The 142,586-nt window shown below is 33.2% G+C and overlaps 1 protein-coding gene and 1 pseudogene across 2 annotated transcripts; both read right to left on the bottom strand.

The window, feature by feature from the left end:
- Nucleotides 1–32,010: 32,010 nt before the first annotated feature.
- On the bottom strand, nt 32,011–75,384 carry LOC143235771 (coiled-coil domain-containing protein 93-like; annotated as a pseudogene). Its single transcript, XR_013019369.1, has 19 exons — nt 75,275–75,384; nt 60,687–60,800; nt 56,053–56,147; nt 55,456–55,567; nt 54,808–54,906; nt 54,270–54,326; nt 52,972–53,069; nt 51,255–51,291; nt 50,960–51,019; nt 49,425–49,475; nt 48,286–48,372; nt 46,322–46,438; nt 44,454–44,516; nt 44,193–44,266; nt 42,742–42,898; nt 39,155–39,208; nt 38,094–38,202; nt 37,816–37,898; nt 32,011–32,052 (listed from the first exon to the last, which is right to left on the bottom strand). The product of XR_013019369.1 is annotated as a coiled-coil domain-containing protein 93-like (transcript).
- A 10,552-nt stretch (nt 75,385–85,936) lies between these two features.
- LOC143235770 (uncharacterized) lies at nt 85,937–134,529 on the bottom strand. The gene is made up of 13 exons (XM_076473973.1): nt 134,467–134,529; nt 133,883–134,276; nt 128,557–128,756; nt 127,764–128,030; nt 115,760–115,939; nt 115,450–115,528; nt 114,732–114,986; nt 103,107–103,166; nt 100,447–100,659; nt 99,161–99,521; nt 94,026–94,328; nt 92,784–92,952; nt 85,937–89,747 (listed from the first exon to the last, which is right to left on the bottom strand). The coding sequence occupies exons 1-13, from the start codon at nt 134,527–134,529 to the stop codon at nt 89,547–89,549; spliced, it is 2,745 nt and encodes a 914-aa protein (XP_076330088.1). The 3' UTR covers nt 85,937–89,546.
- Between the last annotated feature and the right edge of the window lie 8,057 nt (nt 134,530–142,586).

Here is a 142,586-nt window from a genome sequence, read left to right as displayed (position 1 = left end):
AATTGTACTTCGTTCAGTTGCGTATTGCCTACACAGTAACAACTATTCATCTACTAGGAAATACAATTACGTACAGTGATATAAGAATATTAAACATTACACACCAGTAACAACTATTCATCTACTAGAAATACAGTTACATGTCCTGACAGTGATATGAAATGTTAAACATTACACAGGTAACAACTATTCATCTACTAGAAATACAGTACAACGTTCATGTCAGTGATATGAAATGTTAAACATTACACAGAGTAACAACTATTCATCTACTAGAAATACAGTACAAGGTACATGTCGGTGATATGAAATGTTAAACATTACACACAGTAACAACTATTCATCCACTAGAAATACAGTACAAGTTACATGGAGACAGTGATATGAAATGTTAAACATTACACACAGTAACAACTATTCATCTACTAGAAATACAATACAAAGTTAACGGTGACAGTGATATGAAATGTTAAACATTACACAGTAACAACTATTCATCTACTAGAAATACAGTACAATTTTACATGTCAATTGATATGAAATGTTAAACATTACACACAGTAACAACTATTCATCTACTAGAAATACAGTACAAAGTGCATGTCAGGTGATATGAAATGTTAAACATTACACAGTAACAACTATTCATCTACTAGAAATACAGTTACAAGTAACATGTCAGTGATATGAAATGTTAAACATTACACACAGTAACAACTATTCATCTACTAGAAATACAGTACAAGTACATGTCAGTGATATGAAATGTTAAACATTACACACAGTAACAACTATTCATCTACTAGAAATACAGTACAAGTACATGTCAGTGATATGAAATGTTAAACATTACACACAGTAACAACTATTCATCTACTAGAAATACAGTACAAGTTTTATGTCAGTGATATGAAATGTTAAACATTACACACAGTAACAACTATTCATCTACTAGAAATACAGTACAAGTACATGACAGTGATATGAAATGTTAAACATTACACACAGTAACAACTATTCATCTACTAGAAATACAGTACAAGTACATGTCAGTGATATGAAATGTTAAACATTACACACAGTAACAACTATTCATCCACTAGAAATGATATGTACATGTCAGGTGATATGAAATGTCAAAACATTACACACAGTAACAACTATTCATCTACTAGAAATACAGTACAAAGTACATGTCAGTGATATGAAATGTTAAACATTACACACAGTAACAACTATTCATCTACTAGAAATACAGGTACAAAGTACATGTCAGTGATATGAAATGTTAAACATTACACACAGTAACAACTATTCATCTACTAGAAATACAGTACAAGTACATGTCAGTGATATGAAATGTTAAACATTACACACAGTAACAACTATTCATCTACTAGAAATACAATACAAATTACATGTCAGTGATATGAAATGTTAAACATTATTACACAGTAACAACTATTCATCTACTAGAAATACAGTACAAGTACATGTCAGTGATATGAAATGTTAAACATTACACACAGTAACAACTATTCATCTACTAGAAATACAGTACAAGTTACATGACAGTGATATGAAATGTTAAACATTACACACAGTAACAACTATTCATCTACTAGAAATACAGTACAAGTTACATGTCAGTGATATGAAATGTTAAACATTACACAGAGTAACAACTATTCATCTACTAGAAATACAGGTACAAGTACATGTCAGTGATATGAAATGTTAAACATTACACACAGTAACAACTATTCATCTACTAGAAATACAGTACAAGTATATGTACAGTGATATGAAATGTTAAACATTACACAGTAACAACTATTCATCTACTAGAAATACAGTACAAGTTACATGACAGTGATATGAAATGTTAAACATTACACACAGTAACAACTATTCATCTACTAGAAATACAGTACAAGTTACATGTCAGTGATATGAAATGTTAAACATTACACAGTAACAACTATTCATCTACTAGAAATACAGTACAAGTACATGTCAGTGATATGAAATGTTAAACATTACACACAGTAACAACTATTCATCTACTAGAAATACAGTACAAGTACATGTCAGTGATATGAAATGTTAAACATTACACACAGTAACAACTATTCATCTACTAGAAATACAGTACAAGTACATGTCAGTGATATGAAATGTTAAACATTACACACAGTAACAACTATTCATCTACTAGAAATACAGTACAAGTACATGTCAGTGATATGAAATGTTAAACATTACACACAGTAACAACTATTCATCTACTAGAAATACAGTACAAGTTTTATGACAGTGATATGAAATGTTAAACATTACACACAGTAACAACTATTCATCTACTAGAAATACAGTACAAGTACATGTCAGTGATGTGAAATGTTAAACATTACACATAGTAACAACTATTCATCTACTAGAAATACAGTACAAGTACACGACAGTGATATGAAATGTTAAACATTACACACAGTAACAACTATTCATCTACTAGAAATACAGTACAAGTACATGTCAGTGATATGAAATGTTAAACATTACACACAGTAACAACTATTCATCCACTAGAAATACAGTACAAGTACATGTCAGTGATATGAAATGTTAAACATTACACACAGTAACAACTATTCATCTACTAGAAATACAGTACAAGTACATGTCAGTGATATGAAATGTTAAACATTACACACAGTAACAACTATTCATCTACTAGAAATACAGTACAAGTACATGTCAGTGATATGAAATGTTAAACATTACACACAGTAACAACTATTCATCTACTAGAAATACAGTACAAGTACATGACAGTGATATGAAATGTTAAACATTACACACAGTAACAACTATTGATCTACTAGAAATACAGTACAAGTACATGTCAGTGATATGAAATGTTAAACATTACACACAGTAACAACTATTCATCTACTAGAAATACAGTACAAGTACATGTCAGTGATATGAAATGTTAAACATTACACACAGTAACAACTATTCATCTACTAGAAATACAGTACAAGTACATGTCAGTGATATGAAATGTTAAACATTACACACAGTAACAACTATTCATCTACTAGAAATACAGTACAAGTACATGTCAGTGATATGAAATGTTAAACATTACACACAGTAACAACTATTCATCTACTAGAAATACAGTACAAGTACATGACAGTGATATGAAATGTTAAACATTACACACAGTAACAACTATTCATCTACTAGAAATACAGTACAAGTACATGTCAGTGATATGAAATGTTAAACATTACACACAGTAACAACTATTCATCTACTAGAAATACAGTACAAGTACATGTCAGTGATATGAAATGTTAAACATTACACACAGTAACAACTATTCATCTACTAGAAATACAGTACAAGTACATGTCAGTGATATGAAATGTTAAACATTACACACAGTAACAACTATTCATCTACTAGAAATACAGTACAAGTACATGTCAGTGATATGAAATGTTAAACATTACACACAGTAACAACTATTCATCTACTAGAAATACAGTACAAGTACATGACAGTGATATGAAATGTTAAACATTACACACAGTAACAACTATTCATCTACTAGAAATACAGTACAAGTACATGTCAGTGATATGAAATGTTAAACATTACACACAGTAACAACTATTCATCTACTAGAAATACAGTACAAGTACATGTCAGTGATATGAAATGTTAAACATTACACACAGTAACAACTATTCATCTACTAGAAATACAGTACAAGTACATGTCAGTGATATGAAATGTTAAACATTACACACAGTAACAACTATTCATCTACTAGAAATACAGTACAAGTACATGTCAGTGATATGAAATGTTAAACATTACACACAGTAACAACTATTCATCTACTAGAAATACAGTACAAGTACATGACAGTGATATGAAATGTTAAACATTACACACAGTAACAACTATTCATCTACTAGAAATACAGTACAAGTACATGTCAGTGATATGAAATGTTAAACATTACACACAGTAACAACTATTCATCTACTAGAAATACAGTACAAGTACATGTCAGTGATATGAAATGTTAAACATTACACACAGTAACAACTATTCATCTACTAGAAATACAGTACAAGTACATGTCAGTGATATGAAATGTTAAACATTACACACAGTAACAACTATTCATCTACTAGAAATACAGTACAAGTACATGTCAGTGATATGAAATGTTAAACATTACACACAGTAACAACTATTCATCTACTAGAAATACAGTACAAGACATGTCAGTGATATGAAATGTTAAACATTACACACAGTAACAACTATTCATCTACTAGAAATACAGTACAAGTACATGTCAGTGATATGAAATGTTAAACATTACACACAGTAACAACTATTCATCTACTAGAAATACAGTACAAGTACATGTCAGTGATATGAAATGTTAAACATTACACACAGTAACAACTATTCATCTACTAGAAATACAGTACAAGTACATGTCAGTGATATGAAATGTTAAACATTACACACAGTAACAACTATTCATCTACTAGAAATACAGTACAAGTACATGTCAGTGATATGAAATGTTAAACATTACACACAGTAACAACTATTCATCTACTAGAAATACAGTACAAGTACATGTCAGTGATATGAAATGTTAAACATTACACACAGTAACAACTATTCATCTACTAGAAATACAGTACAAGTACATGTCAGTGATATGAAATGTTAAACATTACACACAGTAACAACTATTCATCTACTAGAAATACAGTACAAGTACATGTCAGTGATATGAAATGTTAAACATTACACACAGTAACAACTATTCATCTACTAGAAATACAGTACAAGTACATGTCAGTGATATGAAATGTTAAACATTACACACAGTAACAACTATTCATCTACTAGAAATACAGTACAAGTACATGACAGTGATATGAAATGTTAAACATTACACACAGTAACAACTATTCATCCACTAGAAATACAGTACAAGTACATGTCAGTGATATGAAATGTCAAACATTACACACAGTAACAACTATTCATCTACTAGAAATACAGTACAAGTACATGACAGTGATATGAAATGTTAAACATTACACACAGTAACAACTATTCATCTACTAGAAATACAGTACAAGTACATGACAGTGATATGAAATGTTAAACATTACACACAGTAACAACTATTCATCTACTAGAAATACAGTACAAGTACATGTCAGTGATATGAAATGTTAAACATTACACACAGTAACAACTATTCATCTACTAGAAATACAGTACAAGTACATGTCAAGTGATATGAAATGTTAAACATTACACACAGTAACAACTATTCATCTACTAGAAATACAGTACAAGTACATGTCAGTGATATGAAATGTTAAACATTACACACAGTAACAACTATTCATCTACTAGAAATACAGTACAAGTATTCATGTCAGTGATATGAAATGTTAAACATTACACACAGTAACAACTATTCATCTACTAGAAATACAGTACAAGTACATGTCAGTGATATGAAATGTTAAACATTACACACAGTAACAACTATTCATCTACTAGAAATACAGTACAAGTACATGTCAGTGATATGAAATGTTAAACATTACACACAGTAACAACTATTCATCTACTAGAAATACAGTACAAGTACAGTGTCAGTGATATGAAATGTTAAACATTACACACAGTAACAACTATTCATCTACTAGAAATACAGTACAAGTACATGTCAGTGATATGAAATGTTAAACATTACACACAGTAACAACTATTCATCTACTAGAAATACAGTACAAGTACATGTCAGTGATATGAAATGTTAAACATTACACACAGTAACAACTATTCATCTACTAGAAATACAGTACAAGTACATGTCAGTGATATGAAATGTTAAACATTACACACAGTAACAACTATTCATCTACTAGAAATACAGTACAAGTACATGTCAGTGATATGAAATGTTAAACATTACACACAGTAACAACTATTCATCTACTAGAAATACAGTACAAGTACATGACAGTGATATGAAATGTTAAACATTACACACAGTAACAACTATTCATCTACTAGAAATACAGTACAAGTACATGTCAGTGATATGAAATGTTAAACATTACACACAGTAACAACTATTCATCTACTAGAAATACAGTACAAGTACATGTCAGTGATATGAAATGTTAAACATTACACACAGTAACAACTATTCATCTACTAGAAATACAGTACAAGTACATGTCAGTGATATGAAATGTTAAACATTACACACAGTAACAACTATTCATCTACTAGAAATACAGTACAAGTACATGTCAGTGATATGAAATGTTAAACATTACACACAGTAACAACTATTCATCTACTAGAAATACAGTACAAGTACATGTCAGTGATATGAAATGTTAAACATTACACACAGTAACAACTATTCATCTACTAGAAATACAGTACAAGTACATGTCAGTGATATGAAATGTTAAACATTACACACAGTAACAACTATTCATCTACTAGAAATACAGTACAAGTACATGTCAGTGATATGAAATGTTAAACATTACACACAGTAACAACTATTCATCTACTAGAAATACAGTACAAGTACATGTCAGTGATATGAAATGTTAAACATTACACACAGTAACAACTATTCATCTACTAGAAATACAGTACAAGTACATGTCAGTGATATGAAATGTTAAACATTACACACAGTAACAACTATTCATCTACTAGAAATACAGTACAAGTACATGTCAGTGATATGAAATGTTAAACATTACACACAGTAACAACTATTCATCTACTAGAAATACAGTACAAGTACATGTCAGTGATATGAAATGTTAAACATTACACACAGTAACAACTATTCATCTACTAGAAATACAGTACAAGTACATGTCAGTGATATGAAATGTTAAACATTACACACAGTAACAACTATTCATCTACTAGAAATACAGTACAAGTACATGACAGTGATATGAAATGTTAAACATTACACACAGTAACAACTATTCATCTACTAGAAATACAGTACAAGTACATGTCAGTGATATGAAATGTTAAACATTACACACAGTAACAACTATTCATCTACTAGAAATACAGTACAAGTACATGTCAGTGATATGAAATGTTAAACATTACACACAGTAACAACTATTCATCTACTAGAAATACAGTACAAGTACATGACAGTGATATGAAATGTTAAACATTACACACAGTAACAACTATTCATCTACTAGAAATACAGTACAAGTACATGACAGTGATATGAAATGTTAAACATTACACACAGTAACAACTATTCATCTACTAGAAATACAGTACAAGTACATGTCAGTGATATGAAATGTTAAACATTACACACAGTAACAACTATTCATCTACTAGAAATACAGTACAAGTACATGTCAGTGATATGAAATGTTAAACATTACACACAGTAACAACTATTCATCTACTAGAAATACAGTACAAGTACATGTCAGTGATATGAAATGTTAAACATTACACACAGTAACAACTATTCATCTACTAGAAATACAGTACAAGTACATGTCAGTGATATGAAATGTTAAACATTACACACAGTAACAACTATTCATCTACTAGAAATACAGTACAAGTACATGTCAGTGATATGAAATGTTAAACATTACACACAGTAACAACTATTCATCTACTAGAAATACAGTACAAGTACATGTCAGTGATATGAAATGTTAAACATTACACACAGTAACAACTATTCATCTACTAGAAATACAGTACAAGTACATGTCAGTGATATGAAATGTTAAACATTACACACAGTAACAACTATTCATCTACTAGAAATACAGTACAAGTACATGTCAGTGATATGAAATGTTAAACATTACACACAGTAACAACTATTCATCTACTAGAAATACAGTACAAGTACATGTCAGTGATATGAAATGTTAAACATTACACACAGTAACAACTATTCATCTACTAGAAATACAGTACAAGTACATGTCAGTGATATGAAATGTTAAACATTACACACAGTAACAACTATTCATCTACTAGAAATACAGTACAAGTACATGTCAGTGATATGAAATGTTAAACATTACACACAGTAACAACTATTCATCTACTAGAAATACAGTACAAGTACATGACAGTGATATGAAATGTTAAACATTACACACAGTAACAACTATTCATCTACTAGAAATACAGTACAAGTACATGACAGTGATATGAAATGTTAAACATTACACACAGTAACAACTATTCATCTACTAGAAATACAGTACAAGTACATGTCAGTGATATGAAATGTTAAACATTACACACAGTAACAACTATTCATCTACTAGAAATACAGTACAAGTACATGTCAGTGATATGAAATGTTAAACATTACACACAGTAACAACTATTCATCTACTAGAAATACAGTACAAGTACATGTCAGTGATATGAAATGTTAAACATTACACACAGTAACAACTATTCATCTACTAGAAATACAGTACAAGTACATGTCAGTGATATGAAATGTTAAACATTACACACAGTAACAACTATTCATCTACTAGAAATACAGTACAAGTACATGACAGTGATATGAAATGTTAAACATTACACACAGTAACAACTATTCATCTACTAGAAATACAGTACAAGTACATGACAGTGATATGAAATGTTAAACATTACACACAGTAACAACTATTCATCTACTAGAAATACAGTACAAGTACATGTCAGTGATATGAAATGTTAAACATTACACACAGTAACAACTATTCATCTACTAGAAATACAGTACAAGTACATGTCAGTGATATGAAATGTTAAACATTACACACAGTAACAACTATTCATCTACTAGAAATACAGTACATGTCAGTGATATGAAATGTTAAACATTACACACAGTAACAACTATTCATCTACTAGAAATACAGTACAAGATGATATGAAATGTTAAACATTACACACAGTAACAACTATTCATCTACTAGAAATACAGTACAAGTACATGTCAGTGATATGAAATGTTAAACATTACACACAGTAACAACTATTCATCTACTAGAAATACAGTACAAGTACATGTCAGTGATATGAAATGTTAAACATTACACACAGTAACAACTATTCATCTACTAGAAATACAGTACAAGTACATGTCAGTGATATGAAATGTTAAACATTACACACAGTAACAACTATTCATCTACTAGAAATACAGTACAAGTACATGACAGTGATATGAAATGTTAAACATTACACACAGTAACAACTATTCATCTACTAGAAATACAGTACAAGTACATGTCAGTGATATGAAATGTTAAACATTACACACAGTAACAACTATTCATCTACTAGAAATACAGTACAAGTACATGTCAGTGATATGAAATGTTAAACATTACACACAGTAACAACTATTCATCTACTAGAAATACAGTACAAGTACATGTCAGTGATATGAAATGTTAAACATTACACACAGTAACAACTATTCATCTACTAGAAATACAGTACAAGTACATGTCAGTGATATGAAATGTTAAACATTACACACAGTAACAACTATTCATCTACTAGAAATACAGTACAAGTACATGTCAGTGATATGAAATGTTAAACATTACACACAGTAACAACTATTCATCTACTAGAAATACAGTAGTGAAGTGTTAAACATGAAATACAGTGATATGAAATGATAAACATTACACACAGTAACAACTATTCATCTACTAGAAATACAGTACAAGTACATGTCAGTGATATGAAATGTTAAACATTACACACAGTAACAACTATTCATCTACTAGAAATACAGTACAAGTACATGTCAGTGATATGAAATGTTAAACATTACACACAGTAACAACTATTCATCTACTAGAAATACAGTACAAGTACATGTCAGTGATATGAAATGTTAAACATTACACACAGTAACAACTATTCATCTACTAGAAATACAGTACAAGTACATGACAGTGATATGAAATGTTAAACATTACACACAGTAACAACTATTCATCTACTAGAAATACAGTACAAGTACATGTCAGTGATATGAAATGTTAAACATTACACACAGTAACAACTATTCATCTACTAGAAATACAGTACAAGTACATGTCAGTGATATGAAATGTTAAACATTACACACAGTAACAACTATTCATCTACTAGAAATACAGTACAAGTACATGTCAGTGATATGAAATGTTAAACATTACACACAGTAACAACTATTCATCTACTAGAAATACAGTACAAGTACATGTCAGTGATATGAAATGTTAAACATTACACACAGTAACAACTATTCATCTACTAGAAATACAGTACAAGTACATGTCAGTGATATGAAATGTTAAACATTACACACAGTAACAACTATTCATCTACTAGAAATACAGTACAAGTACATGTCAGTGATATGAAATGTTAAACATTACACACAGTAACAACTATTCATCTACTAGAAATACAGTACAAGTACATGTCAGTGATATGAAATGTTAAACATTACACACAGTAACAACTATTCATCTACTAGAAATACAGTACAAGTACATGTCAGTGATATGAAATGTTAAACATTACACACAGTAACAACTATTCATCTACTAGAAATACAGTACAAGTACATGTCAGTGATATGAAATGTTAAACATTACACACAGTAACAACTATTCATCTACTAGAAATACAGTACAAGTACATGTCAGTGATATGAAATGTTAAACATTACACACAGTAACAACTATTCATCTACTAGAAATACAGTACAAGTACATGACAGTGATATGAAATGTTAAACATTACACACAGTAACAACTATTCATCTACTAGAAATACAGTACAAGTACATGTCAGTGATATGAAATGTTAAACATTACACACAGTAACAACTATTCATCTACTAGAAATACAGTACAAGTACATGACAGTGATATGAAATGTTAAACATTACACACAGTAACAACTATTCATCTACTAGAAATACAGTACAAGTACATGTCAGTGATATGAAATGTTAAACATTACACACAGTAACAACTATTCATCTACTAGAAATACAGTACAAGTACATGTCAGTGATATGAAATGTTAAACATTACACACAGTAACAACTATTCATCTACTAGAAATACAGTACAAGTACATGTCAGTGATATGAAATGTTAAACATTACACACAGTAACAACTATTCATCTACTAGAAATACAGTACAAGTACATGTCAGTGATATGAAATGTTAAACATTACACACAGTAACAACTATTCATCTACTAGAAATACAGTACAAGTACAGTGATATGAAATGTTAAACATTACACACAGTAACAACTATTCATCTACTAGAAATACAGTACAAGTACATGTCAGTGATATGAAATGTTAAACATTACACACAGTAACAACTATTCATCTACTAGAAATACAGTACAAGTACATGTCAGTGATATGAAATGTTAAACATTACACACAGTAACAACTATTCATCTACTAGAAATACAGTACAAGTACATGTCAGTGATATGAAATGTTAAACATTACACACAGTAACAACTATTCATCTACTAGAAATACAGTACAAGTATTCATCATGACAGTGATATGAAATGTTAAACATTACACACAGTAACAACTATTCATCTACTAGAAATACAGTACAAGTACATGTCAGTGATATGAAATGTTAAACATTACACACAGTAACAACTATTCATCTACTAGAAATACAGTACAAGTACATGTCAGTGATATGAAATGTTAAACATTACACACAGTAACAACTATTCATCCACTAGAAATACAGTACAAGTACATGTCAGTGATATGAAATGTTAAACATTACACACAGTAACAACTATTCATCTACTAGAAATACAGTACAAGTACATGTCAGTGATATGAAATGTTAAACATTACACACAGTAACAACTATTCATCTACTAGAAATACAGTGAAGTGATATGAAATGTTAAACATTACACACAGTAACAACTATTCATCTACTAGAAATACAGTACAAGTACATGTCAGTGATATGAAATGTTAAACATTACACACAGTAACAACTATTCATCTACTAGAAATACAGTACAAGTACATGTCAGTGATATGAAATGTTAAACATTACACACAGTAACAACTATTCATCTACTAGAAATACAGTACAAGTACATGTCAGTGATATGAAATGTTAAACATTACACACAGTAACAACTATTCATCTACTAGAAATACAGTACAAGTACATGTCAGTGATATGAAATGTTAAACATTACACACAGTAACAACTATTCATCCACTAGAAATACAGTACAAGTACATGACAGTGATATGAAATGTCAAACATTACACACAGTAACAACTATTCATCTACTAGAAATACAGTACAAGTACATGTCAGTGATATGAAATGTTAAACATTACACACAGTAACAACTATTCATCTACTAGAAATACAGTACAAGTACATGACAGTGATATGAAATGTTAAACATTACACACAGTAACAACTATTCATCTACTAGAAATACAGTACAAGTACATGTCAGTGATATGAAATGTTAAACATTACACACAGTAACAACTATTCATCTAGAAATACAGTCATCATGTCAGTGATATGAAATGTTAAACATACACACAGTAACAACTATTCATCCACTAGAAATACAGTACAAGTACATGTCAGTGATATGAAATGTTAAACATTACACACAGTAACAACTATTCATCTACTAGAAATACAGTACAAGTACATGACAGTGATATGAAATGTTAAACATTACACACAGTAACAACTATTCATCTACTAGAAATACAGTACAACAGTGATATGAAATGTTAAACATTACACACAGTAACAACTATTCATCTACTAGAAATGTACATATGAAATGTTAAACATTACACACAGTAACAACTATTCATCTACTAGAAATACAGTACAAGTACATGTGATATGAAATGTTAAACATTACACACAGTAACAACTATTCATCTACTAGAAATACAGTACAAGTACATGTCAGTGATATGAAATGTTAAACATTACACACAGTAACAACTATTCATCTACTAGAAATACAGTACAAGTACATGTCAGTGATATGAAATGTTAAACATTACACACAGTAACAACTATTCATCTACTAGAAATACAGTACAAGTACATGTCAGTGATATGAAATGTTAAACATTACACACAGTAACAACTATTCATCTACTAGAAATACAGTACAAGTACATGACAGTGATATGAAATGTTAAACATTACACACAGTAACAACTATTCATCTACTAGAAATACAGTACAAGTACATGTCAGTGATATGAAATGTTAAACATTACACACAGTAACAACTATTCATCTACTAGAAATACAGTACAAGTACATGACAGTGATATGAAATGTTAAACATTACACACAGTAACAACTATTCATCTACTAGAAATACAGTACAAGTACATGACAGTGATATGAAATGTTAAACATTACACACAGTAACAACTATTCATCTACTAGAAATACAGTACAAGTACATGTCAGTGATATGAAATGTTAAACATTACACACAGTAACAACTATTCATCTACTAGAAATACAGTACAAGTACATGACAGTGATATGAAATGTTAAACATTACACACAGTAACAACTATTCATCTACTAGAAATACAGTACAAGTACATGTCAGTGATATGAAATGTTAAACATTACACACAGTAACAACTATTCATCTACTAGAAATACAGTACAAGTACATGTCAGTGATATGAAATGTTAAACATTACACACAGTAACAACTATTCATCTACTAGAAATACAGTACAAGTACATGACAGTGATATGAAATGTTAAACATTACACACAGTAACAACTATTCATCTACTAGAAAATACAGTACATGTCAGTGATATGAAATGTTAAACATTACACACAGTAACAACTATTCATCTACTAGTAACAACTAAACATTACACACAGTAACAACTATTCATCTACTAGAAATACAGTACATGTCAGTGATATGAAATGTTAAACATTACACACAGTAACAACTATTCATCTACTAGAAATACAGTACAAGTACATGTCAGTGATATGAAATGTTAAACATTACACACAGTAACAACTATTCATCTACTAGAAATACAGTACAAGTACATGTCAGTGATATGAAATGTTAAACATTACACACAGTAACAACTATTCATCTACTAGAAATACAGTACAAGTACATGTCAGTGATATGAAATGTTAAACATTACACACAGTAACAACTATTCATCTACTAGAAATACAGTACAAGTACATGTCAGTGATATGAAATGTTAAACATTACACACAGTAACAACTATTCATCTACTAGAAATACAGTACAAGTACATGACAGTGATATGAAATGTTAAACATTACACACAGTAACAACTATTCATCTACTAGAAATACAGTACAAGTACATGACAGTGATATGAAATGTTAAACATTACACACAGTAACAACTATTCATCTACTAGAAATACAGTACAAGTACATGTCAGTGATATGAAATGTTAAACATTACACACAGTAACAACTATTCATCCACTAGAAATACAGTACAAGTACATGTCAGTGATATGAAATGTTAAACATTACACACAGTAACAACTATTCATCCACTAGAAATACAGTACATGACAGTGATATGAAATGTTAAACATTACACACAGTAACAACTATTCATCCACTAGAAATACACAAAATACATGTCAGTGATATGAAATGTCAAACATTACACACAGTAACAACTATTCATCTACTAGAAATACAGAACAAGTATATGACAGTGATATGAAATGTTAAACATTACACACAGTAACAACTATTCATCTACTAGAAATACAGTACAAGTACATGTCAGTGATATGAAATGTTAAACATTACACACAGTAACAACTATTCATCTACTAGAAATACAGTACAAGTACATGTCAGTGATATGAAATGTTAAACATTACACACAGTAACAACTATTCATCTACTAGAAATACAGTACAAGTACATGTCAGTGATATGAAATGTTAAACATTACACACAGTAACAACTATTCATCTACTAGAAATACAGTACAAGTACATGACAGTGATATGAAATGTTAAACATTACACACAGTAACAACTATTCATCTACTAGAAATACAGTACAAGTACATGTCAGTGATATGAAATGTTAAACATTACACACAGTAACAACTATTCATCTACTAGAAATACAGTACAAGTACATGTCAGTGATATGAAATGTTAAACATTACACACAGTAACAACTATTCATCTACTAGAAATACAGTACAAGTACATGACAGTGATATGAAATGTTAAACATTACACACAGTAACAACTATTCATCTACTAGAAATACAGTACAAGTACATGACAGTGATATGAAATGTTAAACATTACACATAGTAACAACTATTCATCTACTAGAAATACAGTACAAGTACATGTCAGTGATATGAAATGTTAAACATTACACACAGTAACAACTATTCATCTACTAGAAATACAGTACAAGTACATGTCAGTGATATGAAATGTTAAACATTACACACAGTAACAACTATTCATCCACTAGAAATACAGTACAAGTACATGTCAGTGATATGAAATGTTAAACATTACACACAGTAACAACTATTGATCTACTAGAAATAGAGTACAAGTACATGTCAGTGATATGAAATGTTAAACATTACACACAGTAACAACTATTCATCTACTAGAAATACAGAACAAGTACATGACAGTGATATGAAATGTTAAACATTACACACAGTAACAACTATTCATCTACTAGAAATACAGTACATGTCAGTGATATGAAATGTTAAACATTACACACAGTAACAACTATTCATCTACTAGAAATACAGTACAGGTACATGTCAGTGATATGAAATGTTAAACATTACACACAGTAACAACTATTCATCTACTAGAAATACAGTACAAGTACATGTCAGTGATATGAAATGTTAAACATTACACACAGTAACAACTATTCATCTACTAGAAATACAGTACATGTCAGTGATATGAAATGTTAAACATTACACACAGTAACAACTATTCATCTACTAGAAATACAGTACAAGTACATGTCAGTGATATGAAATGTTAAACATTACACACAGTAACAACTATTCATCTACTAGAAATACAGTACAAGTACATGTCAGTGATATGAAATGTTAAACATTACACACAGTAACAACTATTCATCTACTAGAAATACAGTACAAGTACATGTCAGTGATATGAAATGTTAAACATTACACACAGTAACAACTATTCATCTACTAGAAATACAGTACAAGTACATGTCAGTGATATGAAATGTTAAACATTACACACAGTAACAACTATTCATCCACTAGAAATACAGTACAAGTACATGACAGTGATATGAAATGTTAAACATTACACACAGTAACAACTATTCATCTACTAGAAATACAGTACAAGTACATGACAGTGATATGAAATGTTAAACATTACACACAGTAACAACTATTCATCTACTAGAAATACAGTACAAGTACATGTCAGTGATATGAAATGTTAAACATTACACACAGTAACAACTATTCATCCACTAGAAATACAGTACAAGTACATGTCAGTGATATGAAATGTTAAACATTACACACAGTAACAACTATTCATCCACTAGAAATACAGTACAAGTACTTGACAGTGATATGAAATGTTAAACATTACACACAGTAACAACTATTCATCCACTAGAAATACAGTACAAGTACATGTCAGTGATATGAAATGTTAAACATTACACACAGTAACAACTATTCATCTACTAGAAATACAGTACAAGTACATGACAGTGATATGAAATGTTAAACATTACACACAGTAACAACTATTCATCTACTAGAAATACAGTACAAGTACATGTCAGTGATATGAAATGTTAAACATTACACACAGTAACAACTATTCATCTACTAGAAATACAGTACAAGTACATGTCAGTGATATGAAATGTTAAACATTACACACAGTAACAACTATTCATCTACTAGAAATACAGTACAAGTACATGTCAGTGATATGAAATGTTAAACATTACACACAGTAACAACTATTCATCCACTAGAAATACAGTACAAGTACATGACAGTGATATGAAATGTTAAACATTACACACAGTAACAACTATTCATCTACTAGAAATACAGTACAAGTACATGACAGTGATATGAAATGTTAAACATTACACACAGTAACAACTATTCATCTACTAGAAATACAGTACAAGTACATGTCAGTGATATGAAATGTTAAACATTACACACAGTAACAACTATTCATCTACTAGAAATACAGTACAAGTACATGTCAGTGATATGAAATGTTAAACATTACACACAGTAACAACTATTCATCTACTAGAAATACAGTACAAGTACATGACAGTGATATGAAATGTTAAACATTACACACAGTAACAACTATTCATCTACTAGAAATACAGTACAAGTACATGTCAGTGATATGAAATGTTAAACATTACACACAGTAACAACTATTCATCTACTAGAAATACAGTACAAGTACATGACAGTGATATGAAATGTTAAACATTACACACAGTAACAACTATTCATCTACTAGAAATACAGTACAAGTACATGACAGTGATATGAAATGTTAAACATTACACACAGTAACAACTATTCATCTACTAGAAATACAGTACAAGTACATGACAGTGATATGAAATGTTAAACATTACACACAGTAACAACTATTCATCTACTAGAAATACAGTACAAGTACATGACAGTGATATGAAATGTTAAACATTACACACAGTAACAACTATTCATCTACTAGAAATACAGTACAAGTACATGACAGTGATATGAAATGTTAAACATTACACACAGTAACAACTATTCATCTACTAGAAATACAGTACAAGTACATGTCAGTGATATGAAATGTTAAACATTACACACAGTAACAACTATTCATCTACTAGAAATACAGTACAAGTACATGACAGTGATATGAAATGTTAAACATTACACACAGTAACAACTATTCATCTACTAGAAATACAGTACAAGTACACGACAGTGATATGAGATGTTAAACATTACACACAGTAACAACTATTCATCTACTAGAAATACAGTACAAGTACATGTGAGTGATATGAAATGCTAAACATTACACAAAGTAACAACTATTCATCCACTAGAAATACAGTACATGTCAGTGATATGAAATGTTAAACATTACACACAGTAACAACTATTCATCCACTAGAAATACAGTACATGTCAGTGATATGAAATGTTAAACATTACACACAGTAACAACTATTCATCTACTAGAAATACAGTACAAGTACATGACAGTGATATGAAATGTTAAACATTACACAGAGTAACAACTATTGATCTACTAGAAATACAGTACAAGTACATGACAGTGATATGAAATGTTAAACATTACACACAGTAACAACTATTCATCCACTAGAAATACAGTACAAGTACATGAAAGTGATATGAAATGTTAAACATTACACACAGTAACAACTATTCATCTACTAGAAATACACTACATGACAGTGATATGAAATGTTAAACATTACACACAGTAACAACTATTCATCTACTAGAAATACAGTACATGTCAGTGATATGAAATGTCAAACATTACACACAGTAACAACTATTCATCTACTAGAAATACAGTACATGACAGTGATATGAAATGTTAAACATTACACACAGTAACAACTATTCATCTACTAGAAATACAGTACAAGTACATGTCAGTGATATGAAATGTTAAACATTACACACGTTAACAAATATTCATCTACTAGAAATACAGTACAAGTACATGTCAGTGATATGAAATGTCAAACATTACACACAGTAACAACTATTCATCTACTAGAAATACAGTACAAGTACATGTCAGTGATATGAAATGTTAAACATTACACACAGTAACAACTATTCATCTACTAGAAATACAGTACAAGTACATGTCAGTGATATGAAATGTTAAACATTACACACAGTAACAACTATTCATCTACTAGAAATACAGTACAAGTACATGACAGTGATATGAAATGTTAAACATTACACACAGTAACAACTATTCATCTACTAGAAATACAGTACAAGTACATGTCAGTGATATGAAATGTTAAACATTACACACAGTAACAACTATTCATCCACTAGAAATACAGTACAAGTACTTGACAGTGATATGAAATGTTAAACATTACACACAGTAACAACTATTCATCCACTAGAAATACAGTACAAGTACATGTCAGTGATATGAAATGTTAAACATTACACACAGTAACAACTATTCATCCACTAGAAATACAGTACAAGTACATGTCAGTGATATGAAATGTTAAACATTACACACAGTAACAACTATTCATCCACTAGAAATACAGTACAAGTACATGTCAGTGATATGAAATGTCAAACATTACACACAGTAACAACTATTCATCTTCTAGAAATACAGTACATGACAGTGATATGAAATGTTAAACATTACACACAGTAACAACTATTCATCTACTAGAAATACAGTACAAGTACATGTCAGTGATATGAAATGTTAAACATTACACACGGTAACAACTATTCATCTACTAGAAATACAGTACAAGTACATGTCAGTGATATGAAATGTTAAACATTACACACAGTAACAACTATTCATCTACTAGAAATACAGTACAAGTACATGTCAGTGATATGAAATGTTAAACATTACACACAGTAACAACTATTCATCTACTAGAAATACAGTACAAGTACATGTCGGTGATATGAAATGTTAAACATTACACACAGTAACAACTATTCATCCAATAGAAATACAGTACAAGTACATGACAGTGATATGAAATGTCAAACATTACACACAGTAACAACTATTCATCTACTAGAAATACAGTACAAGTACATGTCAGTGATATGAAATGTTAAACATTACACACAGTAACAACTATTCATCCACTAGAAATACAGTACAAGTACTTGACAGTGATATGAAATGTTAAACATTACACACAGTAACAACTATTCATCCACTAGAAATACAGTACAAGTACATGTCAGTGATATGAAATGTTAAACATTACACACAGTAACAACTATTCATCCACTAGAAATACAGTACAAGTACATGTCAGTGATATGAAATGTTAAACATTACACACAGTAACAACTATTCATCCACTAGAAATACAGTACAAGTACATGTCAGTGATATGAAATGTTAAACATTACACACAGTAACAACTATTCATCTACTAGAAATACAGTACAAGTACATGAGAGTGATATGAAATGTTAAACATTACACACAGTAACAACTATTCATCTACTAGAAATACACTACATGACAGTGATATGAAATGTTAAACATTACACACAGTAACAACTATTCATCTACTAGAAATACAGTACATGTGAGTGATATGAAATGTCAAACATTACACACAGTAACAACTATTCATCTACTAGAAATACAGTACATGTCAGTGATATGAAATGTTAAACATTACACACAGTAACAACTATTCATCTACTAGAAATACAGTACAAGTACATGTCAGTGATATGAAATGTTAAACATTACACACAGTAACAACTATTCATCCACTAGAAATACAGTACAAGTACATGTCAGTGATATGAAATGTTAAACATTACACACAGTAACAACTATTCATCTACTAGAAATACAGTACAAGTACATGTCAGTGATATGAAATGTCAAACATTACACACAGTAACAACTATTCATCTACTAGAAATACAGAACAAGTACATGACAGTGATATGAAATGTCAAACATTACACACAGTAACAACTATTCATCCACTAGAAATACAGTACAAGTACATGTCAGTGATATGAAATGTCAAACATTACACACAGTAACAACTATTCATCTACTAGAAATACAGAACCAGTATATGACAGTGATATGAAATGTCAAACATTACACACAGTAACAACTATTCATCTACTAGAAATACAGAACCAGTATATGACAGTGATATGAAATGTCAAACATTACACACAGTAACAACTATTCATCTACTAGAAATACAGTACAAGTACATGTCAGTGATATGAAATGTTAAACATTACACACAGTAACAACTATTCATCTACTAGAAATACAGTACAAGTACATGTCAGTGATATGAAATGTTAAACATTACACACAGTAACAACTATTCATCCACTAGAAATACAGTACAAGTACATGTCAGTGATATGAAATGTTAAACATTACACACAGTAACAACTATTCATCCACTAGAAATACAGTACATGTCAGTGATATGAAATGTCAAAAATTACACACAGTAACAACTATTCATCTACTAGAAATACAGAACCAGTATATGACAGTGATATGAAATGTCAAACATTACACACAGTAACAACTATTCATCTATTAGAAATACAGTACATGTCAGTGATATGAAATGTTAAACATTACACACAGTAACAACTATTCATCTATTAGAAATACAGTACATGTCAGTGATATGAAATGTTAAACATTACACACAGTAACAACTATTCATCTACTAGAAATACAGAACCAGTATATGACAGTGATATGAAATGTCAAACATTACACACAGTAACAACTATTCATCTATTAGAAATACAGTACATGTCAGTGATATGAAATGTTAAACATTACACACAGTAACAACTATTCATCCACTAGAAATACAGTACAAGTACTTGACAGTGATATGAAATGTTAAACATTACACACAGTAACAACTATTCATCCACTAGAAATACAGTACAAGTACATGTCAGTGATATGAAATGTTAAACATTACACACAGTAACAACTATTCATCCACTAGAAATACAGTACAAGTACATGTCAGTGATATGAAATGTTAAACATTACACACAGTAACAACTATTCATCCACTAGAAATACAGTACAAGTACATGTCAGTGATATGAAATGTCAAACATTACACACAGTAACAACTATTCATCTTCTAGAAATACAGTACATGACAGTGATATGAAATGTTAAACATTACACACAGTAACAACTATTCATCTACTAGAAATACAGTACAAGTACATGTCAGTGATATGAAATGTTAAACATTACACACAGTAACAACTATTCATCTACTAGAAATACAGTACAAGTACATGTCAGTGATATGAAATGTCAAACATTACACACAGTAACAACTATTCATCTACTAGAAATACAGTACAAGTACATGTCGGTGATATGAAATGTTAAACATTACACACAGTAACAACTATTCATCTACTAGAAATACAGTACAAGTACATGTCAGTGATATGAAATGTTAAACATTACACACAGTAACAACTATTCATCTACTAGAAATACAGTACAAGTACATGACAGTGATATGAAATGTTAAACATTACACACAGTAACAACTATTCATCTACTAGAAATACAGTACAAGTACATGTCAGTGATATGAAATGTTAAACATTACACACAGTAACAACTATTCATCTACTAGAAATACAGTACAAGTACATGACAGTGATATGAAATGTTAAACATTACACACAGTAACAACTATTCATCCACTAGAAATACAGTACAAGTACATGTCAGTGATATGAAATGTTAAACATTACACACAGTAACAACTATTCATCCACTAGAAATACAGTACAAGTACATGTCAGTGATATGAAATGTTAAACATTACACACAGTAACAACTATTCATCCACTAGAAATACAGTACAAGTACATGTCAGTGATATGAAATGTCAAACATTACACACAGTAACAACTATTCATCTACTAGAAATACAGTACAAGTTACATGACTGTTAAACATTACACACAGTAACAACTATTCATCTACTAGAAATACACTACATGACAGTGATATGAAATGTTAAACATTACACACAGTAACAACTATTCATCTACTAGAAATACAGTACATGTGAGTGATATGAAATGTCAAACATTACACACAGTAACAACTATTCATCTACTAGAAATACAGTACATGTCAGTGATATGAAATGTTAAACATTACACACAGTAACAACTATTGATCTACTAGAAATACAGTACAAGTACATGTCAGTGATATGAAATGTTAAACATTACACACAGTAACAACTATTCATCCACTAGAAATACAGTACAAGTACATGTCAGTGATATGAAATGTTAAACATTACACACAGTAACAACTATTCATACACTAGAAATACAGTACAAGTACATGTCAGTGATATGAAATGTCAAACATTACACACAGTAACAACTATTCATCTACTAGAAATACAGAACCAGTATATGACAGTGATATGAAATGTCAAACATTACACACAGTAACAACTATTCATCCACTAGAAATACAGTACATGTCAGTGATATGAAATGTCAAACATTACACACAGTAACAACTATTCATCTACTAGAAATACAGAACCAGTATATGACAGTGATATGAAATGTCAAACATTACACACAGTAACAACTATTCATCTACTAGAAATACAGAACAAGTATATGACAGTGATATGAAATGTCAAACATTACACACAGTAACAACTATTCATCTACTAGAAATACAGTACAAGTACATGTCAGTGATATGAAATGTTAAACATTACACACAGTAACAACTATTCATCTACTAGAAATACAGTACAAGTACATGACAGTGATATGAAATGTTAAACATTACACACAGTAACAACTATTCATCCACTAGAAATACAGTACAAGTACATGTCAGTGATATGAAATGTTAAACATTACACACAGTAACAACTATTCATCTACTAGAAATACAGTACATGTCAGTGATATGAAATGTCAAACATTACACACAGTAACAACTATTCATCTACTAGAAATACAGAACCAGTATATGACAGTGATATGAAATGTCAAACATTACACACAGTAACAACTATTCATCTATTAGAAATACAGTACATGTCAGTGATATGAAATGTTAAACATTACACACAGTAACAACTATTCATCTATTAGAAATACAGTACATGTCAGTGATATGAAATGTTAAACATTACACACAGTAACAACTATTCATCTACTAGAAATACAGAACCAGTACATGACAGTGATATGAAATGTCAAACATTACACACAGTAACAACTATTCATCTATTAGAAATACAGTACATGTCAGTGATATGAAATGTTAAACATTACACACAGTAACAACTATTCATCTACTAGAAATACAGTACATGTCAGTGATATGAAATGTTAAACATTACACACAGTAACAACTATTCATCTACTAGAAATACAGTACATGTCAGTGATATGAAATGTTAAACATTACACACAGTAACAACTATTCATCCACTAGAAATACAGTACAAGTACATGTCAGTGATATGAAATGTTAAACATTACACACAGTAACAACTATTCATCTACTAGAAATACAGTACAAGTACATGTCAGTGATATGAAATGTTAAACATTACACACAGTAACAACTATTCATCCACTAGAAATACAGTACAAGTACATGACAGTGATATGAAATGTTAAACATTACACACAGTAACAACTATTCATCTACTAGAAATACAGTACAAGTACATGACAGTGATATGAAATGTTAAACATTACACACAGTAACAACTATTCATCTACTAGAAATACAGTACAAGTACATGTCAGTGATATGAAATGTTAAACATTACACACAGTAACAACTATTCATCCACTAGAAATACAGTACAAGTACATGTCAGTGATATGAAATGTTAAACATTACACACAGTAACAACTATTCATCCACTAGAAATACAGTACATGACAGTGATATGAAATGTTAAACATTACACACAGTAACAACTATTCATCCACTAGAAATACAGTACAAGTACATGTCAGTGATATGAAATGTCAAACATTACACACAGTAACAACTATTCATCTACTAGAAATACAGAACCAGTATATGACAGTGATATGAAATGTCAAACATTACACACAGTAACAACTATTCATCTACTAGAAATACAGTACAAGTACATGTCAGTGATATGAAATGTTAAACATTACACACAGTAACAACTATTCATCTACTAGAAATACAGTACAAGTACATGTCAGTGATATGAAATGTTAAACATTACACACAGTAACAACTATTCATCTACTAGAAATACAGTACAAGTACATGTCAGTGATATGAAATGTTAAACATTACACACAGTAACAAGTATTCATCCACTAGAAATACAGTACAAGTACATGACAGTGATATGAAATGTTAAACATTACACACAGTAACAACTATTCATCCACTAGAAATACAGTACATGACAGTGATATGAAATGTTAAACATTACACACAGTAACAACTATTCATCCACTAGAAATACAGTACAAGTACATGTCAGTGATATGAAATGTCAAACATTACACACAGTAACAACTATTCATCTACTAGAAATACAGAACCAGTATATGACAGTGATATGAAATGTCAAACATTACACACAGTAACAACTATTCATCTACTAGAAATACAGAACCAGTATATGACAGTGATATGAAATGTTAAACATTACACACAGTAACAACTATTCATCTACTAGAAATACAGTACAAGTACATGTCAGTGATATGAAATGTTAAACATTACACACAGTAACAACTATTCATCTACTAGAAATACAGTACAAGTACATGACAGTGATATGAAATGTTAAACATTACACACAGTAACAACTATTCATCCACTAGAAATACAGTACAAGTACATGTCAGTGATATGAAATGTTAAACATTACACACAGTAACAACTATTCATCCACTAGAAATACAGTACATGTCAGTGATATGAAATGTCAAAAATTACACACAGTAACAACTATTCATCTACTAGAAATACAGAACCAGTATATGACAGTGATATGAAATGTCAAACATTACACACAGTAACAACTATTCATCTATTAGAAATACAGTACATGTCAGTGATATGAAATGTTAAACATTACACACAGTAACAACTATTCATCTATTAGAAATACAGTACATGTCAGTGATATGAAATGTTAAACATTACACACAGTAACAACTATTCATCTACTAGAAATACAGAACCAGTATATGACAGTGATATGAAATGTCAAACATTACACACAGTAACAACTATTCATCTACTAGAAATACAGAACAAGTATATGACAGTGATATGAAATGTTAAACATTACACACAGTAACAACTATTCATCTACTAGAAATACAGTACATGTCAGTGATATGAAATGTTAAACATTACACACAGTAACAACTATTCATCTACTAGAAATACAGTACATGTCAGTGATATGAAATGTTAAACATTACACACAGTAACAACTATTCATCTACTAGAAATACAGAACCAGTATATGACAGTGATATGAAATGTCAAACATTACACACAGTAACAACTATTCATCTATTAGAAATACAGTACATGTCAGTGATATGAAATGTTAAACATTACACACAGTAACAACTATTCATCTACTAGAAATACAGTACATGTCAGTGATATGAAATGTTAAACATTACACACAGTAACAACTATTCATCTACTAGAAATACAGTACATGTCAGTGATATGAAATGTTAAACATTACACAGAGTAACAACTATTCATCCACTAGAAATACAGTACAAGTACATGTCAGTGATATGAAATGTTAAACATTACACACAGTAACAACTATTGATCTACTTGAAATACAGTACAAGTACATGTCAGTGATATGAAATGTTAAACATTACACACAGTAACAAGTATTCATCCACTAGAAATACAGTACAAGTACATGACAGTGATATGAAATGTTAAACATTACACACAGTAACAACTATTGATCTACTAGAAATACAGTAAAAGTACATGACAGTGATATGAAATGTTAAACATTACACACAGTAACAACTATTGATCTACTAGAAATACAGTACAAGTACATGTCAGTGATATGAAATGTTAAACATTACACACAGTAACAACTATTCATCCACTAGAAATACAGTACAAGTACATGTCAGTGATATGAAATGTTAAACATTACACACAGTAACAACTATTCATCCACTAGAAATACAGTACATGACAGTGATATGAAATGTTAAACATTACACACAGTAACAACTATTCATCCACTAGAAATACAGTACAAGTACATGTCAGTGATATGAAATGTCAAACATTACACACAGTAACAACTATTCATCTACTAGAAATACAGAACCAGTATATGACAGTGATATGAAATGTTAAACATTACACACAGTAACAACTATTCATCTATTAGAAATACAGTACAAGTACATGTCAGTGATATGAAATGTTAAACATTACACACAGTAACAACTATTCATCTACTAGAAATACAGTACAAGTACATGTCAGTGATATGAAATGTTAAACATTACACACAGTAACAACTATTCATCTACTAGAAATACAGTACAAGTACATGTCAGTGATATGAAATGTTAAACATTACACACAGTAACAACTATTCATCCACTAGAAATACAGTACAAGTACATGACAGTGATATGAAATGTTAAACATTACACACAGTAACAACTATTCATCTACTAGAAATACAGTACAAGTACATGACAGTGATATGAAATGTTAAACATTACACACAGTAACAACTATTCATCTACTAGAAATACAGTACAAGTACATGTCAGTGATATGAAATGTTAAACATTACACACAGTAACAACTATTCATCTACTAGAAATACAGTACAAGTACATGAGTGATATGAAATGTTAAACATTACACACAGTAACAACTATTCATCTACTAGAAATACAGTACAAGTACATGACAGTGATATGAAATGTTAAACATTACACACAGTAACAACTATTCATCCACTAGAAATACAGTACAAGTACATGTCAGTGATATGAAATGTTAAACATTACACACAGTAACAACTATTCATCTACTAGAAATACAGAACCAGTATATGACAGTGATATGAAATGTTAAACATTACACACAGTAACAACTATTCATCTACTAGAAATACAGAACCAGTATATGACAGTGATATGAAATGTTAAACATTACACACAGTAACAACTATTCATCTACTAGAAATACAGTACAAGTACATGTCAGTGATATGAAATGTTAAACATTACACACAGTAACAACTATTCATCTACTAGAAATACAGTACAAGTACATGTCAGTGATATGAAATGTTAAACATTACACACAGTAACAACTATTCATCTACTAGAAATACAGTACAAGTACATGTCAGTGATATGAAATGTTAAACATTACACACAGTAACAACTATTCATCTACTAGAAATACAGTACATGTCAGTGATATGAAATGTTAAACATTACACACAGTAACAACTATTCATCTACTAGAAATACAGTACAAGTACATGACAGTGATATGAAATGTTAAACATTACACACAGTAACAACTATTCATCCACTAGAAATACAGTACATGTCAGTGATATGAAATGTTAAACATTACACACAGTAACAACTATTCATCTACTAGAAATACAGTACAAGTACATGTCAGTGATATGAAATGTTAAACATTACACACAGTAACAACTATTCATCTACTAGAAATACAGTACAAGTACATGTCGATGATGTGAAATGTTAAACATTACACACAGTAACAACTATTCATCTACTAGAAATACAGTACAAGTACATGTCGATGATGTGAAATGTTAAACATTACACACAGTAACAACTATTCATCCACTAGAAATACAGTACAAGTACATGAATAATATTCTTTGATAGATCGTTTAGGCAGACTATTCATGATGAATGTTAGTTGAATGATCAAAAAGTACTTGTAGAAACACAACTATAGATCAGGTTTTGAGTCTTTTGATCTTATGATCAATTTACTCAGCTATTGAAAACAACAGTAACGTGTAATGTGATCAGGTTACTCAGGTATTGTAAACAACAGTAACATTATGTGATCAGGTCACTAAGCCAATTACAACAACAGTAACTTGTAATGTGGTCAGGTTATTGACCTATTTACAACAACAGTAACATTATGTGATCAGGTCACTAAGCTATTTACAACAACAGTAACTTGTAATGTGATCAGGTCACTAAGATATTTACAAAAACAGTAACTTGTAATGTGATCAGGTTACTAAGCTATTTACAACAACAGTAACATATAATGTGATCAGGTTACTAAGCTATTTACAAGAACAGTAACATGTTATGTGATCAGGTCACTAAGCTATTTACAACAACAGTAACATGTTATGTGATCAGGTCACTAAGCTATTTACAACAACAGTAACATGTTATGTGATCAGGTCACTAAGCTAGTTACAACAACAGTAACTTGTAATGTGATCAGGTCACTAAGCTATTTACAACAACAGTAACATATAATGTGATCAGGTTACTAAGCTATTTACAACAACAGTAACATATAATGTGGTCAGGTTACTAAGCTATTTACAACAACAGTAACATGTTATGTGATCAGGTTACTAAGCTATTTACAACAACAGTATCATGTTATGTGATCAGGTCACTAAGTTATTTACAACAACAGTAACATGTTATGTGATCAGGTTACTAAGCTATTTACAACAACAGTAACATGTTATGTGATCAGGTCACTAAGTTATTTACAACAACAGTAACATGTTATGTGATCAGGTCACTAAGTTATTTACAACAACAGTAACATGTTATGTGATCAGGTCACTAAGCTATTTACAACAACAGTAAGGTGTAATGTGATCAGGTTAATAAGCTATTTAAAACAACAGTAATGTGTAATGTGATCAGGTTACTAAGCTATTTAAAACAACAGTAATGTAATGTGATCAGGTTAATAAGCTATTTAAAACAACAGTAATGTGTAATGTGATCAGGTTACTAAGCTATTTAAAACAACCGTGATGTGTTATGTGATCAGGTTACTAAGCTATTTAAAACAACAGTATTGTGTAATGTGATCAGGTTACTAAGCTATTTAAAACAACCGTAATGTGTAATGTGATCAGGTTACTAAGGTATTTAAAACAACAGTAATGTGTAATGTGATCAGGTTACTAAGCTATTTAAAACAACCGTAATGTGTAATGTGATCAGGTTACTAAGCTATTTAAAACAACCGTAATGTCTAATGTGATCAGGTTACTAAGCTATTTGAAACAACAGTAATGTGTAATGTGATCAGGTTACTAAGCTATTTAAAACAACCGTAATGTGTAATGTGATCAGGTTACTAAGCTATTTAAAACAACAGTAACATGTTATGTGATCAGGTTACTAAGCTATTTAAAACAACAGTAACATGTTATGTGATCAGGTTACTAAGCTATTTAAAACAACAGTAATGTGTAATGTGATCAGGTTACTAAGCTATTTAAAACAACCGTAATGTATAATGTGATCAGGTTACTAAACTATTTAAAACAACAGTGACGTGTAATGTGATCAGGTTACTGAGCTATTTACAACAACAGTAATGTGTAATGTGATCAGGTTACTAAGCTATTTAAAACAACCGTAATGTGTAATGTGATCAGGTTACTAAGCTATTTAAAACAACAGTGATGTGTAATGTGATCAGGTTACTAAGCTATTTAAAACAACCGTAATGTGTAATGTGATCAGGTTACTAAACTATTTAAAACAACAGTAATGTGTAATGTGATCAGGTTACTAAGCTATTTACAACAGTAATGTGTAATGTGATCAGGTTACTAAGCTATTTAAAACAACCGTAATGTGTAATGTGATCAGGTTACTAAGCTATTTAAAACAACCGTAATGTGTAATGTGATAAGGTTACTAAGCTATTTAAAAAACAGTAAGGTGTAATGTGATCAGGTTTCTAAACTATTTACAACAACAGTAACGTGTAATGTGATCAGGTTAGTGTAAAGTCCACACCAGTCAGATACAGTAAACAATGTTTATAATATTTTACTGTAAACTAAACCACAGTAAATAATGTTTAGTATCAGTGAGCTTAGTTTCTATAGATAGTTATAGTTTCTGTAATGTTGTGTCTAAAGAAAGAAGTGTGGAAATATGTTTCTATTAATAACAATATCATATGTTACTCATTGTACTTTTATATCATGTATGGTTTTACTTTAAATACCACATAAAGCTACATGAGGGCTATCTATGCTAGCTGCCCCTAATTTAGCAGTGGAAGACTAGAGGGAAGATCCCTAACCATCACCTCCCACTGTAAACTCTGGAATCATTTTTCACCAATGAATAGTGAGATTGAACATAATATTATAATGCCCCTTTGGCTGAAAGGATAAGGATGTTTGGTGGGAAGAAGATTCAAACCTATGACCCTCAGATTGAGAATCATGTGTTTAAACCATCTGGCCAGGCCATAGCATGTTATATCAACTACTGAATCAGACAGTAAAAGTCAGTTTGCATATGAATGATAAAAGGTAAAAAAGACAACCATTTTCTTTCATTAGTCCATTAACCATAATACACTGAGGGAATTTTGAGGCTTACTGGCATGATTGTGTTTAGTTATTAATATTGTTTGCTTTTAATTTTTAATCACAACTTCAAACTTCTGAACTATTATTTGTTCTATCCTTATTTCAAACTACAGATAACTATTTGAAAGGCTGGGAAAATGTTTGTATTTCCAGAATTAACAATACCTGATTAGTGATACTCTATAGAATTAAACAAAATAGGTGTATAAATGTACTTACTCTGTAAAGTTGTCCAGAATGGAATTTAATAGATTCACCTTAAAAACAATAATACGCGTCAATAAAAACATGTCATATTGTGAATTAAAAACACTTTTAGTGAAAACAACAATTTAACACAATTTACTGTAAATACACCAAGTAACTAATTATTTAATAGTTGGTTCATTATGAAAGTTCACTATGGTTACACTGATAGCAGTGATAATTAAAACTAGCTTTATTCTTAAGTATCAACTACAACTATACTCTCCTTACATGTATTCATTCGCTTCAACTACAACTACACTCTCCTTACATGTATTCATTCTCTTCAACTACAACTATACTCTCCTTACATGTGTTCATTCTCTTCAACTACAACTATACTCTCCTTACATGTGTTCATTCTCTCAACTCAACTATATATATGTGTTCCATTCTTATACATCTTACTCTCTCCTTACATGTGTTCATTCTCTTCAACTACAACTATACTCTCCTTACATGTGTTCATTCTCTTCATCAACTACAACTATACTCTCCTTACATGTGTTCATTCTCTTCAACTATAATTATACTCTCCTTACATGTGTTCATTCTCTTCATCAACTACAACTATACTCTCCTTACATGTGTTCATTCTCTTCAACTACAACTATGTCTCATTCCTTACATGTGTTCATTCTCTTCATTAACTACAACTATACTCTCTCCTTACATGTGTTCATTGTCTTTCCTCTTACACTTCCTACATGTCTTTCATCAACTCAACTTTCTCTTATCTTCTCATCATAACTACAACTATACTCTCCTTACATGTGTCTATTCTCTTCATCAACTACAACTATACTCTCCTAACATGTGTTCATTCTCTTCATCAACTACAACTATACTCCTGTATTCATTCTTTCATATACTCACTCATGTACAACTATCACAACTATACTCTCCTTACATGTGTTCATACTCTCTCTTTCATTCTTTCATCAACTACAACTATAACTATATGTGTTCATCTCTTCTCAACTACAACTGTATTCATTTCATTCTCTCTCATCAACTACAACTATACTCTCCTTACATGTGTTTCGTTCTCTTCATCAACTACAACTATACTCTCCTTACATGTGTTCATTCTCTTTCATCAACTACAACTATACTCTCCTTACATGTGTTCGTTCTCTTCATCAAGCTACTGACTATACTCTCCTTACATGTGTTCATTTCTCTTTCATCAACTACAACTATACTCTCCTTACGTACTCTCATTCTTTCTCATCATACTCCATATTCTTCTTCTCTATCAACTACAACTATGCTCTCCTTACGTATTGTTCATTCTCTTCATCAACTATGCTCTCCTTACATCATTCTCTCTTACTACTGACTATACTCTCCTCTCTTCTTCATCATCACTACAACTATACTCTCCTTACATGTGTTCGTTCTCTTCATCAACTACAACTATTCCTATGTGTTTCATTCTCTTCATCAATCTACAACTATATTCCTTACTCTTTATCAACTTACAACTATAACTATACTCTCCTTATATTTGTTCGTTCTCTTCATCATCTACAACTATACTCTCCTTACATGTGTTCGTTCTCTTCATCAACTACAACTATACTCTCCTTACATGTGTTCGTTTCTCTTCTCATCAGCTATAACTATGTTCTCCTTACATGTGTTCGTTCTCTTCATCAACTACAACTATACTCTCCTTATATGTGTTTTCGTTCTCTTCATCAACTATAATACTATCCTTACATGTGTTCGTTTCTCTTCATCAACTACAACTATATCTCCTTACATGTGTTCATTCTTTTCATCAACTACACTATACTTTTCTTCTCTTCATCTATGATTATGTGTTCTTAACTATGCTCTCCTTACATGTGTTCGTTCTCTTCAATCAACTACAACTATATTCCTCTACATGTGTTTCTCTTTCTTTCTCAACTACAACTATTCTCTCATTGTGTTCAATCTCTTCATTCAACTACACTATACTCTCCTTACGTATGTGTTTCATTCTCTTCATCAACTTCTAACTATACTCTCCTCACATTGTTCTCTTCGTTCTCTTCTCTCAACTATAACTATACTCTCCTTGTATATTGTTCGTTCTTTCATCAGCTCAACTATATTCTCCTTACATGTGTTCGTTCTTCTTCATCAACTACAACTATGTTCTCCTTACGTATGTGTTCGTTCTCTTCAATCAACTACAACTATACTCTCCTTACATTGATGTTCATTCTCTTCATCAACTACAACTATACTCTCCTTACATGTGTTCGTTCTCTTCATCAACTACAACTATACTCTCCTTCATACTCTCCTTACGTGTCTTTTCTTCATCAACTACATATTCTACTCTCCTTACATGTGTTTCGTTCTTCTTCATCAACTACAACTATACTCTCCTTTACATGTGTTCATTCTCTCTTCATCAACTACAACTATACTCTCCTTACATTTGTTCATTCTCTTCATCTACAATTTATCTCCTCTCTATATGTGTTCGTTCTCTTCATCAACTACAACTATACTCTCCTTACGTGTCGTTTCTATGTTCATTCTCTATATTTCATCATACGTTCATACAACTATACTCTCCTTACATGTGTTCGTTCTTCTTTCATCAACTACAACTATATGCTCTCCTTACGTGTGTTTCGTTCTCTTCATCAACTACAACTATACTCTCCTTACGTTGTGTTCGTTCTCTTCATCAACTACAACTATACTCTCCTTACATGTGTTCGTTCTCTTCATCAACTACAACTATACTCTCCTTACATGTGTTCATTCTCTTCATCAACTACAACTATACTCTCCTTACATGTGTTCATTCTCTTCATCAACTACAACTATACTCTCCTTACATGTGTTCATTCTCTTCATCAACTACAACTATACTCTCCTTACATGTGTTCATTCTCTTCAACTACAACTATACTCTCCTTACATGTGTTCATTCTCTTCATCAACTACAACTATACTCTCCTTACATGTGTTCATTCTCTTCATCAACTACAACTATACTCTCCTTACATGTGTTCATTCTCTTCATCAACTACAACTATACTCTCCTTACATGTGTTCATTCTCTTCATAAACTACAACTATACTCTCCTTACATGTGTTCATTGTCTTCATCCTCAATGCTTTATAAAATGTTGATTTTATGTAATTGTATCACAAACCACCTGGTGGACAATGCTGAACAAGATTATAAAATAACACTGTAGAAAAACAAACAATTACTAAAGTGATTCCTACATTCTGAATAAAACTTCTTCTTAAAACCATAAAAACCAATATTCTGTTAAAAGTGAAAAAGACTTCCTTCAGTCATGACAGCTACACTTCTATATTGAGGAATCATGCAAGCATGGTGTTTTTAATTTACATATGAGTTCACAATAAAGAAATAATTTACAGAAAGTTTAGAAACAAGTGAAATAATTGTTTGCTTTATAAACTGAATTCAGATACAACTTTCTGCAACAGTTTACTAAACTATTTAAAACAACAGTAACACAATGTGATCAGATTACTAAACTATTTAAAAGAACAGTAATGTGTAATGTGATCAGGTTACTAAACTATTTAAAACAACAGTAACGTGTAATGTGATCAGGTTACTAAACTATTTAAAAAAACAGTAATGTGTAATGTGATCAGGTTACTAAACTATTTACAACAACAGTAAGGTGTAATGTGATCAGTTTACTATACTATTTGAAACAACAGTAACATGTAATGTGATCAGGTTACTAAACTATTTACAACAACAGTAATGTGTAATGTGATCAGGTTACTAAACTATTTAAAACAACAGTAACACAATGTGATCAGATTACTAAACTATTTAAAAGAACAGTAATGTGTAATGTGATCAGGTTACTAAACTATTTAAAACAACAGTAATGTGTAATGTGATCAGGTTACTAAACTATTTACAACAACAGTAATGTGTAATGTGATCAGGTTACTAAACTATTTACAACAACAGTAAGGTGTAATGTGATCAGGTTACTAAACTATTTGAAACAACAGTAACGTGTAATGTGATCAGGTTACTAAACTATTTACAACAACAGTAATGTGTAAAACATTTTACAACAACAGTAATGTGTAATGTGATCAGGTTACTAAACTATTTAAAAGAACAGTAATGTAATGTGATCAGGTTACTAAACTATTTAAAACAACAGTAGCGTAATGTGATCAGGTTACTAAACTATTTAAAAAAACAGTAATGTGTAATGTGATCAGGTTACTAAACTATTTACAACAACAGTAAGGTGTAATGTGATCAGTTTACTAAACTATTTAAAACAACACTAACATAATGTGATCAGGTTACTAAACTATTTACAACAACAGTAACATAATGTGATCAGGTTACTAAACTATTTACAACAACAGTAATGTGTAATGTGATCAGGTTACTAAACTATTTACAACAACAGTAATGTGTAATGTGATCAGGTTACTAAACTATTTAAAACAATAGTACAATAATGTGATCAGATTACTAAACTATTTGAAACAACAGTAACATAATGCGTTCATGTTACTAAACTATTTACAACAACAGTAACATAATGTGATCAGGTCACTAAACTATTTACAACAACAGTAACATAATGTGATCAGATTACTAAACTATTTACAACAACAGTAACATAATGCGATCATGTTACTAAACTATTTACAACAACAGTAACATAATGTGATCAGGTTACTAAACTATTTAAAACAATAGTAATGTGTAATGTGATCAGGTTACTAAGCTATTTAAAACAAAAGTAATGTAATATGATCAGGTTACTAAGCTATTTACAACAGCAGTAACATGTAATGTGATCAGGTTACTAAGCTATTTACAACAACAGTAACATGTAATGTGATCAGGTCACTAAGCTATTTAAAACAATAGTAACTTGTAATGTGATCAGGTTACTAAGCTATTTAAAACAATAGTAACTTGTAATGTGATCAGGTTACTAAACTATTTAAAACAACAGTAACTTGTAATGTGATCAGGTTACTAAACTATTTAAAACAACAGTAACATAATGTGATCAGGTTACTAAACTATTTACAACAACAGTAACATAATGCGATCATGTTACTAAACTATTTACAACAACAGTAACATAATGTGATCAGGTTACTAAACTATTTAAAACAACAGTAACATGTAATGTGATCAGGTTACTAAACTATTTAAAACAACAGTAACGTGTAATGTGATCAGGTTACTAAACTATTTACAACAACAGTAACGTGTAATGTGATCAGGTTACTAAACTATTTAAAACAACAGTAATGTGTAATGTGATCAGGTTACTAAACTATTTACAACAACAGTAAGGTGTAATGTGATCAGGTTACTAAACTATTTACAACAACAGTAAGGTGTAATGTGATCAAGTTATTAAACTATTTGAAACAACAGTAATGTGTAATGTGATCAGGTTACTAAACTATTTACAACAACAGTAATGTGTAATGTGATCAGGTTACTAAACTATTTACAACAGTAATGTTTTATGTGATCAGGTTACTAAACTATTTAGAACAACAGTAACGTTTTATGTGATCAGGTTACTAAACTATTTACAACAACAGTAACATAATGTGATCAGATTACTAAACTATTTAAAACAACAGTAACATAATGTGATCAGGTTTCCAAACTAATTACAATTTTTCTAAATCCAACATTAGAAACAAGTTTGTTGTTGTTTTGCAACAAAAAATCTATGTGTACATTTGAAGCTAGTAATAGAAACACTCACCTCTTTGTTCAAGTACATACGGGTGTCATCGAGGGTGTTGTATAGGGTGTAAAACTGTTTGGTTTCTCTGTGTCTTGCTGAAACTGAAAAGAAACCAGTTATTGTTTACAGAACAATATGGATCATGTATATTACTTTAATTCAAATCTTTGATGAGTAAGTAACACATGTACAAGTTCTTCCAGACAAAACAAAGATAGTGAAGTTCCGACATACAGGTTGGTTTAGAGATTATAATAATTTGTCTATTACAACAATAAGCAGTGATTAAATCACACCTTGGTTATACAGCTCAATAAAACGACGCTGGTACTGATTAAGCTCTGCTCGTGATGGAACCTCGTCTATCTTTCTTTGGAGTGATGCAATTTCTCGATTTTTTTTGGCCTGAAATAATAATTTTCTCAAATATATTTTTCTAAATAAAATTATTAATAATTGAGAATTGGAAATACTTAAAAAATAAATACACTTTATATTTCACATTTTTGTTCATTAACTGTGAGATTAACCAGAAAAACGTGAATTTTAATGTCAAGTATACACACTACTTAAATCATATAAATTATCCTAGAATTAAAATAGTAAACATCTATTCAATATTCTCATGTATTCTATACTTGAAAAGAAAAATGTAAATATTAATACTATCCAATCAATAAATAATAAAGTACTAGATATTGCCTGTGTAATAAACCTGAAACCAAAAGTTATAATTCATACCTTGGCAACATGTAAATCTCAGATACAGTTAGGTATACTTTAGGCCTAACCTTTATGTTTTCATCACTACAAGAGCAACACACTAAGTAGTTGTTTTTTCCCAGAATTCTTCACAGAGACAAGATTCGTAATGGTTTTTGTTGTGAGACCAGAAGAATGAAGTCTTAGAAATTTAAAATGTGTTATAACTGTTTTATCTAAACCACAAACACTCTAACCTTAGAAAATCTTAAATTACATTTCAATGTCAACAGAGTGAATCATCAAAAAGTAAACCAACTGTATTTGGAAAGTAGCAAACAAAATAGCTATCTACTCCTTACAAGAAAGTCCACTTTACTTGGTTGTTGGATTTTGTTTTCTTGGGAATTCTTTTCATTTGAACAGAATAAATAAATCTCTATCTTTAGAGTATTGTTTCACTGAGTAGTTCAAATTAATAAGCCAAATGATCAGTTCTTACCAATGACACACTTTTCTTGTGGAATAGCTTGTTATTTGTGAATTATCAGTTGACCAAACAGCTGAAAGTGATAAGCCAAAAGATCAGTTCTTACCAGTAACATTCTTAATCTTGTTATTTGTGAATTATCAGTTGAAACTTTTCAGTTCTTACCAGTAACATTCTTATCTTCTGAAACTACTGTCGTTCAATCAGTTGAGCTCTCTCCTATAGAAAACGTAAGAAAACATTTTAATGCCATCTTGACTTTGTATGAAATTCTGAGACATTTAGTGGGAAAGAAGGTTTGATAATGAAATGGTTGTAACGTTAAAAATTAGTTCTCAGGGTGTTACGGAACAAAATTGCATTCATAACAAAATGTTTATTACACTTTGTCTACTTCTGTTACAGTATTTTCATTTAAAAAGACATTTTTTGTGCTAACCTCGTTTCTGAATCTTCTTCAAAACTTGTATATTTAACATATTTATTTCTATAACATTAGTAATATAATAACTTGTAAACAGTTGAAATAACTTTCAACAAAACCTGTGAATAAACATTCTATGAGACTATATGAAGCAAAGATCTGGTTTTAGTGTGCTCCGTAAAACTACTTTATTCTGTTTTTGTTACTTTTTTAACAGTATTAATTACAATTTTTAATAAATCTAGTTTTATTATTTTTAATATTCAATTACTCTATTATTATTAGATATTTATCTTACACTAACAGCTTAATATATAGATTTAGGATGACCCTAAATCTCCTGAGCTCGCTGAATCTCATACGATATTATTGGGTTTATGGTCATAAATACTGTTGACATCAAGGGTACCTTACTGATGCAGTAAGTAGTACATCTAACATTCTTTATAAGTAAGAATGAGAGAAACGTATATATACCTGATTAGCTATACCAGGGGTCACCAAACTATGGCCCACGGGCCGGATAGGACCCTCGAGGTCATTTTGTCCAGCCTGCCAGCAGCTAGCCACTTGGAAATAAAAAGTGACATTTCATCAAATGTCATGACAAAATAAATCACACCGATGGTCGCTTTAAGCTGACAAACACAAGACGTTATGCAAAATAAATCACACCGGTGGTCGCTTTAAGCTGACAAACACAAGACATTATGATAAAAAGAAACAAGCCTGTCGTGCACATTTTTAACCAATAGGAAAATTCTTCTTTCGTCCTTGCTGCCCATTTATTCATATTGAAGCACGTATCTATGAATGCATTAGGATTCTAAAAACAAGTACAGACTTAACCCTCGTCCTATCGACTCGTCTTGTAAATTCAGCGGACTAGGGTTACCGCTTCAGCAAGCTCATTTCTCTTAGTAGTCTGGTTATGCGCTTTTCGTAACTCGTTCTTAGGTAAGTGTCGTGGCAAACGTACGTTTCAATATATTTTGTTTGTGTGTTCTTGGACCAGTACAATACTTTTCTCACAGCATTCTGTGTTTTTCATCTTCAGATCCTGTTTTTCCTCACCCATCGTTATGGCTGCTTTTAAAATAAGAAAAGTGGACTCCGAGTGTCGTGAAGAATGGGGAGAAAAGTACTTCTTTGTGGAAACCAGAAAGCTACTTGTGTGATATGCACCGAAAGTGTTGCCGTTTTGAAATAGTACAATCTTCGGCGTCACTATGAAACAAAACACCTATCAACATATTTGAAAATTTTAGGAAAGTTCCGTTCTGAGAAATTTGAATCCATGAAACGTGTTTTTTGAATCTCAAAAGAATCTCTTCACGAGAAAGTTTGCTGAAAATGAATCTGTCACTCGTACAAGTTACAAAATAGTGCATAGGATGGCAGAGCGAGGAAAACCTTTTACTGATGGCAACTTCATCAAAGAGTGTATGACGGAAGCAGCAAATGAGCTGTGTCCTGAAAAAACCAATTTCTTTGAAAGTATCAGCCTTTCAGCAACTTCAGTTGTACAGAGTGCAGAAGAACTTGGAGAGAACATCGCATTACAGATACTCCAGAAAGCTAGAAACTTCCTATTGTATTCTCTGGCACTGGATAAGTCTGCTGATCTCTCGATTATGTCACAACTTCTCGTGTTCATTTGTGGAGTTACTTTGGACTTTCAGATCACGGAAGAGTTGGCATCAGTTTGCAGCATGCACGGAAGAACAACTGGAGAAGACATTTTTATGGAAGTGCATAAAACTTTGCAAGACTATAACCTTCAGTGGAATCAGCTTAGAGGTGTAACATTTGATGGAAGAAAAACATGGCTGGAGTAAAGAAGGGTCTGATGGGGCTGATAAGGAAACAGTTGGAGGATCTTCAACTCTCCAGCACTCTGTTCATACACTGCATCATACATCAGCAAGCACTGTGGAAAAGACTTAGATATTTCTTGTGTACTGAAACCAGTCATTTCTGCAGTGAACTTCATTCGGGGTCATGCACTTAATCATTGCCAGTTCAAGGCATTTCTTGAAGAAATTGATTCGGATTTCTGTGACTTGCCTTATCACACGGCGGCGAGGTGGCTCAGCTGCGGTAAAGTCTTGTCTGGTTTTTATAAGCTGAGAAGAGAAATAGATATATTTCTTATCGAGAAATATAGAGCCGATCCACTTCTGTTGGATCCAACCTGGTGGTCAAAGTTGTCATTTTTGGTTGACATCACATCCCACATGAATGAATTGAACTTGAAACTTCAGGGGAAGAATAACCTTGTCTGTGATCTCTATAGAATCATTAAAGGATTTCGGAGAAAGTTGTCATTGTTTGAAGCACATTTGGAAGGAGGAACCTCTCTCATTTTCAGTGTTTCAATGAGTTTCATGCTGGAATCACAAAAGATGTCAACCTGGAGTTTCAGAAAAAGATTATTGGTGATTTAAATAAACATTTTTAGAGAGATTTTCGGATCTTAACAAAATCGAAAGTGACATTCTCTTTTTCAGAATCCTTTTGATTGTGTCATTGATGACGTGCCAGTGGAACTTCAGCTGGAGGTCATCGATTTACAAGGAAATGACTTGTTGAAAGCAAAACACAGAGAGGGGCAACTTATTGAATTTTACAGCTGCATACCTGAAGATGATTTTCCAAAGCTGAAGCAGTTCGCATCAATGTGCGAAATGAAGTATGTGAAATCGGTACATCGATCAAGGTTGACTGATGAACATTTGAAAGCAATTCTAATGATTGGATGCAGCAATTCAAAACCGAACATTGAAGATATATTGAAAGTCAAACGCCAATTTCATAAATCTCACTAACTTTTTTTGCAGCTAGTGAAATTCAGATATGTACTCACGATGTGCGATGTGACAAATGTTTTTACTGATGTCACCTTCTTTGATAACCTTTTGGTAAATAAAAATGTTGGTTGTATTTCTGTTTGTTTTTTATTATATGTTTGTATTGCATGCTACTCCCACATGGCTAATGTGGCGTTCTAAACTTAGTGTTAAGTCTTTTACAGAAAGCTTTCGTTCTAGCTTATGAGTATTGAACATAATGATCATGCGGCCCGCACTTCTCATTCCCCAAGTAATCTGGCCCCCTGTGAAATAGGTTTGGTGACCCCTGAACTATACTCATTAACAGGTTGATTCTCATTTTTGATCCAAGTTGGTATCTTTATCTGAATAGAACTTAATACCAGTGTCAAGAGCTGTAATTGAATATTTAAAAAACTCAATACAGCTCAATACAATTCTCTGTAAAAAATATTGTACAACAAAAGTAGACAACAAAACACAGTAAAATAATCTACCAAGTCCTCAGTGCTTCCATCTTGTGTTGAAGACTTCAAACTATCAACTTGGGTCTGTAAACGGACCAGTTCCTCTTTGCACTGACTTCGAAACTCTTGTTCTTGATGTTTTAGGTTTTCATTCATCATCACTAGTGCCTGTAGCTTTTTAATAACACTAAACAACAGCTTTGATATTTTAATTTGTACTGATACATGTTTCATCTCTATTATTCACCAATCACAAAAGTTACATCTTTCAAAACTGTTGAATATCAGCCAATGACTTCTATTTTTTACCCAAATAAACATTAAACAGTGCCTACAACTTCAGAATATTAAACAATCCTTGATATATTTTTACATTGTTAAACAGTTAAGATTAAGGATTATTTGATAATTCACTATCTTTATTAATGTTTAATAATGCACTTTCAACAGTCCTCAATTGCACAGCCCTACAATGGTTTTATTGTTTTCAAATGTTTAAATTCTACATAATTCTTGTACACTGGATTAAAAAACAGTATCAACTTTTCTCCATCACATACAAACTTCTGTTATGCTTAAAGTACTGGTAACCACTGGCTTAAGATTTCTCTAGACCAGTCACAACCTGTGAGTTTTATCATTCATTCCTCTAGACCAGTCACAACCTGTGAGTTTTATCATTCATTCCTCTAGACCAGTCACAACCTGTGAGTTTTATCATTCATTCCTCTAGACCAGTCACAACCTGTGAGTTTTATCATTCATTCCTCTAGACCAGTCACAACCTGTGAGTTTTATCATTCATTCCTCTAGACCAGTCACAACCTGTGAGTTTTTCATTCATCATTCATTCTAAAACCCTAACCAGTCACAACCTGTGAGTTTTATCATTCATTCTAAAACCTAACCAGTCACAACCTGTGAGTTTTATCATTCATTCTAAAACCTAACCAGTCACAACCTGTGAGTTTTATCATTCATTCTAAAACCTAACCAGTCACAACCTGTGAGTTTTATCATTCATTCTAAAACCTAACCAGTCACAACCTGTGAGTTTTATCATTCATTCCTCTAGACCAGTCACAACCTGTGAGTTTTATCATTCATTCTAAAACCTAACCAGTCACAACCTGTGAGTTTTATCATTCATTCTAAAACCTAAACAGTCACAACCTGTGAGTTTTATCATTCATTCTAAAACCTAAACTTAACAAACATAATAATAAAAATTGTTCATTGTGGTAAAACAAATAACAATTTGATCCAAGTAAGTTTCTTCCTTTCCAATTCATAAAAATTAATATTATTTTCAAACCCTACACAGATGAATTATGTAAAATCCATTATTAAAGTCAAGACAGTTTCCTGAAACACAAATTTGCAAGCCTGTGTAAACAAGAAATACCTATTTCAAAAAATATTTAATGACATTGTGACAATAACAAGAAATACTCTTATTTCTGATAAAGAGGAAAACCTACCTTTTATTGTTGTCATTTTCTAAGGCCTCAATTTCTCCAACTTGTTTTAGTAGCTGAGCACGTGTAGCCTGAAGCTAGTGAGACAATCCCAAACACGTATTTTAAACAAATACTAATTAACAGATCTGCAAATATGTAATTTGGCAATGAATACAACATGTAATTGAACAATTCATACTTGACAAAAAATTATTTTATGTACTATTTAATATTTATATAGAACCTAGGGTAAAACAAAGGTTAGAGTAACAGTTTTCTTACCTTGTGTAGCTTCTCCAGGTTCTCTTCATGTGTCTTCTTAAGTTCTTCATGGTTGTTTTGCACCTAGTGAGATTAACTAGAACTGTTCAAACTCCACAGATAAAATATATATATAATAAAAAAATAAAGTTTTACAAACTCTTCATAATTAATTCATGTGATGGCATAATATATCTGATGTACCGAATTTTTAAAAACATGTTTTCACTCCATTAAACAAGGTGTTGCAACTTTATTCACATAAATATGTGGAAAAACATGCATTGTAATCAAGACAGAACACTAATGGTGGAATATAAGATTATTATAATTAATATAATAATAGAAGTGTCAGTACACATTACAATCTATTTACAGTTAAGAGGATTTTAACATGTTGAGTACAAAAATCATATCCTGATATCAGATTTTGAAAGGTATCAACATACAACTAGTTCATCATAATTCTAAAGACCTCTCCATAAACATTGCGTGCTTTAACCCCTCATAACTGGTAGCATTTTAAAATTCCTTTCTACTACTGTCACTGAGTTACATTCAATATTTAATTAAACCTATTATTGTTATACATGTTATAATTTAAAGTTTTGTTTGTCATATGATCCATGAGCTATGAAAAATCTCAACTTTTGCAGCCTCTGTATTGAATAGAATGATCCCAGCCCTGTGCGTGCATGTTTAGCTAATAAGTACATTTATTTGCACTATTGACATTAATGTTTCTATGTAATTTGGCTGAATCCAGTATAAACAAGTAATAAATATTTATCTAACCCTGAAAAGTGCCTTCCCACCAACTCATATCTATGATTCAGTTTGGTAAGCCACATCTACATCCAAAACACACATGTATATGGTCATTAGAAAGAGCTCACTTTACACTGTAATCCAACAAGTTATTTTGAAATTGGTGGCAAATTGTCATCATCAGGCAGATGCAATTGTTTGTATTATTGTTAGCCTATTTGTTCACAATACCAATTCAGTTGTTTCTTAATTAAATCATACACAGGCTTTATTTTAGTATTATGTATGTTTTAAAATTCACATTTGAGAGATTTGTTAATTTCCTAAATGTTCTCTGATGTGATCATCACTTGCTGAGGGTCACAAAAAGATTTTGCCAGTGGCTGGAGTATCTCTGCTGACCATACCTACCTGTTGCCTGAGGACATCCATTGATATGTGATAATATCAATAATCAGTGGTAAAGAACGGAAAAGGAAAATTATACATTAAATATAAACAATAAATGGAGAAATAAAGACATGAAATAAAATATAAATATTGACCTTAAACAAAAGCTTTTGGTATTCATTTGAAAGGTTCTAGAAGTTAATAAAATAAAATATAAATATTGGCCTTAAACAAAAACTTTTGGTATTAATTTGAAAGGTTCTAGAGGTTAATCAAATAAAATGTAAAACTATAAGATAATAAATGGTATTTTTATATTCAACATGAAAATCACCTTGCAGGTGAACTATTCAAAGTGCAAATAACTATATTAAATAATGAATTTTTATCAGAAATACTAGCTAAAATAAACAATAAATGTTTTACTTTTTCAAAACTACATACTTTTAGGAAAGTTCTTGTCAAATTTTAAACAATTTCATCCACAATTTTTATTTTTGGAAAGAAATATGATGAAAGTGGTTACCTACCAGAAGTTTTTGCTGCCAGTAGTTGTAGGGTTAAGTAGTTTTAAACTGAGACTGTTGCACAAAAACCAATTTTCAAAACTCATTACAACATTCCTACCATGTAATGATCAATACTGAATGCTCTGGTGATTTTAACTTATTCTGGAATATTCAAATCAAGATCATAAATTCTGTTTCAAACACTATATACACCATTCCTACCTCTTGAATCTGTTGGTTCTTTGCCGAGAGCTGTTTATTAAGTGATGCTACTACCCGCATGTGATGTTGCATTCCACCCACCTCTTTAGTCCTATCCTGAGCAGCCAACTGTGCTTGCTAGAAAAAAAATACTACTTTTTTGAATTTTAAATAAAACTGACTGTATAATATATCTATCACAAAAAATTAAACATAATATAAAAAATAATACTACAAGGATATTTAATATTTCTGGTTTACTACAAAGCTATTTGATGTTTAAAGATTATACAATAACTGGTTTCATTAAACTTTTATTCTAATACTGAGAGTCTAGAGAACACGAGAACTGAATAATAATTATGTAAACCACATAATGAGAAAGTTAATCAAAATACCTCATTATTACAATTATTACTTTCTATATTCCTTAACAGCAAATCAAATGTTTTTACATCATTCTTAGTTAAAAATTCCATCCTGCTAATAAAACAGATTTTATTAATTAACTATGTACTGAAAAAAAATTATATCCAATGTTTGTTTCTTTCATTCAATCTTGAGTGTTTTTATGTTTAGGAACACATTATTTGTTCAGAATTTTTGTTAAAGTGAAATATACTGTTACGTTTTGCATATACATTGCCACAAAGTATGAAGCGCATTTTTGCTTGTGGCAGTGGGATGAAAAATGTAAATTTTTATATCTGCAGACAGACACAATTACCACTAGGCCACACCCAGCATAACTGTCTTTTTGCTCTAAAGGTCAAAATAAAAGCTACAAAGTTATCTGCAGCTAATAAAAATGAAAATATCTTAGAAAGGTTTAATATAAACAAAATTACAATGTAGTAAGTTGTGAATTTGCCAGTTAAAACACCAAATGTTATCATACACATTTACCACGTCAGTCAAGTCAAATATTACAGTACGCATTTACCACGTCAGTCAAGTCAAATATTACAGTACGCATTTACCACGTCAGTCAAGTCAAATATTACAGTACGCATTTACCACGTCAGTCAAGTCAAATATTACAGTACGCATTTACCACGTCAGTCAAGTCAAATATTACAGTACACATTTACCACGTCAGTCAAGTCAAATATTACAGTACGCATTTACCACGTCAGTCAAGTCAAATATTACAGTACGCATTTACCACGTCAGTCAAGTCAAATATTACAGTACGCATTTACCACGTCAGTCACATCAAATATTACAGTACACATTTACCACGTCAGTCACATCAAATACTACAATACACATTTACCACGTCAGTCACATCAAATACTACAATACACATTTACCACATCAGTCACATCAAATACTACAATACACATTTACCACATCAGTCACATCAAATATTACAGTACATATTTACATCAGTCACGTCAAATATTACAGTACACATTTACCACATCAGTCACAAAAAACGTTCTGTAAACATTTACCACATCAGTCATATCAAAAGTTATAGTAAACATTTACCACTTGTGACTAAAAGTTAGAGTAAAAATCTATAACAAAGTATGCTGTTGTATAACCTGCAAACTAAAATAGAATAAACATTAATATGAATTGTAAGATTAAACCCAAACATCAGAGAAGAAAGTTATCATTGGGATATAAAAAAGATTAAACCCATGAAGTGTAGAAAATAAATTGCCCCAAAGACTAAAATAATAACTAAACCCAGAGGTTACTACTAGGTTTCACTCCAATGTTATAACAAAGACTAAACCCATAGGTTACTACAAACTTTCACTCCAAGGATAAAAACAACTAAACCCATAAGTTACAACTTTCACTCTGAACATTATAACAAAGATAAAACCTTCAAGTTACTGCTAACTTTCACTCAAAGGATTATGACAACTAAACCCATTGGCTCTACTACCTTTCACTCCAAGGATTACAACAAAGGTAAAACCTACAGATTACTACTAACTTTCACTCAAAAAGTTATAAAGACAACTTACTCTGTCAGCATATTCTGATGCCACCTGTTGGATTTCACTGGACTGAAGACTGACTATTGAACCAACAGCACTTGGTGTAAGCTTGCTCTGGAAGTATAACAAAGAATATACTGGTGATTAAAATAACCTATGTATACTATACATGATAAATCAAGTGAATACAGATATATTACTACATGTAAAGTTCATAACTGGTGGTTCTCTTGACAACAAAACTTAGGAAGCAACTGGATTATCACTTCAGATTCACCCCAGTAAGGTGTAAAATCTGAAACTGTAGATGTAAGATTATTAAATTAAATTAAATAAGTAGGTTGTAAAGATAGAATGATTGGTAATAATCATTTTGTGGTAATTAATATAATTATGTATATTATAATCATTTTGTGGTAATTAATATAATTATGTATATTATAATCATTTTGTGGTATACATAATTAATATAATTCTATTATCTCCATAGTTTGAAATAGAGATTTGATGATATAACATGAACTGGAAGCTTATCCAAAAGTTAATGGGTCATAGATACATCAGGACTTTTAGTTGTACATATTACAAAGGATAAGAAAGATAAGTGTACATATTACAAAGGATAAGAAAGATAAGTGTTGCACTAATTATCCTCACATTTGTGTACTAATGATGTGATCATGCTGGTTTCTAATTCCTTGTATTTAGCTATTACTTAACTAAAAGAAAGACCAACATTTAACACTTCGATGATTAATTCATTAACTAAAGATTTGTTCAAACCTGAAATAAAACTTCATCAAACAATATCCACATATTACTCTAAATGTATTTATTATTTAATGAGAGCATTATTACAACCTGGGTATGAGAGTTGGGCTGCACATATATTTATAGAATCACATGCTGATACAATATTTTCCTTTAAAGTACAATAGTGCTTATGATAAATCATGCAATATTACATCATTCAAATTATTATAAACATACGCTCTTAGAATGTTAGAAATGAAAGAAAAACTGTAATTCTGGTCATCCTTACTTAAAACTAGTCTTTGTTAGATTCCAATCTGTTAAAAAGATTCAAAACTTTTAACACAGATCCATCTTTTACCCACTGCAAAAGTCAATGAAATATCCCAAAGACATTTACAGTCAACACTAACCTCTTGTTCTTCCATGACTCGCATACCACTCAGTAGTGACTGGATTCTCTGCTGGGTTAGTTACAAAAAGTGAAAAATACAACTTAGAAACACCACTGCAGAATACAATACTTTAAAAGTAGTGGAGGCTACTTGGAATGAAGACATATTAGCTAAACTTAAAAAAATGAGAGACATCAAGCAAAACAAAACTGATTAATGATTCAAGGATCACATTCAGCTACTTTAGTATCAATTCAACTAGTTCACCTTTATATAGTTTATAATGTATAATGACAAAAACTATAAAGTGTTAAGACATACCAATATAAGTTTATTAGTTTCACAACACACACAGCTACATGCTAGGACACATTTTGTTATAATGAGTTATCACACATGTATATAAAGTTTATTACACAACATCCAACCCTGATTTTTACCATCAAATAATGAAACAAAAACTTACACCACAGTCCATACAAAATATTATAAAGTTGTAAATGACAAATATTTTGAAATATCACTTTTTGTATCTTTTAAAAAATGAATCACACGTAAAACAAGATTGTCAGCTTGGTTCTCGTATAGTGTAAAGCCTATTCCAACTGCTGGGATCAAACACTGAACTATACAACCAAAGATGTCGAGTTCATAAGTCCTTTGTCATTTTCAATATTATACACCTTCATGTTTATCACTGAGGCAACTGGATAATAAAAATCAAACTGAACTGTTATATTGTTATTTATCTATTTTTTAATAACAACAACAAATATTATGTTTATTAAACCATCATAAGAATTACACAGAACTAAATATTTATGCCAGGACAACTGGTGAAAACTTAAGTGTGTGTATGTGGTCTCAAACTGAAAAGAAGAGATTTGATACGACACACTGAAAAAGAAAGATTTCTTTATTAATCTCGAAGTATGTGAATGGACATTCCAAAGTTATCTAAATTGTTAGACAACAAGAAAACAGATGAAAATAATCATAAATTATTCTCATCATCATGTGTGTATTTGAAGCAAAAAATAAATTAAGAAGAAAGAGAAAAATACTGAATTTGGATAAAAACAACTGACTGATCTTTAAAACATTCGTACAAGAAAAGAGTTTCTCCTTGTACTTCTTTGGGTAATTTAGATTAAATAAATTAAATGTTTTGACTTAAATTAAAAATTGAAGTTACTAATGGAGGCTTAACAAAAACCTCTCACTTTGTTTCTATGTATACTTTCAAATTCAACACAAAAGACTTGAATTAAGACTGAAGTAAAACCCTTGATGAATGGTAAGATGTTGGAAACTGAGGATTTTGTTACAGTCAAAGTTAAGGTGATTACTGAATTAAACTTTAGTTTCTTATCACTCAAAATTTACTAATTTGATCAACAAAAGGCTCTGTCAATCTGTCAAATTTTACAGATTTATGAGCCATAAAATTAATGCTACATTAAATTGTTGAATTTCTAGGAGTAACAAACTCCATTCTCAAACTTTAAAATAAACAGTGAATACTAAATGTACTCAGTAAATAAAATAGAAACCTCTTCTTCCTCTTGACTTTCTTCATCGGTGAGTTTAGTTTTCTTCTCCACAGTATCCCCCTGAAAATAAAGGTTCTCATGTCAAATTTACAATACCACTTATAAAAATAAATGTAAAGATGAGTGTTGAATGCTGTTGTTAACAAGAAAGATTAAACACACTGGATACAATTCGTTTTTTAAATTCTTTCTTACTCAGGGTTCAACATATACATGTATGAAAAAAATAAACAAAACAGGTCAATTCTTCACAAGTTTGTGCCACAAACAATACTAGAAACTGTGACAAACTTACCTGCTTCAATGCTCCTGCCTGGGAAAGTCCGTGTCTTCTACAGAAAAAAATAAAAAAAATAAAAATTGTTCCCCCGAATGATTGCGTTGACCCTACCTAAGGTGAAAACGAAGTTCTATACATGTTAAAAAATCAAATAGAAATCAAACAAAATGAAAACAGAGAAACTACTAGCTTCTAACCAAGTATTCTTTAAGAATGAACTTTCAAATAAAGTAAATAATATATAAATTATCACTCAATACTTTAGTTACTCAACAAAGTAAAACCACCTTTACTACAATGTGACAGATCCTACAGGAATGTAACTATTGTGACAGGTCCTACAAGAATGTAACTATTGTGACAGATCCTACAGGATTGTAACTACTGTGACAGGTCCTACAGGATTGTAACTACTGTGACAGGTCCTACAAGATTGTAACTACTGTCACAGGTCCTAATAGACTAACTATTGTGACAGGTCCTACAAGATTGTAACTATTGTGACAGGTCCTACAAGACTGTAACTACTGTGACACATCCTGCAGGAATGTAACTATTGTAACAGGTCCTACAAGAATGTAACTATTGTGACAGGTCCTACAAGAATGTAACTATTGTGACAGGTCCTACAAGAATGTAACTATTGTGACAGGTCCTACAAGATTGTAACTACTGTGACAAGTCCTACAAGATTGTAACTATTGTGACAGGTCCTACAAGAATGTAACTATTGTAACAGGTCCTACAAGAATGTAACTATTGTAACAGGTCCTACAAGATTGTAACTACTGTGACAGGTCCTACAAGATTGTAACTATTGTGACAGGTCCTACAAGAATGTAACTATTGTAACAGGTCCTAATAGACTAACTATTGTGAGAGGATTAAAAGATTGTAACCATCATAATGCATCTTGAACCATAAATCTTTTTTTAAATTCTCCAATTTTTTATCTAAATTTGAAAATAACACTCCATCACTTCTTTCATAAACTTTCTTCTAATTCCTTACAAAGAAAATTCATTTCAAATTTATCATAGTTATGAAAGACTTTACAATACTGAAATAATAGAATCTTTATAATATTAATTAATCTAAAACTCTAAATTGTAACATCTAACATGCTAACCACCACAAGAGCTTCTAATTATAGAAACGTTCTGCAAACACTTCTGGTGTATGTGTTAAGTTTTTAAATTCAATTTTTTGCTTGTTCTGCCAGAATTATTTTCATGGTGTTCTAAAACTCACTTCCCAAGAAAATTTACAATATATTTACAAAAGAGAGTTAATAAGATGTTCTGAAATAGTTTTCAACCAAAGAGACATATGTGATCAGATTCTGTCATCGTCTGATGTGGAAACTGAGATTTTTGAACAGACCCTTGCATTATTCACTCAGGTTTAAGGGGTGAAGACTACAAACTTTGCAGTTAAATGAAAATATTTTAAATGCTTCATAAGTTCCAGAAACCAAGAACTGATTTACAAGGTAGATAAACATATAAATATTATTCAATAGATCATGGACTTAATTTTTCTTTAAACTGACATTTTAAATTTTCTGAAAAACATAGTTCTTCAGACAATATTTAGTATGAACAGTGTTAAATGACTCAATAAATAAAATAAAGTTGCAATTTTTTGTCTTTATAAGGGTTTACAATTCAGTGATAAGTAAAGGAAACTGGAAGTCTTAGTTAAAAACATCCCACATGAATTTATATTTTACCTTCCATATTCCAGAAGAGTTGTCTGGACTCTAGTTTCTTCATCTTTTATCTTATGTGGAGCTTGATGACGATATTTTCTGCTAGGTCGGTAACTTTCCTTCGAGGATGAGATGATTAAATATTAGTTGCGTGATTCAAGGGAGATGAAACTTACTTCTTGAAGTTAATGTTCCTGTCACCAGTATGGAAGAGGCACTAATTAACACGACACCAAACCATATCAGTACACTGAGTTTACTGCAACTGTTGTGCTTTTATATGAGGTTCAACGTGTACATCCACATAAAGTAGTGCCAAGTTCTCAAATGGCCTTATTTTTTAACTTAAAAACAACAACTAATAATTTCTTTTATTTATTATTTTAGTTAAAAATAGGGTCATTTAAAACTTGGCACTACTTTATGTGGATGTACACGCTTGAAACTCATATAAAAGCACTTTACAGTTGCAGTAAACTATCACTTTACTAATGTTGTGTTACTGGGGAAAGGAAAGCTAACTTCAAGAGGTAAGTTTCATCTTACTTAACCCCAAATAGTTGTACCTTATTTCCTTATTTTTTTATTTTCATGTTTTTAAGTTTATCTTTTTTCAGATTCTTATTTTAACTTGGGAAAGCAGTCACCTTCCCACAACTGTCTGCAGGTAGTGAAGGGTGATATAGATATGGGACGTTGTGGGCTTGAGCACCCACATCTCACTCTCCTAATTTCTAATCTTATGTGAGACTAGTGAATTGGAAGTTAAGACTGATAGACGGTGTATCCCCACCGCAAAGTGAGTCCTACTTCCACAGTCACCTTCAATACCTAGGATACATTTTATAATCTGACATTGTAGCTTGTATCCTAGGATCTTTTTTTAAAAATTAAAAATGCAGTGTATTTTGTTTAATTATAATGTGTTTTGTTTTAGCTTAAAAAATTATGAATATATACACATACACACACACTTTTGAAATTAAGAAATTAAAACTTACATTGAAATTGAAACACTTTGATAATAAAGTAGTTTAAAATTGCTTTAAATGTCACTTTGTAAAAACTTTTTGATACGTATATTTTGACCTACCAGTAGTGAGAGAGTTTAGAATAATATACAAACAAACAGGATATTTTTATTATCCTGTAATGTGTTTGACATGTTAACTAATTCATTCTTTATAAATGAACCAGTGTGTTCCAATCTAAGATTACAACATTCTCTCTTCAAATGATAATTAAAGCTAGTGATTTCAAAAGAGAAACAGTTTACAGTTGGACACTTGTATCCTCTAGAGGATAAGTGGAGCTCCTACCTTCAGGTCCATCAATGATGTAATCATCTTTGTCTTCCTTCCTTCAAACTCTCCATCCTAAAGTGTGAATCAAGTTTTGTTAGGTAACCATCAGCATATTCAATTTCATGAACTAAAATTCTTGTGCAGGTTTGAGAGAGCATGTATTTTTAAAAACTAACTATTAAATAGTATTTTGATGTGTTAATAAACATTTTACCATTGGATTAAAATAGGATGTATCACTAATTAATACATGCAAGATTAATCAGTTTCCTAATATTGTATGAGATCATACAACAAAGTGTCATGAAGAGGTCACCAGATCACTGCAAAATTTAATTTTGAAGTAAATATATCTTATAAACTATTGTATGTCTACAAATGAATCCTTTTAAACAATTTCTGAAATTTAACAGAACTAACAAATGAGTGCTTTTAAAACTAACTTCTCAAAATTAACAGGACAAATAAATTTTTAAACCTAATTCTCAAATTTAACAGAACAACAAACAAATAAATGCTTTTAAAACTAATTTCTCAAATTTGAGTGACTTACAGCTGGGAAGTTGTGAGATTTATAGAACTGCGATATAGAATAAGCTCGAATATAATCCCCCATTTCTTCACGGTTTTCAATCGCACGTTTCACCAGCCACTGTTCAATATAAATATTTAATTATTGAAAATCAGAAAACGAAACACATGCAAATATATACATAAAAGATGCTAAAATAATACCAGCATTCCAAAGTTATCTATATTGCTCAAATTTCTTCTTCAAGTGCAGAAACATATAAAAGTAGTTTTAATAATTACAAAAAAAAACACATTACAAGGGTACTCAAAAAAATAAATAGAAAGTACATAACACAATATATATTGTTTTAAAGACATGCAACATTTAGATTTAACTCATTTAGTAATAACTTTGAAAGCACAGTCTAAGTTATAATTAATTAGGTACAGTAATTATTCATTTCAAAGGCACGATTAGATATTTACTCTCCTTGAGACGAAGATTTTGTTACATAAAAATACAAAGAAAAACATTCTAATACTTGGTAAATAAATTCACAGTCATCTCCAATAGAAACAATGTAATCGACAATCCAAGTTCCAACAAAATAACCACAGAATTAATAAACTCCAGCAACTTATCTACACAAAAATTACTGCAGACACAAAAAGTCACAGAATCTAGTACCTGCACAACAGGATATATGTGGATAAAATCTAGACCTTGTATTTGATGGGGCTCAATACGATGAGGACATTTCATTCTTGGTAGAACAGCAACAATCTTTTCTGTTAAAGTACTGAATAATATAAAACAAATACCTTTCATTACTCATAATACTGAAGTAGCTAGAACTGATAGTAAGATGAATGTGACACTACAAAATGTAACATATGTTTCACACACACTTGAAGAGTTCCTCTATCATAAGGTTTATCTTTACAAGATTGTCCTTGGAATCAGTGTTGGTGCTTCTTACTTAAAACACTTTTTTAAATCTACATATTGTCACCCAACAGCTACACTATTAAATAAATATATATCATGAGTAACACTGTTGTTTTTATACTGTTAACAAACACTTGTTGAACAGATCACTTGTAATGATAAAACTGTAAAAATTTCTCAATTTAAGTAGTTTTTTTTAGTGTACAAAAAAAAAATTAGTTTATATTTTTATTGGAAAGATGTAAAAACACTTAGTATTGAAATATTTATTTCTCTCTATCGTACTTATCTCAGAAATGCCACACATTACTTATACAGTTGTATCATCTAACTTACATTTTTTGACCAATGGTCAGATTTTCATGGAACAGAAGATCAACATTAACATCCACGCTGCACATCTCAATACACCAGGTCATGCCACCTACGATCTGGTAACAAAAATATGGGGTATTATTTAACATCGAAACCTTCAGGAATATAGACAAAATTTACAAAGCTAATTACAATATGAACAATAACAAAACAATCCATAAATGTTACAACTGAACTATAATTACAATATAAACAATGACAAAACAATCCATAAATGTTACAACTGAACTATAATTACAATATGAACAATAACAAAACAATCCATAAATGTTACAACTGAACTATAATTACAATATAAACAATGACAAAACAATCCATAAATGTTACAACTGAACTATAAACTCTGCTAGCGGAGCACCAGAAGATTCCACTTCTCACCTAGGTTGAATAATTCACCATAATACAGTAGGTTGTTATCCTGATTTCCTAGTTGGTGGATTAGTACACAAGTTGATTTCGAATCCTGGTACCTTTTCTAATTAATTTTTTTGTGTTCTTTGCTTAATAGAAAACCTGTGTCCCCCACAACTCTTTTATTTTATAAGTAACCCAGATGTTTTATTCAGTCAATGATTTGTGAGGTAGTTTTACACACATCTCTCTCTCCCATAGCCTAAAGAAGTTTCATCTTTAAACCACCAATCAGCTTGTTAACACTTTTGTGAAAAGAATAGTCATGAATTAGTGTCAGAGACAGATGTTAAACTTGTGTCTGTCAAGTAGATAGGGACTAGTGTCAGAGCCAGATGTCACACTAGTGTTTGTCAAGTAGATAGGAACTACTGTCAGAATAAGATGTTACACTAGTGTTTGTCAAGTAGATAGGGACTACTGTCAGAATAAGATGTTACACTAGTATTTGTCAAGTATATAGGGACTACTGTCAGAATAAGATGTTACACTAGTATTTGTCAAGTATATAGGGACTACTGTCAGAATAAGATGTTACACTAGTGTTTGTCAAATAGATAGGGACTACTGTCAAAATAAGATGCTACACTAGTGTTTGTCAAGTATATAGGGACTAGTGTCAGAATAAGATGATACACTAGTGTTTGTCAAGCAGATAGGGACTACTGTCAGAATAAGATGTTACACTAGTATTTGTCAAGTATATAGGGACTACTGTCAGAATAAGATGTTACACTAGTATTTGTCAAGTATATAGGGACTACTGTCAGAATAAGATGTTACACTAGTGTTTGTCAAATAGATAGGGACTACTGTCAAAATAAGATGCTACACTAGTGTTTGTCAAGTATATAGGGACTAGTGTCAGAATAAGATGATACACTAGTGTTTGTCAAGCAGATAGGGACTACTGTCAGAATAAGATGTTACACTAGTATTTGTCAAGTATATAGGGACTACTGTCAGAATAAGATGTTACACTAGTATTTGTCAAGTATATAGGGACTACTGTCAGAATAAGATGTTACACTAGTGTTTGTCAAATAGATAGGACTACTGTCAAAATAAGATGCTACACTAGTGTTTGTCAAGTATATAGGGACTAGTGTCAGAATAAGATGATACACTAGTGTTTGTCAAGCAGATAGGGACTACTGTCAAAATAAGATGTCACACTAGTGTTTGTCAAGTAGATAGGGACTAGTGTCAGAATAAGATGTCACACTAGTGTTTGTCAAGTAGATAGGGACTACTGTCAGAATAAGATGTTAAACTAGTGTTTGTCAAGCAGATAGGGACTAGTGTCAGAATAAGATGTTACACTAGTGTTTGTCAAGTAGATAGGGACTAGTGTCAGAATAAGATGTCACACTAGTGTTTGTCAAGTAGATAGGGACTAGTGTCAAAATAAGATGTTAAACTAGTGTTTGTCAAGCAGATAGGGGCTAGTGTCAGAATAAGGTGTTACACTAGTGTTTGTCAAGTAGATAGGGACTACTGTCAGAATAAGATGTTAAACTAGTGTTTGTCAAGCAGATAGGGACTAGTGTCAGAATAAGATGTCACACTAGTGTTTGTCAAGTAGATAGGGACTAGTGTCAGAATAAGATGCTACACTAGTGTTTGTAAAGTAGATAGAGACTAGTGTCAGAATAAAATGTTACACTAGTGTTTGACTGAATCACTTTGAATATCTACGGTAACCACCTTCACCAACGAAAAGTTTAAGGATAAGAAAGACAATCTATGAATTGTACTTAGGTAAGCCTTGTTCTGATTTCACTGTATGACGTTTTAAACAAAATCTCATTGGATATCAAAGATTTTCAAATGAACTTTATAAATTATGATGGTTTACATAGAAAGATCAAGTAGTAATGACACTCACTCTTCAAAACAACCCCCCCCCAAGTGGTAAACCCAAGAGCTCATGATGCTAAATTGTTTTACAATAACAAGGACTAGAAAGGAAAGTTATTAAATTCTATGCTTTTCAAAATAATATCAAAAGACTTAAAAAATCTTCAGGAAATACTAATTCTGTAACATCTGGATCTTAAACAGCTAGATGTCAGGAAATACTAATCCTGTGACACCAGGATCTTAAACAGCTAGATGTCAGGAAATACTAATTCTGTAACACCAGGAACGTAAACAGCTAGATGTCAGGAAATACTAATTCTGTAACATCTGGATCTTAAAGAGCTAGATGTCAGGAAATACTAATTCTGTAACATCTGGATCTTAAACAGCTAGATGTCAGGAAATACTAATTCTGTAACACCAGGATCTTAAACAGCTAGATGTCAGGAAATACTAATTCTGTAACACCAGGATCTTAAACAGCTAGATGTCAGGAAATACTAATTCTGTAACACCAGGATCTTAAACAGCTAGATGTCAGGAAATACTAATTCTGTAACATCTGGATCTTAAACAGCTAGATGTCAGGAAATACTAATTCTGTAACACCAGGAACTTAAACAGCTAGATGTCAGGAAATACTAATTCTGTAACATCTGGATCTTAAACAGCTAGATCTCAGGAAATACTAATTCTGTAACATCTGGATCTTAAACAGCTAGATGTCAGGAAATACTAATTCTGTAACACCAGGATCTTAAACAGCTAGATGTCAGGAAATACTAATTCTGTAACACCAGGATCTTAAACAGATAGATGTCAGGAAATACTAATTCTGTAATACCTGGATCTTAAACAGCTAGATGTCAGGAAATACTAATTCTGTAACATCTGGATCTTAAACAGCTAGATGTCAGGAAATACTAATTCTGTAACACCAGGAACTTAAACAGCTAGATGTCAGGAAATACTAATTCTGTAACATCTGGATCTTAAACAGCTAGATGTCAGGAAATACTAATTCTGTAACATCTGGATCTTAAACAGCTAGATGTCAGGAAATACTAATTCTGTAACACCAGGATCTTAAACAGCTAGATGTCAGGAAATACTAATCCTGTGACACCAGAATCTTAAACAGCGAGATGTCAGGAAATACTAATCCTGTGACACCAGAATCTTAAACAGCTAGATGTCAGGAAATACTAATCCTGTGACACCAGAATCTTAAACAGCTAGATGTCAGGAAATACTAATCCTGTGACACCAGGATTTTAAACAGCTAGATGTCAGGAAATACTAATTCTGTAACATCTGGATCTTAAACAACTAGATGTCAGGAAATACTAATTCTGTAACACCAGGAACTTAAACAGCTAGATGTCAGGAAATACTAATTCTGTAACATCTGGATCTTAAACAACTAGATGTCAGGAAATACTAATTCTGTAACATCTGGATCTTAAACAGCTAGATGTCAGGAAATACTAATTCTGTAACACCAGGAACTTAAACAGCTAGATGTCAGGAAATACTAATTCTGTAACATCTGGATCTTAAACAGCTAGATGTCAGGAAATACTAATTCTGTAACACCTGGATCTTAAACAGGTAGATGTCAGGAAATACTAATTCTGTAACACCAGGATCTTAAACAGCTAGATGTCAGGAAATACTAATCATGTAATACCAGAATCTTAAACAGCTAGATGTCAGAAAATACTAATCCTGTGACACCAGAATCTTAAACAGCTAGATGTGAGGAAATACTAATCCTGTAACATCTGGATCTTAAACAGCTAGATGTCAGGAAATACTAATTCTGTAACATCTGGATCTTAAACAGCTAGATGTCAGGAAATACTAATTCTGTAACACCTGGATCTTAAACAGCTAGATGTCAGGAAATACTAATTCTGTAACATCTGGATCTTAAACAGCTAGATGTCAGGAAATACTAATTCTGTAACATCTGGATCTTAAACAGCTAGATGTCAGGAAATACTAATTCTGTAACACCTGGATCTTAAACAGGTAGATGTCAGGAAATACTAATTCTGTAACACCAGGATCTTAAACAGCTAGATGTCAGGAAATACTAATCCTGTAATACCAGAATCTTAAACAGCTAGATGTCAGGAAATACTAATCCTGTGACACCAGGATATTAAACAGCTAGATGTGAGAAAATACTAATCCTGTGACATTTGGATCTTAAAACTATAAATAATTTCGTGTTGCTGCTCTTTCTAACCTAAGAAGATAAATACTTGATAAACAAGAAAATGTGTCTTCACCAAAGAACAAAATTTTAATACCACCTTATCAAAGGGAGAGAGTCCTTTAATTCTTGCCCTGAAGTAACCTGCAGCCAGTAGTAGTTCAACAGTTTCTTCAAGTTTGACCTGCTGCTCTTCATCTACTTTCGTTTCAATCTTACAAAGAAACAGAAACGTTCAATTGAAACTGACCACTTCACTCCAATAACCAAAAGGTGTACTTGTATTAGTTCTGTATCAGGTTTTCTGAAATTATTTAAACACTTGTCCCCAAAACATGGGAAAGTACATCTTAGAATCCTTGTAAAACTTGTGTAATTTTAACAGTTATCTTGATAATAAACATTAAAAGATTGTTGTTTACCTTTTTACACAAATACTAAAATTTCTTACACACATTCAAGTAACTTGTTTTTACTGAAAACATTTCTATTAAATCCACATTATTCAACAATTATCTGGTTACACTACAATACTACAAGTTGTTAATTTAAGAACACAAATGATACTGACACTTAATAACTGATCACTCTTTACTGGCCAGGTCATGTCACTAATAACAACAGTGACCATTTGAACTGCACTCAATACCAGAGTCTATTTTATTGTAATGTGATATTCCATTTACTGGTTAATAGAGTAAATATGGATATCATAAACCACAAAATACTGAAAATGGAAGATCAGAGAAACAACTTGATAGTTTCCCAAACTCTCCCAGGTTTAGAGAACAGAAATCTGGAACAGGAAAGATACAGGTGTATTATTCACCAAACGTGTACATAGCAAGTCCACAGGAACAATCTTATGTCAGAAAAATAATGTGGACTATAATTTGGACTTTACAAGTATCTTTGGTAAGTCTGGCTAGCTTTTAGTAAATACTAAAGATAAATATTAAGTTTTTCTCCTAATGATACATTCACAAAATGATAAAGTACGTCCGACTCGAACCCTCAATAGTTGAGTAACCAGAGCTCTTCAACTAGTTCGTTACAAGCTCTCCTCTCAATTAATTCCAAGGACTATCCTTACTCTATTTAACATAACTACATAATAATCACACTTCCCCTGTATTTCATTTAACCTGTTATTTGTTTGAACACTTAAATAATCTGTTTGACCCAAGATTCTGGACTGACATGTCTGAATCTCACATTTCATGTCACAAGCAGGACATTCTCAACTTAATTCATTGCATTTCCTTCATGTTGTGAGGTTTAACCAAACCTGCAGAAGACAAAATTAGCAGTGGCTAGCTGACAAACAACAGTGGATTCTAGTTCAGACAGAGGCCATCACTTCTTATCATTTGCTAATTGCAGCTCAATTATTAAGATTTAGACCAGATGTAAACAATGGTCAACATGAATGACAAAACAACATTATGATATTTGGTATATAAACCACTTGATGTCCACTTGTTCTCATACAGAGTTTACTGAAAACGACATTATGATATTTGGTATATAAACCTCTTGGTGCCTACTTGTTCTCATACAGTGTTTACTGAAAACAACATTATGATATTTGGTATATAAACCTCTTGGTGCCAACTTGTTCTCATACAGTGTTTAATGAAAAAAACATTGTGATATTTGGTATATAAACCTGTTGGTGCCTACTTGTTCTCATACAGTTTTTACTGAAAACAACATTTTGATATTTGGTATATAAACCTCCTGGTGCCCACTTGTTCTCATACAGTGTTTACTGAAAAAAACATTATGATATTTGGTATATAAACCTCTTGGTGCCAACTTGTTCTCATACAGTGTTTAATGAAAAAACATTGTGATATTTGGTATATAAACCTGTTGGTGCCTACTTGTTCTCATACAGTTTTTACTGAAAACAACATTTTGATATTTGGTATATAAACCTCCTGGTGCCCACTTGTTCTCATACAGTGTTTACTGAAAAAAACATTATGATATTTGGTATATAAACCTCTTGGTGCCAACTTGTTCTCATACAGTGTTTAATGAAAAAAACATTGTGATATTTGGTATATAAACCTCTTGGTGCCAACTTGTTCTCATACAGTGTTTAATGAAAAAAACATTATGATATTTGGTATATAAACCTCCTGGTGCCCACTTGTTCTCATACAGTGTTTACTGAAAACAACATTGTGATATTTGGTATATAAACCTCCTGGTCCCTACTTGTTCTCATACAGTGTTTACTGAAAACAACATTATGATATTTGGTATATAAACCTCCTGGTGCCCACTTGTTCTAATACAGTGTTTACTGAAAACAACATTTTGATATTTGGTATATAAACCTCCTGGTGCCCACTTGTTCTAATACAGTGTTTACTGAAAAAAACATTGTGATATTTGGTATATAAACCTCCTGGTCCCTACTTGTTCTCATACAGTGTTTACTGAAAACAACATTGTGATATTTGGTACATAAACCTCTTGGTGCCCACTTGTTCTCATACAGTGTTTACTGAAAACAACATTATGATATTTGGTATATAAACCTCCTGGTCCCTACTTGTTCTCATACAGTGTTTACTGAAAACAACATTATGATATTTGGTATATAAACCTCCTGGTGCCCACTTGTTCTCATACAGTGTTTACTGAAAACAACATTGTGATATTTGGTATATAAACCTCTTGGTGCCCACTTGTTCTCATACAGTGTTTACTGAAAACAACATTATGATATTTGGTATATAAACCTCTTGGTGCCCACTTGTTCTCATACAGTGTTTACTGAAAACAACATTATGATATTTGGTATATAAACCTCCTGGTGCCCACTTCTTCTCATACTGTGTTTACTGAAAACAACATTGTGATATTTGGTATATAAACCTCTTGGTGCCCACTTGTTCTAATACAGTGTTTACTGAAAACAACATTATGATATTTGGTATATAAACCTCTTGGTGCCCACTTGTTCTCATACAGTGTTTACCGAAAACAACATTGTGATATTTGGTATATAAACCTCTTGGTGCCCACTTGTTCTCATACAGTGTTTACTGAAAACAACATTATGATATTTGTTATATAAACCTCTTGGTGCCCACTTGTTCTCATACAGTGTTTACTGAAAACAACATTATGATATTTGGTATATAAACCTCCTGGTGCCCACTTGTTCTCATACAGTGTTTACTGAAAACAACATTGTGATATTTGGTATATAAACCTCTTGGTGCCCACTTGTTCTCATACAGTGTTTACTGAAAACAACATTATGATATTTGTTATATAAACCTCTTGGTGCCCACTTGTTCTCATACAGTGTTTACTGAAAACAACATTATGATATTTGGTATATAAACCTCCTGGTGCCCACTTGTTCTCATACAGTGTTTACTGAAAACAACATTGTGATATTTGGTATATAAACCTCTTGGTGCCCACTTGTTCTCATACTGTGTTTACTGAAAACAACATTGTGATATTTGGTATATAAACCTCCTGGTGCCCACTTGTTCTAATACAGTGTTTACTGAAAACAACATTATGATATTTGGTATATAAACCTCCTGGTGCCCACTTGTTCTCATACAGTGTTTACTGAAAACAACATTGTGATATTTGGTATATAAACCTCCTGGTGCCAACTTGTTCTAATACAGTGTTTACTTAAAACAACATTATGATATTTGGTATATAAACCTCTTGGTGCCCACTTGTTCTAATACAGTGTTTACTGAAAACAACATTATGATATTTGGTATATAAACCTCTTGGTGCCTACTTGTTCTCATACAGTGTTTACTGAAAACAACATTGTGATATTTGGTATATAAACCTCTTGGTGCCCACTTGTTCTCATACTGTGTTTACTGAAAACAACATTGTGATATTTGGTATATAAACCTCTTGGTGCCCACTTGTTCTCATACAGTGTTTACTGAAAACAACATTGTGATATTTGGTATATAAACCTCTTGGTGCCCACTTGTTCTCATACTGTGTTTACTGAAAACAACATTGTGATATTTGGTATATAAACCTCCTGGTGCCCACTTGATCTAATACAGTGTTTACTGAAAACAACATTATGATATTTGGTATATAAACCTCTTGGTGCCTACTTGTTCTCATACAGTGTTTACTGAAAACAACATTGTGATATTTGGTATATAAACCTCTTGGTGCCCACTTGTTCTCATACTGTGTTTACTGAAAACAACATTGTGATATTTGGTATATAAACCTCTTGGTGCCCACTTGTTCTAATACAGTGTTTACTGAAAACAACATTATGATATTTGGTATATAAACCTCTTGGTGCCCACTTGTTCTCATACTGTGTTTACTGAAAACAACATTATGATATTTGGTATATAAACCTCCTGGTGCCCACTTGTTCTCATACAGTGTTTACTAAAAACAACATTGTGATATTTGGTATATAAACCTCCTGGTGCCCACTTGTTCTCATACTGTGTTTACTGAAAACAACATTGTGATATTTGGTATATAAACCTCCTGGTGCCCACTTGTTCTCATACAGTGTTTACTGAAAACAACATTATGATATTTGGTATATAAACCTCCTGGTGCCCACTTGTTCTCATACAGTGTTTACTGAAAACAACATTATGATATTTGGTATATAAACCTCCTGGTGCCCACTTGTTCTCATACAGTGTTCACTGGATTTGATTCTCCAAGTCTGAAATAATGAGTAAAAATAATGTAAAAAGCCAGTAGTTTAGTTGTATCTTTTCATTTTATCTTGAGAAATCTTTCACTATTAAATATATATCTAATATGAGATAGTATATTAAGAAATATTAACTAAAAAAAAATTTCCAGAATATTCAAATCAACAGACTAGTTATATCCACTAATAGAATAAACTTATGAATCGATTATTTTGAGGAACCAGGTTTCCATCCCTACGAAAATAAACATTTCAATAAAGAGAAAGAATAAATGAGCACCATTAAAATACAAAGTTCTGTGAGAGGTAACCGTAATCTATAAATGTTCTTATATGTACAAAGTGACACGTAACCGTAATCTATAAATGATCCTATATGTACAAAGCGACAGGTGACCGTATTCTATAAATGTTCTTACATATACAAATTGACAGGTGACCGTAATCTATAAATGTTCTTACATATACAAAGTGACAGGTGACTGTAATCTATAAATGTTCTTATATATACTAAGTGAGAGGTAACCGTAATATATAAATGTTCTTATATATACAAAGTGACAGGCAACCGTAGTCTATAAATGTTCTTATACATACAAAGTGAGAGGTAACCGTAATCTATAAATGTTATATATACACTGTGACAGCTAACCGTAATCTATAAATGTTCTTATACAAAGAAAGTGACAGGTAACTGTAATTTTTAAATGTTCTTATATACACAATGTGACCGGTAACCGTAATCTCCAAATGTTTTTATATATATGCAATGTGACAGTAACCATAATCTATAAATATTCTTATATATACAATATCACAGTTGTTGTTAAAACACTATTTTACACTGTGAGAGGTAACCATTATCCATAAATGTTCTTATATATACAAAGTGACAAGTGACCGTAATCTATAAATGTTCTTATATATACAAAGTGACAGGTAACCGTAATGTATGTTCTTATATATACAATGTGACAGGTAACCGTGATCTCTAAATGTTCTTATATATATACAATGTGACAGGTAACTGTAATGTATGTTCTTATATATACAATGTGACAGGTAACCATAATCTATAAATGTTCTTATATATACACCGTGATAGGTAACCATAATCTATAAATGTTCTTATATATACAAAGTGACAGGTAACCGTAATCTATAAATGTTCTTATATATACAAAATGACAGGTAACCGTAATCTATAAACGTTCTTATACATACAATGTGAGAGGCAACAGTAATCTATAAACGTTCTTATACATACAATGTGAGAGGTAACCGTAGTCTATAAATGTACTTATATATGTACAGTGACAGGTAACCATAATCTATAAATGTTCTAGTATATACAAAGTGACCGGTAACCATAATCTATAAATGTTCTTATATATGCACCGTGACAGGTAACCGTAATCTATAAATGTTCTTATATATACACCGTGACAGGTAACCGTAATCTATAAATGTTCTTACATGTACAAAGTGACAGGTGACCGTAATCTATAAACGTTCTTATACATACAATGTGAGAAGTAACCGTAGTCTATAAATTTACTTATATATGTACAGTGACAGGTAACCGTAATCTATAAATGTTCTTATATATGCACCGTGACAGGTAACCATAATCTATAAATGTTCTAGTATATACAAAGTGACAGGTAACCGTAATCTATAAATGTTCTTGTATATGCACCGTGACAGGTAACCGTAATCTATAAATGTTCTTATATATACACCGTGACAGGTAACCGTAATCTATAAATGTTCTTACATGTACAAAGTGACAGGTGACCGTAATCTATAAATGTTCTTACATATACAAAGTGACAGGTGACCGTAATCTATAAATGTTCTTACATATACAAAGTGACAGGTGACCGTAATCTATAAATGTTCTTACATATACAAAGTGACAGGTGACAGTAATCTATAAATGTTCTTACATATAAAAAGTGACAGGTGACCGTAATCTATAAATGTTCCTATATATACAAAGTGACAGGTAACCGTAATCTATAAATGTTCCTATATATATACAAAGTGACAGGTAACCATAATCTATAAATGTTCTTATATATATACAAAGTGAGAGGTAACTGTAATCTATAAATGTTCTTATATATACACTGTGACAGGTAACCGTAATGTATGTTCTTATATATACAATGTGACAGGTAACCATAATCTATAAATGTTCTTATATATACAATGTGAAAGGTAACCGTCATCTATAAATGTTCTTATATATACAATGTGAGAAGTAACCGTAATCTATAAATGTTCATATGTATACAAAGTGACAGGTGACCGTAATCTATAAATGTTCTTATATATACAAAGTGACAAGCAACCGTAATCTATAAATGTTCTTATACATACAAAGTGAGAGGTAACCGTAATCTATAAATGTTCTTATATATACAAAGTGACAGGTAACCGTAATCTATAGATGTTCTTATACAAAGAAAGTGACAGGTAACTGTAATTTTTAAATGTTCTTATATATACAAAGTGACAGGTGACCGTCATCTATAAATTTTCTTATATATACAATGTGAGAAATAACCGTAATCTATAAATGTTCATATATATACAAAGTGACAGGTGACCGTAATCTATAAATGTTCTTATATATACAAAGTGACAGGTGACCGTAATCTATAAATGTTCTTATATATACAAAGTGACAGGCGACCGTAATCTATAAATGTTCTTATATATACAAAGTGACAGGTGACCGTAATCTATAAATGTTCCTATATATACAAAGTGACAGGTAACCGTAATCTATAAATGTTCCTATATATATACAAAGTGACAGGTAACCATAATCTATAAATGTTCTTATATATATACAAAGTGAGAGGTAACTGTAATCTATAAATGTTCTTATATATACAAAGTGACAGGCAACCGTAATCTATAAATGTTCTTATATATACAATGTGACAGGTAACCATAATCTATAAATGTTCTTATATATACACCGTGACAGGTAACCGTAATCTATAAATGTTCTTATATATACAAAATGACAGGTAACCGTAATCTATAAATGTTCTTATATATACAATGTGACAGGTAACCGTAATCTATAAATGTTCTTATATATACAATGTGACAGGTAACCGTAATCTATAAATGTTCTTATATATACAATGTGACAGGTAACCGTAATCTATAAATGTTCTTATATATACAATATCACAATTGTTGTTAAAACACTATTTTACACTGTGACAAGTAACCGTAATCTATAAATGTTTTTATATATACAATATCACAGTTGTTGTTAAAACACTATTTAACACTGTGACAAGTAACCGTAATCTATAAATGTTTTTATATATACAATATCACAGTTGTTGTAAAACACTATTTGACACTGTGAGAGGTAATTGTAATCTATAAATGTTGTTATATATACACTGTGACAGGTAACCATAATCTATAAATGTTATATATACACTGTGACAGCTAACCGTAATCTATAAATGTTCTTACATATACAATGTGACAGGTAACCGTAATCTATAAATATTCTTATATATACAATATCACAGTTGTTGTTAAAACACTATTTTACACTGTGAGAGGTAACCATTATCTATAAATATTCTTATATATACAATGTGAGAGGTAACCGTCACCTATAAATGTTCTTATATATACAATGTGAGAAGTAACCGTAATCTATAAATGTTCATATATATACAAAGTGACAGGTGACCGTAATCTATAAATGTTCTTATATATACAAAGTGACAGGTGACCGTAATCTATAAATGTTCTTATATATACAATGTGAAAGGTAACCGTAATGTATGTTTTATATATACAATGTGACAGGTAACCGTGATCTCTAAATGTTGTTATATATATACAATGCGACAGGTAACCGTAATGTATGTTCTTATATATACAATTTGACAGGTAACCATAATCTATAAATGTTCTTATATATACACCGTGACAGGTAACCGTAATCTATAAATGTTCTTATATATACACCGTGACAGGTAACCGTAATCTATAAATGTTCTTATATATACAAAGTGACAGGTAACCGTAATCTGTAGATGTTCTTATACAAAAAAAGTGACAGGTAACCGTAATCTATAAATGTTCTTATATATGCACCGTGACAGGTAACCGTAATCTATAAATGTTCTTATATATGCACCGTGACAGGTAACTGTAATCTATAAATGTTCTTATATATGTACAGTGACAGGTAACCATAATCTATAAAAGTTCTTATATATACAAAGTGACCGGTAACCATAATCTATAAATGTTCTTATATATGCACCGAGACAGGTAACCGTAATCTATAAATGTTCTTATATATGCACCGTGACAGGTAACCGTAATCTATAAATGTTATATAAACACTGTGACAGCTAACCGTAATCTATAAATGTTCTTATATATACACTGTGACAGGTAACCGTAATCTCTAAATGTTCTTATATATACAATGTGACCGGTAACCGTAATCTATAAATGTTCTTATATATACAATGTGACAGGTAACCGTAATCTATAAATGTTCTTATATATACACTGACAGGTAACTAATTTATAAATGTTTTTATATATACACTGTGACAGGTAACCGTAATCTATAAATGTTATATATACACTGTGACAGCTAACCGTAATCTATAAATGTTCTTATATATACAATGTGACAGGTAACCGTAATCTATAAATATTCTTATATATACAATATCACAGTTGTTGTTAAAACACTATTTTACACTGTGAGAGGTAACCATTATCTATAAATGTTCTTATATATACAATGTGAGAAGTAACCGTAATCTATAAATGTTCATATATATACAAAGTGACAGGTGACCGTAATCTATAAATGTTCTTATATATACAAAGTGACAGGTGACCGTAATCTATAAATGTTCTTATATATATACAAAGTGAGAGGTAACCGTAATCTATAAATGTTCTTATATATACACTGTGACAGGTAACCGTAATGTATGTTCTTATATACACAATGTGACAGGTAACCGTAATCTATAAATGTTGTTATATATACACTGTGACAGGTAACCGTAATATATAAATGTTATATATACACTGTGACAGCTAACCGTAATCTATAAATGTTCTTATATATACACTGTGACAGGTAACCGTAATCTCTAAATGTTTTTATATATATGCAATGTGACAGGTAACCGTAATCTATAAATATTCTTATATATACAATATCACAGTTGTTGTTAAAACACTATTTTACACTGTGAGAGGTAACCATTATCTATAAATGTTCTTATATATACAATGTGAGATGTAACCGTCATCTATAAATGTTCTTATATATACAATGTGAGAAGTAACCGTAATCTATAAATGTTCATATATATACAAAGTGACAGGTGACCGTAATCTATAAATGTTCTTATATATACAAAGTGACAGGCAACCGTAATCTATAAATGTTCTTATATACACAATGTGATAGGTAACCATAATGTATGTTCTTATATACACAATGTGACAGGTAACCATAATGTATGTTCTTATATACACAATGTGACAGGTAACCGTGATCTCTAAATGTTCTTATATATATACAATGTGACAGGTAACCGTAATGTATGTTCTTATATATACAATGTGACAGGTAACCATAATCTATAAATGTTCTTATATATACACTGTGACAGGTAACCATAATCTATAAATGTTCTTATATATACACCGTGACAGGTAACCGTAATCTATAAATGTTCTTATATATACAAAGTGACAGGTAAACGTAATCTATAAATGTTCTTATATATACAAAATGACAGGTAACCGTAATCTATAAATGTTCTTATATATACAAAGTGACAGGTGACCGTATTCTATAAATGTTCTTACATATACAAAGTGACAGGTGACCGTAATCTTTAAATGTTCTTACATATACAAAGTGACAGGTGACTGTAATCTATAAATATTCTTATATATACAATATCACAGTTGTTGTTAAAACACTATTTTACACTGTGAGAGGTAACCATTATCTATAAATGTTTTTATATATACAATGTGAGAGGTAACCGTCATCTATAAATGTTCTTATATTTTCAATGTGACAGGTCACCGTGATCTCTAAATGTTCTTATATATATACAATGTGACAGGTAACCGTAATGTATGTTCTTATATATACAAAATGACAGGTAACCGTAATCTATAAATGTTCTTATATATACAAAGTGACAGGCAACCGTAATCTATAAATGTTCTTATACATACAAAGTGAGAGGTAACCGTAATCTATAAATGTTCTTATATATACAAAGTGACAAGTAACCGTAATCTATAGATGTTCTTATACAAAGAAAGTGACAGGTAACCGTAATTTTTAAATCTTGTATATACAATGTGACCGGTAACCGTAATCTATAAATGTTCTTATATATACAATGTGACCGGTAACCGTAATCTATAAATGTTCTTATATATACAATGTGACAGGTAACCGTAATCTATAAATGTTCTTATATATACACTGACAGGTAACTGTAATTTATAAATGTTTTTATATATACACTGTGACAGGTAACCGTAATGTATGTTCCTATATATACAATGTGACAGGTAACCGTGATCTCTAAATGTTCTTATATATATACACTGTGACAAGTAACCGTAATCTATAAATGTTTTTATATATACAATATCACAGTTGTTGTTAAAACACTTTATTTTACACTGTGACAAGTAACCGTAATCTATAAATGTTGTTATATATACACTGTGACAGGTAACAGTAATCTATAAATGTTATATATACACTGTGACAGCTAACCGTAATCTATAAATGTTCTTATATATACACTGTGACCGGTAACCGTAATCTATAAATGTTCTTATATATACAATGTGACAGGTAACCGTAATCTATAAATGTTCTTATATATACAATGTGACAGGTAACCGTAATCTATAAATGTTCTTATATATACAATGTGACAGGTAACCGTAATCTATAAATGTTCTTATATATACACTGACAGTTAACTGTAATTTATAAATGTTTTTATATATACACTGTGACAGGTAACCGTAATGTATGTTCTTATATATACAATGTGACTGGTAACCGTGATCTCTAAATGTTCTTATATATATACAATGTGACAGGTAACCGTAATCTATAAATGTTCTTATATATACAATATCACAGTTGTTGTTAAAACACTTTATTTTACACTGTGACAAGTAACCGTAATCTATAAATGTTGTTATATATACACTGTGACAGGTAACAGTAATCTATAAATGTTATATATACACTGTGACAGCTAACCGTAATCTATAAATGTTCTTATATATACAATGTGACAGGTAACCGTAATCTATATATATTCTTATATATACAATATCACAGTTGTTGTTAAAACACTATTTTACACTGTGAGAGGTAACCATTATCTATAAATGTTCTTATATATACAATGTGAGAGGTAACTGTCATCTATAAATGTTCTTATATATACAATGTGAGAAGTAACCGTAATCTATAAATGTTCATATATATACAAAGTGACAGGTGACCGTAATCTATAAATGTTCTTATATATACAAAGTGACAGGTGACCGTAATCTATAAATGTTCTTATATATACAAAGTGACAGGCAACCGTAATCTATAAATGTTCTTATATATACACTGTGACCGGTAACCGTAATCTATAAATGTTCTTATATATACAATGTGACAGGTAACCGTAATCTATAAATGTTCTTATATATACAATGTGACAGGTAACCGTAATCTATAAATGTTCTTATATATACAATGACAGTTAACTGTAATTTATAAATGTTTTTATATATACACTGTGACAGGTAACTGTAATGTATGTTCTTATATATACAATGTGACTGGTAACCGTGATCTCTAAATGTTCTTATATATATACAATGTGACAGGTAACCGTAATCTATAAATGTTCTTATATATACAATATCACAGTTGTTGTTAAAACACTTTATTTTACACTGTGACAAGTAACCGTAATCTTTAAATGTTTTTATATATACAATATCACAGTTGTTGTTCAAACACTATTTGACACTGTGAGAGGTAATTGTAATCTATAAATGTTGTTGTAGATACAATGTCACAGTTGTTGTTAAAGCAGTTTATTTTACACTGTGAGAGGTAATTGTAATCTATAAATGTTGTTGTAAATACAATGTCACAGTTGTTGTTGAAACAGTTTATTTTATAAGTAGCATTTAGAGTAACTGGAAAACAGAGTTGTGAAATCATTTAGTTTTAAACCCTGAATCAAAAAATATGGTTCCAATATTATTATTTTCAACTTCAAATTTGTCAAAGCAGTCTTAAAAAGCTGTATAGTCCTTTTACCACAGTGTCTCTCTTATTTCAACTTCTCAAACCACAAACATATTGTTACACTTCTTAATACCGAAACTTGTTTTCATGAACCAGTCAATACGTGTCACTGACCTTATGAATAAAGCAAACATAACCAGGTAAAGTCATCTCTTTCCAGCACCATAATTTCACAAGCAAGGTGAGAAATATTCCCGTCTTATGGGCTATGCAAGTTAAATCTAATCAAAAAAGGTGTGGTAAAAATGGATTCAGCTTGCAACTGAAAGAAACTGAAACTGTCAAACAGTAACCACATTGTCAGGGCCTTTACAGTAAATATTCATTCAGTAGTTATCTAAGACACATTTTTGTTCAACTTTGGACATGATGGTGGGTAAAATAAATTCTCATTTGTTAGCACATTCCACTGACAGAATAGTTATGATGCCAACAGAAACAGAGTTATTACTCTATGAAACTTTAATCTGATGAAAACTGAATAAATTAGTTTGCTTTCTCTGTAGACATAACACTGTGGAATAACATGAGTCCTACTGGTCCATCTCAGATGTTTAATCCAAATTAAATAAAAATATATATGCAAATAACTTCTTGATGTTGTAGAAGTACAGATTTTACATGATACAAGGTTGTGGGTAATATTTATCACAACAATATTGCCTTAAAAATCAACAACGTCTGTTTGTTTTTACTAAAATCAGTTAAAATGAGTCTTTGGTCTTCAAAAAAAAAACTTTCAAAACTGAAGAAGTTTCTTTGAGAGAAATATTCTGTTGTTACTGTTTATGTGGGACAGACTGTCTGGTGGGGGCAACGACATTGTTGAAAAAGACATAGCTTTTGTAATGTAACTGAAAGGTTAACATAATTTAATAACACATTAAGAACTTAAAATAATATGAAATGCACCAGATTAGAATGATAATATTTACACAAGTTATAAATGAATATTATAGAAAGTATGAATTAAGGTTATCATGGACTATTTAACTGTCCTGATAACACCAATCAAAAAAGTTTCAACTAAGAGGAATTATTCTGTTTCTTCTGAAACAAAAAGATCCCAGAAATTCTTTATTAGTAGTATGACATAAATTTACGTTGGAAAGGGGTATGGGTGTAAAGGCATAAACTAAATATTAATTTTAGTTAATTTTTTTTTACGTATAAGAGAACATGTATAAACAAAATTATTGTATTTAATACTATTCTGTGGTTTTTCTCGAGTCCAAAAATAAAAACTACAAATAATAACAATCATAATTCTGATTTGATAAAATGATTTACTCAATGTAGCTGCCATTTCACTCATTTTGTTTCTAATTTAACTTTAACAATTTTTCATAAATTAAGACCTAGTTAATGTTCTGGTATTAAGGCTTATATTTACCCATATTCGATTAATTAAGTTTAAAAACTCGTCTTAATTTGTTCAAACTGAACTGAGTCGACTTCTCGATAGTGACACAGTGTTATTGCCAGTGTAATTTTGAACTTGTCGAAACCAACAAATTAAATAAAACTAAAATGTTCAAAATACTGTAAAACAACAAAATCATAATTAAACAATATTATATCCAAATACCTCAGAGTTATACTTATCAAGAGTTTGTGTAGGCGGGATTTTTGGTGGAATGGTTAATCGAGATACTCCTTGGATAACACTCCCACCTGCGGCGGCCATTATTATCCAAATCCTAACATGAAATATATAGCCAATAGAGGACGCTCCTAAATATCACATGAAGTAAAATATTATCACAAAATAAACGGGAAAAAGATGGAAGAACTTATGAAACACGCATCTTAACTGAATCTGCTATTAGTACTTTGTATAAGTACGTATTGTAGTGAGTTTTTAGCAAGGCTAATATTTTTATCTATCTTTTGCCCTTCCTGATTTTGAACTAGTGGTCAGAGAAAGGGCAGTCGGTTAATAGCACCCTATCATTCACATTAAGAGATTGACTGTTACTCTTATTACGCAATCACAGCTTAAAGGGAGATGCTTGATGGTCATAAATGGATTTTAACCTGACTTGACAGATCCGAAATCCATATATCTACCACAGAACCAACCCTCACTCATGTATAAATAAGCTATTCGAATCTCAATTATATAATAAGTATCGTAGCACCTATTTTAGAAACGACAACTTTTATAAGAGATAGAATATGAAGAAAGAGAACGAAACGGTAGTTAATATAAATAGGATATTATATATTAAGAATGGCACATAATTTTCTAATATATATAAATATAGTACCGAACCGTGGTCTTATGTCCCACATTTAAATGGATGATATAATACAAATTTACTGCTTATTGCACTTTTTAAGTTTAATTCTCTTTGCCACTATAATGCAAGTCCAATTTATTTAACTATGTTTCGGACACTAATTAGTATGTCAACAAATTTACGGTTCACCTTTGAGAAGTCCTTGAAAAAGTGTTTTCTCAAAATAATTATATTCTCTAAAAGACTGAATGAAAAGCTTCTCCCTCTGTGCAAACTTCTGCATCGAAACCTTCCTTTGATTTGAATTTTGCACAAAGCTACTCGAGGGCTATCTGTGCTAGCCGTCCCTAATTTAGCAGTGTAAGACTAGAGAGAAGGCAGCTAGTCATCACCACCCACCATCAACTCTTGGGCTACTCTTTTACCAAAGAACAGTGGGATTGACCGTCACGTTATAACGCCCCCACGGCTGGGAGGGCGAGCATGTTTGGCGCGACGGGGATGCAAACCCGCGACCCTCGAATTACGAGTCGAACGCCTTAACACGCTTGGTTATGCTGGGTCCATTCGTTTGGTACAACACAGACGTCGGTGTAACCAGCGCTTTAGGAGAGTTTACGTGTCACACTCACGTAAATCTTATTATATTTATAAGAGTTATATTCCTACCAAGATCTGACTTACATATCAGAAACCTATTCTTGAAATAATGAAAAATGAGATTAAATTTATAATGAAAGATGAGAAAAGAACAATACTAAATTGAAATCTACGACATAAATAATATAACATAACGTTTTTGGATAACATGGAAACTGTGGTCCATCTCAGCTGTCACTCTTTTAAACTAAAACTATTAACAAATAAATAAAATCTTAAACCCAGCCCTTATTGTTCATACACATATTGGCCCAGTATGGCCAGGTGGTTAAAGCACTCGATTCGTAATCCGAGAGTCTCGGGTTCGACTCCCCGTCGCACCAAATATGCTCGCCCTTTCAGTCGTGGGGGCGTTATAATGTAACGGTCAATCCCACTATTCGTTGGTAAAAGAGTAGCCCAAGAGTTGGCGGTGGGTGGTGATGACTAGCTGCCTTCCCTCTAGTCTTACACTGCTAAATCAGGGGTAGCTAAATCAGATAGCCCTCGAGTAGTTTTGCGCGAAATTCAAAAACAAACAAAAGCAAGTTGTAATTGTAATTTAAATTCCTTTGTGTGTTTATGATTGGTACTGATGCTAGTTGTTAATTGGCTTGTTTCAAATCTCTCTTGTGCGATTCAAAAAACTTAAGGACCATTGAACCGATATTATTGCTAACTGTATTTATACACCACACACTTCAGTCCTTTTAACATTCATTTTCATTATGATCATAATTTTTAATAAAAATAATTACACAAGGATAGTCCCCCTAGTGTTGGACGTCTGGTTTGAATTTCTGCTGTATAGTATTTGTGTTTAATCAGTGATGTCGAGAAACCCACTTGTTGAGAAATTTATATGCAAAAACGGCTCGTTTGGATTGAGAAAATATTTTACATAGAAGAGCGAACAACGTTTCGACCTTCTTCGGTCAACAATGACCGAAACGTTGTTCGCTCTTCTATGCAAAATATTTTCTCAATCCAAACGAGCCGTTTTTGCATATAAAAGTATTAGTGTTTATTTGTTTTGGTAATTGTCTTAGCTTGCTTCTTTGTTAAATCATGGCCGAGCGCGTAAGGCGTGCGACTTGTAATCCGAAGGTCGCGGGTTCGCGCCCGCGTCGCGCTAAACATGCTCGCCCTCCCAGCCGTGGGGAGGTTATAATGTGACGGTCAATCCCACTATTCGTTGGTAAAAGAGTAGCCCAAGAGTTGGCGGTGGGTGGTGATGACTAGCTGCCTTCCCTCTAGTCTTACACTGCTAAATTAGGGACAGCTGGCGCAGATAGCCCTCGAGTAACTTTGTGCGAAATTCCAAAAACAAACAAACAAACTTTGTTAAATTAATTTAGTGATGTCATATAATATTTTTATGTTGTTGTGACGTTACATAATAAACAAATAGCCATTAAAAACCTTCAGCTATGCCCCGAACTGCTCTTCAAGTTGAGTATATAACACAGGCCTGCGAAGTTAAACTTCACGAAAATTGTTTTGGTTTTAATATCAAATTTTCCATAACTCAGCAGATTTGGAAAATAATATTTTTATTTTTCTTCTATCACGTATGGAAATTTTACAACTCGGGAAGAAATAAAGAATCTTAATTAGATCAAATTATTACTTCGTTTACCATACTGAATGAAGAAAATGGAAGAACGTTGACGCCAAACGAAAGTGTATCCCCATTGATGCTGCCGGCTAGCGCAGATAGTCCTCGTGTAGCTTTGCGCGAAATAAAAAAGAAACCAAACCAAATAATTTCTTATGTGTCTTTCTTATCGAAAAGTGTCAATTATTACTGATATCATTAGAAGTTATTTGTCACTACTCAGGAAGGCTAATATTAATGTTCAATCGTATATTGTAATTGGTGAATAGATTTATTATTTGTCACTACTCAGGAAGGCCAATATTAATGTTCAATCGTATATTGTAATTGGTGAATAGATTTATTACAATCGGAAAAGTTCTCTCTTTCTATCAAATCTAATGCATTGAAACGGAAAGAGCTGTCTTATCTGTATTTGTAATTTACTTTGACCTTTGTATGCCTCTTAGCTTATTCTTTAATTACAGCAATGCTTCTCAAACCAGATCCAGTTGCATGTTGTTATTGTCAACTCTTAACACAATTTGAAACGTTCCCAAACACTTCTCTAACGTCCTTTTGGTGCCCCTTAAAGCGTTTTTGTGTGGTCAGTGAACTGTCTTTCTTACCTCTCTGTTCTTCTTCAAGTTGTTAAAAATGTCTTCGATTTCTATATTTCTTCATTATTAACATTTTAGGTTTTCAATATATCCATTATTTCCCCTCTATAAGTTAGATTACTAACTCATTGTAGTTAAGATTGTTTGTAGTTAATGTAACATTTTTCATAATTCCTCCAATAAATTTCTCTTCGAAGAAGTTAAACCTTAAGAGTCCTTTTAGGCGGAATTTTCAATTTCAAACTGGGATGGTTCCAATTCGCAGAGCTCAGCAGGAAGTAAGAGAGCTTATTAGGCTAGAAATCGACTTATAAGCACAACACAGAGAACCCATTGCGTTGCTTTAGTTTTTATCTGGTTCATTGTTTTTCTTTTCAATGTATGTTTAATCAGTTGAAGCTAGTTTTAGTGTACCCTGTTCATTTATTGTTTTTAATCTCTCGCAAAGCTACACGAGGGCTATCTGCGCTAGCCGTTCTTAATTTAGCAATGTAAGATTAGAGGGCAGGCAGCTAGTCATCACCACCCACCGCCAATTCTCGGGCTACACTTTTTACCAACGAATGGTGGGATTGACCGTTACATTATAACGCCCCCACGGCTGAAAGGGCGAGTATGTTTGGTATGACGGGGATTCGAACCCGTGACCCTCAGATTGCGAGTCGAGTGCTTTAACCACCTGGCCATGCCGGGGCCCTTTTGTTTTAGTCTTTACTGTAAGGTTTTTATTTAGAATTAATATTTTTCGTTTTTATAAATTAAAACTTAGCATAAAATACATCTATTAAAATAATGTACTGTATAACATTTCCTATTAGTTAGTTTTACATCATTAGCACTAAATTTATGACCATCATATTTTCTTGCATTCTGTGAATTACTTATTAAATGCATCAAATCTGTTCTAGTTTAATTTTTTCTCAAATATTCTTTGTACTATTGTAACCTATATTTTCAACGCTTCAATTTGGATATTAGCTATCACATGGCGTTCAAATCGAAAAGATTTTAAAGTAGACCTAGAATAAAGTGGCGTAACTGTAAAACGTGACCCTTACATTTAGTTTCTTCTGGTTATAGTTATGATTAGGACATATTATTCGCCACTGCTAAAATACCTAAAATGTTCTAAATATGACGTCACGAAAACGTAATATTTCGACAAATATCTAGACGTGAGACATTAAATATAAATGAATACTAGTAAGCCAGTAAATTATCGAGCTAAAAGTGAGTCCGTGCGTAGTTTCCAGGTGGTATATTCAGTCAGTATGTGAAGTACAGGTACATTACCGATTTTCCAGCAACTAATGGTTCGCCATTTCCTTTAATCCGGTTTGCTCGCTCGTTCTCTCTCGGACTTGGGTGTGATATGTACGTACCATGGATGGTTTGATATACATGTATGGATATTGTCAGTAAGATGTCTAGTTTGTTCGTGACACTTTATTTATTTATATACATCTTTTAAAATTATTCTATTTTTTTATTTATTTATTTTTATGTTTAAAATATATATTTATCGGGGAGAGATGTTTAGGAGCAGGGGCGTAGATCCTGAGGGGTATTCATCCCCCTTCATTTTAGGTGGGGGGTATGGTGCTACAATTATCCCCCCCCCTACAGTTTGGTCTGTTGAATTGTTTTATTGCATCACAGGCCTACAAATTGTGTGTTTGTTCTTGTGATTCTCGCGTTCTTACCAATCGAATTACATAATTAGGCCTAGATGTAGGCTTTTTCAGTAGCTGAAATGTACATATTTAATATAGACGTGCTTCTAAGCCTTTCGATCTAAGCGATAGTTCGTAAGTATCAGTCAGTAGGCCTAAGTATACATGCAAGTATCGTGGCAACAAGATTACTCTGTGACTGTATGTTTACAGCTTTCAGGTTCACGTAATCAGAGATTACCAATTTGCAAATTGAACAGTCCACGTAAGTGGTTGGAAAAATCATCCCCCCATCAGGTGTAAAAAATCTACGCCCCTGTTTAGGACTAACTTCATCATGTATGACGTACCTGTCTAGTTCGCATAGTAATTCGTTTTTCATCCAATTTTTATCAAAGTACGTTATTGTACTATGTAGGAGTCTACTTTAATCCGGGCCAAATTACGAAAGCGCACTTGAAATTCCTACAACAGTCAAATCAGTTCACTGGACGGCCACTGATGGCATCTCATATGGCGCGCTCTTTCAGGACAGGTTATTTACTGACCTACACGATTTAATGTATCAAAGGAGAAAGAAGTTGTTCATGAAATGCTTGAGTATGTAAAAAGTTTCACGAGACCTGCTGTAAAGAGTATGGCAAGTAAGGTTAATGAAGAAAGTCTGGATAAGTGTAGACAAAGAAACACTCGTTGTTCATCACTTTGCTGACTCTGAACTTATGGATATTGTTCTGAATTCTGATAAAAACAACGAAAGTAATGAAGATAAACAGATGTCGCTGAAAGACGTACTATAGACAAGTTAATGGAGTTGACGTATGGATTAATCAGTGAGCTGGAGCAACGTACCTTCATGACGGAACAGGAGGTAAGGACTTTTCATTTGTTGTATGAAAAATTACACATGGAAAGATCAAAACAAATGAATAAAATGTTTAAAAACAACGTCAAGACGAATGTGTGTCAGAGAAGTACGTGTCAATGGTTTCAACTTCAACTACCCCAGATGTTCCCTCTGCAACATCATAAATCCATGATGGAACAGTCAGCTATAAAACAGACTGTAATCCTGATAGCCCTCAACTTCCAGACCTTTCTGATTATCTCTACAATTCCAGTAAATTATAAAATTTGCCACTTTGTTTGTTTGTTTTGAATTTCGTGCAAAGCTACACGAGAACTATCGGCGTTAGCCGTCCCTAATTTAGCAGTGTAAGATTAGAGGGAAGGCAGCTAGTCATTACCACCGACTGTTAACTTTTGGGCTACTTTTTTGCCAACGAATAGTGGGATTGACCGTCACATTATAACGCGCCCACGGCTAAAAGGGCAAGCATGTTTGGTGTGACGGGGATTCGAACCCGCGACCCTCAAATGACTTGCCACTTTGGACGTGGTACTACAACAACATTCTTTGTAAGTACAGTAATTAACAATAAGCCTTTTTCATGTATACCTATACTAATGTGTTTCATTAATAATTAAACTCAAATTTAATATTTACGTTATTTAAGTTTCTAGCAGTCAATGGTACTTTAGACACACGGGAAGGATATAAATAGTGGGTCAGAGGTGTATTGATGAATTATTATTACCTGACCTCTGTTGACGAAACGGATAATCCAGCAAGTCTCTGGAACCAAGGGTACCGAAAATCTATGGTATACCTGTATTTAAGTGACGTTTTTAAATAATTGTTAACTATCTGGTAACTTTATCGATTAGCCGTGAAATCGTAAAATTGCAATGCCATTCTGAATTATTTCTGTTTGAACATAATTTGTAAACTTACGCCTACAAGTTACAATAGTGTACCAAGCACCGAGGAAGATTAAGTTGATTTGTTATCGTCACTTGGACTGGATTTCGAATTATTTTACCAAAAAATTTAAAAGGTGCCTCTCCTAAGAACGAAAAAAAAACACACACGTTAAAACAATACATAAAAACACGCAATTCAAAGAAGCAAACTTTGAAACTTCAAGGAATTGCAAAGTTGGTCAGTGACAACGGCTATAAATTTATCTCAGCCACATCTCAGCTATTTCAACCACACCCATTACTAACAGGTGCATAAAATCAAGCACACAGCCATGTAATCTTCATAAACAAACATTGACAGTAGAATGGGTCGAACTGAAGTGCTCAGTGACTTTCAACGTGGCAGTGTCATAAGATGCCACCTTTCCAACAAGTCAGTTCGTCAAGTTTTTGCTCTGATAAAGCTGCCCCGGTCAACTGTAAGTGCTGTTATTGAGAAGTGGAAACGTCTAGGAGCAACAACAGCTCAGCCACGAAACGGTAGGCCACACAAGCTCACATAACGGGACTGCCGAGTGCTGAAGCGCGTAAAATCGTCCATTGTCCATAATTGCAACACTCACTACCGAGTTCCGAACTATCTCTGGAAGCAACTTCAGCACAAGAACTGTTCGTCAGGAGCTTCATGAAATTGGTTTCCATGGCCGAGCAGCCACACACAAGCCTAAGATCACCATGCTCATCGGCTGTAGTGGTGTAAAGCACTGGATTCTGGAGCAGTGGAAACACATTCTCTGGAATGATGAATCACGCTTCACTATCTGACGGACAAACCTGGGTTTGACGGATGCCAGAAGAACGCTATCTGCCTGAATGTATAGTGCCAACTGTAAAGTTTTGTGGAGGAGGAATAATGGTGTGGGGCTGTTTTTCATGGTTTGGACTAGGATCTTTAGTTACAGTGAAGGGAAATTTTAATGCTTCCACCATACAATAACATTCTAGTTAATTGTGTGCTTCCAACTTTGTGCAACAGTTTAGAGAAGGTCCTTTTTGTTTCAGCACGACAATACCCCGTACACAAAGCGAGATCCAAAAAGACATGGTTTGTCGAGGTTGGTGTGGAAGAACTTGACTAGCCTGCACAGAGCCTGGACCTCAACTCCGCTGAACACCTTTGGGATGAATTGGAATGCCAACTGCGAGCCAGGCCTTCTCGTCCGACCTTACTCTCTTGTAGCTGAATATTTTGTTACTAGTTTTTTGCCAAATGTTGGTTATTTTTCTGCTGATGTCGGGAATATATGGTACGCAGCAGTATATGGTTTCGTGATGTTTTGAATCGTGAGATATATTTACTTTTGTTGGCTGATTTTGCTTTCTGTCTAGGTGTGTGCATATAATGTTTTCTACAGTTTGTGGAGGAAACTTATTCATGTTCATGAAGTATTGTTTTATTTTGTCAAAATATCACAAAACCATATACTGCTGCATACCATATATTCCCGACATCAGCAGCAAAATAACCAACATTTGGCAAAAACTAGTAACAAAATATGACATTCCAGTTAATACCAAATTTATTAAAAAACCCGGCACAAAACTGAGGTCTATACTATGTAAAAACTACACTGACAAACACCACACCAACATTATTTACAAAATACAATGTGATAACTGCCACGACTTCTATATTGGAGAAACAAGTAGAAAAATGGAAACCAGATTCAAAGAACATAAAAAGTTACCTTCATATGTTTTCAAACACTGCAACTCAAATAAACACAACATAACCATAGAAAACACTCAAATGCTAAATAAAGAAACAAACATAAACACGAAATTAAAGAAGTCTTACTTATACAACTTAAACCCAAAATAAATCAATACAAAGGAACACCTTTATACCTATATTAAAAATTATAAATAATATAAAATTATATATTCAAACATCTAACACCGCCCTCTACATTCCGACACTCAGTTACACAACCCCTTTCAAACATGTGGTCAGCTTCCGGTCAGTTACCTCTTTCTTTCTTTGTGAACCTGACGATGACCAAAGAAGGTCGAAACGTTGTTCGCTTCTCTACGTAAAATATTTCCTCAACCCAAACGAGCCGTTTTTACATATATATGTGTGTCTGTCTGTTTGTCCATTATCTAACTACTTTTAGGTTGCTGGGCCAATCTCAACCAAATTTTGTGGGATGACAGTTTGGAATAAGGGGCATACTATTGGAGGTTTGCGATTTCTTGCACCTCCATTGTTGCTGTTATTGAGCATTTATTATCTTTGATGCAAATTAAAGTTTACTAAATGCAACAGATGATGCTACGTACACCAAAATAGTGGACACACAAACGTCTTATATATCTTAGGAAGTGCACTAGCACTCTCTATTAATGAATGCAAGGGTACAGATAGCCACCACTATTTCAGTAATATGTTAACTTACTGACGTTTCTACACCAAAAAACACAGTAAGGCTAATGTGAAGTGCCATTTCTTAAGTTATCCCCGCTTCCTACTTTGACCTGTGACCATTCAACTTCAGCTCGTAAGATACTTCTATTGCAAATGAGAGTCAAGTGAAACAGTGTGAAAGGATACTGACAGTTAGGTGCTCACCACCTCTTCCTACAAAGTCACCAAATCAGTGATGAGCATATAAAAGTCACCAAAGTGTATACAAAACTTTTGATGAATGAAGTAATAATGAATACTGTAATAACATGTTATGTTATAAATAAACTATGTGAAAGTTAGGAGCTCTGTGTTATTTATCGTTGTATCTGCTCCCTTATTTCAGAATCAATAACCAGGACAAAAGGATGGGTACCTCAGCTTGTTCTTAGAGGTAAAAGAAAATCTCTACCTTTCAAGTTTTGAAGTTAGGTTTCCTAAATGATTTTTTAAGAAATTAGTCTATCAGTACAACATATATAGTTTATACAGAAGATCAGTGCAACATAACATGGTAATCTTCAGGCCTGTAAACATAATTAAATAGGAGTGTGCTCGCTAAATTTGGGATCTAAATAAAGCTAGTTTGACGTGGGATGATATGATAAATATTTCTGAAATACAACAAATTAGAAATGGTGGTTTATAGTGAAATTCAGTTAAGGTTTAATTAGATTAAACAGTTTTACATGGTAATTTCAACAAGGGTAGAACAAGTACAAGTTCTGTTTATGAAACATTTATGCCCCCAGTTTGATCTGGACTCATGACCTTCAAAAATTAATCAAACCTAGAAATTTGTATGTAACACCTGTTATGTAAGTTTGGTCAAAATCTACCTAGCCATTCTTTAAATCTTAAGATAACCACAATATGCCCCTTTCTACTTCACAATAGAAGGGGCGACTAACATTATTTGGTTTTGTGAAACAGACTGCTTTAAAATACAACTATAGTTAAGCATCACTATGCATAGTCAGTTCGTGTCAAACCAGAGATATTTAGACATAATTTTATACAGTAAACAGAGAAACAGCGTACCTAAGGATTGTTGTATATTGTAAATGTAAGCAAAATACGTAGTTAAACATTATTGTAGATAGTAATTGATGCTATTTGAGTACATGTACTTGTGGCGGGTTTGAAAAGATGATTTAGGTGTTTTCTTCCAATCCCTGTAATAGCATATTCTGTGTGTGTGGTAACTAAAACTGATTCTTCACTCTGGCAATTTTTTTGTGCGAATTGAGCACATTTATTTAAACTGAGTGAAATAAGTCATAGCTACAAAGTCAAAACACTTACAGTTCTTTCAAAGAAACTGTAAATACAACACCTCTTGCATAGCTCACTTTGTTTTAGCTTCTTCCATCAATTCTGATAGTAACTGAATAGTTTACAAGTACTTAAGAGGAGGTTCCCTGGAGCTTCAAGCCACATGGTTCTATCTGCGTACATGTAATCTGACATTTGTTTAACATATATCCATCTTACAGACAGGGAGTGAACCATAGTTTATTTTAATAACATTGGAATATTATCTTAAATCTACAGTCAAGCTTTATGCTAAAACAAACGTTAGGCACAATCAAAGGATGAAAGCCCAGAATATTTTAAAATAGTTTCTTGTAAAACCACTAATAATTCTCCATGAATATCTAATTACTATTTTTAATCTCGTTTTTGTGTTATTATTTCCTTTCTACATCATACATATGAAAGTGGCGACTCCAAACGAAGAACAAACGTGGAATTTCGTTTGTGTAAGTTAGAATTTTTTGGACAAACTATTTTCTATCTTCTTTAATTTGGTGCTGATATATCATTATTAAGACCTTAATAAGAGTTAATAACACAGTAAAGTGAATAAGAAAACCACCATGCAGGTACATTCTAGAAGAATTTCTTTGAATTGGAACTTTATACAATAACAGATTTAATTATTAAACAAACTTCCTTCTGAAGTGAAACTAAGAGTATAGTAGCATTTTATAATTTCAATTTGGATTTCACAAAAATATGTTTTAGTATCGGAAAAGACAAAAACAACAACAGAATTTTTTAAAAAAGTTTTACAACAATCTCAAAAACAGAATGTATATATATATGTGCAAGTTAAAACAAGACTTTCTTTGGTTGTTGTTTGTGAAAGCAGACCGTTCGAAACTATAACAGAATACACTTATTTTTTGTTATACTAAAAAACAATAACAAACATCATTAAAATAGAAGCAAGAATGTTTTGTGAATTGGATTTAAACAATGTCATATAAATACACACTGAACAATGTCGTATTAATACACACTGAACAATGTCGTATAAATACACACTGAACAATGTCGTATTAATACACAATGTCTGATATAAAAATTGAGCTAAATTTCTCAACAGATACAAAAGTAGAACACGAAACAAAACCCATGTGGTTCAGTGGAACAAACAAAAGCTGTGTTACCGACATTTCATGTCATACCAGGGTTAGGCCTAAATCAGCAGCATAGTCGTCTCAAACAGTTCCTTTATGCACAGTGGACATCAATGAATTACATACACCCATAAACAGGTTACCTTCACTAGGCAAAGAAAATAATAATAATAGAAACATAATTTCTCCAAAACGTTTCATGCAATATTACCAGCTTATATTACACAATATTTGTTCAGGGACAACAACTGTTTAAAGTTCATATACAATCAAGCCTCTGTATAACTGACAGTGCAAAGACCTATATACACTACACACAGCCAGGTATGACACTTTATACCTACACTGTCACATTTAGTTCTATATGGTTGGACAGAATTTTATTTCTCCTTCACTACATTTCTAAGATGAAAACAAAAGGCATTTAATAACTAACATAAAAGTATAGAGACTTAATAAACCGTTTAATTTTCTATCACAAGCTGATGCTGACACGGAGCAGTAAACAGACAACCTGATAGTTCTAATCTCTGTTACTACTTATTACTACCAACTTATATATCTTCCTTCGGCTAAACCATGAGAAGCCAAAACCTGTTTTTTATTTCTTGATTCATCACTGATTTACTAGACACTATGAAAGGTTATCAAACGAGACGCATTTTCTGCAAAACAAGAAATTATGAGTACGTTCACTTCCAAATCTTTTAGCTTGTTAAGCGTGAATGTACTTATGGAATAACTTAAATTAGAAAGAGTACAAGTATTTATGTGTTTAATGTAACGTATTTGTACCTTTATTTCTGAAGAAAAGAAATTTCATTCAGTTGATCAGTAACAATATAGTTGTCTCTACATAACTAGTGAATAACTAGCATGTGAGATGATGATTCAATAAACGTGAACGTTTATAAACAGTTGATTATATTATAAGGTTGCTCATAGATTCAGTAGTGTCTGTCACTGTTAAGGTTCCTGATAATGAGGTATTCCCAGACACTTCACAACTTACATAATGAATGGTTTCTGTCATTACTTCATTTCGTCTTCTTCTGAAAAGCTACTGAATGGACCAAGATTAATGAAGTGTTAAACCTGGTGAAATACCCCAAAGTTAGATCAAAGTTTCCATCTGCTGTATTTGTTTGATGAAACAGCTGATTTCCAGCATAACAGAAATACTTTCTGCTTTACATAAGAGCACTTATCATTATTTGTTTGCTAACAAACATTCAGTCAACTTCCAAGAAAACTACTCTCACAAATGATCAGTTATATAAAAGAATAACATACAAAAGAAATTATCTAACATTTATAAGGAACAGAATTAGTTATTGTCCATAATTAGAGATTCCCAGAGGTTAATCTTTGATCTAATATCTAGGTCAATAATTGTTGGACACCTTCATTCTGGAGTTCTCACCTGCTACATAGAGATTTAAAATCATTACTTATAACTGTTTAAATGAAAATAATAATTGTTATTCTGGTTGATAGCACTCAATATGAGAAACATATAAATACAGTAGAAAGTCTCACTGTGCACAATTGCAGAAAACAGGAGTTTAGAAATAACAGTTTTCCATGAAATGTGTCATACCTAACTTTGGTTACATCCAATACCACATCAAAGGAGGTCTTTACCTCAGCCACCATCTCAGTCACTATGTGGAGAATCATTTAGGTTTATCACAGACAACTTCAACAACAATTCCACCAACTCTACAGTTTTCATGTGTCACACAAAAAACAAACTCCCTGAGTAAAGCAGTATGTCACAACAACAAAAATTTTACAAGTCACTCCAAGAAAAATAAACAAAGAATTATTGAAAAGTAAAAAATCTGTGGTTTCTTAACAATATGAAAGACTTGAGGATTGGTAAACTTGCTAAACAATAAACTGATGTACTAATCTTTGTGTCAATTTTAAATATTGGACATAGATAATGTATTTTATGAACCACATGCTTATAGCAGAGAAAACTATGGGACAAAACTGCAAAATTAAGTTCCATATATTAAAATGGATTTTTTTAACTGTAGATACACCATTTCTTGAGCTTTCTCTTACACATCAGCATACATGTAGAGCTATTTACACACAACTACTTCAGGCTTCCGTTTTTCACGAATCTTGTTAACATACATGATCATCTAGTTCCATTTAATCCTTTCAATTAGTTCCTTCTTGTTTTCAACTTTGAATGTCAAAGTCTGTTTACTGCTAATTCCTCGTTAAAAGAAAATAATTCCTTCTAAATAAGAAATACTACAGACCATCTTTGTTTACATGCCCAAGTCTGATATTACACAAACTGATAGGAGGTTATGTCTTCAAGAAGATAACGTGCCTTAGAATAAACTTCCTTTCTCTAAACAAGTTACTGTAGAAAAATAAATACAACTGTAAATAAACTATAAACCATTATTTACACATCAGAGGACTTGGAGTCTCGACCTAAATTGTAGCCAAGTGATCTCTCATCGTCAGTAGCTTGGTTTTCTGTCTCCTTACTTGATGAAGATGAGAAACTACTTACTTTGTCTTTTGCATCTTCCTGTTTGCCAATTCGAAGATCCACTGGCATTGTAACATACTTCGTGGACTTACTACCTCTTTTATGCAGATACTGAAAAATAAAAACTATTAAAAGTTACTGACATTTAAACAATTAGTTTGTTTATTTCATATGAAAATTTTTATCTTGTTTGTTTTGTTTTGGATGTTTTTTTACAAAGACCATGTCTTCGCTAGCTAACCTTAATTTTGAACTGATATATTAGAAGAAAAACAGCATATCAAAAACAACCACCACCAACTCCAAGTTTGAAAATGGAACTCGATGTGCCCCAAAGTGCTGGGAACAATTCTTTTTTTTCGTGGCAATGGGAGACTCAAAGTAAACTCTCAGATCCACAATCCATCAGAACAAAAACATGGACAACATTAGTTTATATGTAAGTGACACAGATACATTTTTCTTGGGATCCACTTAGTGAATCAACCTTAATTTGCTTAAAATTGTAAAAGACAGTTATGAATTGTCATACTACCTATAAAACTGTGAAGTACGTCTTTAAGGCCTTCTTTCTTGAACCCCGTTGCACCAAACATGCTCACCCATTCAGCTGTGGGGATGTTATAATGTGATGGTCAATTTTACTACTTGTTGGTAAAAGGGTAACTCAAGAGTTAGCAGTGGGTGGTGACAACTGTCTGCCTTCCCTCTAGTCATACACTGCTAAATTATGGACAGCTAGTGCAAATAGCCCTCATGTAGGTTAGTGCAAAATTTAAAATCAAACAAACAAATCTTTATTGAATATAGTAGAAGTTTGTTATGTATTTAAGTTGATTAATTTACAGTTTTTGTGTCTTTGAATAAATTTCCAGGTCAGTAAGAGATGGCTTAAAGTAATTAAGCTTGAGATAACTATTGAAAGTTATAAGTTATTTTCCTGTCATAGGTAGTTACTTATATATACTAAAGGCAGGTCTGCTTGATAGCTAAGTCACCCCATGAAATTGTATTCCTTTAACCAGCAGACAAGGATCAGATATCTAATGCTACTACTTTCAGAAACCAACTAAAGTCTGTCAAACAGGTCCTCTCTATGCAAATGTGATGCATGTGAGTTAAAGCCACTGATGATTATTAACATTTACCTTTGAGGTCAAAAGAACACAGTGAATTCAACAGTAGCATTTCTAGTCACTTCCTATAATACCTTAAGTAGACAAACAGACACACTCATTATCTCTTTGTGTGAGGTAGATTACACTGTGATATTTCTGTATTTATCAGAAAAACTGTACTCAATTTTGATGCCTTTCAGAATTGGCATGGCCAGGTGGTTAGGGTGCTCGACTCGTAATCTGAAGGTCGCTGGTTCAAATCCCCATTGCACCAAACATGCTCGTCCTTTCAATCGTGGAGGCATTATAATGTGATGGTCAATCCCACTATTCGTTGGCAAAAGTATAGCCCAAGAGTTAGTGGTGGATGGTAATGACCAGTTGCCTTCTCTCTAGTCTTATGCTGCAGAATTAGGGATGGCTAGCACAGATAACCCTTATGTATCTTTGTGCAAAATTTTAAAAAAAACAAAGAAAAACCTTACAGAATGGACATATTACTAGTGAAGGAAAAATACTGAGTATTGATATGAATTTTGGATAATGTAAGAATAGGTTTTATTCATGGTACCATTGTTTTATTCACCGTCTATTTTCTATTGTTACAAAATTTCAAGTTACAGAACATTTTAAGAAAGTGAATACTTGAAAATATACAATTCAATACTGGTCCTTAAAACACTGACACCAAGTTTCTGTAAAACACAATAGATTTTACTCTTTATTTGGTCAAATTAACCTAAACTCTTTTCACTAACACCCACTTTTGTGTCTTTTCAACAAGTATATTTCAAGATTTGTTTAAGTCGAACACAAGTACACAATATATTCAATACTAGAAATGTGGAATCAAGCATCAAATTTTAATTTCTCTGGACTTTTTTTTTGGGCTCTATTCATGAAGTTCAGGGTAAGATTCTGTAACAATTAAACATTTGGAAATATTACTTGCAGCATGCAAATAATGTTAAATTTGATTGGGTTTCAAAACTTATTTTTAATGAATAGGTTTTATTTTTCTATCTTAATTTTCCATCAAGTTTATAAAAATGTATGTTTCCATTACTCTGTCATTTCAGATTAAGTTTTTATTTGTAGTAAAGCTTTGTTTGTTTGTTTAGAATTAAGCACAAACTACACAATAGGCTACCTATGCTCTGTCCACCACAAGTATTGAAAACCTGGTTTTTAGCAGCGTGAGTCTGCAGACATTCGTTGTGCCAGTAGGGGGGTGTTATAGTAAAGTAAATAAGAATAAAAGAACCATGCAGTGTCCCGTCACACCATCTATATTTCAGTTACCTAAAACACTTCATTTTAATTTTTGTTCTATATCAATTAACACTGCATTATCAAAAGGTAATAAACTAAACTAAAAAGGATAACATAACATTTTCAAACTCCATTTTGATTCTTATTCTGCCAACGGTTACCATTAGTTTTGGATTTAAAACCTAAATTTTAAACCCTGTTCTATTGTTTCAGTTTGGTTTGGTCTGTTTTGTATTTTGGCAAAGCTACATGAGGGCTATCTGCACTAGCTGCTCCTTATTTAGCAGTGGAAAGGCAGCTATTCATCACCACCCACTGCCAACTCTTGGGCTATTATTCTACCAACGAATGGTGGTATTGACCATCACTTAATACTGCCTTCATGGCAGAGAGAGCAAGCATATAGGTCAGAGATTCAAACACACAACCCTCAGATTATGAGTCAAGTGCCCTCATAATAACTGCCCTCAACACAACCTGGCCATGCCAACTGTTTCAACTGTGAAGCTTAAAACTCAAGCAAATCCTCACCTTTTCATTTTAACCTAAGTACTTCTGTAATCTTCTTAAAGCAACCATTCAATTTTTCTATTCAAAACTGTTTCATGCACTCATGCCAATCCTACTTATCTGGTTTATTGTAGAGTTGCCCCTTTTCTGGTGTGATATAAGTTATAGTTTAGATAAAAGATGTTAATTTCCTATGTCCATTCTGTACATGAAAGAAACAAAAAATCAAAGTGAAAAACAGGTATACCTGGCTATGGTTGGAGGGCTGTGATTGGCTGCGATTTGTGTCAGGTGACCTATCACCCACAGAAGTGGGAGGCACTGTTGTCGGCCGAGGTCCTTCAAATGGATCATCTGTTGAACTTATTTCTGGAGTTGGCCACAGGATTTCTTCCAGAACAGATTCTTCTAATGATCTGTTTGAAGTCAAAGTTGCTACTTTTTAAAATGGAAATGAAACAATTTATTTTAACACTTGCTGTCACCATAGTAAAACTCAAGTGATAGTTTTGCATTTTTTTCACATCCAAACGTTGCAAGACAAATTATTAGGGCAGTTTATAGTACAAACTCGTTCTTGCTTCACTTAAGTATGTGTTTCAGTAAAGTCTGTTAAGATTGTCAATGTTTAGGTTAATACACGGATGATTAATATGAGGTATTACTATACGTGCAACACGTAATTAATTACACTTCAATAAGACAATATCTGAATTTAATCTATAGGTTGAGTTGTCACACCCAGTACCAAGTGTATCCACTAATACAATTTAAAATATACTAGATATTACCCATATACATAAATTAATATCATATACAAAGCTATTCAGGCATATGTGAATTTTACACATCGCACATGATCAATAGAACTATTAAGTTGTTTTTGTTCTACTTACTTTTTTCTCAGTCATTAATATTTAGATAATACTGGTCTGTTTGTGGTAGCTATGACTGTCCAATTATACTTAGTGAGTGTAGAATATACAGCAATGTCCCCCAGTGGTAGGTTAGGAAGTATGTCAAGGTTACAATTTCCTTTATATTCAAATGAGTATGACCAATCCTGTGAGTATCACTAATCACTTGGGTAAGTCTGATATTATCATTTAACAAGATTTAGTCATTCTGAAATAGAATTTCAACCAAGACAGTGTGGAGAGAAAATAGTTTAGAGCCAGTTAAAAGAGTTACCGGTCTTATCAAAAGAGCACACACAATAAATAAAATAAACAATAAACATAATTTTGTACAATTCTGTCCTGTCATTTTATTTCCTTCTCATGAATTCCATTACTCAGAATTACTACATAATAAATATCTTGGCTGAACCTCCTGTTATTATGTGGGTCTAACTTGGTGCTCTAACTGTAAAAAGCACAAATGGTTATGACATCAGTCCTATGAACTTAGGCTGTTCAGAAAGAGTTTTAATTAGCTAGGCTTGAATAACAAAATAATACCAAACCTATCCAGGACACTATCCACTCACCTGCTAGTGTCTAGACTGTGGGATGGAAGTTTAATCTTGAATTCGTCAGTAGAGGTGGGAGTGTTCTGAAGACTTAGTGCCCTTCTGAAGGGTCGACTCCTGCCCTTTAAACCAGGATAACGACTTTGGAGAGAAGCTGGTCGTTTGGGGGCTGTCAACCCCTCAATAACTGGATATTTAGAATAAGAGTTCTCTGGTAATAGTAAAGTGGAGGGACTAGCACCAGCGTGAACAATTTGGGTGAGTATAGTCATAATGGTTTGAAGGTCTCTGGTTAGACGACGATCGATGTTGTGGACTTGTCTGTGTAAGAATACCAATCAAAGATGAAATACAACCTTACACTTCCCTTAATACTATCTAGAAGGTAATTTTTAGAATAATTTTAAGACTGTCTAATAAATGGGGTCTTCTGAAACTGTAATACAGCTTAAGAGGTTAGTATATTTAGAGGAACGTAAATTAGGAAGAGGAAGTTAAAATGATTGTATTAAAGGTGAAAATATTAATATATACTTTCATAAACTAATTCATTTAAATGTCTCTACATCACGTGAGATACAACTACCATAGAAATACGACTGACTCACTGCCATGTTTAATAAAAAGAGTGGTGAAATGGAACAAAGCCGTAGAGATAATACAACGTTAGAAAATACCACAAAATGCCTTAGAGGTCATCATGGTCATCTTAATACCTGAAAACCTAAGTATTTCTAAAATCCAGTCATATCTGGGTAGCATGTGTTTACAACCACAGTAAATAATTGGAACAGAATGAGATTTGATATAAACAAAGATCTATAGTAAGATGGGTGTTCTTAAAACCCTTGTGTGGACATTCATTTTTACTGGTTTAACATCTTTAGCTCAAAGTGACCTACTTTACGATACTTCACTATTTTATGATTAAACAACATATCTAAGTTTCAAAATCTAGCTTATCAGGATTTTAAGAAACCTGTATTGACAGAAGCTTGAATCCAAGTTCTGATCATATTGTAAACAGTTCAGGGTTAACAACATAAAAGAGTTCACTTTTTTAAATACTAAAAACAGATACATTATCTACACTTCACTTCTCTCATAATAACAAACTTCATCCTTGTCTTAATTTGTTAACAGATTAACTTTATACATCTACTTGTTTATTAATTTATCCTATGTTTTGAATGACTGAAGGTTTCATATAACACGTGGTCTAGAAATCGTTTTACTTGATCTTGCTTAAATTACCTTTGGTGTTCTCGATCAGATAATACCTGTTACTGTCCATGGAAAACAGTGTTAGAATGTTGCCAGCAGTGTCATTTAGTGGTTACTCAAGTGATATATCTACAGGTTATGAACCAATGTATGTTGTAATGGCAATGATCAGTCAAATGGTAGCACATGCAATGGGAAGTCTGATGAATCTTGGATTTGGCAGATTGGTCTGGAACACTGAAGATAGTTTTGAAGAACCTGTCATCAGTAATCAGCCCAGTGAAAGTCCAAAAAACTCCAATTGCATGTACAATATTTGTGCTTAGTGTGAGAGCTCAAAAATATTCATGTCACCTAATTATATCAACTATCTGTTGATAGGAAATGAAAGAGTTTGGTGCCATGATTGCAAAACATCATCAGTGTACAGTTTGCTATATTTGTTTAAGTCTATATTGCCCTTTACATGAATTCTTATGTTATTAGCTTTAAAGAAACAATATATTTTAAGAAATGACATTTTTCACAATGTGAAGGATTTATGAACATCACTGGTGAAATTCCACATTGAGGAGATGATGTCTCCGAGGCTCACCATCAGTCTTGAACAACCATCTTTCCTCAATGACTGATGATGAATCTTGGAGAAACCATCTCCTCAATGTGGAATTTCACCAATGATGTGAAGGTTCAGGATTTCTGCTCCCTAGTGGCACAGCGGTGACTTACATCAGTAGAAACCGAGTTTCGATACCCATGGTGAGCAGAGCTCAAATAGCCCAAACAAATTATGACTTCTACACTGGTGTCACAGGTTTGGGAAGAATACCTGCACCCAGAATGGCTGATTAAGTTCACCATAAATGATTGATCTTAACACAAAGGAAGCACAAAATAAGGGCTGTTGTTTGGTTCTAGTGAGTTGGAGACTTGGTAGGACAGTCTATAAATGACTTCCAGACTTATGATAGGTAGAGTGTCTCAACTCCATCTCTAATTGAAACTATATAGAGATGCCAGTGATGTGTTCTTTCTGCCAACTAGAGTCTACCAGCAGCTGAGATGACATGCACTAAATAATGATGTAAGTAGAACATGTGGCAGTGGTAAGCCTTCCCAAACCAGGAGGTACACTGCCAATATAAAAAGTGACCCATGAGTAGAACCAATGGATGAGCTGCCTTCTGGTTCTGCTACCACATTCCACTATGCATCACCATTATATTGACTAAGAGTACATGGTAGAATCTAAACAGATTTCTCCTCCAACGTTTAATGCTACAACCCAAAATGTCTGTACCACTTTCTTAATCATTTCAGACAGATCTGGTGTGAGTAAGTGCATGGACAGATAGTTCATCTGAAGTTTGGATAATTTGAACTAGATTATTGCAAGATTAATGGGAGCAAATTGTCTGTTATTTTTATTAATTTATGTGAAATTTTGATATTGAAATATTCCGCAGGCAGTGAATTTTCACAGAAGGATAAGAGTAACAGAAAGATTCACACTATGTCTGAAAGAAAACCTGGTTTTACCTTTTTTTCACAGAAGGATAAGAATAACAAAAAGAGCAACATGGCTAAGCAAAGACCTAATTGGAATCTACAGACCAAGCAGATTACAAACCTAACAGATACTCAGTGTGAGTGAGGAATGATTATCATATGATCACATGTAAACCATATATTTACTTATTACTCAGTCTGTGCTAGCAGTTTTTAAAGAGGGGTAATGGTTGTAAACAGGTGGTTATAGGTCTCATTCGACCTACACCTAGCTAATTTTTTGAATGACTAGAATTCAACTTCACATTTTCAACCTGAACTTCTGCTATGAGTAAAAGAAACTTGGACACTTCTGACAGTCTTGTTTAAACCACAATGGTTTGAATTTCCTAATCTGTGTGTCAAAATCTCCATTACACTGCCATGGAAGTTTATGTAGAATGAAGGAATACCTTGAAGTACCAACAAAGATTTTAAGGATCTTCTGACCTGATTTCACCTAAGTTTAACTAAGCAGAAGAAGGTATTCTGTATTATCCTGGAAGGATCTTCAATATGGAGATATAATGTGATTGTACAGTTATTGAGGAAGATGAAATCATATAACAAAGGTGAATCCAGTTTCGACAACTTCAATTCAAAAGCCTGAGAGGTCACAGGAATTGTCTTGTACCAATACAAAAGGAAGTTATCTTTAGGGATGTTTCCTAAGCTCAACCTTTAAGTACCAGGGGGGTTTCTCAGCGTTGGCCATTGGAGTGTGCAGCAAGTGCCCTCATACATTGTGCCCATCCAAATGGGTGCCAAAATCAACATTGCAATTAACAGTTCTTGTTAATTTTACAGAGGCAGAAGTGTTGAATACAAAGTTTACACAAGCTACAACTCTGTCTAGGACTTGCACTGGGATTTCTAGTAATCAAAAAAAGAGTTACAAGACCAGAAATTGAAAAAATAAAGGTGTAGGTGGTGAGACAACTGGATGAAAAATAGTTTATATATTGAAATTGAAAAAGAAAAAATGGCATGTATCTCAGTTTCATTGTATATATCATTCCTGAAGTGATGCATGTTTCATTGTGCTATAGAGAAAGGATTTTTTAGTGTGTACTTTTTGCCAAAAGATTATTAGAATCTATTTTAAAAGATTTAAAAATGTGATCAATCCTTTATTTTTCATATGTAATATTAATTATTTATATAAAAATGTACTTTATGTTGTCTCAGGTTAATCTGTGTTTAAGGTTTCCATTTTATAAATTATGCACAATGATTTTAATGTAAGAGACTTTAAATCTTCCATTGTATGCTTGATTCATGTCTCTAGTTTTATTAAAAAGTACTGTGTGTGATTTTATAAGATATCTGGATTTGGTCATTTCACTGCTATAGGCATCATGTTAATATCTGTGTTTTTAGTCATATATTTCATTTAGTTTAAAGGTAGTTTGTTATTACATTTTTTGCCACTGCTAAAAAAGAGTTAACACAATTTTTTGGCCCATGCTAATTCATTGGACATAAAATTAAAGTTAATTGTGAGCTTGGGGCAAGCCTGAGGCAGAAAAGGCAGAAAAACGTGGTACTTGAATTAATATACTACGTGTTATTATCTTCTTGTGGTTTTAACATATTTATTCTGAATTCATTCTTTGTTCTGAACACATGCAGGTTTCATTTAACATGCAGTTAAGAAAACTGGTGATATTGTTTCAAGCTACCTTTGTTCTTCTCAAAGGAGACAACACCTTTTACTGCTTGTAGAGAGCATTGTTCAATAGGTGATGACGAGAAAACCCAGTTGTAGAGAAAAATATATGTGTTAAAATGGCTGATAGAACCTGACAATGACCAGAGAAGGTCGAAATGTTGTTTGCTCCTCTACATAGAGCTTTCTCTACCCATACCAGCCGTTTTTACATATATATATTGTTCACTAGGATGTTGACAGGAGTAACTTTCAATGGTTATTGAGGTGATATCTAGAGGTTGTAATGTTCATAAGATTTAGTACTGTTTCATAATCAGTGTATTGAATAACTTTGCTATTTTAGAAAATGTAGCTGCCTGAATATACCTCACCTTCAACAGTTTAGGGTTATTAAACAAATTTAGGCTTCACTTAAGTCAACATTTAAGTGATGTAATTATCTAGGTTTTACTAGTTTAATGTTACCAAACGTTTAGAGTTAGCCTACATACATACTTATGCTTAACTAAATTCGTATTACCAACAATTCAAGGTAGCCAAATTACCACATTAAGGTTAACCTACATACATATTTAGGCTTCACCTACCCGATAACATCACTTTCATAATAATAATAATTCATCTGTAATGAAATCAAAACCATTAACTATTATTCCAACAATGAAAAGTAGTTTGAACAATAACTGCCTTATCTTCAAGTATATCTAACCTGCTAAGTCCATCTATTCTAGCCTTCACTCTCTCCAGGTCTCCATGACCTGGAGGGAGGTACTGGGAGGAAGGGAATGTTGCCTCCTCTCCTGGGGAGTGTTGGCTGCCAGGGGTTGATGAGGATATAGGGATAGTCATACTAGAGCTGAATTTAGACATACTGCTGGCTGGAGTTTCATGTTGGTTGCTAGATGAACCAGAGGCTAGTCTTCCTGGTCCTGACCTAGACCGAGGGTTAATAAGCTGTTCTGGACCTTGGCTACTACCTCTAGAAGCAGGGTAGGGAAAGCGTTCTAGTGGAGCAGAAGATCTTAATGTTGTTGAGGTTGGGCCAGGCATTTGTGGGACAGCGTGAGAGACTGTAAATGTTACCACATTGGACAAACGTGTTATGTCATTACTAATGAGTACAAAAAACAGTAATATCTTAATTCCTAATTATAATGAAAACATGTAAGTTGCTAAAAATGTTACAGTCAGATATCAGAATAAAACTGGAAGAGACAACCAAAAATGTTATTTGTTTAACACATTCCATGCCAGGGCCGTAGAAAACAGTCAGGCCACTGCCTGACCACTTTTCGATGGCATGTATACTTGTAGCTTATGTAATAAAACTTGCTTCTTTTAAATTAATATGTTATATTGTGTGTATGCACAAGTTATACTTACGATGGCTCAAGATTTAATCTCATAGTATTAAAGCTTCAGTACTTTTCTGTGGCAGTATGCCTACAGATCACACTAGAAATAGCACGCTTTGCATGCTGGGAGCCTGTTTTTCACACATCTTGTGTCACATTATTTAGCTGTGGAAATGGCCTGACCACTTCATAATTGCTTTTCATAACAATGCACACCTACCTTTATTATTTCCACACATACTTATCTTTTCTCTCTCTGTTTCAATGTCATTTAAAAACTTTACTGCACATTCTTCTGCAAAAAGCTATTGCACATCATTGTCACAGTTTGTACCAAACATTTGTACGTGAAACTGATAAAGCTTAGGTCTCACACATACCCACGAGTACTGTTGCTATTAAAGAAAACCACTACATAAAAGACAAATAATTGTGCAAGCAAGTTTCGCCAACTACTACTAGTGTTTCTACTCATAAATCTTATTTATGGATTAAAGCTCTGTAGACTCAAAATAGTTTTTGCTACGACAAACTATTTTTTGAGCAACTGCAAATCTTAATTACTTACAGACAAGATGATGCATCACTGATACAGTTTATAAAATTTAAATATACATCATAAATGATTATTTATCCTCACTTGGTTCTGCAGCTTGAAGAAGTGGAGCCCTTTCACGATCTCTCTTCTCAAATGATTCTCTTCGAATTGAAGAATGTAAGAAACGTGGTCCTTTTTTCCCATTTCCAATGTCTTCTGCCACATTAGTGACGGGACTTGGAGAAGGCATTGGCAGGTCTGAAGTTCCATTTTTTTTTAGACCCAAGGTACTGTTCATTACACTGGTTAACACACCTTTAGTAAAATAACTTGTGTCAGAAACATATATGGTTAATTAAAAATCTTTTTCCTTATTTAGCAGTATTTCAGGTATATATAAATTACTTATTTTTAGCATCGTTTACCAATATGACTTTGTAACAAGAGGCTTAGAAACCCCTTGTTAGAGTAACTGAAGGATGTTAATATTTTTGCTTGAACTTACTAAAAGCAATTTCCAGAAATATTTATTTACCTTCAGCTTTGAATCATCTACTATCGTACCTCATGACCACAGTATACATTGCATGGAAATGAAATTATGTGTTACATACAACCATCACTTAGAATTGACTATCAAAGCAACACATACTTTTAGAACCATAAATGACAGCAGCATCATGTGTTTGACATGCTTATCATAAAAAACAATACAGTAACATTATCTGTAGTACACATACTCTACAATATACAATACTATAGTATACAGTCTACAATGTACAATACTGTAGTATTCATAGTCTACAATGTACAATACTGTAGTACACATGGTCTACAATGTACAGTACTATAGTACACATAGTCTACAATGTGCAATACTGTAGTATACATAGTCTACAATGTACAATACTGTAGTATACATAGTCTACAATGCACAATACTGTAGCACACATAGTCTACAATGCACAATACTGTAATACATATGGTCTACAATGTACAATACTGTAGTATACATAGTCTACAATGTATAATACTGTAATACACATGGTATACAATGTACAATACTATAGTATACATAGTCTACAATGTACAATACTGTAGTACACATGGTACAATGTAGTATACATAGTCTACAATGTACAATACTGTAGTGCACATGGTATACAATGTACAATACTGTAGTACACATGGTATACAATGTACAATACTATAGTATACATAGTCTACAATGCACAATACTGTAGTACACATAGTCTACAATGTACAATACTGTAGTACACATAGTCTACAATGTGCAATACTGCAGTACACATAGTCTACAATGCACAATACTGTAGTACACATAGTCTACAATGTACAATACTGTAGTACACATGGTCTACAATGTACAATACTGTAATACACATGGTATACAATGTACAATACTATAGTATACATAGTATACAATGTACAATACTGTAGTACACATGGTCTACAATGTACAATACTGTAATACACATGGTATACAATGTACAATACTGTAGTATACGAGGGCTGTTCAAAAGATACGTGGACTGTTTGAATTGAGCGGCTCCAGTTGGTTCCAGGGGAATCTGCTTGGTGTCGCTAGGTTCGCACAGATCAGCTGATTACGACGCCATTTCCCGATTGCAGATATCTTCATTTGTGTATTAGCTACGCGGTTTTATGTGAAGTGCGATTTTTTCGTTTGGCGGATTTCATAATGAATAACCTGAAGGAGCAACGACTTGCTGTGAAATTTTGTGTTAAACTTGGAAAATCTGCGATTGAAACTTTTGCTATGCTTAACACGGCTTATGGTGATGTTGCTATGAAGCGTACGGCATGTTTCAAGTGGCATGAACGTTTTAAGGATGGTCGACAGTCCATTGAAGATGATGAGCGTCCTGGACGTCCTTCCACGTCAACTGACGACCCACACGTCGACAAAATCAACACCCTGGTGCGGGCAAATCGATGTCTGACTGTCAGGGAGCTTGCTGAAGAGTGTGGGATATCAATTGGATCTTGTTACGAGATTTTGACCGAAAAATTGAAGATGCACCGTGTTGCTGCAAAATTCAGCCCTCAGAACTCGTGAGTTTTTGGCCAAACACTCGATCACTGGTCTTCCCCACTCCCCCCTACTCACCTGAACTTGCTCCTTGCGATTTTTTCTTGTTCCCCAAACTCAAAAGACCCTTGAAAGGAAGAAGATTTGAGACGATTCCCGAGATTAAGGCAAATGCGATGAAGGAGCTGGTGGACATTACAAAAGAAGCATACCAGGACTGTTTCAACAAGTGGAAACACCGTTGGGATAAGTATGTGCGTTGGGGAGGAGTACTTTGAAGGGGTCCCAGACCTGTAACTTCTAAATAAAGTACATTTTGTTTTATGACGTCAGTCCGCGTATTTTTTGAACAAACCTCGTACATGGTCTACAATGTGCAATACTGTAGTACACATGGTCTACAATGTACAATACTGTAATACACATGGTCTACAATGTACAATACTGTAGTATACATAGTGTACAATGTACAATACTGTAGTACACATGGTATACTTTGTACAATATTGTAGTATACATAGTGTAGAATGTACAATACTGTAGTACACATGGTATACAATGTACAATACTGTAGTACACATGGTATACAATGTACAATACTGTAGTATACATGGTTTACAATGTACAATACTGTAGTATACATAGTTTACAATGTACAATACTATAGTATACAATGTACAATACTCACCTTCTTCAGATGTTGACTGCCTTAAATCAGCTACACTCCATTTTAGGTGATTGAATAAATCTGTTGACAGTAAATCAAACAGTTAAAAATACTGTTTTTACAAAAGATAATTTTGAACAAATTAATTCTATTGACTTTTCAATGTATACATTTTATAAACGTAATAAAAACTGTTACTTATTACAGTCTAATACTGGAAGATAAGTGATGTCACAAAAACTAAATGTTGTCTGGAAAGTGAATATTGCCAGGTAAAGTAGAAACAGAACAATGACAGAAGACTGGATTTTGTGTTGTCATTCTGGTAATAGTCTGGTGTCTCATGAAAGACTCTTAAACTGTTTCGATAAATAACATAACTATTGAGAAACAAGTATGAATATATTAGGTTGTCTAGAGATAAATATCGGGATTCTCACAATAACATTTTGAAGCTGAATATTGAGTAACTTATCGTTGGTTGGTTGGTTTTATCCAACGTTTATTGCTTACAAGGTGTCTTAATTGTTTGCTGTTTCAACTATACTCAGAGTAAGTTTTGCAACCCCCTAGGCAGCATAGACAGGAAGGACTTTCATCTTATTTTCTTCTACGACTTCAAACTTGGACGAAAAGCTACCGAAATTACACGGAACATCAACGGACATTCGGTCATGATTCTGTTACTGAACGTACAGTTCAACGTTGGTTCCAAAGGTTTTGATATGGAGATGAAAGTCTTGAAGACCATGAAGGTCGTGGAAGAAAGCCATCCTTAGATGAAAACACATTAAAGGAAGCAGTTAAGACAGACCCTCGAACAGCACTACGTGAGCTTGCAGGAAAGCTAGACACAAACAAATCAAAAATTGCCAACCTCTTGAGTGTTACTTGAAACACAAAAAAGTTTGATAAGTGGGTTATGCACGAGCTGACTAAAGATCAGCAAACTCAGCATTATGATTCGCTCTATGAAACCAAAGTGATCCATTTCTTGAACAAATAGTGACATGCAACGAAAAGTAGATTGTGTACAACAGTCAGAAACAATTGTTTGACTGCAAAACAGCCTCAAAGCATTTCCTAAAGCTCAAGCTTCATCAAAGATAGGTCATTGTGACTGTGTGATGGACTAAGGCTGTCATCATTCACTACAACTTTTTGAATCAAGGGTAAACTTTCACAGTGAACAAATACGGTTAAGAATTGGTTTAAATGCATCAAAAGTTGCGTGAGAAACAATGAGCTCTGGTCAGTTGAAGGGTCAGTCATTGTCACTTGACAATGCTCATTCCCACATGTACGGGATAACGCTCCAAAAATTGAAAGAACTGAGATTCTGCCTCATCCACCCTATTCCCCTACAGATTTTCATTTTTTCAAGCACTTTGACAACGTTTTGAACAATAAAAAACTTTCAAAACCAGACAGCTGCAGAAGAAGCTTTCAGGGAGTTCACTGACCATGGAAACTGTGATTTTTACAACAGGGACATAAACAGCATCGTTACACGTTGACAAACATGTGTTGAAGTTAATGGTGCTCACTTTAATTAAAGCATGTTTACAACACTGATTTAGCATGTTTACAACACTGGTTTATACTTTTCCAAACTTTGCAGTTCAAAAATGACATTTATTTCTGGATAACCTAATACAAGTAATGGACAGTATAAAGTTTCTGGAAGGAAAATTCCAAAACGTTACCTAAAGAAATGCAAGCTATTTATCTTCCAGGTGTATTTCCTTGGACATTCATTGAAGGCATGCCAATGTATATATGTATATAAAAATAAGTAAGCATTACAGAAGTGGACTATTACAAGAATCATACATTCGTGCTGTCAAAGATTTTATAGATGCATGTTTAGGGCATACTGACATTCTGTTTTGTCATGTTTCTGATAAGGCCCCATCCTCTGTTAAACACAGCATTCCCCACTCAAAAACTATTCAACACCTGAATATTCACCAAGACTCATGGTCTGCAATGAAAACTATGATAATTTCTCACAGTTACGAGTGAATAAAAGTAAAATGATGCTTGATTACTCTACTAAAGTTGCTGAAACATAAAACTGCACATGTCAAAGCTGTAAACCACTTTCAAAGCTACCTGTATGGCCATGTTTATTCTATTAGCTGAACATATAGCATTCAGATGGTTAAATAACTTTTAGAATTCTGAAAGCCACATAATACAATGGTTATAACAACTTCAAGTATATGTCACCGTCCACCAGTCTAGTCTGAACCGTAGAAATACTAATGCATTTTCTATGTATCAGAAAAGCTAACAGATCCAACAAACAACTGTGGCCACTTTTCACTCCTGGCAACAATAATTAGTTAGTTTAAAAAGTAGCAATCATTCATTCTCTGTTGTTAGATATGTTCTTTTATTGTATATGTCTTTTATGTATTTTACTGTTCCAACAAATTATTCACTATCAGTGATGTCGAGAAAATACACTTGTAGAGAAATATATATGTAAAAACGGCTCATTTGGGTTGAGAAAGTATTTTACATAGAGGAACGTACAATGACGATGACCGAAGAAGGTTGAAACGTTGTTCGCTCCTCTACGTAAAATATTTTCCAACCCAAACGAGCCGTTTTCACACATAAATTATTCACTAATTATGAACTACATTCGTAGTCACTGAAGACATAATTTCACAAATTGCTACATCCACAGCAACAATGTGCTTGCAAGCATATTAGGGCACTTCATATTAAACAAAATCCTTTAAATAACCTTGAAAAGTTATTATAACCCTGCACCTTAGAGAAATAAACCACACAGCTATAATCTTATCTTTACCCATGATGTTTAGAGATATGGAAATCTCTTCATCAGTACTTGTAGATGTACTATTTCTCAACTTTTGTCTTTCTTCCCTGGACTTGTTTCTGTTATTATTTATAAACTATGTACTGCTACTACCAGAACACAACTAGTGATGTAGTTGTGATTGTAGATGTACTATTTCATAACTTTTGTCTTTCTTCCCTAGACTTGTTTCTGTTGTTATTTATAAACTATGTACTGCTACTACAAGAACACAACTAGTGATGTAGTTGTGATTGTAGATGTACTATTTCACAACTTTTGTCTTTCTTCCCTAGACTTGTTTCTGTTATTATTTATAAACTATGTACTGCTACTACCAGAACACAACTAGTGATGTAGTTGTGATTGTAGATGTACTATGTCATAACTTTTGTCTTTCTTCCCTAGACTTGTTTCTGTTATTATTTATAAACTATGTACTGCTACTACAAGAACACAACTAGTGATGTAGTTGTGATTGCAGATGTGCTATTTCACAACTTTTGTCTTTCTTCCCTAGACTTGTTTCTGTTATTATTTATAAACTATGTACTGCTACTACCAGAACACAACTAGTGATGTAGTTGTGATTGTAGTTATTTCACAACTTTTGTCTTTCTTCCCTAGACTTGTTTCTGTTATTATTTATAAACTATGTACTGCTACTACCAGAACACAACTAGTGATGTAGTTGTGATTGTAGATGTACTATTTCACAACTTTTGTCTTTCTTCCCTAGACTTGTTTCTGTTGTTATTTATAAACTATGTACTGCTACTACCAGAACACAACTAGTGATGTAGTTGTGATTGTAGATGTACTATTTCACAACTTTTGTCTTTCTTCCCTAGACTTGTTTCTGTTATTATTTATAAACTATGTACTGCTACTACCAGAACACAACTAGTGATGTAGTTGTGATTGTAGATGTGCCTATTCACAACATTTGTCTTTCTTCCCTAGACTTGTTTCTGTTATTATTTATAAACTATGTACTGCTACTACCAGAACACAACTAGTGATGTAGTTGTGATTGTAGATGTACTATTTCATAACTTTTGTCTTTCTTCCCTAGACTTGTTTCTGTTGTTATTTATAAACTATGTACTGCTACTACCAGAACACAACTAGTGATGTAGTTGTGATTGTAGATGTACTATTTCACAACTTTTGTCTTTCTTCCCTAGACTTGTTTCTGTTATTATTTATAAACTATGTACTGCTACTACCAGAACACAACTAGTGATGTAGTTGTGATTGTAGATGTACTATTTCACAACTTTTGTCTTACTTCCCTAGACTTGTTTCTGTTATTATTTATAAACTATGTACTGCTACTACCAGAACACAACTAGTGATGTAGTTGTGATTGTAGATGTACTATTTCACAACTTTTGTCTTTCTTCCCTAGACTTGTTTCTGTTATTATTTATAAACTATGTACTGCTACTACCAGAACACAACTAGTGATGTAGTTGTGATTGTAGATGTACTATTTCACAACTTTTGTCTTTCTTCCCTAGACTTGTTTCTGTTATTATTTATAAACTATGTACTGCTACTACCAGAACACAACTAGTGATGTAGTTGTGATTGTAGATGTACTATTTCACAACTTTTGTCTTTCTTCCCTAGACTTGTTTCTGTTATTATTTATAAACTATGTACTGCTACTACCAGAACACAACTAGTGATGTAGTTGTGATTGTAGATGTACTATTTCACAACTTTTGTCTTTCTTCCCTAGACTTGTTTCTGTTATTATTTATAAACTATGTACTGCTACTACCAGAACACAACTAGTGATGTAGTTGTGATTGTAGATGTACTATGTTCACAACTTTTGTCTTTCTTCCCTAGACTTGTTTCTGTTATTATTTATAAACTATGTACTGCTACTACCAGAACACAACTAGTGATGTAGTTGTGATTGTAGATGTACTATTTCACAACTTTTGTCTTTCTTCCCTAGACTTGTTTCTGTTATTATTTATAAACTATGTACTGCTACTACCAGAACACAACTAGTGATGTAGTTGTGATTGTAGATGTACTATTTCACAACTTTTGTCTTTCTTCCCTAGACTTGTTTCTGTTATTATTTATAAACTATGTACTGCTACTACCAGAACACAACTAGTGATGTAGTTGTGATTGTAGATGTACTATTTCACAACTTTTGTCTTTCTTCCCTAGAATTGTTTCTGTTGTTATTTATAAACTATGTACTGCTACTACCAGAACACAACTAGTGATGTAGTTGTGATTGTAGATGTACTATTTCACAACTTTTGTCTTTCTTCCCTAGAATTGTTTCTGTTGTTATTTATAAACTATGTACTGCTACTACCAGAACACAACTAGTGATGTAGTTGTGATTGTAGATGTACTATTTCACAACTTTTGTCTTTCTTCCCTAGAATTGTTTCTGTTGTTATTTATAAACTATGTACTGCTACTACCAGAACACAACTAGTGATGTAGTTGTGATTGTAGATGTACTATTTCACAACTTTTGTCTTTCTTCCCTAGACTTGTTTCTGTTATTATTTATAAACTATGTACTGCTACTACCAGAACACAACTAGTGATGTAGTTGTGATTGTAGATGTACTATTTCACAACTTTTGTCTTTCTTCCCTAGACTTGTTTCTGTTATTATTTATAAACTATGTACTGCTACTACCAGAACACAACTAGTGATGTAGTTGTGATTGTAGATGTACTATTTCACAACTTTTGTCTTTCTTCCCTAGACTTGTTTCTGTTATTATTTATAAACTATGTACTGCTACTACCAGAACACAACTAGAACACAACTAGAACACAACTGTGATGTAGTTGTGATTGTAGATGTACTATTTCACAACTTTTGTCTTTTCCCTAGACTTGTTTCTGTTATTATTTATAAACTATGTACTGCTACTACCAGAACACAACTAGTGATGTAGTTGTGATTGTAGATGTACTATTTCACAACTTTTGTCTTTCTTCCCTAGACTTGTTTCTGTTATTATTTATAAACTATGTACTGCTACTACCAGAACACAACTAGTGATGTAGTTGTGATTGTAGATGTACTATTTCACAACTTTTGTCTTTCTTCCCTAGACTTGTTTCTGTTATTATTTATAAACTATGTACTGCTACTACCAGAACACAACTAGTGATGTAGTTGTGATTGTAGATGTACTATTTCACAACTTTTGTCTTTCTTCCCTAGACTTGTTTCTGTTGTTATTTATAAACTATGTACTGCTACTACCAGAACACAACTAGTGATGTAGTTGTGATTGTAGATGTACTATTTCACAACTTTTGTCTTTCTTCCCTAGACTTGTTTCTGTTATTATTTATAAACTATGTACTGCTACTACCAGAACACAACTAGTGATGTAGTTGTGATTGTAGATGTACTATTTCATAACTTTTGTCTTTCTTCCCTAGACTTGTTTCTGTTGATTATTTATAAACTATGTACTGCTACTACCAGAACACAACTAGTGATGTAGTTGTGATTGTAGATGTACTATTTCACAACTTTTGTCTTTCTTCCCTAGACTTGTTTCTGTTATTATTTATAAACTATGTACTGCTACTACCAGAACACAACTAGTGATGTAGTTGTGATTGTAGATGTACTATTTCACAACTTTTGTCTTTCTTCCCTAGACTTGTTTCTGTTATTATTTATAAACTATGTACTGCTACTACCAGAACACAACTAGTGATGTAGTTGTGATTGTAGATGTACTATTTCATAACTTTTGTCTTTCTTCCCTAGACTTGTTTCTGTTATTATTTATAAACTATGTACTGCTACTACCAGAACACAACTAGTGATGTAGTTGTGATTGTAGATGTACTATTTCACAACTTTTGTCTTTCTTCCCTAGACTTGTTTCTGTTATTATTTATAAACTATGTACTGCTACTACCAGAACACAACTAGTGATGTAGTTGTGATTGTAGATGTACTATTTCACAACTTTTGTCTTTCTTCCCTAGACTTGTTTCTGTTATTATTTATAAACTATGTACTGCTACTACCAGAACACAACTAGTGATGTAGTTGTGATTGTAGATGTACTATTTCACAACTTTTGTCTTTCTTCCCTAGACTTGTTTCTGTTATTATTTATAAACTATGTACTGCTACTACCAGAACACAACTAGTGATGTAGTTGTGATTGTAGATGTACTATTTCACAACTTTTTCTGTCTTTCTTCCCTTTTGTCTTAGACTTGTTTCTGTTATTATTTATAAACTATGTACTGCTACTACCAGAACACAACTAGTGATGTAGTTGTGATTGTAGATGTACTATTTCACAACTTTTGTCTTTCTTCCCTAGACTTGTTTCTGTTATTATTTATAAACTATGTACTGCTACTACCAGAACACAACTAGTGATGTAGTTGTGATTGTAGATGTACTATTTCACAACTTTTGTCTTTCTTCCCTAGACTTGTTTCTGTTATTATTTATAAACTATGTACTGCTACTACCAGAACACAACTAGTGATGTAGTTGTGATTGTAGATGTACTATTTCACAACTTTTGTCTTTCTTCCCTAGACTTGTTTCTGTTATTATTTATAAACTATGTACTGCTACTACTAGAACACAACTAGTGATGTAGTTGTGATTGTAGATGTACTATTTCACAACTTTTGTCTTTCTTCCCTAGACTTGTTTCTGTTATTATTTATAAACTATGTACTGCTACTACCAGAACACAACTAGTGATGTAGTTGTGATTGTAGATGTACTATTTCACAACTTTTGTCTTTCTTCCCTAGACTTGTTTCTGTTGTTATTTATAAACTATGTACTGCTACTACCAGAACACAACTAGTGATGTAGTTGTGATTGTAGATGTACTATTTCACAACTTTTGTCTTTCTTCCCTAGACTTGTTTCTGTTGTTATTTATAAACTATGTACTGCTACTACCAGAACACAACTAGTGATGTAGTTGTGATTGTAGATGTACTATTTCACAACTTTTGTCTTTCTTCCCTAGAATTGTTTCTGTTGTTATTTATAAACTATGTACTGCTACTACCAGAACACAACTAGTGATGTAGTTGTGATTGTAGATGTACTATTTCACAACTTTTGTCTTTCTTCCCTAGACTTGTTTCTGTTGTTATTTATAAACTATGTACTGCTACTACCAGAACACAACTAGTGATGTAGTTGTGATTGTAGATGTACTATTTCACAACTTTTGTCTTTCTTCCCTAGAATTGTTTCTGTTGTTATTTATAAACTATGTACTGCTACTACCAGAACACAACTAGTGATGTAGTTGTGATTGTAGATGTACTATTTCACAACTTTTGTCTTACTTCCCTAGACTTGTTTCTGTTGTTATTTATAAACTATGTACTGCTACTACCAGAACACAACTAGTGATGTAGTTGTGATTGTAGATGTACTATTTCACAACTTTTACTTCCCTAGTCTTTCTTCCCTAGACTTATTTCTTTTGTCTTACTTCCTGTTATTATTTATAAACTATGACTTGTTTCTGTTATTATTTATAAACTATGTACTGCTACTACCAGTTATTTTGTGATTGTAGATGTACTATTTCACAACTTTGTCTTACTTCCCTAGACTTGTTTCTGTTATATAACTATGTACTGCTACTACCAGAACACAACTAGTGATGTAGTTGTGATTGTAGATGTACTATTTCACAACTTTTGTCTTACTTCCCTAGACTTGTTTCTGTTGTTATTTATAAACTATGTACTGCTACTACCAGAACACAACTAGTGATGTAGTTGTGATTGTAGATGTACTATGTCATAACTTTTGTCTTACTTCCCTAGACTTGTTTCTGTTGTTATTTATAAACTATGTACTGCTACTACCAGAACACAACTAGTGATGTAGTTGTGATTGTAGATGTACTATTTCACAACTTTTGTCTTTCTTCCCTAGACTTGTTTCTGTTATTTTTTATAAACTATGTACTGCTACTACCAGAACACAACTAGTGATGTAGTTGTGATTGTAGATGTACTATTTCACAACTTTTGTCTTTCTTCCCTAGACTTGTTTCTGTTGTTATTTATAAACTATGTACTGCTACTACCAGAACACAACTAGTGATGTAGTTGTGATTGTAGATGTACTATTTCACAACTTTTGTCTTTCTTCCCTAGACTTGTTTCTGTTGTTATTTATAAACTATGTACTGCTACTACCAGAACACAACTAGTGATTTCTACCTTCTTATTTTGTTCAGTTTTTCTTGTATTTCATATTTCAATATAAGAAATTACCACTTCACAATTCCTTAAATCCACATATTTTCTGTTTGGTGGTTTTATAAGGTTATAAAATTAGTAAGAGTAACGTATTCTGACTGTCATTTAAAGCATATTTAGACAATTTCACATCATTTCTTTGGTTTTTATTGACAAATATTTAAGCAGTATTCCACATCTTAAACAGTTGATAAGTGGAAACAAGGTTGAACAAGATGATCGCATTAATTCTGAGCTTCTTAAGAAAAAACTGTAAAGTTTAAAGAATAATCGTTTCCTGGGTCAGATAATATTTCAACAGTTGTTTTGAAGGATGGATATATGAGCCATTTGCTACTATTTTTTTTGCAAGTCCTTGGACAGTGGTCAGATGTCAGAGGACTAGATCTTAGTTAATATACGTCCTCTTTTCAAGGTACATGACTGTCCCAGTAATTACAGATGAATCAGTCTTACATCAGTTGTGGACAAAAGTTTCAGAAAGTTTGCTTATAGATGTCTTGCAAATTTATTTTAAGAAATATTAGAATTATATTGGATAGACCTTAAGGGAAAATCTTTTGACATTCTTTCAAAAGGTTACTGCTTATGTAGATGAGAGAAAGTGTATAAAATTGGCGTATTTGGATTTTCTAAAAGCAATTGACCGAGTGTCATATAAAAGACATGTAAAAACATTACCTCTATAAATGTAGGAGATATGTTTGGAAACTGTATAGAAGAGTGGCTGGATCGAAGAAAGAGGGTTGTTATAAATGGAGTCAGTGGCTGGACCGAAGAAAGAGGGTTGTTATAAATGGAGTCAGTGGCTGGACCGAAGAAAGAGGGTTGTTATAAATGAAGTCAGTGGCTGGACCGAAGAAAGAGGGTTGTTATAAATGGAGTCAGTGGCTGGACCGAAGAAAGAGGGTTGTTATAAATGGAGTCAGTGGCTGGACCGAAGAAAGAGGGTTGTTATAAATGGAGTCAGTCGCTGGACCGAAGAAAGAGGGTTGTTATAAATGGAGTCAGTCGCTGGACCGAAGAAAGAGGGTTGTTATAAATGAGAGTCTGGAGTCAGTTGTTAGCTGGACCGAAGAAAGAGGGTTGTTATTATAAATGGGAGTTAGTGGCTGGAAAGAATAAATGAAAGAAGAAAGAGGGTTGTTATAAATGGAGTCAGTCGCTGGACAGTCGAAAGAAAGAGGGTTATTATAAATGGAGTCAGTAGCTGGACCGAAGAAAGAGGGTTGTTATAAATGGAGTCAGTGGCTGGACCGAAGAAAGAGGGTTGTTATAAATGGAGTTAGTGGCTGGACCGAAGAAAGAGGGTTGTTATAAATGGAGTCAGTGGCTGGACCGAAGAAAGAGGGTTGTTATAAATGGAGTCAGTGGCTGGACCGAAGAAAGAGGGTTGTTATAAATGGAGTTAGTGGCTGGACTGAAGAAAGAGGGTTGTTATAAATGTAGCTCACTCAAACTGGGTTAATGCCACAAGTGGTGTAACTCAGGACTCAGTCTTAAGACCTTTGATCTTTTTGATTTTCACCAATAAAATAAATGAAAAAAATGGTCCACAAATTACTTAAAGTTGCAAATGAGATGAAGGTTTTGAGTGTTGGTGGCTGGGAAGAGGGTGCCTATGATATGCAAAATGATTTATTCTAATCATTTAGTGAGTTGGGCAAATGGGTTTTAATTAAAAAAAATAATAATAATATAGCGTGAATTATAAGTATACATTGAATCAGAATAAACTAAACAGTGTTACGAAACAAAGGGATTTTTAAGCCATGCAAGCAGTGTGCTTTTGGTAATGGTAGGGAAAATCGATTTTAGATTATACCTACAGAAATACTAAGTACAAATCTAAAGAGGTTATGATTTCTTTGCATTCATTACTGGTTAGGTTACATTTAGAGTACTGTGTTCAGTTTTGGGCTCCTTACCTTAGGAAAGACATTGAATTGTTGGAAAGACTTCAGAGTAGTGTTACTAGAATGGTTCTTGAGATGGAAGGGTTGTCATACAAGGAGTGGTAGAGATTATTTGAAAACAAAAGAGGAGTTAGAGGGGATCTACTTAAGGTGTTTAAGATTGTAGAGGGGAATTGACAGAGTTGGTGCATTCTCTTTCTTTATACTCAGCAGTGAGAGAAGCAAGACTGGGACACAAAAATTTTAACAAGACACAAGTCATCTTGGTCAAGAACAGTTTGTTGTTTTTCTAACAGGGTGGTTGGTCTTTAGAATATATGTTGTGGAGGCAGTAAATTTAAATGAATTTAAGAAAAACTGGATAAGTATATAAATTATACGGGGTAGCTTTAAGAGTTTTATTTGTCTATTAACAGTTTTAGCTTAGTTTAAAGAACTGAACATTGAGGCAGACCAACAATTCTTATGTTGTACCAGAACATTATTTATTTTTTCCTGCTTTGATTTAGAAACATAAATGATTATGATTTACAAGAACTTTTAAAACTATAAAAGAAAATGAAGAAGAGGTCTTTAAAATACGACACAAATTTAGTTAAATGTATGCCTTACTTGCTAAAGACTGAACAGCTCCACGTTTCTCTATCTTTTTCCCAAAATCCAAATTAGCTGGTGTTACATCCTGTCCTGCTTTGTCTGGTGAAAGTTCCAAGATGCCTGGCCGAGTTTTACCCCATTCATTCTCTTCTTCTTCATCACTGAATCCCACTACACCCTCTGAGGATAACTGTCTGTGTGGCTTGGTTCTTCGACGTGGCCGAGGAAACTGATAAGCTAACGTTCTAGGATCTTCAACTGCCAATAATACTTAAGAATATATCATTAGTGTTTGATCAAAGTAAAAAAAAAAACATGATGATGCTTCATCTTTCACTTGGATGTTTGTAAACAGATAACAAAGGGTTACTACCAGTCTTAAAACTTGGTTTAAATTTGAAGCCACCCAATCTTGACAGCAAGAAGAATAACATCAGCTGTCTTATGTTTTAAGCCTAACATAAGATTCATATTACAAATTACACTCACTACTGGTTGTTATTAATATTACAAAACATTGAACAAAGCTATTGAATCTGCTACAGTTGCTCCAAAATGGTTTTAGTGTAAGTAAAAGATTGAATGGATTTTTAACAGCAATAAATTCTTTAAGATACCTGTGAATGGCTTTAACACATGAATATTGTAAAAAACAAAAACATACACATCACATAGTTTGAGTTTAAAATCTCAGCCAGTATATAACACAAAACTTCCACTCCAAACAGCCTACCTTCTTCTGGTGAGCTGACCTGTCGATAAAGTGCAGCTTTGGACCGTAAAATCTCAGTATCAATTCCTGGTTGGTCAATCTAAAAAAAAAAAAAATTCTTATAAAGTTTATTGTCTCAACTAGATGTGACAGAATCTGAAACCAGTGGTCCTTCTTCATATTCATCAACAATGAAGCAGAAACACATCTGATTTTTTTATGTTTTTTAAATATGTACTGCTTATCCAAACTGTAGAATACATAGAATATTTCATTTACATTAAACATCTCTATCAGCATTTATACAAAGAGAAGTTATAGGAATACTCACATCTCTTAAATTAAATGTTATCTCTAAGTTTGTGGAAAAAGTTTCATGGAACTCTGGGTACATCTGTAAAATATCTAGTAGGTCATCCCGTAAGATCTTATGAAGGTCACAGTATGTCAGGGCACAAACATTGCAACTGGACTTTCCCACGGTAGAGTAAGCACATGGATTCTCTCCAAAATATCGTCCTTGCCTGGAAAACATGGAATAATCTATAATAACTAACTAGTTTCATCTGGATTCCTTAACACTAACAGCCACTTGATGAAGGACCCAACTTGATTACTAAAGGAACATAAACATCTTTGTTTGTTGAAGAAGTTAAGCTCCACTAAAGGGCTAAGGACTGGTCCTAATGTTGAGGTAATAAATGTGATGGAAGGCAGCAAATCAACACTATCTACTGCCAACTCCCCTCACTAGCAAATAGTGGAGTTCATTGGCACCTTACAACGTCCCATGGGTGAAAAAGCAAACATACTCAGTTTCAACCCACGACCCGCAGATTGCGAGTCAAACATTATTCACCGTGACGACTAGAAACCCGTTTAAAGTAAAATGTATTCTATAAACGGCTGGTATGGTTATTAAAACTTTAATTAAATTAAAGTAAAGAACAACGTTTCGACCTTCATAGGTCATCTTCGGTTTAACAAAGAGAGTTTGCAACTGACCGTTGCCGGACACGTCTTACGGATGAGACTGTAAACAGGTACGAGACTGCAGGGAACGTTAAATATTTATTACCCACAGCGTCAGTCTTTAGAATACATTAGAACATACTCTAATCACCAGTCCAGGTCAGGAATTTCAAACAATGATAGACGTCACGAATAAAGTTCACACACACAATATAAATAATAAGTAGAGTCCCACGAATAAGATGATGAAATGCAACACCACGGGATGTCTGTGATCTGTCCACTATGAGTATATAGATCTGGTTTTGAGAGTTATAAGACCAGAGAATTAACACCGAGCCATCAAAACGATTACTAGTTCGATCCATTATACAATAAAAACAATTCCAATATAAGCAATAAGAAATCAACGTTTCAGATAATAATATATATCTGATTTTTAGTGAATCACACAATGATTTAGACCTGATGAGTTAATATAAACGAGCACAGATATTAAGAATTTAAAACTGTAATTGAAAAAACGTCTTTTCGTGTATGAAGACTAAAGACTAAAGTTCTTTTGTTCCAAGGGGAAAAGTTTATTTTTACAATTTAATTATACGTATATCTGAAACAAATAATACAATTACTTTAGGTAGAATACTATGGTCACTTTTATTCCGGCCTTTAACTTTTCCCCTTGATATCATATTCATTTGAATTCATGACGTCACCTAAGTCACGTCACGATGAAGTAAGAATAGCTCGCACATTACTCAGTTGAGACTGTTAGAGTGGTCAGCACTAAATGGTGACGACTGAAGTAGAGTGACGCAACAGGAATTCTCACAACAAAAATGCTTCTTTGTTTTAGTGCAAAGCCACACAATAAGCTAACTGCGCTCTGTGTGTATGGGGTAACTGAACCTTGGATTTTAGCATTGCAAATCTGTAAACGTATCGCTGATTCACTCGGTGATCACCAGAGAAGTAGGTAGATCTTCAATGCACCATTATGTCCCCTTAAGGATATCGTGGGAATGTTAGTGTCCAGTCTCACATCCATGTCAATCCCCACGTTACTACTGTCTGTAGATATGTGCCTGCCTTTACCCCTTTAATTTTCAACCAAACGTGGCATGCACACTTATGGCCCACCGTATTAGGGACAGCTATCAGAGATTCTGCGCCCCCCCCCCCGGAACTACTTTGTGTACTCCATTTTATTCTACTGGTATCAACCAAACCCCCGAAACTGTCATACACAGTTTGGTATTCATAATACGTTATTACTCACAACTGTTCATTAACTTTCAAAACTCCACGTAATTTTTTCACAATTTCTAATAACAGCATTTACTTTATTGGACTATTCTGTAGATAAAAAGTGAGAATAATAATAATATACATGTTCTTATGTCTGAAAACAAGCTCACTCAATCATTTCATTTCATCGCTTCTCCCGTGCTCAAAATTCAAACACATTCCAAAATTAAGTTAAATTATTCAGTGCCCTCTGTCTTGCTAGCACTTATATTCTGCAAATGAAAATAAAAGCAAAGAACATAAATAATTTAGTAGGTAGTTTTTAATTATAATACTAAAATTTATAAGTAAATTTTGAGGGCATCTAGCGGTAAAATACAAATAATAATAATCGGATATACATAACGAGGCCAATGAATATTGTAGTTGTAATTGGCCAAGTGATGAGTCACGTGATCTATGGTTAGAATAACTTGAATTATATATAAGTCCAGAAAGAATAACATCATTTTTATATGAACATCTTTGTTACATACTTTACTAATTACACAAATTAACTGGATGCCTCGAAACCATTTATTTTGATCGAAAACTGTATTTAATTAAAACTGCACGGATCAGGAACGTGCTTGTTTGAGGTCTGTTCCTTCACGTAAAGCTACTCCGTATTTCTTGTAATGACAGACTAGAGGGAAGACAGCCATTCATTGCCACCCATTAACAACTCTTGGGTTAGTAATTTTCTTCTGCCAGATGGTTAGGGCGCTCAACTCGTAATCAAGGGTTCGAATCCCCGTCGCATCAAACGTGCTCGCTCTTTCAGCCGTAGAATCATTATAATATAGCACAGCAGTACGTCTGCAGACTTATTTATAATTTAGAAATCAAATATCTATACCCGTAGTGGGCAGAGCACAGATAGCCTGCTGAGTAGTTTTGTGCTTAACTGCAAAGAAACTTTCTGGTCCAAATTGGAACTCGTTTCATGGGTAACTTTGGTGTCCGAGGAAGAAAAAACAAAATACGAAACGTGAAGTTGTTCCTTTATTATCATATTATATCTTTATTATCATCTATAAACTTTGATAACAACGAAAATGTTATTTCTGCTTGTTACAGCGTTACAAAAGCATTTATATAACAAGAGGTCATCATGAAAAACTGAGCCTTGCCACCAGGGTTGGAGTTTCACATTTTGATAAAGGGGAAAAGAGCTTTATAAACGGGTCCAGAGCCCACGAGTAAAATCACCTCTAAAAGACGAGTGCAAAACCGGGAAAACAGTAAAAAGAAAGTGTACAGGTCAACCAATTATCAAGTGGTACGAAATACATGCATTGACTTCCTACCATCTCTAAACGGTGACCCTGAAACCTCGGTTGTCTGTGTCTAAACCGAAACACTTGTTGTATTATGTGTCCTTTGCTAGTACAGCGGTATGTCTCCGGATTTACAACGCTAAAATCAGGGGTTCGATTGCCCTCGGTGGGCTGAGCAGATAACCCTTTGTGGCTTTGCTATACGAAAAACACACACTATATTGTTGTATTATGCAACTTTAACTACTAACTGACGATAAATCAAGTTTGTTTTACAAACCAAAAAAACTGACAAAAATATTTACAAAAAATAAGGGCATATAAGTCTACTGTTAGATACTGAGATATACTTTGTTGATAAGGCTACTGTTAGATACTGAGATATACTTTGTTGATGAGGCTACTGTTAGATACTGAGATATACTTTGTTGACAAGGCTACTGTCAGATACTGAGATATACTTTGTTGAAAAGGCTACTGTTAGATACTGAGATATACTTTGTTGACAAGGCTACTGTTAGATATTGAGATATACTATGTTGACAAGGCTACTGTTGGATACTGAGATATAATTTGTTGACAAGGCTACTGTTAGATACTGAGATATACTTTGTTGAAAAGGCTACTGTTAGATACTGAGATATACTTTGTTGACAAGGCTACTGTTAGATACTGAGATATACTTTGTTGACAAGGCTACTGTTAGATACTGAGATATACTTTGTTGACAAGGCTACTGTTAGATACTGAGATATACTTTGTTGATAAGGCTACTGTTAGATACAGAGATATATTTTGTTGACAAGGCAACTGTTAGATACTGAGTTATACTTTGTTGACAAGGCTACTGTTAGATACTGAGATATACTTTGTTGACAAGGCTACTGTTATACACTGAGATATACTTTGTTGACAAGGCTACTGTTGGATACTGAGATATACTTTGTTGACAAGGATACTGTTAGATATTGAGATATACTTTGTTGACAAGGCGACTGTTAGATACTGAGTTATACTTTGTTGACAAGGCTACAGTTGGATACTGAGATATACTTTGTTTTCAAGTCTACTGTTAGATACTGAGTTATACCTTGCTGATAAGGCTACTGTGAGATACTGAGATATACTTTGTTGACAAGGCTACAGTTGGATACTGAGATATACTTTGTTGACAAGGCTACTGTTAGATACTGAGATATACTTTGTTTTCAAGGCTACAGTTAGATAGTGAGATATACTTTGTTGACAAGGCTACTGTTAGATACTGAGTTATACCTTGCTGATAAGGCTACTGTAACATACTGAGATATACTTTGTTGACAAGGCTACAGTTGGATACTGTGATATACTTTGTTGACAAGGCTACTGTTAGATACTGAGATGTACTTTGTTCATAAGGCTACTGTTAGATACTGAGATATACTTTGTTGACAAGGCTACTGTTAGATACTGAGATATACTTTGTTGATAAGGCTACTGTTAGATACTGAGATATACTTTGTTGATAAAGCTACTGTTAGATACTGATATACTTTGTTGATGAGGCTACTGTTAGATATTGATATACTTTGTTGATGAGGCTACTGTTAGATACTGAGATATACTTTGTTGATAAGGCTACTGTTAGATACAGAGATATATTTTGTTGACAAGGCAACTGTTAGATACTGAGTTATACTTTGTTGACAAGGCTACTGTTAGATACCGAGATATACTTTGTTGATAAGGCTACTGTTAGATACTGAGATATACTTTGTTGACAAGGCTACTGTTATATACTCGAGATATACTTTGTTGACAAGGCTACTGTTGGATACTGAGATATACTTTGTTGACAAGGATACTATTAGATACTGAGATATACTTTGTTGACAAGGCGACTGTTAGATACCGAGATATACTTTGTTGACAAGGCTACAGTTGGATACCGAGATATACTTTGTTTTCAAGCATACCGTTAGATACCGAGTTATTCCTTGCTGATAAGGCTACTGTTAGATACCGAGATATACTTTGTTGACAAGGCTACAGTTGGATACCGAGATATACCCCCTTTGTTGACAAGGCTACAGTTGGATACCGAGATATACTTTGTTGACAAGGCTACTGTTAGATACCGAGATATACTTTGTTTTCAAGGCTACAGTTAGATAGTGAGATATACTTTGTTGACAAGGCGACTGTTAGATACTGAGATATACTTTGTTGACAAGGCTACTGTTAGATACTCAGATATACTTTGTTGACAAGGCTACTGTTAGATACTGAGATATACTTTGTTGAAAAGGCTACTGTTAGATACTGAGATATACTTTGTTGACAAGGCTACTGTTAGATACTGAGATATACTTTGTTGACAAGGCTACTGTTAGATACTGTGATATAATTTGTTGACAAGGCTACTGTTAGATACTGAGATATACTTTGTTGAAAAGGCTACTGTTAGATACTGAGATATACTTTGTTGACAAGGCTACTGTTAGATATTGAGATATACTTTGTTGACAAGGCTACTGTTAGATACTGAGATGTACTTTGTTCAAAACGCTACTGTTAGATACTGAGATATACTTTGTGGACAAGGCTACTGTTAAATACTGAGATATACTTTGTTGACAAGGCTACTGTTAGATACTGAGATATACTTTGTTGACAAGGCTACTGTTAGATACCGAGATATACTTTGTTGTCAAGGCTACTGTTAGATACTGATATACTTTGTTGATGAGGCTACTGTTAGATATTAATATACTTTGTTGATGAGGCTACTGTTAGATACTGAGATATACTTTGTTGATAAGGCAACTGTTAGATACTGAGTTATACTTTGTTGACAAGGCTACTGTTAGATACTGAGATATACTTTGTTGATAAGGCTACTGTTAGATACTGAGATATACTTTGTTGACAAGGCTACTGTTAGATACTGAGATATACTTTGTTTTCAAGGCTACAGTTAGATAGTGAGATATACTTTGTTGACAAGGCGACTGTTAGATACTGAGATATACTTTGTTGACAAGGCTACAGTTGGATACTGAGATATACTTTGTTGACAAGACTACTGTTGGATACTGAGATATACTTTGTTGACAAGGCTACTGTTAGATACTGAGATATACTTTGTTGACAAGGCTACTGTTAGATACTGAGATATACTTTGTTGAAAAGGCTACTGTTAGATACTGAGATATACTTTGTTGACAAGGCTACTGTTAGATATTGAGATATACTATGTTGACAAGGCTACTGTTGGATACTGAGATATAATTTGTTGACAAGGCTACTGTTAGATACCGAGATATACTTTTTGTTGACAAGGCTACTGTTAGATACCGAGATATACTTTGTTGATAAGGCTACTGTTAGATACTGAGATATACTTTGTTGACAAGGCTACTGTTAGATATTGAGATATACTTTGTTGAAAAGGCTACTGTTAGATATTGAGATATACTTTGTTGACAAGGCTACTGTTAGATACTGAGATATACTTTGTTGACAAGGCTACTGTAAGATAGTGAGATATACTTTGTTGACAAGGCTACTGTTAGATACTGAGTTATACCTTGCTGATAAGGCTACTGTAACATACTGAGATATACTTTGTTGACAAGGCTACAGTTGGATACCGTGATATACTTTGTTGACAAGGCTACTGTTAGATACCGAGATGTACTTTGTTCATAAGGCTACTGTTAGATACTGAGATATACTTTGTTGACAAGGCTACTGTTAGATACTGAGATATACTTTGTTGATAAGGCTACTGTTAGATACTGAGATATACTTTGTTGATAAAGCTACTGTTAGATACTGATATACTTTGTTGATGAGGCTACTGTTAGATATTGATATACTTTGTTGATGAGGCTACTGTTAGATACTGAGATATACTTTGTTGATAAGGCTACTGTTAGATACAGAGATATATTTTGTTGACAAGGCAACTGTTAGATACTGAGTTATACTTTGTTGACAAGGCTACTGTTAGATACCGAGATATACTTTGTTGATAAGGCTACTGTTAGATACCGAGATATACTTTGTTGACAAGGCTACTGTTGGATACCGAGATATACCCTTGTTGACAAGGCTACTGTTGGATACCGAGATATACTTTGTTGACAAGGATACTATTAGATATTGAGATATACTTTGTTGACAAGGCGACTGTTAGATACCGAGATATACCCTTTGTTGACAAGGCTACAGTTGGATACCGAGATATACTTTGTTTTCAAGTATACCGTTAGATACTGAGTTATTCCTTGCTGATAAGGCTACTGTTAGATACTGAGATATACTTTGTTGACAAGGCTACAGTTGGATACCGAGATATACTTTGTTGACAAGGCTACAGTTGGATACTGAGATATACTTTGTTGACAAGGCTACTGTTAGATACCGAGATATACTTTGTTTTCAAGGCTACAGTTAGATAGTGAGATATACTTTGTTGACAAGGCGACTGTTAGATACCGAGATATACTTTGTTGACAAGGCTACTGTTGGATACCGAGATATACTTTGTTGACAAGGCTACTGTTAGATACCGAGATATACTTTGTTGACAAGGCTACTGTTAGATACTGAGATATACTTTGTTGAAAAGGCTACTGTTAGATACTGAGATATACTTTGTTGACAAGGCTACCGCTAGATACTGAGATATACTTTGTTGACAAGGCTACCGTTAGATACCGAGATATAATTTGTTGACAAGGCTACTGTTAGATACCGAGATATACTTTGTTGAAAAGGCTACCGTTAGATACCGAGATATACTTTGTTGACAAGGCTACCGTTAGATATTGAGATATACTTTGTTGACAAGGCTACTGTTAGATACCGAGATATACCCTTTGTTGACAAGGCTACTGTTGGATACTGAGATATACCTTTGTTCACAAGGCTACTGTTAGATACCGATATATACTTTGTTGATAAGGCTACCGTTAGATACCGAGATATACTTTGTTGACAAGGCTACTGTTAGATACTGAGATATACCTTTGTTGACAAGGCTACCGTTAGATACCGAGATATACTTTGTTGACAAGGCTACCTTAGATACTGAGATATACTTTGTTGACAAGGCTACTGTTGGATACTGGGAGAAACTTTGTTGACAAGGCTATGGTTAGATACTGAAATATACTTTGTTGTCAAGGCTACTGTTAGATACTGAGATATACTTTGTTCATAAGGCTACTGTTAGATAGTGACATATACTTTGTTGTCAAGGCTACTGTTAGATACCGAGATGTACTTTGTTCATAAGGCTACTGTTAGATACCGAGATATACTTTGTGTGACAAGGCTACTGTTAAATACTGAGATATACTTTGTTGACAAGGCTACTGTTAGATACTGAGATATACTTTGTTGACAAGGCTACTGTTAGATACTGAGATATACTTTGTTGTCAAGGCTACTGTTAGATACTGAGATATACTTTGTTGTCAAGGCTACTGTTAGATACTGAGATGTACTTTGTTCATAAGGCGACTGTTAGATACTGAGATATACTTTGTTGACAAGGCTACTCTTAGATATTGAGATATACTTTGTTGACAAGGCTACTGTTGGATACTGGGAGAAACTTTGTTGACAAGGCTATGGTTAGATACTGAAATATACTTTGTTGTCAAGGCTACTGTTAGATACTGAGATATACTTTGTTCATAAGGCTACTGTTAGATAGTGACATATACTTTGTTGTCAAGGCTACTGTTAGATACCGAGATGTACCTTTGTTCATAAGGCTACTGTTAGATACTGAGATATACCTTTGTGGACAAGGCTACCGTTAAATACCGAGATATACTTTGTTGACAAGGCTACTGTTAGATACCGAGATATACTTTGTTGACAAGGCTACCGTTAGATACCGAGATATACTTTGTTGTCAAGGCTACCGTTAGATACCGATATACTCCCTTGTTGATGAGGCTACTGTTAGATATTAATATACTTTGTTGATGAGGCTACTGTTAGATACCGAGATATACTTTGTTGATAAGGCTACTGTTAGATACAGAGATATATTTTGTTGACAAGGCAACTGTTAGATACTGAGATATACCTTTGTTGACAAGGCTACTGTTAGATACTGAGATATACTTTGTTGATAAGGCTACTGTTAGATACCGAGATATACTTTGTTGACAAGGCTACTGTTAGATACCGAGATATACTTTGTTTTCAAGGCTACAGTTAGATAGTGAGATATACCCTTTGTTGACAAGGCGACCGTTAGATACCGAGATATACTTTGTTGACAAGGCTACAGTTGGATACCGAGATATACTTTGTTGACAAGGCTACTGTTGGATACCGAGATATACTTTGTTGACAAGGCTACCGTTAGATACCGAGATATACCCTTGTTGACAAGGCTACTGTTAGATACCGAGATATACCTTTGTTGAAAAGGCTACCGTTAGATACCGAGATATACCTTGTAGACAAGGCTACCGTTAGATACTGAGATATACCCTATGTTGACAAGGCTACTGTTGGATACCGAGATATAATTTGTTGACAAGGCCACTGTTAGATACCGAGATATACCTTGTTGAAAAGGCTACTGTTAGATACCGAGATATACCCCTGTTGACAAGGCCACCGTTAGATACTGAGATATACCCTTGTTGAAAAGGCTACCGTTAGATACTGAGATATACCCTTTGTTGACAAGGCTACTGTTAGATACTGAGATATACTTTGTTGACAAGGCTACTGTAAGATACTGAGATATACCCTTTGTTGACAAGGCCACTGTTGGATACCGAGATATACCTTTGTTCACAAGGCTACTGTTAGATACCGATATATACCCTTTGTTGATAAGGCTACCGTTAGATACCGAGATATACTTTGTTGACAAGGCTACTGTTAGATACTGAGATATACCATGTTGACAAGGCTACTGTTAGATACTGAGATATACCTTCTTGACAAGGCTACTGTTAGATACCGAGATATACTCCCTTTGTTGTCAAGGCTACTGTTAGATACTGAGATATACTTTGTTGATAAGGCTACCGTTAGATACCGACATATACTTTGTTGTCAAGGCTACCGTTAGATACCGAAATATACTTTGTTGATAAGGCTACTGTTAGATACCGACATATACTTTGTTGTCAAGGCTACTGTTAGATACCGAGATATACTTTGTTCATAAGGCTACTGTTAGATACCGAGATATACCTTTGTTGATAAGGCTACTGTTAGATACCGACATATACTTTGTTGTCAAGGCTACTGTTAGATACCGAGATGTACTTTGTTCATAAGGCGACCGTTAGATACCGAGATATACTTTGTTGACAAGGCTACTCTTAGATATTGAGATATACTTTGTTGACAAGGCTACTGTTGGATACTGGGAGAAACTTTGTTGACAAGGCTACTGTTAGATACCGAAATATACTTTGTTGTCAAGGCTACTGTTAGATACCGAGATATACTTTGTTCATAAGGCTACTGTTAGATAGTGACATATACTTTGTTGTCAAGGCTACTGTTAGATACCGAGATGTACTTTGTTCATAAGGCTACTGTTAGATACTGAGATATCCTTTGTGGACAAGGCTACTGTTAAATACTGAGATATACTTTGTTGACAAGGCTACTGTTAGATACTGAGATATACTTTGTTGACAAGGCTACTGTTAGATACTGAGATATACTTTGTTGACAAGGCTACTGTTAGATACTGAGATATACTTTTTTGAGAGGGCTACCGTTAGATACCGAGATATACTTTTGTGGACAAGGCTACTGTTAGATACTCAGATATACTTTGTTGATAAGGCTACTGTTAGATACTGAAATATACTTTGTTGAGAAGGCTACTGTTAGACACTGAAATATACTTTGTTCATAAGGCTACTGTTAGATACTGAGATATAATTTGTTGACAAGGCTACTGTTAGATACTGAGATATACTTTGTTCATATGGCTACTGTTAGATACTGAGATATACTTTGTTGATAAGGCTATTGTTAGATACTGATATATACTTTGTTGTCAAGGCTACTGTTAGATACCGAGATATACTTTGTTGATAAGGATACTGTTAGATACTGATATATACTTTGTTGAGAAAATAAGAGCTGATACCCAAAGTAATAACTAGTAATAAATACATGCTTGGTCTACGATTGTTTCAGTAACAAATACAAGCTTGGTCTACGATTGTTTCAGTAACAAATACAAGCTTGGTCTGTGATTGTTTCAGTAATAAATACAAGCTTGGTCTACGATTGTTTCAGTAATAAATACAATCTTGGTCTGTGATTGTTTCAGTAATAAATACAATCCTGGTCTGTGATTGTTTCAGTAATAAATACAAGCTTGGTCTGTGATTGTTTCAGTAATAAATACAAGCTTGGTCTGCGATTGTTTCAGTAATAAATACAATCTTGGTCTGTGATTGTTTCAGTAATAAATACAAGCTTGGTCTACGGTTTGTTTGTTTTTTTCATAGCCAACTGTGAAGAAGATGGACAACCAACAACAGTCACTATCAACTCTTTAATTACACTCGTTTATTGGAATAGATGGGTTTAGCTGTAGTTCTTATAATGAAACCACAGCCACTAAATGTAGACCATTTTGAGGCAACGGTTCTCACAAACCACGATTTGTCGAAGTTACAGTACAAGTACCTTGTTGTTGTTTTTTTAACCGAGAATGTGAAACTTTCTATTTTGGTTATAACTACACAAGATGTGATTTATTCGCACAATGAACGTGTTTTTTATCTATTGAACATTAACAAGTAAATCCGTCTTACCCAGAATAGCCATCACGACATTATCTCTCAGTATTTCTATTGTTCCTCTGGATATAAAGTACAAGGCCGTTAAAACATCTCCACGGTGTACTAGGTTGTCTCCAGAGGGCGCATGCGTTGTCATGAACTTCATAGAGAGCGCTCGAAGACAGCCTGGTGAGGCATCTTTAAATGATGGACAATTTTGTAAAAGGTTTCTGTTCAGATGGAGACAGATGTCTGCTTGAAGACACTCAGGGAAACCCTTTAACACCTGAAACAAACATGCTTTCGTTTACAAATATTATCTATATATAAAAGGTTTCTGTTCAGATGGAGACAGATGTCTGCTTGAAGACACTCAGGGAAACCCTTTAACACCTGAAAAAACAAACATGCTTTCGTTTACAAATATTATCTATTTCTACATAATTCACAATGGTAGTCAACCACATGTTATCAAACTCCAGACGTGTGTTACTGGATTACATGGGTGAGTTAGTGGAAAGAAACGTTTATAAACGGAGAAGTAAACAATTCTGGTTCGACAAGAAATAGAACAGACAGGGTTCAAAGTTTTAACTTTAACAGAATGGGTGTAAGACAAAACTTAAATGAACACTTTTCGAACAGTGAACCACCACGATCAACTGAACCACGACCTTTAACAAACCATCAACATATGTTTTTACATTGGTGTAAGTTCTCGTGTGTTTCTACTTACGAAATGAAATAGTCTTTACGTTGACGCAGTTGGTGTAAGTTCACGTGTGTTTCTACTTATCCAATGAAATACTTACTGTGTTTACGTCAATGCCATTAGTGTACGTCCAGGCATGTTGGAAGTATTCCTCCAGTCTCTGTCTCAGTGGGTTGGGAATCTGGTGGAACTTTATAAACTCTTTGACTCGGAGCAGTTGAGTGTGGTACCGCGCGGTACCAGAGTACAGCCTCTGAATGATGGCGGAGACATTACCGAAGATACTGGCGTACATCAAAGCTGACAGAGTAAACAGAATAAATTATTAATTAATTATTAATTAAACTACATCGTTTGTACACGTTTAAACAATTCTAAACATTCATTAACATTTCACGAGAACACGTCTAATATGCACATGCTTTTCCTGGTTTTAATAAAATATCTTGAACACATGAAGCTGGTATTTAAAAGTTAAGTATTCTAGAGAATACTTTGTAAGAAAGTAAAACCGGGAAGTTAAATTAAAAAAACAACAGATAATGAAATATATTTAGACAGGAACTAGTTTTTGGACGATTTTGGGACAGCATGTTGTGGGTCTTAAAAATACCTTTACAAAGGCCGGCAGGAATCTAGGTACAAAACATGAGTGAGACGTTAAGATATGTTTTACATTTATATCTCCCTGATGAGGCCTTCTTCTTATCAGGGAGAAAAACAAACAAACAAACAAGTAACACGAACATTTGGTGACAGGAATTCAATTTTTAAGACGATTTCAGATGAGAACATTCGTTCGTTCGTTTCTTATAGCAAAGCCACTTCAGGGTATCTGCTGAGGGAAATCGAACTCCTGATTTTAGCGCTATAAATCCGTAGACTTACCGCTGTACTAGCGGGGAGCCAGATGAGAACAGTTTGTATTATGACCATCGAAGTGGTCAAAATCTGGGAAGTTCGAAGATACAACCATCGAAGTGGTCTATATCTGGGAAGTTCGAAGATACATTACTTTCAGTTCCTACCCCGAGAGGTGTTTTATTAATCTACAGATTAAGTAAATTAACTACAGTGATTTATTGGTTTGGAAGCTTTAAGTATCAAATTTTAAAACTCTGGAGAGCTGGAGTAGGTGTGGTTTGTGATGGAGGAGTCCAAGGTTCCAACAACGCAGTTAGATGAGAAGAAACAGAAATGGTATGGACAAACGGGCCTTTTTAGAGCCTGGAGGAAATCTGTAAATAATAAGGCCTCAGCCGGGGTCTTGAAATAAAGTGCCCAGAATTTATTTGTAGGGAGTGACGGAAGTGCCCCGAGAAAAATCCACTTTAATTGAGTAAGATGTAGACAGCAACTCAGAATCCGACCGGAACGTCTTGCTCCTCCGTGTTCAAGTCCACGAGACGACCATGGCTTCCATTTTTCTACCAACTAATTCACCAGTACCACATTTGTGTTCAATGTTATAACACGTACACTACCAGCCTTTTGTTGTATGTTACCATGTTCGCCAATTTTAATTCCTATGATGTCGTATTAACCTTGTTTTCTTTTCAGATACTCTCGTACACGGTCAGGGTAGTTCATTCGGCGCGCTGGCTGTGAAAGTGGGTTTTCTTGGGGTACGCCCGTTTCTTCCCACAGCTAAATTATTTTCCTTTATCGTTAGATCTCAGGTTCTCAGCCCTGAAAAGGTGACTTCTCTTGTAATAATCTAAAACTACGCTTAAGTCACGCAAAATCTGTACTGTATTAGTTTAAACTAATTGTTAAATTATTGTTTAGCCCAAACTTTCTCTCCAGTAAGTCATTTGTCATGTTCATTTTATTAATCCAGGCTTCCTCATAGCCTTGGACTCTTCCGCGTCATACGGATATCTTAGCCGCTTTTCAGGTCCAGTCTAGCCAGAAGCAGGCTCGCCGCTTTTCAGGTCCTGTCTAGCCAGAAGCAGCCTCGCCAAGGACGCTCTCCTACCAGCTCTCCTTAGCTCGCTTCTCCGATGCTCACAGGATTCTTTCCAACTTTGACATTAATTCCAATAAAGTTTAGTGGATTTACCTTTCTTTCATGAATGATCAATATGCATCTACACGTTGAACCTAACCTTATTTCCGCGCGCGGGGCTGAAGAGAAACAAAAGTTTCTGAGCGCCCCTGGTTGTCTCGCAGGCCCCTTTGAAACTTATTAGATTAAAAACCTAAACGACTGTCAAGGAAAATTAGATTGGATTTATTGATTCGGTTTGAGAAAGGGGTGAACAAAGGTTTGATAAACTCTTTTCAACAGAATTGTTCTTCACCGTCAACCAAACTAAATTTTTAGTACGTGCGTGAATTTATAAGCATCATTTCGGTCAAACAACAGCAACAACCATGGCAAGTATTTAGTTTTTGAGAAAAGGATTTTCACTTGCCTAAACTGGGGTGTTCAGGATTATCTCCCTTCTCTCCCCTCTGACGAATCAAAAAAATTAAACCCTTCAACAGTGTAGGCGCCTAAGTGGGTGCATGTTACAAGATTTGGTAAATGTCCGATGGGCGTCGAGGCTGGGTGAAGTCCAGGGCAATCCAATAGACCCTTTAACGCAAACGCAAACTAACGTGGCAGGGGTTTAGTTTAGAGAGAGAGAAATCGTAAGAATTCTCTCTCCAACTGGGGTACTGGGGTGTTCAGGAACGTTGTGGTTCCTCTTCGTCCCCTTTCGTATAAGTTTATTGGATTTAGTTGTTTTTTATGTTATTTTTTATTTTAAGTAATTTTTTGACTCTTTTTTTTGGGTGAAGGAGGTCATACTTAATATTATCCATGACCGAGGCAAAGGCCGCACCGTAGAAAACAGCCAGGTCCCGTCCCGCAAGGCAGATGTCAAAGTAAATATGAACACGAACACAAACGACCCGATTCAGGGTCTGGCAATAAAGTTGCCTGGGCTGAGATCTAAAGATCCAATGCCTAAGTTTTTGCTGTGGGGGGAAACGGGAGTGCCCCGAGAAAAACCCACTTTCACAGGACAGGCGCCGAAAGTTTTACCTGTCCTGTGCCCGAGATCTGAAAAAGAAAGTACATATTATTAACATGAGTGTAGTTCTTTAGATACTTTGTTGTGTAATTTGTGATTCTTGAAATATGTTGTAAGGTGAAATGTATTTTGTTGGTGCACTAGTTAATTTGTAGAGTGAAGCCGTTAGTTTGTTTCTGTTTTCTGCTTTTAGATAATATTTGTGTGATATTTCCGTTAGTCTGACTCTAACCAGTAGACAATCAAAATGTTCACCAAAAACCATTATACAAATATACAAGGCTTACATCCGTCCACTAATAGAGTATGGATGTCAAGTCACATATAATATGTCAAATAACACACTCCATAAAATCCAAGTTCAACAGAACAGAATACTAAGATCTGCATTCAGTCTACTATCATTCACGCCAGTAAAGTATATACATCAATTCAGTAACTTACTAACACTAAGAAACAGACTAACGGAAATATCACACAAATATTATCTAAAAGCAGAAAACAGAAACAAACTAACGGCATCACTCTACAAATTAACTAGTGCACCAACAAAATACATTTCACCTTACAACATATTTCAAGAATCACAAATTACACAACAAAGTATCTAAAGAACTAAACTCATGTTAACAATATATATTATCTTTTTCAGATATCGAGCACAGGACAGGCAAAACTTTCGGCGCCTGTACTGTGAAAGTGGGTTTTCTCGGGGCACTCCCGTTTTCCCCCACAGCAAAAACTTAGGCTTTGGATTTTTAGATCCCAGCACAGGCAACTTTATTGCCAGACCCTGAGTCGGGTCGTTTGAGTTCATGTTCATATTTACTTTGACTTCTGCCTTTCGGGACGGGACCTGGCCGTTCTCTCCGGTGCTGCCTTTGCCTCGGTCTAGGATAACATTAAGAGTGACCTCCTTGACCCAAAATAGAGTCAAAAATTATTTAATAAATAAATAAATAAAACTAAACCTAATAACCTTTCACGAAAGGGGACGAAGAGGAACCACAACGTTCCTGAACTACCCAGTTGGAGAGAGAATTCTTACGATTTCACTCTCTCTAAACTAAACCCCTGCCACGTTAGTTTGCATTTGCGTCCTGGTAGATAATTCTGCTGTTTTGGAGTGCATACTAGCATCGTTTAGCACGGTCCTGGTGGAGAATTCTGCTGTTTTGGAGTGCATACTAGCATCGTTTAGCGCGGTCATGGTGGAGAATTCTGCTGTTTTGGAGTGCATAATAGCATCGTTTAGTGCAGTCATGGTGGAGAATTCTGCTGTTTTGGAGTGCATACTAGCATCGTTTAGTGTGGTCATGGTGGAGAATTCTGCTGTTTTGGAGTGCATACTAGCATCGTTTAGCGCGGTCATGGTAAAGAATTCTGCTGTTTTGGAGTGCATACTAGCATCGTTTAGCGCAGTCATGGTGGAGGATTCTGTTGTTTTGGAGTGCATACTAGCATCGTTTAGTGTGGTCATGGTGGAGAATTCTGCTGTTTTGGAGTACATACTAGCATCGTTTAGCGCGGTCCTGGTGGAGAATTCTGCTGTTTTGGAATGCATAGTAGCATCGTTTAGCACGGTCCTGGTGGAGAATTCTGCTGTTCTTGAGTTCGAACTTGTGCTCTGTACAAGAATCTCTTCCACTGTGATGACTGAAATTTTTAATGATAATAGCGGCACGTTGTCCTGAAGAACTGACAAGAAATCTTCTTGGCCGTACAAACCTGCTCGAAATGTTGATACCACTTTAACTTTCACTCAAAAGAAATTCACCAGCTGAAGAAACGTAGTTGAAAAAAAATCTCTGTTGGTAAAGTTACTGATATATAGAATACGAGGTCAATGACACTGAGCAAAAGTTTGGCTGTTCCTATTTTTGTGACTCAAAACTTTCGTTTTCATATATACCACTTAATTTCCGTCTATCCAAGATAACAACGACTTCAAGTGTCAGTTGGTAAGTTCCACTATAGCGTTTTAAGAAGTGAAAACCACTGTAAGAACATATATGTTAATAAGCGCGCTAAGAATTGCTAACAGTTACACTAGAGTTAACACGATAATTATAAATACAACAGTATCTATATAACAAAGGAAACAATTAGTTCATAATCAGCACTTCCAAGACAACATAAGTAAACAACGTGGCATGACGTAACAACACTATGTTACACAAAAGTCGTTACTGGAGCAAGTCTTGACAAAATACAAAAATAGTACACGTAATAATGTATTATAAAGATGGCTCTTATGGGTATTAAAACTCTCTTTGTTAATCTGAAGATGAGCTAAGAAGTTCAAAACGTTGTACCGTACTTTATTTTAATTAAAGTTTTAACACCCATACAGTAATACATTGTTACTTCGAGTGTGTTTCTCGACATTATAACAATACTTACACCCAATCAGCATCACCAAGACAGAAAATATTTTCTCCATGTTAGTATTAGGAGCAACGTTTCCAAAGCCCACACTGGTAAGACTGCTTATGGTGAAGTACAACGCTGTGACGTACTTCGATTTGATGCTGGGTCCTCCGTAAGAGTTGTTGTAAAACTGGAAGGTGGCGTTGGCCAGATGGTCTAACCAACCTATCTTGTGCTTCATGATGTTGCGTTCGGCGTTACCAATTGCGTACCAAATACAAGCTAGCCAATGGGCAATTAGCGCGAAAGCAGCCACAAGCAGAAGCAGCACAGCAGCTCCATACTCGGAGTAACGGTCAATCTTCCTCGCCACCCTGACCAATCGCAATAGTCGAGCAGTTTTCAACAAACCAATCAGAGTCGTTGTCTAATGGAGAAGAAAAACCCTAATCCCATGCTATCAGAAATATCAATTTGTTTGTTTTGTTTATTTGATAGTTTCTTTCTATCTAACCTCTTAAATCAGTAAGATGTATATTTACATATATAAATGTATATTTAACCATTATCCTACAAAAGTCCATTTACAGCCAGCGATCCGATGGAAAGATTGTTACCAACTTTAAAAGTTTTGTAAACTGATCTGGGGAAGAGGGGGAGTGTTGAACACGTGCGTCCATTAGTATGTTTAAGTGATGCTTTCTATTATCTCTCCAGCATGTCTGCGGACTTATTATGTTAGAAACCGAGTGTAGATCCCAGGGGTGGGCTGAACCCATTTTGAAGCTTTGTGCTTAATTATAAAGAAGTTTTCTAGAGATATCTACCGTAAAGAAAATTCGTTTAAAAATAAAGATCTCTTTAGTTTTCACCTATTATCTGGTTTGAAATTGCGGCTCGAGAGACGAAAATGCATAGTGACGGGGAAAAGGGTGGAGAGTTTAGAAATATCTTGTTACGATGTGGAAAGTTATCGCATAACAGATTCAGTCTCGGTTGATGATTAGTAGACCAGCCCCCAAACAGATTCAGTCTCGGTTGATGATTAGCAGACCAACCCCGAAACCGATTCAGACTCGGTTGATGATTAGCAGACCAACCCCGAAACCGATTCAGACTCGGTTGATGATTAGCAGACCAACCCCCAAACAGATTCAGTCTCAGTTGATGATTAGCAGACCAACCCCGAAACCGATTCAGACTCGGTTGATGATCAGCAGACCAACCCGAAAACAGATTCAGTCTCGGTTGATGATTAGCAGACCAACCCCCAAACAGATTCAGACTCGGTTGATGATTAGCAGACCAACCTCCAAACAGATTCAGTCTCAGTTGATGATTAGCAGACCAACCCCCAAACAGATGCAGTCTCGGTTGATGATTAGCAGACCAACCCCCAAACAGATTTAGTCTCAGTTGATGATTAGCAGACCAACCCCAAACAGATTCAGTTTCAGTTGATGATTAGCAGACCAACCCCGAAACCGATTCAGTCTCAGTTGATGATCAGCAGACCAACCCCAAACAGATTCAGTCTCGGTTGATGATTAGCAGACCAAACCCGAAACCGATTCAGACTCGGTTGATGATTAGCAGACCAACCCCGAAACCGATTCAGTCTCAACTGATGATTAGCAGACCAACCCCCAAACAGATTCAGTCTCGGTTGATGATTAGCAGACCAAGCCCCAAACAGATTCAGTCTCAGTTGATGATTAGCAGACCAACCCCCAAACAGATTCAGTATCGGTTGATGATTAGCAGACCAACCCCCAAACAGATTTAGTATCGGTAGTTGGTTAACACACCAATCACATAACCAATTCAGTATCGGCAGTTGGTTAACACACCAATCACATAACCGATTCAGTATCGGTAGTTGGTTAACACACCAATCACATAACCGATTCAGTATCGGTAGTTGGTTAACACACCAATCACATAAGTGATTGAAGATCTCTAGAATGGAACAGATACCTAGTTTAATCTTTATTTAGTTTCACAAAATGTTAAACTATTCTATGTCTTCCATGAAAAACAGTGAAACTCTTGCTTTGTTTATTTTTACCTAAACGTGGCCACATACAGACTGAACAAACAAAGGAAAACACGTTTTTCTGTAACATTTCAACAATAGTATTTTTAACACAATGTGTTCATACCTTGAGAATTGTAAGTGTATGTATACAAAATTATTTATTATCAATAAATTGTCGGCTATATCCGATTTAGGTGTTTAAAAGAAAAATTATATTTGTAAAAATTAAGCGAAGGGCGTAAAGTTGAACAAAGAAGTTGTTTGTAAAGTTTAACAAAGGAGTTGTTTGTAAAGTTGAACAAAGGAGTTGTTTGTAAAGTTTAACAAAGGAGATGTTTGTTAGGAAACCATTGGCAATAAATTACTCCGAGCTTTAAAACTGAGATCAGTATGATTTTATAAACACAATGTTTTTACATTCATGTGTAATGACAATGAATTAGTAACCATGTAAATGTGAAACATTAATATTTTCATTACTTTAACCAACTGAAATTCTTGGATTGTTCAATCACAGGCGGTTTAACTTGTTGGGCAAGTGCTCGGGGCACTAAAGAGCCCCCGATGACATGTCTTTTAATCTACTCATGAGTTTTCTTATCGTTATAAGGCCCAATATACTGAATCTGGTCCGGGTTTCCAGAATAACTGAGACTGCCCTTGCATGAACCTGGTATTTCGAGTTAATTATCAGGTGATAGTTGTAGAAAATTCGAAGATAATTAATTATTTAATAAAATAGAATTTTGTAAAATTAAAGTTTTGGAATATGATGTGATATTTTGTCAACATTTTCTGGATCTTTCAAAACTTAATGTTTGTCTAGATTTATCCATCTTGTCAGTCCTATGGCTCGGCATAGCCAGGTGGTTAATTAAGGCAGTCGACTCATAATCCAAGGGTTCGCGGGTTCGAATCTTCGTCACACCAAACAAGCTCGCCCGTTATAATGTTATGGTCAATCCTACTATTCGTTGGTACAGGAGTAGTAAAAGTTTTGGTGGTGGGTGGTGATGACTACCTGTCTTCCCTCTAGTCTTAAGTCCCTAAATTAGGGACGGATGGTGTAGCTTTTCGCGAAATACAAAAACAAGCGAACAAACTTGGATTAGTAGTTGTTTATTAGCCCTAATGAGTAATTCATCACAATGTCACTAGCTTTATGTCAAAACCAAACAGAGGAAAATGAGGCAACTATATAATACAATTCACATCTCATATGACTATAGTTTTCATCAGAGGATCAAACGACTGTAAGAAGGCAGAACTTATTTTTGACCAAACTTCTGGAATATCAACAACAATGAAAATTCGGTTGATTTATTTGTTATTTACAACTTGAACTAAACAGCCATGTTTACACTGACTGCTGAAGTTTGGTCGATTTTGTATTTTTTTCCAAAGCTACACGAGGGTTATCTGCGCTAATCATTATTAATTTAGCAGTGTAAAGCTAGAGTGAAGGCAGCTAGTCATCATCACCCACCGCCAACTGTTTTACTAACGAATATTGAGATTATAACGCCCCAACGGTTGAAAGGGCGAGTATATTTGGTGTGACGAGATTCGAACTCATGACTCTCAGATTGCTCTATTCACTTGGCCAAACCTGGCCTGCAGGAGTTCAAATACAGCTGCACTCACTGCTACAAAAGTTTTGTCCGGCTTCAACCGAATAACGACTGAAAAATGCGGAGCATCTTTAGCGGAATCGCGACTTGAACCATGGGCCTTCGAATTCGTAACCAAGTCGATGTACTGTAACTGCTCGTGGCTGCTGACGAGTCAATCACCCATTGACCAAACAGAGAAACAGCGTTTGTTTCAGCTTACACCAAGAGAGATCGTGAAATCTATTAACACACTCAATTAAACTTGTTATAAGACACCATTAATGGAACTCGTTATAAAGATCACTCTAAAATAAATTGAAATACTTTACACAGTCTATCTCAACCAACAACAACACTTGTGGGTTTTGGCTTAAATATTAAACTTTTAAGAGACAGTAAACAACATAACACGACCTAAATAACCCAATGAGGTATCAAATATCGCTAAGTAGCTTGTTGTTAGAAACAAACACTGCAAAATAAAAAAATTCGTTTGTTGTATTTTTTCCACACTCTTTGTAACAACAGTACAGGGAGAGAGAAAAAATAAGCCAACTAAACGTCTTTTGCGTGTTCCGAGAATAACTAATTAATGCTGAAAGAAGTTTTATTTACAGGTAGATTCAAGTCATTTATAATAACGTTATTAAGGGAGAGCTTTAACTGGATAAAAGAATAAGTTATTCCAAAGCTAAACTCTCACTGAATTCATTGTTATTCACTTTCTCCGATACTGTTGTGATTCGAAAACTGATCTTCACAACAACAGATGGTGAGTGAAAACACAACAGATCAGAAATCGAGCTTTAAGTAAGGTAGAGTTCGTTTCATCGGTTTATCAACCTCACCTTACTTTAAATCTGATAACTAAACACTCAAGAAATAAAACTAAATATGTTCCACATTTTTAGTTTTCGATTATCTTATTAAAGAAGTAACTCTGATTTAAATTAATCGATTCTCATCTGATACAGTTTTTAATAATGAAAGTTCGACATCAGTAAAGGTTATACTTACCTTCTATTCCTCCAAGAAACAAATAAAAGAAAGAGAAGAGAAACGTCACAATCAACAACAGTTATTCTATTTAATAAACATTCCACTATCAGTAAATTTCAAAACAAATCCATAATCCAGTGCGCTTACTTATGTAGCAGAAACTGTTCCTCCCTTCAAATAAAACACTTAAAACTGTAAGGAATTATTTTAAAATTGTATCATAATACTAGAGAACCTCTCCCAATTTTGTATTGTTGTTTTTGGTTTTTTTTTTACTTTCGGGCAAAGCTACACGAGGGCTATCTGCGTTTTTCGTCCCTAATTTGGCAGTGTAAGACTAGAGGGAAGGCAGCTAGTCATCAACACTCACCGCCAACTCTTTTACAAACGAATAGTGGGATTGACCGTCACATTATAATACCCCCACGGCTGAAAAAGCGAGCATGTTTGGTGCGACGGGGATTCGAACCTGCGACCCTCGGATTGCGAGTCAAACGCCTTAACCCATCTGGTCATGCAGGGACTCCCAGTTTTGTATCTGTAATTTTAAACGACATATATTAAAACTCATACCTTTCTATAAAAGTATTAGAAAGAAAGAATAATTTCCACATCTGTTATAATTTAAAACGTTTCTTCTCACAGTTCATTAATTCTGTTTCGTTTTGTTAATCGTGTCCAGACTACAAAGTACGTAATTACAACAAATATATAAGTTTAAAGCTTGTTTGTTTGTTTGTTTTAGAATTTCGCACAAAGCTACTCGAGGGCTATCTGTGCTAGCCGTCCCTAATTTAGCAGTGTAAGACAAGAGGGAAGGCAACTAGTCATCAACACTAACCGCCAGCTCTTGGACTACTATTTTACAAACGAATAGTGGGATTGACCGTCACATTATAATACCCCCACGGCTGAAAAAGCGAGCATGTTTGGTGCGACGGGGATTCGAACCTGCGACCCTCGGATTGCGAGTCGAACGCCTTAACCCATCTGGTCATGCCAGGCCCAAGTTTAAAGCAAACTCATGATTACCATGTACCCTAAGTTTCCTCTCTCAGGATCTGTGAATCAGTTGTTTTGTTTTATAAAGAATTATAAAAAATGGATTTCTGTACTAGAAAACAAGTTTATCTTACGGTTTATTCATTCTGTTTAAAAACATGATTTGTGACATATTTTTAATAGGATTAATTACCTAACCTTCACTTTCTAAGATGTTAAATTAACAAAAAAACATAATTAAATGTTTACACTTGTTCAAATTTCATATTCAGTGATCCAAAAACCACGACACAAACACAGTTCACTTGTACATTGTTTATGTATACTGAAAATATCATTTGAATTACAAAGTTTTACCATTCTTTCCACGACGAAAAAATCCAGCTGATTTTGCCCATTTCTCAAAGCATGGAGGATATATCTCAATCTGGATATAATGTGGTAATATGATATAACAACATGGGTCTAAAGGTGGTGTCTGGATATACAGTAGTAATATGATATAACAACATGGGTCTAAAGGTGGTGTCTGGATATACAGTGGTACTATGAAATACTAAATGGGTCTAAAGGTGGTGTCGGGATATACAGTGGTAATATGATATAACTACATGGGTCTAAAGGTGGTGTCTGGATATACAGTGGTAATATGATATAACTACATGGGTCTAAAGGTGGTGTCTGGATATACAGTGGTAATATGATATAACTACATGGGTCTAAAGGTGGTGTCTGGATATACAGTGGTAATATGAAATAACTACATGGGTCTAAAGGTGGTGTCTAGATATACAGTGGAAATATGATATAACTACATGAATCTAAAGGTGGTGTCTGGATACACAGTGGTAATATGATATAACTACATGGGTCTAAAGGTGGTGTCTGGATATACAGTGGTAATATGATATAACTACATGGGTCTAAAGGTGGTGTCCGGATATACAGTGGTAATATGAAATAACTACATGGGTCTAAAGGTGGTGTCTTGATATAATGTGGTAATATGAAATAACTACATGGGTCTAAAGGTGGTGTCTGGATATACAGTGGAAATATGATATAACTACATGGGTCTAAAGGTGGTGTCTGGATACACAGTGGTAATATGATATAACTACATGGGTCTAAAGGTGGTGTCTGGATATACAGTGGTAATATGATATAACTACATGGGTCTAAAGGTGGTGTCGGGATATACAGTGGTAATATGATATAACTACATGGGTCTAAAGGTGGTGTCTGGATATACAGTGGTAATATGATATAACTACATGGGTCTAAAGGTGGTGTCTGGATATACAGTGGTAATATGATATAACCACATGGGTCTAAAGGTGGTGTCTGGATATACAGTGGTAATATGATATAACTACATGGGTCTAAAGGTGGTGTCGGGATATACAGTTGTAATATGATATAACTACATGGGTCTAAAGGTGGTGTCTGGATATAAGTGGTAATATGATATAACTACATGGGTCTAAAGGTGGTGTCTGGATATAATGTGGTAATATGATATAACTACATGGGTCTAAAGGTGGTGTCTGGATATAATGTGGTAATATGATATAACTACATGGGTCTAAAGGTGGTGTCTGGATATACAGTGGTAATATGATATAACTACATGGGTCTAAAGGTGGTGTCTGGATATACAGTGGTAATATGAAATAACTACATGGGTCTAAAGGTGGTGTCTGGATATACAGTGGTAATATGATATAACTACATGGGTCTAAAGGTGGTGTCTGGATATACAGTGGTAATATGATATAACTACATGAATCTAAAGGTGGTGTCTGGATATACAATGGTAATATGATATAACTACATGGGTCTAAAGGTGGTGTCTGGATATACAGTGGTAATATGATATAACTACATGGGTCTAAAGGTGGTGTCTGGATATACAGTGGTAATATGATATAACTACATGGGTCTAAAGGTGGTGTCGGGATATACAGTGGTAATATGATATAACTACATGGGTCTAAAGGTGGTGTCTGGATATAATGTGGTAATATGATATAACTACATGGGTCTAAAGGTGGTGTCGGGATATAATGTGGTAATATGATATAACTACATGGGTCTAAAGGTGGTGTCTGGATATAATGTGGTAATATGATATAACTACATGGGTCTAAAGGTGGTGTCTGGATATAATGTGGTAATATGATATACCTACATGGGTCTAAAGGTGGTGTCTGGATATAATGTGGTAATATGAAATAACTACATGGGTCTAAAGGTGGTGTCTGGATATACAGTGGTAATATGATATAACTACATGGGTCTAAAGGTGGTGTCTGGATATACAGTGGTAATATGAAATAACTACATGGGTCTAAAGGTGGTGTCTGGATATACAGTGGTAATATGATATAACTACATGGGTCTAAAGGTGGTGTCTGGATATACAGTGGTAATATGATATAACTACATGGGTCTAAAGGTGGTGTCTGGATATACAGTGGAAATATGATATAACTACATGGGTCTAAAGGTGGTGTCTGGATATACAGTGGTAATATGATATAACTACATGGGTCTAAAGGTGGTGTCTGGATATACAGTGGTAATATGATATAACTACATGAATCTAAAGGTGGTGTCTGGATATACAGTGGTAATATGATATAACTACATGGGTCTAAAGGTGGTGTCTGGATATACAGTGGTAATATGATATAACTACATGGGTCTAAAGGTGGTGTCTGGATATAATGTGGTAATATGATATAACTACATGGGTCTAAAGGTGGTGTCTGGATATAATGTGGTAATATGATATAACTACATGGGTCTAAAGGTGGTGTCTGGATATAATGTGGTAATATGATATAACTACATGGGTCTAAAGGTGGTGTCTGGATATAATGTGGTAATATGATATAACTACATGGGTCTAAAGGTGGTGTCTGGATATAATGTGGTAATATGAAATAACTACATGGGTCTAAAGGTGGTGTCTGGATATAGAGTGGTAATATGATATAACTACATGGGTCTAAAGGTGGTGTCTGGATATACAGTGGTAATACGAAATAACTACATGGGTCTAAAGGTGGTGTCTGGATAT

The sequence above is a fragment of the Tachypleus tridentatus genome, chromosome 12 (assembly GCF_004210375.1).
Source record: "Tachypleus tridentatus isolate NWPU-2018 chromosome 12, ASM421037v1, whole genome shotgun sequence".
Lineage (NCBI taxonomy): Eukaryota > Metazoa > Arthropoda > Merostomata > Xiphosura > Limulidae > Tachypleus > Tachypleus tridentatus.
Note: the sequence above shows the minus strand (reverse complement) of the source record. Positions and strands in the feature narration are given on the sequence as shown.

What these genes read in the sequence shown, in the direction of transcription:
- LOC143235770 (XM_076473973.1), bottom strand. Translation starts at nt 134,529, where the DNA reads ATGGACGCACGTGTTCAACACTCCCCCTCTTCCCCAGATCAGTTTACA. An exon ending in TTACAAAACTTTTAAAGTTG is followed by an intron (nt 134,277 to 134,466) that starts GTAACAATCTTT and finishes CTTCTCCATTAG; the next exon opens with ACAACGACTCTGATTGGTTT. An exon ending in AGCTGTTCAGTCTTTAGCAA is followed by an intron (nt 103,167 to 114,731) that starts GTAAGGCATACA and finishes TACTGTCAACAG; the next exon opens with ATTTATTCAATCACCTAAAA.